At 51.8% G+C, this 105,622-nt stretch overlaps 1 protein-coding gene across 1 annotated transcript; it reads left to right on the top strand.

The window, feature by feature from the left end:
• Positions 1 to 44,855: 44,855 nt before the first annotated feature.
• On the top strand, positions 44,856 to 97,040 carry PLXND1 (plexin D1; the record flags this gene model as incomplete). The annotated part of the gene is made up of 36 exons (XM_080718169.1): positions 44,856 to 46,097; positions 67,212 to 67,388; positions 68,217 to 68,348; positions 68,468 to 68,568; positions 68,647 to 68,776; positions 69,408 to 69,588; positions 69,722 to 69,830; positions 70,781 to 70,883; positions 73,479 to 73,583; positions 76,158 to 76,247; positions 76,444 to 76,537; positions 77,181 to 77,335; positions 79,031 to 79,182; positions 80,587 to 80,686; positions 80,772 to 80,911; positions 82,739 to 82,906; positions 82,996 to 83,086; positions 83,467 to 83,730; positions 83,814 to 83,963; positions 84,828 to 84,942; positions 86,482 to 86,589; positions 86,676 to 86,788; positions 87,754 to 87,858; positions 88,262 to 88,392; positions 88,617 to 88,815; positions 89,804 to 89,950; positions 90,204 to 90,360; positions 91,140 to 91,243; positions 91,318 to 91,381; positions 91,947 to 91,981; positions 92,256 to 92,360; positions 92,947 to 93,110; positions 94,162 to 94,309; positions 96,214 to 96,354; positions 96,629 to 96,703; positions 96,924 to 97,040. The coding sequence occupies 36 exons, from the start codon at positions 44,856 to 44,858 to the stop codon at positions 97,038 to 97,040; spliced, it is 5,712 nt and encodes a 1,903-aa protein (XP_080574295.1).
• Between the last annotated feature and the right edge of the window lie 8,582 nt (positions 97,041 to 105,622).

The raw sequence follows: 105,622 nt of genomic DNA, 5'->3' as shown, positions 1-105,622 counted from the left end.
GGAGGATCGCAGGTTTGAGGACAGCCTCAGCTACTTAGGCCCTCCACAACTTAATGAGACCCTATTTCAAAATAAAAGAATAAAGCCAGGCATGGTGGCACAAGCTTGTAATCTCAGCATTTGGGAGGCTAAGACAGGAGGATCATGGTTCACAGAGAGCCTCAGCTACTACTTAGTGAGGCCCTTTGCAACTCAGTGAGACCCTGTTTCAAAATAAAGAATAAAAAATAGGGCTGGAGGCATAGCTCAGAGGTAGCCCCTGGATTCCATACCCAGTACCACACACACACACACACACACACACACACACACACACACACAAATAGGGCTAGGGGTGTAGCTGCAAGGAAACAAAAAAGATCAAAACAAATGGCCAAACACAACTGGCATTGGAGTTTATCAATGACAGCAATAGCCAGGCGTGGTGGCGCACACTTGTAATCCCAGCATTCGGGAGGCTGAGACCAGAGGATCACGGTTCACAGACAGCCTCAGCTACTTAGTGAGGCCCTCTGCAACTCAGTGAGACCCTGTTTCAAAATAAAGAATAAAAAATAGGGCAGGGGATGTAGCTTGGAGGTTGAATGTCCCTGGGTTCCATCTCCAGAACCGCAAAAAAAAAAAAAAAAAAAAAAAAAGACATCAATAACCCAAAGATACTTTTGTGTGTGTGTGTGTGTGTGGTACTGGGGGTGGAAACCAGGGGCTTTCTATCTCCAGGCTATACTCCCAGACCTATTTTATACTTTATTTGGAAACAGGGTCTCACCAAGTTGCTGAGAACCTCACTAAGTAGCTGAGGATGGCTTTGAACCTGTACAGTCCTCCTGTCTCAGCCTCCCAAGCACGGGGATTACAAGCGTGCGCCACCACGCCCGGCTTATTCTTTATTTTTTGAAACAGGGTCTCACTAAGTTGCAGAGGGCCTCACTAAGTAGCTGATGCTGTCCACGAACCGCAATCCTCTAGTCTCAGCCTCCCAAATGCTGGGATTACAAGTGTGCACTGCCACGCCCGGCGAAATCTATTATATTTTGGCAACAAAATCAGACAGTTTTTCTATTTTCTATATTTTGGTCTGTGTGGTGTGTGTGTGTGTGTGTGTGTGTGTGTGTGTGTGTGTGTGTGTTTTACTAGGGATTGAACCCAGGGGCATTCTGCCTCTGAGCTACGCCCTGGGTTCAATCCTTAGTTCTGCAAAAAAAAAGAAAAAAAGAAAAAAAAAAAGAGTAGAGCATCTCTTAGCTATAAGGCAGTCTCAAAAAGTCTAATAGTATGTGTAACTACAGTGGAAGAGGGGGAATATATGGAAAAATAATTATAAAATTTTCCAAATCTGATGAAAACTATAAACCCACAGATTCAAAAAGCTCAACACACAGGAAGAGAGCTACAAGTCCACCAAGGTACATCAAAATCAATTACTTAGCCGGGCGTGGTGGCACACGCTTGTAATCCCGGCTCTTGGGAGGCTGAGACAGGAGAATCGCACAGGTTCGAAGCCAGCCGCGCTGGCTTAAGAGACGGTTTCCAAAAATAAAAAAAGTATAAAATAGGTCTGGGAGTGTAGCTCGGAGGTAGAAGGGCTTCCAGGAACCCCAGTACCACCAAAAAAAAAAAAAAAAAAAAAAAATCAATTACTTAAAACCCAAAAGACCAGATGTGCTGGTGCACACTTGTAATCCCAGCATTTGGGAGGCTGAGACCAGAGGATCGGGGTTCGACGACAGCCTCAGCTACTTAGTGAGGCCTTCTGCAACTCAGTGAGACCTGTTTCAAAATAAAGAAAAAAAAAAAAGGGCTGAAGGTACAGCTCTGAGATAGAATGCCCCTGGGTTCCATCCTTAGTACCACAAAAAAAGCCAGTAAAAAATGAAAAGAAAAGAATTATTTCAAAGTGATACATGTGAAAAGGGACTAATATCCAGAGAACCATTAAAACTCTCCAGCTAGGCATGGTAACACACACTTGTAATTCCAGCACTTGGGAGACTGAGACAGGAGGATCATAGGTTGGCTGCCAACTTGTGAGGCCCTCCACAACTTAGTGAGACTGTTTCAAAATAAAGAATAAAACGTTGGGCTGGGGGTGTAAAGGTAGAATACCCCTGAGTTCAATCCCCAGTATCACAAAAGAAAAGAAAACCCCCAACTTTGACAAGGAGAAAACAGTCTTATTCAAAAATAGACAACGGAGCCCAGTATGGTGGCAGGCTTGTAACCCTAGTACTCTGGGACACTGAGACAGGAGGATCCCAGGTTTGAGAAGAGCCTCTGCGAAAAAAATCTCAGCAACCTAGTGAGACTCTGTTTCCAAATAAGAAATTAAACCAGTCTGTGGTTGTAGCTTGGAGGTAGAATGCCTCTGGGTTCAATTCCCAGTATCATAAAAAAAGCAAAGATATAGACAAAAGACCCAAGCGTGGTGGTACACACCCGTAATCTCAGTATTTGGCAGGATGAGACAGGAGGATTTTAGGTTCCAGGTCAGACTCAGCAACTTAGCAAGACCCTGGTGTGTGTGTGTGTACGTGAAGAAATCGAACTCAGAGGCATTCTACCTCCAAGCTACACCCCAGCCTTATTTTTTTTCCCGTATTTGGAAACAGAGTCTCGCTAGGCTGCCAAGGCTGGCTATGAACCTGTGATCCTCCTATCACAGCCTCCCAAGTGTTGGGATCATGGGCATGTGCCACCAGGCCCAACTCAGACCATTTCTTTCTTTTATTTATTTTTTAATTTTTTGTGGCACTGGGGATTGAACCCAGAGGCATTCTACCTCTGAGATACACCCACAGCCCTATTCTATTCTTTATTTTGAAACAGGGCCTCACTCAGTAGCTGAGGCTGGCCACGACCCTGTGATACTCATGTCTCAGCCTCCCAAGTACTAGGATTACAAGCGTACGCCACCATGCCTGGATTTTTTTTTTTTAAAACAGGGTCTCCCTAAGTTGACGAGTGTCTCACTACTTGCTGAGGCTGTCCTCAAACTTGTAACTTTCCTATCTCAGCCTCCCAAGTGCTAGGATTACAAACATGCGCCACCACGCCCAGCTTCCTTTTTGTTTTCTCCTCCTTTGAGACTGGCTGGGGTTTTACTTCTGAGCTGCAACCCTAGCCCTTTTTACTGTTTTTTTTTTTTTTTTTTTTTTTCTGGGTCTGGGGATGGAATCCAGGGGCATTTGACCTCCGAGCTACACCCCCTGCCCTATTTTTTATTCTTTATTTTGAAACCGGGTCTCACTGAGTTGCAGAGGGCCTAAGTAGCTGAAGCTGTCCGCGAACCCCGATCCTCCAGGTCTCAGCCTCGCGAATGCTGGGATTACAAGCATGCGCCACCACGCTCGGCTTACTGTTTGTTTTGAAACAGAGTGTCACTAAATTGCTGAAGCTTATCCTGAACCTGTGATCCTCCTGTCTCAGCCTTCCAAATACTAGAATTATAAGCATGGGCCACCACACCCTGGTTCAGTGGTTTTCAAAGCCTTTTTTCTTTTTTATTTTCTTTTCACAGGGATGGGGATTGAACACAGAAGCATTCTATCTCCAAACTACACCCCCAGATCAACGTTATTTGTTGTTGTTGTTGTTTTGTAGATCTGGGGATGGAACCCAGGGGCATTTGACCTCCAAGCTACACCCCCTGCCCTACTTTTCATTCTTTATTTTGAAACCGGGTCTCACTGAGTCGCAGAGGCCCTCACTAAGTAGCTGAGGCTGTCCGCGAACCGCGATCCTCCGGTCTCAGCCTCCCGAATGCTGGGATGACAAGCGTGCCCACCGCGCCCGGCTCTCAATGTTATGTTTTATTTGAAAACAGGATCTAAGTTGCTGAGAGCCTCCCTAAATGGCTAAGACAACTTGGCTTAGACTTAAGTCTAGTTTGTCTTTTGGAGAAGTCAAATTATAACATTTTTTTGTGTGTGTGGTACTGGGGATTAAACCCAGGAGCATTTTACCTGAGCTATACCCTCAGCCCTATTTTATTATTTTGAAACAGGATTTCACTAGATTAATGAGAGTCTCACTACTTGCTGAGGCTGTCCTCAAAACTTGCACTCCTCCTGTCTCAACCTCCCAAGTACTGGAATAAAATAGTCTTCAGCCTAGTCCAACGTTCTATTCTACAGACAGTGGCTTTCAAATTTTTTTTTTGGTGGTATTAGGGGTTGAACCCAGGAACCAGGAACATTCTACCTCTGAGCTTCACTCCTAGATAAATTTTATTTTTTATTTGGAAACAAGGTCTAAGTTACCAAGAGCCTCACTAAGTTGCTGCGGCTGGCTTCGAATCTATGATCCTCCTGTTTCGGCCCCCCAAGTACTGGGATTACTAGTGTACACCACCATGCCCAGCTTCAAAACTTTTAAGAGGGGTTGCCTACGTGACCTTGTGATGGCACATGTACTTAATCCCAGCTATTTAGGACGCTGAGGCAGGAAGATCAAGGCCACTCTGGAAAACAGCGAGAGCGAGGGAGAGAGCCAGAGCCAGAGCGAGAGTGAGGGAGAGAGAGAAAGAGGTTGCAGAGAAATTCCTTGAGATAAAATGCATTGGTGGTCAAGCCAGGTGTGATGGCATACACTTGTAATCCCAGCATTTTGGAGGCTGAGACAGGAGGATCTCGGTTCAAGGACAGCCTCAGCTACTTAGTGAGGACCTCTGCAACTCAGACCCTGTTTCAGAATAAAATATTGAACTGGGGCATAGGTCAGAGGTAGAATGCCCCTGGGTCCCAGTACTGGGGGAAAAAAAAAAATATATATATATATATATATATATATATATGTATGTATATATATACACATAATATATAGGTGGTCTACATGGAATTTATCTATTTTTCAATGTCTCTAAGGAAACTTGAAGTCAATTAGCAATAAGTTACAAGGAGAGGAAAGAATGTCCTTAACCTTTAAAAAGTCTAAAAAACAACATTAGGTTTCAATGAAATGGTTGGTCAGGTTGCCCCAGACTGGTAAAAGAAAAAAAAAACTTTTGCCAAGTCTTCCTAAGAAAAATGAATTTATCAAAGCAATAGCTACAAAATGATGCTTCGGGGTCAGGTGCAGAAACAGGAAATGGAAAACAACATTTGACATTACTCTTTTACAGCTCAAACCTCAAGGGAAATGTGGTTAGTAAGAATAAAATCTCTGTAATACAATATCAGTGATGCCAAATAGATTACAGAATGGGAATCCTGCCTACTATCCCTCTGAATATATAATGTAAAATGCAATTCATATATTCGGATTCCTTAGACCACTATACAGGTATAGGGGAATGAATGCAGGGGACACTTGACAAATGATTTACATCCCCAGACTTTTTAATTTTTTTTTTTTTTTGGCGGTACTGGAGATTGAACCCAGGGGCATTCTGCCTCCAAGCTACTCCCCCTATTTTTTATTCTTTATTTTGAAACGGGGTCTCACTAAGTTGCAAAGGGCCTAAGTAGCTGAGGCTGTCAGTGAACCACAGTCCTCCGGTCTCAGCCTCCTGAATGCTGGGAATACAAGCATGCGCCACCACGCCCGGCTCCCAGACCTACTTTTATATTCTTTTTGTGTGTGTGTGTGGGGGGGGGTACTGGGGTTCCTGGAAACACTTCTACCTCCAGGCTACACTCCCAGACCTATTTTTTATATTTTTATTTGGAAACAGGGTCTCTTAAACCAGCGCAGCTGGCGAACCTGTGTGATCCTCCTATCTCTGCCTCCCAAGCATGAGGATTACAAACAAGCACCACCACGCCCGGCCAAAAAAGGGTTTCTGAAGGGTTATTTTCTAGTATTTTTTTTTTTTTTTTTTTTTTTTGTGGTACTGGGGATTGAATCCCAGGCATTCTACTTCAGAGCTACATGCCCAGCTCTATTTATTTTTTATTTGGAAACAAGATCTTGCTAAGTTATCAAGAGCCTCACTAAATTGCTGAGGCTGGCTTCGAACCCCTGCAATCCTATTTTAGTCTACCAAGTAATGGGATTACAGATATGTGCTACCATGCCTTGCTGAAGTTTTTTTAATGTAACATGTTCATGATGGGCAACATATCTACCATTTTATTTAGTGCATTTGACACAAAAGCTGCCTAAATATGATCATTGCCCTCAAGAAGCCTGCTGTTCTATTGCCCCGCCACACCCGGCTAAGACCCTGTTTCAAAACAAAAATTTTTTTCAAAAAGGGCTGCGGGCAAAGCCAGGCATGGTGGTGTACGCTTATAATACCAGTACTTGGGAAGATGAGAGGAGGATGGAGGTTAGAAGCCAGCCTCAGCAGCTTAGTGAAGCTCTCAGCAACTTGGTGAGACCCTGTTTCCAAATAAAATATAAAATAGATATAGGGCCGGGCGTGGTGGCGCACGCTTGTAATCCCAGCATTTGGGAGGCTAAGACAGGAGGATCGCAGTTGGCGGACAGCCTCAGCTACTTAGTGAGGCCTCTGCAACTCAGTGAGACCCGGTTTCAAAATAAAGAATAAAACATAGGGCAGGGGCTGTAGCTCGGCGGTCTGGGTTCCATCCCCAGACCCACAAAAATGAATAAATAAATAAAATAGACATAGGAGTATAGCCTGGAGGTAGAAGGCCCCTGGGTTCCATCCCCAGTACCACCAAAAAAAGGGGGAGCTACAGACAAAGCTCAGAAGTAGAATGCCTCTAGGTTAAATCCCCTATAGGACACACACAAAAAAAGAGGAGTATAGATAAAAGTATATTAGGGATACAGAAAAGGTCTAGAGTTATGAGGGAAAACTTCAAGGAGAAAAACTTGAGTTTGTACCTTAAAATGTACTTTGGGTACCAAAGTAAAAAAAAAAAAAAAAAAGGCAAGATAAACAGGTGCACTTAAAAGAACAATCAGAAGGGTGAAGAGATAAGAATAAGCTTAAAAAATGTACAGTTTTATCTCTGAAAAGTGAAGACTTAAATGGCAAAGACATAATTGCAGTGTTCAAATACTTCAGGGGTCATGGGGCAGAAATAATAGTTACATCACATACCCATTTAACTTACAAGCTGACCTCTGGTGAAATGTGACCAATGCCCAAGGACAAAGAAAGTGACAGCTGTTCAGTACAGTCACAACAGGAAATGCCAATATGGACAGACAGGAAGCAAGAGGCCAAGTTCTTTCCCACAACTTTTCAAAGCATAGTGTATATGTGAACCCAATAAAGCAAAAAGCCTAGATTCAAATCCTGCAAACATTTATTAACCATCTTATGTGCTATGTCCCTTCCTATATAAGACCTTGTTTAATAACCACAATATATCTACAAATACTTACTAGTGTAATAAAGACAATGTAAAAACAGAATTTAATAAACTGTATGGAAGCAGAACTGTATCAGAATTTCCCACCATCCCCTACTCTCCAATAGGGATTAGATAACTTTGCACGTGTGGTACTGGAGATTAAAGCAAAGGCAGTCTACTGACACCCCCCAGTCCTATTTTTTATTTGGAAATAAGGTCTCTATGTTGGTAAGAACCTAATTTGCTGAGGCTGGCTTCAAACTCCTCTTTTTTCAGCTTTTGAAGTACTGGGATTTCAGGCATGGACCACCATGCCCAGTTAGATAATTATTTCAAAAAACAAAACAGCCAGGCGTGGTGGCGTACGCTTGTAATCCCAGCACTTGGGAGGCTGAGACAGGAGGATCGCACAGGTTCGAAGCCAGCCGTAGCTACTTACTGAGGCTCTCAGCAATTTAGTGGGACCCTGTTTCCAAATAAAGTATAAAACAGGTCTGGGAGTATGGCCTGGAGGTAGAAAAGACCCTAGCTTCCACCCCCAGGTACCACACACACACACACAAAAAAAAAAAAGCAAAACCAAGCCAGGCATGGTGGCACAAGCTTGTAATCCCAGCATTTGGGAGGCTGAGACAGGAAGATCGTGGTTCACAAACAGCATCAGCTACTTAGTGAGGCCCTCTGCAACTCAGTGAGACCCTGTTCAAAATAAAGAATAAAAAACAGGGCTGGAGGAGTAGCTTGGAGGTAGAATGCCCCTGGTTTCCATCCCCAGTACCACACACAAAAAAAAGAGCAAAACAGGTGTGCATGTATGTCACTGTCAACAAAATTCACATCATGATGGGAGACCATAATACACCAACTAAAGCATATTAAAAAAAAAAAAAAAAGCAAAATAATAGCTGGAAGCCAACCTCAACAACTTGGCTAGACTACTTCAAAATAAAAGATAAAGCCAGGCGTGGTGGCGCACGCTTGTAATCCCCGTGCTTCGGAGGCAGAGACAGGAGGATCGCGCAGGTTCGAAGCCAGCCGCATGCACTGGCTTAGGAGACCCTGTTTCCAAATAAAAATGTAAAAATAGGTCTGGGAGTGTAGCCTGGAGGTAGAAGGGCTTCCAGGAACCCCAGTACCACCAAAAAATAAAAAAATAATAAAAATAAAAGATAAAAAGGACTCGGGCATGGTGGTGCACCCTTGCAATCCCAGTACTAGGGAGGCTGAGAAAGAAGGATCAAAGGTTCGCTTCCAGCCTCAACTACTTAGTGAGGCCTTCTGCAACTTAGTGAGACCCTGTTTCAAAAAAAAAGAATAAAACAGGGCTGGGAGTATATAGCTCAGTCTCCAATACCAAAATAGGGGGGAGGGCAAAATACTTTAAAGACCTAGATATTTACATAATAATGTGTTCTCTCTGCTCACTTCTTCAGTAAAGTTCAGTCTCTCAAGCCTTTGATGTTCATAAAAATGATATATGATTATATATACAAAAACAGACACACTATACTTTTTGCACAATTTAAAAGATTTTCAAGTATAGTTTTCACCTTTGGTGATTTTTGCACTAATTTAAGGATGAGGTGCAATCCGCTCCACTCCAGGATTATTCTAAGGCAGAAAATTCAAATCTGCAAAAAAAAGTTTGAACAACCAGATCTAAAAATTGCATAGGCTGCCTTAAAGCAATGAATTTCCTGTCATAAAAGGTGTTCCAATAAGCTGCGCATGGGAGCACAGGCCTTGTAATCCCAACACTGGGGAATCTGAGACAGGAGGATCAGAAGTGCCAGACCAGCCTCAGCAAAGTAGGGAGACTCGGCAACCTAGTAAGACCTGTTTCAAAACAAAACCAGCCAGGCAGGCATGGTGGAACTTGCTTGAATCACAGTACTTGAGAGGCTGAGACTGGAGGATCGCAGATTCTCCGCCAGCCTCAGCTACTTCATGAAGCCCTCTCTCAGCAATTTAGTGAACCCATTTCAAAATAAATAAGAAAGCAAGGGCTGGGGTGTAGCTTGGAGATAGAATGCTCCTGGATTCAATCCCCAGTACTGCAAAAAAAATTAAATTGAATTAAAAATTTAAAAGGGTTGGGGGTAGAGCTCAGAGGTAGAATGCTGCTGGGTTCAGTAATCCTAGTACTTGGGAGGCCAAGGGAGGAGGTGTTCAGGTTCAACGACAGTCTCAGCGACTTAACAAGACCCTGTTTCCAAATAAAAAATAAAAAGGGCTCTGGATGTAGCTCAGAGGTAGATGTCCCTGAATTCAATCCCCAGTATCAAACACACAAAAAAGTGTTCAAATAGAGGCTGAAAAATCACTGAGAATATTTTAGAAAAACAACAACTGAGTGAGAACAGCTCTTTGAACTCTTAAGATTCTATAATGGGTAGAAATTTAAAACCAGAGAGGAGGAAAGCGACCTAGTTGAAAGCAACAAAATGAAAGAGAAAGAAGACACAAAGGCAAGATGGACAGGCGAGGTTGGGAAGTTCAATGCTCATCATTCTGTCTGCAGACCTCCTGTACTGGCCAAGAAACTCTTCCTTCTTTGAGAGCACAGCACAAGTATCTTCTCCCTAGTGTGAGGCTCCTCTACTATGTAGACCTTCACCCGCCCTCTTATCACATCAGCTTATTTCCTTCATAGTTCATACTAGGGGTCAGTAAACTTTTTCTATAAAAGGGCAGGCTACTGCATGCAGGCCAAATCCAGCCTGCCCCATGTTCTTGACTGCTCTGTAATCTAAGAGTGGTTTTACATACTTAAATGTTTGGAAGGAATATATGTAATGAATAGTTCATGACATGAAAATTGTATGAAATTCAAATTTGTGTTGAGTTGCTGTATCAGAGGTGGGATGAGTCACAAAGTCTAAAATCTTTATCTTCTTGTACTTCACAAAAGAACTTTGACTGCTGACTTACATTATCATCTAAAATTATCTTATCTATTTGTCAACTGTATATTCCTCATTCCCACACATACAAAGTAAAGCTTAACAAGGGCCGAGGCCTTGTCTGTTCTATTCCTACACTGTAGCTCAGTCCTTAGAAAAAATTCTGGAACAAAGTAAGGGCTCAGTAAATATTTGATGAATAAATTAATAAAGGGGCCATAAATGCTACTCTGAGGAGTTCAAACGCAAGGTCTCTACCATTACAGGTTTTATGATATGTATTTAAAACTCCTGCAGAGCTGGGCATGGTGGTACATGCCTGTAATCCCAGTACCTGGGAGGTTGAGACAGGAGGATCGCAGGTTCCAGGCCAGCCTCAGCAATTTAGAGACCCTGTTTCAAAATAAAAAATAAAAAGGGCTAGGGGTATAGCATGGAGTAGGAACACACATGAGTCCAATCTCAATAACAAAAATATATATTTTTTTCCTGCTGAAAAGGAAAAACCTCTATTAGAGAATAGCCAATGAACAAATAGTCGTCACCAACTAGTCCATGGACATGAAACTTCTCCGTTCAATGATAATCTACAAGCCTGGTGTAGTGGCACATATTTGTAATCCCAGTACTTGGAAGGCTGAGAGGAGCATTGCAGGCTCACCATCAGCCTCAACTACTTAGTGGAGCCCTCCAAATCTTAGTGAGACCCTGTTTCATAAGTAAAGAATAAGCCAGGCATGGTGGCACACACCTGTAATCACAATTCTTGAGAGGCTGAGACAGGTGGATTGCAGGTTTGCAGCCAGCCTCAGCTACATAGTGAGAAACTCTGCAACTTAGTGAGACCCTACTTCGAAATAAAGAATAAAAATTAGGGCTGGGGGTGTTGCTCGGAAGTAGAATGTCCCTGGGCTTTATTCCCAGTACTGCAACAAATAAATAAATAAATAAATAAATAAATAAATAAATACAGATTTTTTAGCTTGGAAAAGATTCTTTCAATCTCTGAAAGGCATCACAACACAGTCACCTGACTGTGCTGTTTCTCTTAAGATGCAAATACTCTGAGAAATCACATTCCCTACACATAGCACACAGCACCAACATCATGCCAAATCTTAATAAGTACTCCTAATTACGACAGATCTAGATCATGTGCTAATGAATTTTTAATATCTACATTTTTTCAATGCTGCTGATCAGCAATCTATTCTGTAAGCAGCTGAAAACTCCTTGGAAATTAAAAGGTTACCGCCCACAGACCAGAAGCAGCTTTTTAATCTTTCTATACTAGCCAGAGAGTGGGTGTGTGAATTAAAAAAAAAAAAAAATACAAGCCAACTCTGTTGGTGGAGGACAAGGTACTGTTGAGTTAAAATCCCACCTCTAGACATCGTTTGTTACATGACAAGGGTGTAACTACCACCTACTCACAATTTGAGTTTCAATCTTCTAATCTACAAATGGAGGGGGGAAAAGTACACACCTCTTGGAGAAATTCTGTCATTAACATTCTCAAACAATTCCTATACAAAGGTTCTTCAAAAAGACAAGAGTTTGGCTTAAATAATCACTTCCAAATTTCAAAATACGGAGCCGGGTGTGATAGTGCACACTTGTAATCCCAGCATTCAGGAGGCTGAGACAGGAGGACTGCGGTTCGTGGACAGCTACTTAGTGATGCCCTTTGCAACTCAGTGAGACCCTGTTTTAAAATAACGAATAAAAATAGGGCTGGGGGGTGCAGCTTGGAGGTAGAAGGCCCCTGGATTCCATCCCCAATACCGCAAAAATGAACAAACAAAAAACCCCACATTTCAAGATACTGGACTGAAAGCATAAATAAATCAAAGTTGTGCCTTATCTTAAAGCAGCTACCTGCTTTTTCGGCCGGGGTGATCTTTTAATTAGTTCATTTAGGGATTCAGACCTTTCCTAGAGATGCTGAGGTTACAGATACTTCTGACATGTATGTGAGATTTACAGCAACCATTTTGGATGGGGGTGGTCGTCTTTCTTTATGGCAAGCAACTCAGGATAAAAGGGAAGCCTGCAAACTCTAGCTAGGATCTACCAAGATTCAACATAAAATGTGTCACCGGAGTAAAGCAAAGAAGAAATTGGCCAACGGCTCAAAATGGGCTGCTCAGGAAACTCTGCTGAGCCAGGTGTGGTGGCGCACACTTATAATCACAGCATTGGGGAGGCTGAGACAGGAGGATTGCGGCTCATGGACAGCCTTAGCTTCTTAGTGAGGCCCTTTGCAACTCAGTGCAACCCTGTTTCAAAATAAAGAATAAAAAAATGGGGCTGGAGGTGTAGCTCGGGGGTATAATGCCCCTGGGTTCCATCCACAGACCCGCACAAAAAAAAAAAAAAAAAAAAAAAAAGAAAGAAAGAAACTGCTGCAGACTCATCTAGGGAATTCTCACCATCAATGATGCTTTTAAGGGGTGACTCAAACCAATGCCTGGACCAAGACTACAGACACTCTTACTTTGGCTGAAAAAGCAGAGATCTGCAAGCTTTAGACGAATCTCTGACCTTTTAAGAAAGGTGCAGCCGGGCGTGGTGGCGCACGCTTGTAATCCCCGCGCTTGGGAGGCTGAGACAGGAGGATCGCACAAATTCGAAGCCAGCCTCAGCTACTGAGTGAGGCAGGCTCTCAGCAACTCGGGGAGACCCTGTTTCCAAATAAAGTATAAAACAGGTCTGGGAGTATAACCTGGAGGTAGAAAAGCCCCTGGGTCCCACCCTCAATACCACCCCCCCCAAAAAAAGGCGCATCTCACTTGCTCCCTTTCCTCTCCCCAAAGAGGGCAACAAGGGCTCCCCGGGCCGAGGCCCGCCGCCCAGGACTCACACCCCCGCCGGCACCTCCTAGCACCCCAGTACCAGGGGCACCCCCTCCCCTCCAACCACAAGTTCAAAATCAAAACAAAAGGTCCAAGGCTGGTTCCAGGTGGCCATGGCTGAGCCCAGGTGGCCAACTTCGGGGGACGCCAAGACGACCGAGGGCTCCGGGGACCCCAGGACCCCCAAAGGGGCCGGCTCCCGCGGCCCGGGCCTCGGCCGGCTCCCCACGCCCCCGCCTCACCTCGGGCCGGAGGGGTGTGTGCCGGGCCGGGGACCGCACCGGCGCGGAGGCCCGGGCTGCGGGCGCGCCCTAGGCCCGGCCGAGCGAGGGTCCGCGGCGCGCAGGCCCGCGCGGAGGCGCCGACGCTCGCCCACCGGGCGGCGGGAACGCGAGGGGCCGCGCCGCGGCGGGGACGCACTCACCGGCGGGGACGGGAGGAGCGGCCGGCGTCGCCGCCAGCGCGGCCGCTCGCGCTCGGGCGCCGGCTCCTGCCGCTGCGGCCGCCGCCGCGCCGGGGCCATCCCCCCGCCACCCGCTCCCGGCCCTCCCCCAGCGCCGCCGCCGCCGCCGCCGCCGCCGCTTCGGCCCCGGCGGGAGCGCGAGCCGGCGCGAGGGAGCGAGAGCGCGCGCGCCGCCGCCGCCGCCGCCCACAACCTCCGCCCCGCGGCCCGCGGCGCATGCGCGAGGGTGCGCGCCGCCGCCGCCAGCGGGGATTGGCCGGAGGGCGGCGTGGCCCCGCCCCTCGCCCCGCCCCGCCGCGCGCTCACTGGCCGGCCCGGCTGAGCCCGAGCAGGTGTCGCCGGGCGGCCGCAGGTGAGCGTCTCCCCGCCGCGGGGTCCCGAAAGCGGCGCCTCCGGGCGGGCCCTTTTCTGGGGAAGGATGCCCCCGAGCGGCGCAGAGCTGAGTGGGTTTCTGGCCCGCGCTTGGGGTCTCGCAGTTCTTCCTACCTTAAGTCGCAAGGCCTTCCTTCCGTCTAGGCGAGCTGCCGGGAAAAGGGCAAAGGCTATTATTATTTTATTTTATTCTATCTCCGATATGGCCACCGAGGAGAATGCAAGCAGCAGCCACCACCTCCCTCGCCCTTTTTTATAACTTTTTCTTTTTTTTGGGGGGGGGCGGTACTAAGGATTGAACCCAGGGGCATTCTACCTCCAAGCTACACCTCTAAGCCTTATTTTTTATTCTTTGTTTTGCAGAGGGCCACACTAAGTAGCTGAGGCTGGCCGTGAACCTGCATTCCTCCTGTCTTAGCCTCCCAAGTACTGGGATTACAAGCGTGCACCACCACGCCCGACTCCCATTTTTCTTTTTTCTTTCCTTTTTTTTTTTTTTTTTTTTTTTGTGTGTGTGTGTGTGTGTGTGTGGTACTGGAGATGGAACTCAGGGGCCCTCTAACTCCGAGCTACACTCCCAGACCTATCATATATATTTTTTTTATCATTTTATATGTTATTTATTTATTTTTGATGGTACTTGGGTTCCTGGAAGCCTTTGTACCGCCGGGCTACACTCCCAGACCTATTTTTTTTTTTTTTTATATTTTTTAATTTGGAAACAGGGTCTTTTAAGCCAGCAAGGCTGGCTCCGAACTAGCGCGATCCTCCTGTCTCCGCTTCCCAAGCACAGGGATTACAAGCGTGCGCCACCACGCCCAGCCCTATTTTATATTTTATTTGGAAATAGGGTCTCACTAAGTTGCTGAGAGCCTAAGTAGCTGAGGCTGGCTTTGAACCTGTTCAATCCTCATGTCTCAGCCTCCCAAGCGCTGGGATTACAAGCATGCGCCCCCACACCCGGCTAATTTTTTTTTTCTAGTTTATTACTTAGGTACAGTGGTTGATTCTGTGTTGGAGGAGCTGCAAGGATACAGGAGTCTGAACCTCAGCAGAGTTTGAGAGCCGATGGAGAAGGGAAAGGTTAATGGGGGAATCAGACGAAATTCAATTTGTAATTAGTAATAGCTCCTTTGAGAGGTACATGGTGCTAAGCGGTACTTCATGGGGGAAACTAGTGGAGGATGATGGAGCTAAAATCATAAAGGTAGAGTTGACTGTAATCTCGTACTTGGGAGACTGAGACGGGAGGATTACAGGTTCGAAGCAAGCTGGCTTCAGCAACTTAGCGAGATTCTGTTTCTAAATAAAAATAGGAAGCCAGGCGTGGTGGCCCATGCTTGTAATCCCAGCATTTGGGAGGCTGAGACAGGAGAATCCGGGTTCGTGGACAGCCTCAGCTACTTAGGTTCTTTGCAACCCAGTGAGACCTGTTTCACAATAAAGAATAAAAAACAGGCCTGGGAGTATAGCTTGGAGGTAGAATGCCTCTGGGTTCCATCCCTAGTATCGCAAAATAAATAAATAAATAAATAAATAAATAAATAAATAAATAAATAAATAGATAGATAGATAGATAGATAGGAGCCGGTCGTGGTGGTGTACGCTTGTAATCCCAGCATTTGGGAGGCTGAGACAGGAGGATTGAGGTTTGCAGACAGCCTCAGCTATTGTAGTGAGGCCCTTTGCAACTCAATGAGACTCTGTTTCAAAATAAAGAATAAAATATAGGATTGAGGTGTAGCTCAAAGGTAGAATGCCCCTGGGTTCCAATCCCAGAACCACACACAAAAAAACAAATAAATAAATAAGCCAGGCTTGGTGGCTCATGCTTGTAAGCCCAACATTCAGGAGGCTGAGACCAGAGGATTGTGGTTTGCAGCCAGCCTTAGCTACTTAGTGAAGCCCTTTGCAATTCAGTGAGACACTGTTTCAAAATAATTTAAAAAAAAAATGATCAGGGGGGTGTGTGGCTCAGAGGTGAATTGCCTCTGAGTTCCATCCCCAGACCCTCAAAAATAAATAAATAAATAAATAAATAAAAATAAAGAAAAAAAAAATAGGGCTGGAGGTGTAGCCCAGAGGTAGAATGCCTCTGGGTTCATCCCCAGTACTGTAAAAAAAAAAAAAAAGAAAGAAAGAAAGAAAGAAAATGAATTCAAGCCAAGTATGGTGACACATACACATCTGAGGCAGGAAGACCATAAGTTTGAGGCCAGCCAGGACAATTTGGTGAGATCCTATCTAAATAAAGGTAGAACCAGGCATGGTGGCTTGAGAGGCTAAGGCAGGAGGATCCCAAGGTTGAGCCCAGCCTCTGCAACTTAGGCTTTTCCCAACTTAGTGAGATCCTATTTCAAAATAAAGAATAAAAATAGAGCTGGGGTATAGCTCAGAGGTAGAATTCCCTTGGATTCAATATCCAGTACCACAAATATAAATTAATAAATAAAAATAAAATAAGCGGCCAGGCGTGGTGGCACATGCTTGTAATCCCCACGCTTGGGAGGCAGAGACAGGAGGATCGTGCAGGTTCAAAGCCAGCCTCGCTGGCTTAAGAGACCCCGTTTCCAAATAAAAATATAAAAAATAGGTGTCTGGGAGTGTAGCCCAGAGGTAGAAGGGTTCCCAGGAACCCCAGTACCACCAAAATAAAATAAAATAGGGCTAGGGGTATTGCTCAGAGGTAAAATGCCCATGGGCTTAATCCCCAGCACCCTAAATATAAATAAATAAAATTACAGCCATGTGTGGCGGCACACACTTGTACTTGGGAGGCTGAGACAGGAGGGTCACAGGTCAGATTCCAGCCTCAACAAGTAGTGAGACTCTCATCCATCTAGTGAGACCCTGTTTTAAAATAAAAATAAAATTAAATCTGGGCGGGTGGTGCACATGCTTGTAATCTCAGTACTTGGGAGGCTGAGACAGGAGAATCGCACAGGTTCGAAGCCAGCCTCAGCTACTCAGTGAAGTTCTCAGCAACTTAGTGAGACCCTGTTTCCAAATAAAGTATAAAATAGGTCTGGGAGTATAGCCCGGAGGTAGAAAAGCCCCTGGGTTCTGCCCCCAGTACCACCAAAAAATAAATTAATTAATTAATTAATTAAATTAAATTAAAATAAAATTATAAGTCTGGGGGGTGTAGCTTGAGGCAGAATGCCCCTGGATTCCATTCCCAGTAATATAAATAAAAATTAAAAATAAAATTATAAGCCGGGCGTGGTGGCGCACGCTTGTAATCCCAGCATTCGGGAGGCTGAGACCTGGAGGATCGAGGTTCGCGGACAGCCTCAGCTACTTAGTGAGGCCCTCTGCAACTCAGTGAGACCCGGTTTCAAAATAAAGAATAAAAAATAAGGCAGGGGGTGTAGCTCAGAGGTCAAATGCCCCTGAGTTCCATCCCCAGATCTGCAAAAAAAATAAACCAAAAAAAATAAAAATAAAATTATAAAGGTTAGGGATGTAGTTCAGTGGAGAGCAACCGGTTCAGGCTTCAACATTCCCCCCACTCCCCGCAACACACACACACACACACACACACACACACACACACACACAGAGATAATTAGCAGGGACTCGTGACTCAAGCTTGTAACCCCAGTACTTGGGAGGCTGAGACAGGAGGATCCGAGCTTGCAGCCAGCCTCTGCTACTTAGTGAGGCCCTGTTTCAAAATAAAATATAATAGGGCTGGGGGTCCAGCTGGGAAGTAGAAAGCCCCTGGGTTCCATTCCTAATACTGCATAAATGAATAAATAAAATTAATTCGATTAAATTAGTATAAGATTGGAAGCAGCAAAACAGCGTTAGCGGAAGAAAAGGGTTAGAAAATATTGAATGGAAAGCACAAAAAGAAGGGGAAACCCAGAATAAAAGAGGAGCCCTGAGTTCAATCCCCAGCACCAGGGACACAGAAGGGGATTTACAGCTGTGCTATTGTTGGGGACTTTAAGTAAATGATTCCGCTTCTAGTGAAGCAGTAGCAAGCTTCCAAACACTTACCCAATTAATTTGAAGAATGTAGAAGTGGGAATATTACCCTTTTGCCAAATTTGGCAATGTCAAGACAAGACATTTATGCAGAAATCAAACATTGTCACCAAAAAACTAGCACATTGTGTGACTCAGGGGATGAAATACAAAGCCCATTATAATAATTAAAATGGTAACAGATGCTATAAAAGAAATATTTTTGGATAAAGTAAGTGCTAAATATTACTTTTTATTATTTTTTTGTTTTGTTTTGTTTGTGGTACTGGAGGTTGAACCTAGGGACATTCTACCTCCAAGATACACTCAACCCGCCTTTATTTCTTATTTGAAAACAGGGTCTTACCAACTTCCTGAGGCTGGCCTTGAACCTGTTTCAAAATAAAAATAAAATTATAGTGGGGCGTGGAGGTGCACGCTTGCAATCCCAGTGCTTGGGAGGCAGAGACAGGAGGATCGCGCAGGTTCGAAGCCAGCCTGTGATCCTCCTGTCTCAGCCTTCCAAATACTGGGAGTACAGGTATGGGCCATCACATCTGGCTATCATCATCATCATTATTATTAGTGTGTGTATGTGTGTGTTATTAAGAATTGAACCCAAGCACATTCTACCTCCAAGTTTTTCCTCTTTACTCTTGCCCTATTTTATTTTTCGGTTTGATTTTTGTGGTATTGGGGATTAAACCCATGGGCATTCTACCCCCGAGCTACACCCCAGCCCTATTTTTTTATATTTTATTTTTTGAAACTAGGTCTCACTAAGTTGCAGAGGGTCTGACTAAGCAGAGACTGGCCTCGAACCTGCGATCTTTTGGTCTCAACCTCCGAAGTACTGGGATTACAGGCATGTGCCACCATTCCTAGCTTTTTGTTGTTATGTTTTTGTTTTTTTGTTTTTGCGGGTCTGAGGATAGAACCCAGGGGCATTTGACCTCTGAGCTACACCCCCTGTCCTATTTTTTTTTAATTCTTTATTTTGAAACAGGGTCTCACTAAATTGCAGAGTTGCAGAGGGCCTCACTAAGCCGCTGAGGCTGTCCGCGAACTGTGACCCTCCGGTCTCAGCCTCCCAAATGCTGGGATTACAAACGTGCGCCACCACGCCCGACTTTGTTTTTTTTTTTTTTTATTTGAAAACAGGTTTCACTAACTTGTGGAGGGCCTCACTAAGTTGGAAAACAGGTTTCACTAACTTGTGGAGGGCGTTGGAAAACAGGTTCCACTAACTTGTGGAGGGCCTCACTAAATTGCCGAGGCCAGCTTCAAATCTGTGATCCTCAGCCTTCCAAGTAGCTGAGATTACAGGTGCCACCTACAGTCCAAGATCTTTTTTTTTTTTTTTTTTTTTTTTTGTACTAGGGATGGAACCCAGGGGCATTCTACCTCCAAGCTACACCCCCAGCCCTTTTTTTATTCTTTATTTTCAGGGCCTCACTAAGTAGCAAAGGCTGGCCACAAACCACGATTCTCCGGTCTCAGACTCCCAAGTGCTGGGATTATAAGCGTGCACCACCACGTCTGGCTTTTTTTTTTAATATTGAGATTGAACCCAAGGCCATTCTACCTCTGAGCTATACCAGTTGTCCTTTTTCTTTTTGGAAACAGGGTCTCACTTTATTGCCAAGACTAGCCTGGAAACTGATCCTCCGTTCTCAGCCTTCCAGGTACTAAGGAAACAGTAATGTGCCACCACACTCACCTAAGTCTCTGTTTATCCAAGCTCTTAACAAGAAAAAAAAATATATATATATACAATATATAAATATAATATATATATATATATATATATATATATGCACACACATACACAGCTTATTCTTTTTTTTTTTTTTGCAGTACTGTGGTTGGAACCCAGCAGGGAAATTCTACTTCCAAGCTCCACCTCCAGCCCTACTTTTTATTCTTTATTTTGAAACAAGTTGAGTTGCAGAGGGCCTCACTAAGTAGCTGAGGCTGTCCGCGAACTGTGATCCTCCTGTCTCAGCCTCTCAAATGCTGGGATTACAAGCATGCGCCACCACACCTGGCTTTATTGTACTATATATATATATACTTCTATATATATTATATATTTCTTAGTAAATAATAAAATATATCTTTACGGCTGGGCATGGTGGCGCAGGGTTGTAATCCCAGTGGTTGAGAAGCTGAGACAGGAGGATCACACAGGTTCGAAGCCAGCCTTAGCTACTGAGCGAGGCTCTCAGCAACTTCGTGAGACCCTGTTTCCAAATAAACCATAAAATAGGCCTGGGAGTATAGCCCGGAGGTAGAAAAGCCCCTGGGTTCCACCCCCATTACTACAAAAAAATAAAATAAAATATATATTTATAAAATATATACTTATATACATTTGAATGTGTGTGCTCAATCCTCAGTACAAATGTGTGTGTGTTCAATCTTCAGTTCAGTCCACACACACACACATATGTATGTGTGTATGAATTGAGGGAAATGGTGGCTCACACCTATAATCCCAGTACTTGGAAGGCTGATACAGGACATTCATGGATTTGAAGCCAGCCTCAGTAACTTAGCAAGACCCTTGGTAATCTAGTGAGACCCTGTTTCAAACTAAAAACTAAAAAGGACTTGGGATGTAGCTTGGAGGCAGGATGCACCTGGGTTCAATCCTCAGTCCCAAAAGAAAAAAGAAATTGAAAGCCAGGCATGGTGGTGCACACCTGTAGTTCCAGTGCTTGGGAGGCTGAAACAGGAGGATGACAGGTTCGAAGTTAGCCTCACTGAGTGAGGCCCTCCACAAGTTAGTGAGACCTCTTTCCAAATAAAAAATAAGATAGGGCAGGGGGTGTAGCTTAGAGATAGAATGGCCCTGGGTTCCATCCCCAGGAACACACACACACATACACCCACACACCCCTGTCGTTGAACACTAGTTAATGATGATGTTGGTAGGAAATGAATTCAGAGGCACTAAAAGCCTTAAACTGCTTGCTGCCATCTTGCACACCTTCGGCTGAAGTGTTGCAAAACTCTCTGCAGCATTAATACATCACATTTCCAAACAGTCTTCTTTCATTTTTGCGGTACTGGGAATTGAACCCAGAAACATTCTTCCTCCAAGCCCCAGCCCTTTACATTTTATTTATTTATTTATTTTGCAGTACTGGGGATGGAACTCAGGGGCATTTGGCCTCCAAGCTGCACCCCCAGCCCTATTTTTTTTTTTTTTTTTTTTGCAGGTCTGGGGATGGAACCCAGGGGCATTCTACCTCCAAGCTACACTCCCTGCCCTATTTTTTATTCTTTATTCTGAAACCAGGTCTCACTGAGTTGCAGAGGGCCTCAGTAAGTAGCTGAGGCTGTCTGCGAACTGCGATCCTCCTGTCTCGGCCTCCCGAATGCTGGGATTATAAGCGTGCGCCACCACGCCTGGCTCCCCGGCCCTATTTTTATTCTTTATTTTGAAATAGGGTCTCACTGAGTTGCAAAGGGCCTCACTAAGTAGCTCAGGCTGTCCTCGAACCTGTGATCCTCCCATCTCAGCCTTCCAAGTACTGGAGGCTACTCTTGTGTGTCTCAGTCTGTATTTCACTTTGCTAAAATGGTAACCAATTAAGAATATAGCTTCAAGTTGAGCATGGTAGCGTATACTTGTAATCCCAGTACTTGGGAGGCTGAAACGGAAGGATCGCACAAGTTTGAAGACAGCCTCAGCTGCTTAGTGAGGCTTTCAGCAATTTAGTGAGACCCTGTTTCCAAATAAAATAGAAAATAGGTCTGGGAGTATAGCTCAAAGGTAGAAGATCCCTGGGTTCCATCCCCAGCACCACAACACACACACATACACACACACAGACACACACACACACAGAAAATAATATAGTTTCAGCTGAGCATGGTGGTGCATACTTGTAATCCCAGTACTTGGGAGGCTGATACAGGAAGACCACAGGTTCAAGGCCAGCCTCGTCAATTTAGCGAGGCCCTCTACAATTTATTGAGACCTGTTTCAAAATAGGGCTAGCTGGGTGAGCATGGTGGCACACGCTTGTAATCTCAGCATTCGGGAGGCTGAGGCCAGAGGATCGCGATTTGCAGACAGCCTCAGCTACTTAGGCCCTCCGCAATTTAGTGAGACCCTGTTTCAAAATAAAGAATAAGAGCCGGGCGTGGTGGTACACGCATGTAATCCCCGCGCTTGGGAGGCTGAGACAAGAATATCACACAGGTTCGAAGCCAGCCTCAGCTACTTAGGCCCTCCGCAACTCAGTGAGACCCTGTTTCCAAATAAAGAATAAAAAATAGGGCTGGGGTGTAGCTCGGAGGTAGAATGACCTGGGTTCAATCCCCAGCGCCCCACACACACACAAAAGGTCACATCTAGTGACCAGGATACAAACTGTCATGAAGAGTTTGTCTTCGTGAAAGCAAGACAAGTATCAGACGCTAATTATCATATGCTAATCACCATGCGCTGATTATCATATGCTGATTATCATATGTTAATGATCCCGACTTTCTGATTGCTGTGCTTGTTCCTCTCTCACCTCAGGGCCTTTACTGGTGCAGTTTCTAGTGCCTGGAAAAGGAGGTAACCTTTTTAGGTCTCAGCTTCAGTGACATTTCCTGTATGTCTTCCCTGACCCCACAGCAAAGGTCAGCTTCTTCCATAAGGTGCTTTCAAAACATCCTGAACTAAGCCCTTCTCAGCCCAGCTTACGTGAAACTTCCCCTGCAAGGTCTTCCTTCCTCTTTAGATGGTGAAGTGTAAGGGCTGTGTCTTTACTGTTATGAACCCAGGGACCCTGCATGTGTGTGTAAGTTTCTGTGTGTAGATATGTGTGTAACAGATATATGTGTGTATAGATATGTATGTATGTAGATATATGTGTATACAGATATGTGTATATAGATATTTCTGTATATAGATATATTATGTATAAGGTTATGTGCGTATATAGATATATGTGCATACAGATTTGTGTGTATACAGATATATTTGTATACAGATATGTGTATATAGATATATGCATGTATAGATATGTGTGCATAGATGTGTAATAGATATATGTGTATAGATATGTGTGTACATGTGTGTATACAGATATCTGTGTGTACAGATATATGTATATATAGATATGTGTGTATTAGATATATGTATGTATAGATATATGTGTATATGTGTGTATATATATATGTATATATATGTATATATATGTATACGTATGTATTGATAGGTACTAAGGATTAAACCCAGGGGCATTCTACGACTCTAGACTACACCCCCAGCTCTTTTTGTGTTTTGTTTTGGAAACAGGGTCTCACTAGGTTACTGAGAGTCTAAGTTTGCTGAGGCTGATCTTGAACCTGCAACCCTCCTGTCCCAGTCTTCCAAAGTAGTGAGGTGTGCGCCACCACACCAGACTCATCAGTATTTTTTAATTAATACCTGAGCCAAAGCTGGGAGTGGTGGTACATGCATCATCTCAGTACTTGGGAGGCTGAGACAGGAGGATGGGAGACTCAAGGATGGCCTCAGCAATTTAGCAAGACCCTGTTTCAAAATAAATAATAAATAAGCGTGGTGGCACACTTACAATCCCAGCATTCGGGAGGCTGAGACAGGAGGATCACGGTTCAAGGACAGCCTGAGCTACTTAGTGAGGCCCTTTGCAACTCAGTGAGACCCTGTTTCAAAATAAAGAATAAAAAACAGCACTGCGGGTGCAGCTCTGGGGTTGAATGCCCCTGGGTTCAATCCCCAGTACCACACACACACACACACACACACACACACACACACACACACACACAGAGGATTAAACCAGGTGTGCACATTTGTAATCCCAGCACTTGAGAGGCTGAGACAGGAGGGTCAGAGGTTCAAGTACCACTTTAACAAGTAGAGAATCTCTCATCAACCTAGGGAGACCCTGTTTCAAAAATAAAAATAAAATGGAGGGTTGGGAAGCTGGGCGTGATGGCTCACGCTTATAATCCCCAGCATTTGGGAAGCTGAGACAGGAGGATCACGGTTCACGGACAGCCTCTGTGACTTAGTGAGGCTTTCAGTAACTTAGGGAGACCCTGTTTCAAATTAAAAAAGAAAATAGAGCCAGGCGTGGTGGCGCACGCTTGTAATCCCAGTGCTTGGGAGGCTGAGACAGGAGGATCGCTCAGGTTCAAAGCCAGCCTCAGCTATTTAGTGAGGATCTCAGCAACTTAGTGAGAATAAAGTATAAAATAGGTCTGGGTAGAAAAGCTCCTAGGTTCCACCCCAAATACCACAAAAAAATAAATAAATAAATAAATAAAAATAAGGCTGGGAGTATAGCTCTGAGGCTGAATGCCCCTGGATTCCATCCCCAGTTCTGCAAATAAATAAATAAATTAATTAATTAAATAGGGCTGGGGGTGTAGCTCAGAGACAGAATGTCCCTGGGTTCTATCACCAGTACCGCACGCGCACACACACACACACACACACACAACACCTCAGCAAAGCCAGAAAGGGAGGGGAGGGGAGGAAGAAGGCTGAGGTTAATGAATGGAAAAGCTACGTTGGAATATACATTGATATATTCCAATGGAATATATATATGGAATATATATGGAATATATATTGTTGTATATACATGTGAGTATAGCATTGTTAACCTGGACACAGTCTTGGGAGAGAGGAAAAAGGGGAATGGGGGGGCAACAAGTACTGTGTGAATATACACCACTGTCAACATGATCCACTTTATGATGTTTTTTATTTATAGCGCACCAATAAAGTAAAAAATAAAAAGACTATTATAATTGCATTAAAGAATTATTATTATTTTTTTTTTTTGCGGGTCTGGGTTTGGAACCCAGGGGCATTCGACCTCTGAGCTACACCCCCCCCCCGACCTATTTTTTTATTCTTTATTTTGAAACCGGGTCTCACTGAGTTTGCAGAGGGCCTCACTATTTAGCTGAGGCTGTCTGTGAACCGCGATCCTCAGGTCTCAGCCTCCTGAATGCTGGGATTACAAGCGTGCGCCACCACGCCCGGCAAAGAATTCTTGAGAGAATGCCTCTTCATAAAAAAATGGGCCGATATGAAAGTTGGTGGCCAGGTGCAGTGACACCCCAGTGTCTGATGAATGCAGCCACAAGTTGCCAGGGCTCAGTGCTGAGTGGGGGACAGGTGCCCTGCTGGCCCGAGGCTGGCGTGATCCAACCTGGCGACTCGTGGTATTTTTAGGCCCCTGTGTTCATCCTGTCCCTGGGCTGGAGGCAGATTAAAGAAAACAAAAATGGAATGACCTCCGCCAGGCAGGAGGATCGCAGGTTCACAGCCTCCTCCTCATCACCGACCCGTGTCCTGTTGCTTTGGGCTGGAGTCCCTGCCGGTAGTTGGGTGGCTGTGCCTTGGGGCCCTCTCATACCGCTCCTCCTTGGATTCTTCCGAGTCCAGACAGGAGTTCTTCCATAAAGGTTCCCAAAGCCTGAGTAAGTAAAAAGAAAAGTGACAGGCAGTCAGCCTGCCTGTGCCTTCCCTGGGGACAGGAGCCACCCAGCTACTTACCACCTTAGCTCTCTACCTTTCTTTTATTTTTCTATTTATTTTCTTATTTGGTACTGGGGATGGAGCCCAGGGCCACTCTACTTTCAAGCAACACCCCCAGAACCCAGGGGCATTGTACCTCCAAGCTACTCCCCCAGCCCTCTTTTTTATTGTTTACTTTGAAACAGGGTCTCACTGAGTTGCAGAGGGCCTCACTAAGTAGCTGAGGCTGGCCGCAAACTGTGATCCTCCTGTGTTAGCCTCCCAAATGCTGGGATTATAAATGTGAGCCAACATGCCTGGCTCTCTACCTTTTTTTTTTCCCTTCTTGGTCTGGGGGTGGAGCCCAGGAGCATTTGACCTCCAAGCAACACCCCCAGCCCTATTTTTTATTCTTTATTTTGAAACAGGGTCTCACTGAGTTGCAGAGGGCATCACTATGTAGCTGAGGCTGTCCACAAACCGCGATCCTCGGGTCTCAGCCTCCCAAATGCTGGGATTACAAGCGTGCACCACCATGCCCAGCCCTAGCCCTATTTTTTTAAGTCTTTGTAGTTTTTTGAAACAGGTCTCAAGGAGTTGCAAAGGGCCTCACTAAGTAGCTGAGGTTTTCCAAAAACCACGATCCTCCGGTTTCAGCCTCCCAAATGCTGGTATTACAAGTGTGCACCACCACACATGGCTTATTCTTTTATTTTGAAACTGAGTCTTGCTAGGTTGCAGAGGGCCTCACTAAGTAGCCGAGGCCGGCCATAAACCTGCAATCCTCCTGTCTCAGCTTCACAAGTACCAGGATTACAAACTTGTGTCATCACACCTGAAAAAATGTACAATACTAGAGTTTAAATCAGCCCAAGAAATTGAGTTAAAGGTGAACACAATAAAAATTAAACAGAAGCCAGGTGTGACTCAGAGGAAGGTTCCCAAAAAAAAAAAGCAAACTTTGTTCTCTTTCGCCCCCTTGTGCCTCTTTCAAAAAGTGCACCCTCTGTGTCTGGCAGTCACCTGTAGAATCAGAGCTGGCCCAGGGCATTCATTGCTTCAATTTAGCAAAACCTGGCAGCAAAAGAAAATAAGAGCGAGCCGGGCATGGTGGTGCAGGCTTGTAATCCCAGTATTTCGGAGGCTGAGACAGGAGGATCGCGGTTTACGGCCAGCCTCAGCTACTTAGTGAGGCCCTTGGCAAATCAGTGAGACCCTGTTTCAAGATAAAGAATAAAAAACAGGACTGGGAATGAAGCTCAGAGGTATAAATGCCCCTGAATTCCATCCTCAGTACCGCAAAAATAAATAAATAAATAAATAAATAAATAAACCTGGTGGGCTAGCCATGTACTTTAATCCCAGTTCTCCGGAGCCTGAGACAGAGGATCACAGGTTCAAAGCCAGCCTCAGCAATTTAGTGAGGCCCTCAGTAGCCTAGTGAGATCCTGTTTCTTAATAAAAACTAAAATCAGCCTGGGAGTGTCGCTCAGAGGCTACACTGGGTTCAATCCCCAGGAAGGCATACATGAAAACAAAGTTCCTCTTGTTTCTCAATTACCTCCCGGCTTCAGGTCTATCCATTTTCCTGGATCTTGTCTCAGTCTCCCAAGTACTGGGATTGCAAGCAGGTGCCACCACGCCCGGGTCGGGTCCAGGAGTTTCGAGTTTCCTATTAACAATGGTTTCAGTGTAACCCTGGTCTCCGTCGCCACCTTGTGGCCACGTCGGGAAACGCGCCCGTGGACCGGAGCCTCCCGCCCAGGGTGTCTTGTCCATGCCCCTGTGGTCTAGACTCTGTCTTCTGCCGCAGTGAACCGCTGCCGGCCATTTCTCATTCAAACGAAATGAAGTCGTATTAATCTTGGTTTGAGCCAAGCCCGAACTTCAGAGCTTCCAACTCTGACGCTTTCTATACCCAGGAAAACTGAGTCTCAGAGACCGAGCGTGATTACACTCAAGGCCTTCTTGACTTCTAGTTTTCTTAGCTAGCAGCCCTTGGGTTGGACTCTCAAATCCCGCAATTCAGCCCGGGGTGGTGGCTCACGCTTGTAATCTCGGTACCTGGGAGGCTGAGACAGGAGGATCCGGGTTCGCAGCCAGCCTCGGCTACTTAGTGAGGCCCTCCGCAACTTAGTGAGACCCCGTTTCCAAATAAAGAATAAAAAATAGGGCTGGGGGTTGTAGCTTGGAGGTAGAATGCCTCTGGGTTCCATCCTCAGTAACACACACACACACACACACACACACACGAATAAAAACTAAGGCTGGGGGTGTAGCTCGGAGGTAGAATTCTCCAGTCCCCAATGTGCCAAATGTGCCCCTGCCTGCCGGCTTATTCTGCCCACCCCTTCTCCACCTGGAGGACCCTTTCACACACTCAGGACCCTTCCTCCGGGTGTCCCCAGCGTCTCTTGCAGGTGGTCAACCACCGGGGAGTGACCTTCCAGCTGCCCCTGCGGTTTCAGAGGCACTCAGACCTCAAGGGGGTAGAATAAGGGGCCAGGGGAGACTAAGGGTGGCCCAGTCCTCTTATTTAGAAGTCATGCAAGTCGGCGTTGATGGCGCAAGCTTGCAATCCCAGCATTTGGGAGGCTGAGACTGGAGGATCGTGATGGAGGATCGCGGTTCACACACAGCCTCAGCTACATAGTGAGACCCTTTGCAGCGCAGTGAGACCCTGTTTCAAAATAAAGAATAAAAAATAGGGCTGGGGTGTAGCTCAGAGGTAGAAAGCTCCTGGGTTCCATCCCCAATACCAGAAAAAAAAAAAAAAGTCATGCATGTCCAGAAAGAGATGTGCGGCGTGCTTGAGGAGTTGTGGCGTCCTTACAACGGGGAAATCCAGGCTCAGGACTCAGCCCAGGTCAGTGGGCTCTGCAGCCCGTGCTCCGCCCTCTGGCTGAAGGACCTTGGGCGCGTCAGACCCCAGGGAACGAACTTGACCTGCCAGGGTCTCACTTCCCTGCAGGCCTGGGACAATAGCAGAGGCGGAGCGGGCCACCTGGGGACAATGGGCTGCCCTCCTCCGCCAGGCGGTTCCTGGCTGCCCCTGAAGCCCAGGCGGGAGGCACCGCACTGAAAGGTCCTAGGAGAGGGCCCGCCGCACCCTCCTGGGCTTGCGTGCCTACCTTGGACGGCCCCCAGGCCCCAAGGGGAGGAGGTGCTGGGGATGGAACCCAGGGGCATTCTACCTCCTACATACACCCTCAGCCCTTTTTATTTTGAAACAGGGTCTTGCTAAGTGGTTGAGCCTCAAACCTGTGAATCTCCTGTCTCAGCCTCCTGTTTTTTATTTATTTATTTATTTATTTATTTATTTATTTACTTTGTGGGTCTGGGGATGGAACCCAGGGGCATTCTACCTCCGAGCTACACCCCCTGCCCTATTTTTTTTTTTATTCTTTATTTTGAAAACAGGTCTCACTGAGTTGCAGAGGGCCTCACTAAGTAGCTGAGGCTGTCCGCGAACCCAGATCCTTCAGTCTCAGCTTCCCGAATGCTGGGATTAAAAGCGTGTGCCACCACACCCAGCTTTCCTGTTTTATTTTTTTTTTAATTCTTTTTTGCAGTTAATGGGGATTTAACTACCCCTGAGCTAAACCTCCAGCCTTATTTTACTTATTTATTTATTTATTTTGTGGGTCTGGAGATGAAACCCAGGGACATTCAACCTCCAAGGTACACCTCCTGTCCTATTTTTTAATTCTTTATTTTGAAACAGGGTCTCACTAAGTAACTGAAGCTGTCCGCAAACCGAGATCCTCCGGTCTCAGCCTCCCAAATGCTGGGATTACAAGCGTGCACGCACACCACGCCCAGCTACCCTATATTTTTTTCTTTAATCTTTTATTTTGAAACAGGGTCTCACTAAGTTGCAAAGGGTCTTACTAAGTAGCTGAAGCTTGCTGTGAACCTGGGATCCTCCTGTCTCCCAAGTACTGGGATTACAAGTGTGCACCACCACGCCCGGCTTATTTTATTTTAAACGGGGTCTCATTAAATTGCAGAGGGTCTTGTGGAGTTGCCGAGGCTGGCCTCTAACCTGTGTAACCCTCCTGTCTCAGTCACCCAAGTTCTGGGATTGCAGGCGTGTGCTATCACATCCAGCCCCCCTTCCCCAGTACAACACACGGCAGGAAATTGACAGTTCTGAAATGTGATGTCTCATTAATTTATACATGTTTACACCCCGTAAACGCTTCCCAATGAGGCATACAACATTCTCAGCTCCCAGAAAATTCCCTGGTGCCCCTTCCCAGGCGACCCCTGCCCCCAGTCCCAGCCCCCTAGCAGCCACATCTGTTCCGTGTCCTTAGAACTTCGCCACTTTCAGAATGTCCTATCCTCCCCTCCCCATTTTCCAGCGCTCAGGATGGAACCCGGTATTTGGGGACCACTGGTTGCTTTTGCCAGGAGAGCAGGGCAGTGGGGAGCCTCAGTGGGTGCTGAGCGGGAGGTGCAGGATCTGATTTGTATATTAATAGGATCCCCAGGGACTCAGGGAGAAGATCTGGCTTGCAGGGGGTGAAGGGTGGCACCTATGAGATCCTCCAGGAAGCTGTTTTATGGTCCAAGCCAGAAACTGGGGGCTGGACGTGGGTGGCAGGTAGTCAGCACCAGGGGGCAACTTTTGTTTTTGGGGCTGAGCCCACAAGTTTCCCAAGGATCAGAAGCTGGGGAGCGGGAGAAGAGGAGGAAGGCGTCTCTTTGGGCCTTATCTAGTAGGAGCCTACTGTGTGCAGCTGGCTCTGCTGGGGAGGAAGGCAAGGCCGGCAGGCACGGGGCTTGCTGACTCGGCTTGTGCTACCGTGGCCCTCCTTTCTCCTTCCTCCTGCCGGAGGAGCCTGACCCGGGCTTGGACAAACATCTTGCTGCCGTTTCCGGCTCGCCTGCCCGGAGCCCCAGCCCAGCCTGAACAAACACTCGGGACCTGCGCTTCCGGACAGCGTTCTGGGAAAAGCCCAGCCAGGGCTCCTCGAGGTCAGGCCTGCAGGGAAAAGGGAAGAGAAGGCATCGGGTCCCTGCGGGGGCCTCCCACTGCCCCTGGGGCTCCTGCAGCTGCCTCGGGCTTCAGGGTCACCCTGCATGCACGGGTCTAATTATTCCTTGGAGGTCTGTGGGGAGATTGAAAGTTCCAACGCCCCAGGGCATCACCGGGAGGGGGAAAAGGTTTCAGGACTCTACCTCCCCTCCTGAAGCTACTGTCCCCATTAGAGCCCTCGCCAGGGTCCTGTAAGGAGAGGCAGCTTGGGATCATGGGGGCCGCAGTGTCCCATGGGATGCACTTCTATCCTGCTCCTTATCTTATCTAGAACCTTCTGGACTCCCGGTGTGCAATTAGGAACCAGCTCAGGGGTGGGAGTGGACCTTTCTTTCTTTCTGTACTGGAGATTAAACCCAGATTCTACCTCTGATCTACAATCCCAGCCCAATTTTATATCTTATTTGGAAACAGGGTCTCACTAAGTTGGGGGGGGGGAGCGTGCGCAAGCGCGAGGGAGCGCCAAGCATGGTGGCGCACGCTTATAATCCCAGTACTTGGGAGGCTGAGACAGGAGGATCTGGGTTCATGGCCAGCCTCCGCTACTTAGGCCTTCTGCAACTCAGTGAGACCCTGTTTCAAAATAAAGAATAAGCCAGGCGTGGTGATGCGATGTTAATCCCAGCATTCGAGAGGCTGGGACAGTAGGATCGAGGTTCGCAGCCAGCCCCAGCTACTTAGTGAGGCCCTTTGCAACTCAGTGAGACTCTGTTTCAAAAGAAAGAATAAAAAGTAGGGCTGGGGGTGTAGATCGGAGGCAGAATGTCCCTGGGTTCAGCCCCCAACATCACACACAAACAACAACAACTATAATGTGTGTGTGTGTGTATTCAGAGGAAAAAATACTTCTGGAACCTGTGGAGGTGGGTTGGGCCAGCTTCAAATCCCAGCTGTGGTGCAGGAGTCGGGGTTGACCTGGGTTCCCAGAGTGTAACCAGAGCTGCCCCCAGGCTGGGGCCCTCAACCTGCCAATGGTAGGTGGGGCTCAGTGACAGGCCTGACATCTACGGGTCTCACTGGGGTCCAGCTGGGTTCAGCCTTCCATCGTCTATTCTTTTTATTTTTTTTTTCTTTACACCCCAGTCCTATTTTTTTCTTTACACCCGCAGCCCTAATTTTTATTTTTTCTTTCTCTCTTTCTTTCTTTCTTTCTTTTGCTGGTCTGGGGATGGAACCCAGGGGCATTCAACCTCCGAGCTACTCCCCCAGCCCTATTTTTTATTCTTTATTTTTTGAAACAGGGTCTCACTGAGTCGCAAGGGGCCTCACTAAGTGGCTGAGGCTGGCCGCGAACCGCGATCCTCCCATCTCAGCCTCCCAAATGCTGGGATGACAAGCGTGCGCCCCCACCCGCGGTTCCATGGTCCTGTTCTTGCTGCGAGCTGAGCCAGAGAAAACTGCCCCAGCTGGAGTTTGATTTTGTTTTTGTTTTCGGGCCGGATCCGGGAGCAGAGACAATGGAATTGGTGTTGTTTTCCTTCCAAGCAGTTTTTCCTCATCTGGGAGCCGCGGGAGGGTCTGGATTCCCACCTCGGCTTCCTTCCGGCCTGCGGGGGCGCACGGCGGCCAGGGTGGGGGCCGGGGAGGGAGCCGGGGCGGTGGAGGGCTGGAGCCCGGGCTGCTCCCGCCCTGCTCGGGGCTCCACGCCTGCTCTTCGCAGAACAGCTCGCCAGGCTGGTTGCAGCCTCCAGGAAGTCCTCCAAGCTGGCCGCAGCATCTTCAGGTCCACTTCTCTGGTCCTCGCTCTCTGCTGGGGGCGGGAGGCAGTTGGGGAGCCAGGGCTTGGTGGGCCTAGGCACCGAGGGGCGTGGGTGGGATAGCCCTGCTTCCTGTGGGAGAAGGCGGTGCCACTCTGGATGGAAGCAGGGGTGAGGGGTGACCGAGCCCAGAGAGGAAGCGAAAGAGCCCCTCCTGGGCCAGAGCTGGCCTGCACTGCCCCTGCTGGAGTGCTGGCCCCTGGCTCCTAGCCAGTATGCCCCCCAACCCCCATTTATGATGCACAGACTACTCTGAAACCTGCCACAGTGGTCCCTGCTTGTAATCCCAGTACTTGGGAGCCTGAGACAGGACAATCATGCAGGTTCCAAACCAGCCTCTGCAATCTAGGCTCTTAGCAACCTGGGTTCCACAAAAATAAAATAAAATAAAAAACAAACTGGAAGCTGGGTGTGGTGGCTCACGCTTGTAATCCCAGCATTCGGGAGGCTGAGACCAGAGGATCACGGTTCATGGACAGCCTCAGCTACTTAGTGAGGCCCTCTGCAACTCAGTGAGACCCAGTTTCAAAATAAAAGAATACAAAATAGGGCCGGGGGTGTAGCTTGAAGGTTTAATGCCCCTGGGTTCCATCCCCAGACCTGCAAAAATAAGTAAATAAATAAAAATTAAATTAAATTTTAAAAACTGGAGCCAGGTGTGGTGGCGGATGCTTGTAATCCCAGCACTTGGGAGGCTGAGACAGGAGGATCACGGTTCGTGAACAGCCTCAGCTACTTAGTGAGGCTCTTTGCAACTCAGTGAGACCCTGTTTCAAAAAAAAGAATAAAAAATAGGGCTGGGGTGTAGCTCGGAGGTAGGATGCCCCTGGGTTCCATCCACAGTACCGAAAATAAATAAATAAATAAATAGCAAGCAAACTGGATGTGGTGGGACATGCTTGTAATCCCAGTACTTGGGAGGCTGAGACAGGAGGATCCAGGTTCACAGCCAGCCTCAGCTACTTAGTGAGACCCTCTGCAACTTAGTGAGACCCTGTTTCAAAATAAAGAATAAAAAATAGGGCTGGGGGTGGAGCTTGGTGATAGAATGCTTCTGGGTTCCATCCCCAGTACCTCAAAAAATAGGGCTGGAGGTATAGCTCCGAGGTAGAATGCCTCTAGATTCAATCTCCAGACACACACACACACACACACACACACACACACACACACACACACGAGTCCACTCTGAGCCCCTCCAAAGGAGCTCCAGTCCAGGGAACCTCCTTAGCCACAGACCCCTGGCTTTGACCTCAGCCTGGCCAGCCAAGCCCCTTGAGAAGGCTGGGGAAATCGAGGCAGGGCAGGGAGGCTCTGTGATCAGGGTGAGATTGAGCTGGGACTAGAATCAGGCCTGGCAGGCCACGCCCCCTCCCTGCACCCCTCCAGCCTGGGCCTCCCATGGGCTGCAGGTGTGGGGGCCCTCAGCAGCTTCCGCAGGGCCCACAGGCTACCAATCTCTCCTAGGAGTCGGTCTCCCCTCCTATCCTCCTCTGCCCTTCTCCCAGGCACACGTACACCCAGGGCACTTCAGGCGCCCAGCATCCGGCAGCATGCTTAACTTCCTGCCGTCGTGACTCACTCACTGCTTCCTGGAGCTGGAAATAACTCCTCTGCACAGCCCAACGACCACTGGGGATCCATCTTGGGTCGTCTTGGGCCCCAAGTACCAAGTACGTCCACGCCTCCGCCTTGGCCATTGCCGTGTGTGTGTGTGTGTGTGTGTGTGTGTGTGTGTGTGTGTGTGTGTTACTGGGGATGGAACCCAGAGGCATTCTACCTCCAAGTTACACCCCCAGCTCTCTATTTTTTATTCTTTATTTTGGAACAGGGTCTCATCGAATTGCAGAGGGCCTCACTAAGTAGTAGCTGAGGCTGGCTGCGAACTGGTATCCTCCTGTCTCAGCCTCCCAAATGCTGGGATTACAAGTGTGCGCCACCACGCCCAGCTTTTATTTTTTATACTTCATTTGGAATAGGGTCTTGTTAGGTCGACGAGAGTCCCACTACCTGCTGAGACTGCACTCAGACTTGCAGAATCCTCTTGTTTCAACCTCCCAAGTACTGGTATTACAGGCATGCACCATCAGGTCCAGCTCCATGTTTTTTTGTTTTTGTTTTCTTTTTTTTGCTTTGTTTTGTTTTCTTTTGTTGTTTTTGAGATACTACGGATGGAACCCAGATGCATTCTACCTCCAAGCTATACTCTCAGCTCTACTTTTTATTCTTTATTTTGAAACGGTCTCACTGAGTTGCAAAGGGCCTCACTAAGTAGCTGAGGCTATCTTCAAACCATGATTCTCCTGTCTCAGCCTCCCGAATGCTGGGATTACAAGCATGCACCACCACACCCAGCTTATTTATTTATTTACTTATTTTTAGTGAGAAAAATACCCCCAGTTCTTTTTTATTTTATTTATTTATTTATTTTTTGCAGTACTGGGAATTGAACCCAGAAACATTCTACTTCCAAGTTACACCCCCATCCCTACTTTTTATTCCTTATTTTGACACAAGGTCTCACTAAGTGGAGGACCTCACCAAGTAGCTGAGGCTGACCTCGAACCTGCGATCCTCCTGTCTCAATCCCCCAAGTACTGGGATTACAAGCATGCACTACCACACCTGGCCAGTGCCCATTCTTAGATGCAGGTGCATCTTTTGGGGTGTCTGGCCCTAGAGTATCAGCAGTGCACAGGACAGAGGAAGACCCTAATTATTGTCTACCATCAGCAGACAATAATCAGAAGCAAGTGTGTGTAGGGCCAGCAGGGCAGGCGGGAATCAAGCCCACACCAGGGTGGGTTAGGACTGATGGGCACGGGGCAGGAGCTGGGGTGGCAGAGAGAGCCCAGGGATGGCAAAGGCAGAATGGGGCAGAGCCTGCCACACAGACTATGTACGGGGACAAGGGGCCCAGCTTCACCCATGAGCTGTCAAGGGGCTTAAAGTTGAGAAAAAAAGAGGTGCGGTGGCACACGCCTGTAATCCCAGCACTTGGGAGGCGGAGGCAGGAGGATCACAGGTTCGGGGCCAGCCTCAGCAACTTAGTGAGCCCCTGGGCAACTTAGCAAGATCTTGTCTTAAAATAAAAGTAAGAGCCAGGCGTGGTGGCGCGCGCTTGTAATCCCAGTACTTGGGAGGCTGAGACAGGAGGGATGCAGGTTCGCAGTCAGCCTCAGCTATTTAGTGAGGCCTTCTGCAATTTAGCAAGACCCTGTTTCAAAATAATAGGGTTTTAGCTGGGCGTGGTGGCTCACACTTGTAATCTCAGCATTTGGGAGGCTGAGACCAGAGGATAGTGGTTCGCGGATAGCCTCAGCTACTTAGTGAGGCCCTCTGCAACTCAGTAAGACCCGATTTCAAAATAAAGAATAAAAAATAGGGCAGGGGGTATAGCTCAGAGGCCGAATGCCCCTGGGTTCCATCCCCAGACCCGTAATAATAATAATAATAATAATAATAATAATAATAATAATAGTAATAATAAGGCTGGGGATGTAACTCAGAGGTAGAATGCCCCTGAGTTCAATCTCCAGTACCACAAAGGAAAGAAAGAGAAAGAAAGAAAGAAAGAAAGAAAGAAAGAAAGAAAGAAAGCCAGCTGGGTGTAGTGACATACACTTGTAATCCCAGCATTCGGGAGGCTGAGACAGGAGGATTAAGCAGGGGATTAAGCAGGTTTGAAGCCAGCCTCAGCTATTTCGTGAGGTCAAAGTAAAGAATAAAAAACAAGACTGACGGTGTAGTTCGGAAGTAGAATGCCCCTGATTCCACTCCCAGGACCGCAAAAGAAAGAAAGAAAGAGAAAGAAAAAGTTAGTTAGTTGGGACAGAAACAGATTTTTTACTTGAATAGATCCCCAGGATCCTGGGGAGGAAGGGAAGAGAGAGAGAGAGAGAGAGAGAGAGAGAGAGAGAGAGAGAGAGAGAAGAGGAGAGGAGAGGAGAGGAGAGGAGAGGAGAGGAGAGGAGAGGAGAGGAGAGGAGAGGAGAGGAGAGGAGAGGAGAGGGGAATGAGAGGAAGGGAGAGAGGAGAGAAAGTTGTTAGGTAGTTGGGAGAAAGCAACAGGAACGGATTTGCATCTGGAGCAGATCCCAGGAAGTTTGGTAGGGAGGGCGGGAAGAGAACCTGTAGAGAGGGCTTGGGCTGGGGCAGGGCGACGCCACAGTCTTGGTCCAGGGAGGCCCCCGATGGAGTAACAGGGTGCTGACCCTTGGGTGACGGGGAAGGGCTGGCATCCAGCGCCTCCCAGGGTTGGGCAGCTGGTGGGCTGGCCGCGGGAGCCAGGTGGGATGTGGGAGATGGCCACTGAGCTTGAATAGCTGGCCCTGTGGCTGTCACGCAGGCCGTGGGTAGGGCCGACATAGCGCCCCAGCCAGGGGAGGGCGTGGTGGGGCTGGTCGGGTGACTTCTGGGCCTTTGGGACACAGATTCTAAGTAGGGAGGGGGAAGTCCAGGCAAAGCTGGTGGCTCATCCTGAGACAGCCAGCTGTGGTCAGCAGAGGCTGTTCTTGGATAGGAGGGTGATGTCACCCGAAAGTCCCTAGGAAACCAAATTCCTCAACAGAGAGTATGGTCCAGCCAGGGAGATCTAGGCGGAGTTGCCTCTCAAAGCCAGAGGCTCGCCAAGGCTGGATCCTCTGGTCTCAGCCTCTCAAGTACTGGGATTACAGATGTAAAACACCACACCCAACTTGACCACCTAGTGTTTTTTGTGTGTGGTACTGTAGAATGAACCCTGGGGCATTCTACCTTCAAGCTACACCCCCAGCCCTTTTTTATTCTTTATTTTGAAACGAGGTCTCACTGAGTTGCAGAGGGCCTCACTAAGTATCTGAGACTGGCCACGAACCTGCAATCCTCCTGTCTCAGCCTCCCAAATGCTGGGATGACAAGCGTGCACCACCACGCCTGACTTCCTGGGCTGGCTTTTGCAAGGACTGGCTGGGACATTGGAGCACACAGTAGGTGCTTAGGAACACACAGTAGGTGCTTAGCGCAGGCGACTCCACCCCATCAGCTGGATTCCCCCTGCCTCCCTGTGGCTCCTGCCCTGGGGGACACATCTAAGGAGCCTGGCTCCCAGCTGCTGAGGGTGGCTGTCGCCTGCCGGCCTGGGAATGTGGGTGGGGGCCCCCTAGGCGCTGCAGCTGGACAGAGGCTTCAGTGTGGAGCTGCCCGGGGTCCTTTCAACGGGCCCAGACCCATGACTGGGCGTCTGAGAATGCCGCTCATTATCTGGCTTTGGGAGCACAAAGGCCCGTGGGGGCTCAGCGGGACGGGCGCCCACCACGAACAAACAGGGGCTCCGGGTCTCCAACCTCTGCGAGTGCCCCGACCGCAGAGGGCAAGGCCGCTCTGAGAGGGAAGCAGGCATCGTTGGCACGTAGGAATGAGAACCATTTCCTCAGCCCCACGAGGACACAGAGATGAGAGGCTGGCCGGCCCCGGGGGGGCTGGGAGCCCACCGCCCACCGCCCACCCATGAGGCCCCTTCCCAGGCATGAAACACACAGAAATCCAGGATACGGAGAGGAACAAAACCTCACAGTTTCCCAGGACAGCAACAATGGTCTATAATCTAAACACATGTGACGGCACTGGGCCACTAGAAGGACTCCCCGCCCCTCAGGACCCACCCCAGGGAGATCCAGTGCATAGGGTGAGTGGGGGAAAGGCAGGGGCAGAGTTCAACTCCAGCCACCCATTTGCTGTGTGACCTCGGGCAGGCCTCTGGGCCTCTCTGGGCCTGGGCAGCTGTGAGGGAGTGTTAACATGGGCCTCCTCTTTTTTTTTTTTTTTTTTTTTTCGGTACTGGGGGTGGAACCCAGGGGCAGTCTACCTTCAAGCCACACACCCCCCAGCCCTATTTTTTATTCTTTTTTTTTTGTGTGTGTGTGTGTGTGGTACCGGAGGTGGAACCCAGGGGCTTTTCTACCTCCGGGCTATACTCCCAGACCTATTTTTTATACTCTATTTGGAAACAGGGTCTCACTAAGTTGCTGAGAGCCTCACTAAGTAGTTGAGGCTGGCTTTGAACCTGTGTGATCCTCCTATCTCAGCCTCCCAAGTGCTAGGATTACAAGCCTGTGCCACCACACCCAGTTTATTCTTTATTTTGAAACAGGGTCTCACAGGGTTGCAAAGGGCCTAAGTAGCTGAGGCTGTCCTTGAAATGCGATCCTCCTGTCCCAGCCTCCAGAGCGCTGGAGTTGCAAACGTGCACCACCATGCCCAGCTGACATGGTCACCTCTAAGAGACATTCAGAGCCGGGAGTGGTGGCGCACACTTGAAATCCCAGCATTTGGGAGGCTGAGACAGGAGGATCGCGCAGGTTCAAAGCCAGCCTCAGCTACTTAGTGAGACCCTTTGAGCTCAGTGAGAGCCTGTTTCAAAAAATAAAGAATAAAAAATAGGGCTGGGCAAAATAGGGCTGGGGGTGTCGCTCAGAGATAGAACGCCTCCGGGTTCCATCCCCAGTACCACACACACAAAAAGAGACATGGGCCTCTTATAGGTGATCCTAGGAGCCTTCGGGGCCCCTCCCAGGAGCTCTAGTGGGGAGGAACCCCCGGTCCCCAGCTGGAAAGTCAGCCCACCCTGCACCTTTTTTTTTTTTTTTTTTTTTGATCTGGGGACGGAACCCAGGGGCATTCTACCTCCAAGCTACACCTCCAGTCCTACTTTTTTATTCTTTATTTGAAACAGGGTCTCACTGAGCTGCAGAGGGCCTCACTAAGTAGCTGATGCTGTCTACGGACCACCATCCTCCTGTCTCAGCCTCCCAAATGCTGGGATTACAAGTATGTGCCACCATGCCGGTTGGAGCACTCTGTTTCTAGAACCTTCCTGTGAGGAGGAATCAGGGGCTCTCCAGTAGGGAAAATGTTGTCAGAGGTGGATTCCAAGGGGGGGGGTGAGGCAGGAGCCCCCTCTCCCAGCAGCCGGGCCACACTGTTGTTTTTTCCAATTGAAGAAGAAAACACTTCCTCCCCTTCCTCCCTTCCTCCTCCTCCCCCTCCTCTCTCTCTTCTCCTGCCTCCTCCTCCCAACTCTGGACAAGTTGGAGAGGGCTGTGGGGAAAGGCCCAGCCACTGACCACGGACCACTGACCACTGGGCGCCTCAGGCCGGGACATGCTCTTCTCTGGGCCACCATATCCTGACCAGAGGAGGCCTTGACCATTTCTCAAACATTTCCCAAATTTCAGGCAGGTTTGTATCGCCTGGGTTAGGACCCATTTGTTTGTTTGTTTGTTTGTTTGTTTGTTATTTTTGTAGCACTGGGCATGGAACCCAGGGGCATTCTACCCCTGAACTACACCCCCAGCCCGATTTTTTATTCTTTTTTTATTCTTTTTGTTTGGGTGTGTGTGTGGATCTGGGGATGAAACCCAGGGGCATTTGACCTCCGAGCTACACCCCCAGCCCTATTTTTTATTCTTTATTTTGAAACAGGGCCTCACTTAAGTAGCTGAGGCTGTCTGCAAACCAAGATCCTCCGGTCTCAGCCTCCTGAATGCTGGGATTACAAGCGTGCGCCACCACGCCCGGCTCCAACTTTTTATTCTTATTTTGAAAAAGTGTCTCACTGAGTTGCAAAGGGCCTCACTAAGTAGCTGAGGCTGTCTGTGAACTGCGATCCTCCAGTCTCAGCCTCCCGAATGCTGGGATTACAAGCATAATCCCGGCTGAACTCACTTCTTAAAGACTTCCATAAACGCACTTGTCAGGAAGCTTTATGTCATTCTTGTACACGGAACACCGGCACCCATGACTGAAACTAGGAAGTCACTGCAAATTCAAGACTCTACAAGTAAAAATTAAAATACGAACGTCATTGGCCCCGAGCTGGAGACCTTCTTTCTATTAAAAAATGACAATGACAAATGTTAGAGTCATTAAAGATATGTTAGCCCCAGACAGAGACCTTCTCCCCGATATGATCAGGAGTCTTGAGCAAGAGCGGAATGTGGCCGCCTGCACGTCATTTGGAGGGACTGCACCAGCAGCCGGGATTGGTTCATCTGGGTTAGTTAAAGCCTTTTTTTTTTTTTTTTTGGTGGTACTGGGGATGGAACACTTCTACCTCTGAGCTACACTCCCAGACCTATTTTTATATTTTTATTTGGAAACAGGGTCTCTTAAGTCAGCGAGGGGTTTCGAGTCTGCGCGATCCTCCTGTCTCAGCCTCCCAAAGGCTGGGATGACAAGTTTGAGCCACCACGTCCACCTTTAGATAACTATTTCAAAAAGCAAAACAGAGCCAGACATGGTGGCTCACGCTTGTCATCCCAACATTCTGGAGGTTGAGGCAGGAGGATCGTGGTTCATGGCCAGCCTCAGCTACTTAGTGAGGCCCTTTGCAACTCAGTGAGACCCTGTTTCAAAACAAAGAATGAAAAATAGGGCTGGGGCTGGGCGTGGTGGCCCACGCTTGTAATGCCCACGCTTGTAATCCCTGCCTGGGAGGCGGAGACAGGAGGATCACACAGGTTTGAAGCCAGCCATGCTGGCTTAGGAGACCCTGTTTGTTTCAAAAAAAAAAAAAAGTATAAAATAGGTCTGGGAGTGTAGCCCGGAGGCAGAAGGGCTTCCAGGGACCCCAGTACCACTAATAATAATAATAATAATAATAATAATAATAATAATAATAATAAAATAAAAAACAATATATATGGCTGGGGATATAGCTCGGAGGTAGAATACCCCTGGGTTCCATCCTCAGTACCTCAAAAAAATAATGTGGGTTGGTTAGTTCCAAGTTAGTGAAGCCCAGCCTGGGTACTCTCCATCTCCTGGAAGCTGCCTCCTTTCTGGAGGATGCTCCATGAAATCTTAGCAAGGCCAGGAGACGCGATCATCCTCTTCCTCTCCATCCTTGAGCCAACTGAGGTCAGCCTCTCCTCTGTCAGAAGGAAGGTTTGGGTGACTGCTGTCAGAACCCATCCTGACTGAAAAGAACTCCTAGCTATCTGGCGGAGCAAAAGATCTGGAGAGTCCGGCGTGGTGGCGCACGCTCGTAATCCCCGCGCTTGGGAGGTGGGGACAGGAGGATCGCGCAGGTTTGAAGCCAGCCGTGCTGGCTTAAGAGACCCTGTTTCCAAACAAAAAGTATAAAGAAAAATATGTCTGGGAGTGTAGCCCGGAGGCAGAAGGGCTTCCAGGAACCCCAGTACCACCAAAAATAAAAAATAAAAAATCTGGAGATACATCAGGTTCCGATTCTTGCCTTGTTGGTGCTCTTCCATTTCCCCATCTGAGGAATGGGTTCATGGACCCCAGCCTTTTGGCATGACGTAGTGCAGGGTGAGGCCAGGGCTAGCCCCCGTGCCCCTCTAGCTGATGTGGGATCTGGGTAGGAAATCTTCTCTTGCAGTCCTCCTGCCCCTGCATCCCGACTCCAGCATGGGCTGCTGACGCCATCACTCCGTGGCACAGGGGGAGAGAGTCTGGGGTTTGCGGCTTGCCTGTGATGTGCCTAGCACCGGGCTTGCTGTCATTCTGTCACAGCCTTCCAAGGGCACATGTGCTAGTGTGGTTATGGTTTTACTGTTGAGGAAGCCGAGACTCAGAGAAGACAGGTGACTTGCTTATGGTCACATAGCACTTCCTACCTTCAGGGCGTGTGAATGTGTGTGAGTGTGAGTGTGTGTGTGTGTGTGTGTGTGTGTGTGTGTGTGTGTGTGTGTACTGAGGATGAAACCCAGGGACATTCTACCTCTGAGCTCCACTCCTTGCCCCATTTTTTTTTTTTTTTTTTTTTTTGCAGTATTGGGGATGGAACCCAGGGGCATTTTACTTTTGAACTAAATCCCAGTCCTATTTTTTTTTTTTCCTAGTACTGGGGATGGAACTCAGAGGCATTCTACCTCCGAGCTACACCCCCAGTCCTATTTTTTATTCTTTATTTTGAAAGTGTCTCACTTAGTTGCAAAGGACCTCACTAAGTAGCCGAGGCTGGCTTCGAACCTGCGCAATCCTCCTGTCTCAGCCTCCCAAATGCTGGGATTATAAATCTGCGCCACCACACCTGGCTCCCAGCCCCCCCCACACCCTTTTGTGGTACCGTAGATAGAACCCAGGGGCTTTCTACCCCCGGGCTACACTCCCAAAGCTATTTTATATTTTATTTTGGAAACAGGGTCTCACTAAATTGCTGAGAGCCTCGCTAAGTAGCTGAGGCTGGCTTCGAACCTGCGCGATCCTCCTGTCTCAGCCTCCCAAGTACTGGGATTACAAGCGTGCGCCACCACGCCTGGCTCATCCCAGCCCTATTTTTTATTTTTTACTTTGAAACAGGGTCTCACTGAGTTGCAAATGGCCTCACTAAGTATCTGAGGCTGGCTGCGCTCCTCCTGTCTCAGCCTCCCAAATGCTGGGATGACAAGCGTGTGCCACCACACCTGGCTCCTACATTCAGTTTGTGGACGTGAGTGCCCAGAACAAGCCTGTACATGCTGGTCCGGGTGAAGACGCCACGGAGCATTATCCTTAAGGCTCAGTGGGGGGAGCTGCAGGATGCGGCAAGACTGGCAAGACTTTAAGAAGGAAACAGGAAGGAAGCCCGGAGGGGGAGAGGGAGAGACGGGTGGAGGACCAGAAAGGGGGTAGAGACTGGAGACAGAGACCGGGAGAGACAGACTCAAAGAGACGAGAGGGTGCAAAGGGAACCGAAACGAGATCCATGGAAAACCCCCGGGAGGAGCAAGAACGCAGAGCCGAGCGCAGATAGGGTGGGGAGACGGGAGAAAGATAAGACAGGGAAGAGAAGAAGGAGGGACCGACAGGAGCGTGGGGTGCTGTGGAGGGCCAGCAGAAGGTGCATCCCGGCGGAGGCCCCTCAGTGTCTCCCACAAGTGCCTCCCCACCCAGAGATGGAGGCAGGGACACCGTCTTATCAGTGGTCCCCTAGATAAGCCAGGAAGGGGGCCTACAGTTTCCTGCAAGTTCCACCCCTGGCCATCAAGGAGGTGGGGGGTGGGACCCTGCAGGCAGCACAGCAGGAAAGAGAGGGTGTTGGGTGAGGGAAACGGGGGTGGCTGTAGACCCAGCCTTTCCTGCCGACACAGAGAAGCCCCCCCACCCCATCCTTCCGCTTGGCTGAGGGGCGGGTGCTGGTAGACTTGGGCCTTTGGACCCTGTAGCTTTGCCGCTGATGAGCTGTGTATCTTGGGCCTGTCCCTCTACCTCTGGGGCCTCAGTTTCTTATGTGTGCAATGGGATAGTACCAGTACCGACCTCAGAGGTGCCCATGCAGTGTGGCGCTTGGCTCAGTGCCTGGGGAGAGGTGTGGGCCAGATATTGCACGAGCGTGCATCCCTCATAGGGACGGTGACCTCAGAATCCTCACTGCCGGCCCCTGCTGGCCCCCCGCCCCCCGTGCCAGGGCCAGCTCATGTGTGCGGCTGACCCCTACTGCATCTGGAAGAATTTCAGAACCTTCCCGAGCCCTGGACTGAGGGAAAGGGCCTCGGCGAGGTGTGGGGATGGGAGGCAGCGGCCCCCAGGACTGGGGCTCCGCGTGAAAAAGTTGGGACTCCAGGGACCACTCACTGTGGGGACAGAGCACCCTCTGGGTGGCCTGTGCAGCCCAGCCCGCCCCATGGCTGGTGTGCCAAGCCGTTCCTCTGTCCATAGTTTCCCAGTGCAGCTCTCAGATCCCCAAGCATCAGGTCTCATCCCCGCTGCCTGTAAACCCCCTTTACAGGCCTGGGGGTTGGGGAAGGGATACTGAGTTCCAGGCTCTGAGGTCCCTGCTCTGGAAGAGACTGGGGGTGGTTAACGGTGACCTGTGACCAGAAAGGCAGAGAGGAAGGGAAGAGGCAGGCGGATGGAGGAGAAAAGGCACGCTCTGGGAAACGGGGGGGGGGGGGGGGGGGAAACGGAGGATCCCAGGGGAAGAAGGAGCCAGGGAAAAGGGAAGCGAGAGAGTATGGAATAGGGAGAGGCGAGGTTGACAGAGACCCCAGCAAAGTAGGGGGGAGAGAGCGAGAAAGGGAGAGAGAGAGAGAGCGCGAGAGCGGGGGAGAGAGAGAGGGGAGAGAGGGGGGGAGAGGAGAAAGAGAGGGGAGAGAGGGAAAGGGAGGAAGAGAAAGAAGAGGAGAGAGAGAGGAGAGAGAGAGAAAGGGGGAAAGAGAGGGGAGAGAGGGAAAGGGAGAAAGAGAAGAGAAAGCAAAGGAGAGAGAGAGGAAAGAGAGAGAGAGAGAGAGAGGCCGGGAAAAAGAGCGGCCCACGGCCCGCACAGAGTTTGGGGTGGGTGACAAGCGCTGAGAACCGGACAGAGACCGAGACGGAGAGAAAGAGGAGAGGAAGGGAAAGCGAGGAGCCGGAGCGAGGCGGGGAGGAGCGAGGGCCCGCGGCGGGGGCGGCGGCGCCGGGGAGGCGACCGGTCCCGGGGCCCGCGGGCGGCGCGCCCCACCGCCCAGCCGGGCGCGGCGGCGGGGCGGGGCCGGGGGCGGGGCCCGCGGATGGGCGTGGCCTCCCGCCCCGCCCCCGGGCTGTGCCGCGCTGCCGCCGGGCGGGCCGGGGCGCCGGGGCCGGGGGCGGCTGGCGCGGGCAGGAAGCGCTCGCGGCCCGGGCCCGCCCCCCGCCCCCCGCCCCCCGCCTCCCGCCGCCGCCGCCTCCGGGCTCCGGGCTCCGGGCTCCCGGCCGCGCCGCGCCCCAGGCACTCGCCGCGCCGCGCAGCCCCGTAGCGCCCGGGCCACCGCGGCCATGCCCCTGCCGCCGCCGCCGCCGCTGCCGCTGCTGCTGCTGGCGCTGGGGGCGGCGCGCGCGGGCGCCCTGGAGATCCAGCGCCGCTTCCCCTCGCCCACGCCCACCAACAACTTCGCCCTGGACGGCGCGGCGGGCACCGTGTACCTGGCGGCCGTGAACCGCCTGTACCAGCTGTCGGGGGCCAACCTGAGCCTGGAGGCCGAGGCGGCCGTGGGCCCGGTGGCCGACAGCCCGCTGTGCCACGCCCCGCAGCTCCCGCAGGCCTCGTGCGAGCACCCGCGGCGCCTCACCGACAACTACAACAAGATCCTGCAGCTGGACCCCGGCCAGGGCCTGGTGGTGGCGTGCGGCTCCATCTACCAGGGCCTCTGCCAGCTGCGGCGCCGCGGCAACATCTCGGCCGTGGCCGTGCGCTTCCCGCCCGCCGCGCCGCCCGCCGCGCCGGTCGCCGTGTTCCCCAGCATGCTCAACGTGGCGGCCAACCACGCCAACGCGTCCACCGTGGGGCTGCTGCTGCCGCCCGCCGCCGGCGCCCGCGGCAGCCGCCTGCTCGTGGGCGCCACGTACACGGGCTTCGGCAGCGCCTTCTTCCCGCGCAACCGCAGCCTGGAGGACCACCGCTTCGAGAACACGCCCGAGGTGGCCATCCGCGCGCTGGACGCGCGCGGGGACCCGGCGCGGCTCTTCACCTTCGACCTCAACCCGTCCGACGACAACGTGCTCAAGATCAAGCAGGGCGCCAAGGAGCGCCACCGCCTGGGCTTCGTGCGCGCCTTCCTGCACCCGCCGGGCGCGCGGCCCTACGCCTACCTGGCGCTCAACAGCGAGGCGCGCGCGGGCGACAAGGACGGCCCGGCGCGCAGCCTGCTGGCGCGCATCTGCCTGCCGCGCGGCGCGGGCGGCGACGCCGAGAAGCTCACGGAGTCCTACGTGCAGCTGGGCCTGCAGTGCGCGGCGGGCGCGCGGCGCGGCGACCTCTACGGCCGCCTGGTGTCGGCCTTCCCCGCGCGCGAGCGGCTCTTCGCGGTCTTCGAGCGGCCCCGGGGGGGGGGCGCCCCCGCCCCGGCCGCCCCGGCCGCCCCCGCCGCGCTCTGCGCCTTCCGCTTCGCCGACGTGCAGGCCGCCGTCCGCCGCGCGCGCGCCGCCTGCTTCGTGGAGCCCGCGCCCGACGTGGTGGCCGTGCTGGACAGCGTGGTGCAGGGCACCGGGCCGGCCTGCGAGCGCAAGCGCAGCATCCAGGTGAGGGCGCGCGGGCGGGGAGACGGACGGGCCGACCCGCGGGCGGCGCCCCGAGTGGGGACGGAGGGAGCGCTGGGTGAGCACGCCCGGGAGTGGCGTCCGGGTTGCCCCTGGATACCTGGATGCCGGGGAGTTGGGGGACCCCAGTGAGCGCCCCGAGTGGGGACGGAGGGAGCGCTGGGTGAGCACGCCCGGGAGTGGCGTCCGGGTTGCCCCTGGATACCTGGATGCTGGGGAGTTGGGGGACCCCAGTGAGCGCCCCGAGTGGGGACGGAGGGAGCGGTGGGTGAGCACGCCCGGGAGTGGCGTCCGGGTTGCCCCTGGATACCTGGATGCTGGAGGGGTGGGGGAGAGAGCCCGGGGCCCCGGTGCGCGCCCCGAGTGGGGACGGAGGGAGCGGTGGGTGAGCACGCCTGGGAGTGGCGTCCAGGTTGCCCCTGGATACCTGGATGCTGGGGGGGTGGGGGAGAGAGCCCGGGGCCCCGGTGCGCGCCCCGAGTGGGGACGGAGGGAGCGATGGGTGATACAGGTGAGTACGCTTGGGTGTGCCGTCCAGGTTGCCCCTGGATACCTGGATGCTGGGGGGGTGGGGAGCCCGGGGCCCCGGTGCGCGCCGAGTGGGGACGGAGGGAGCGGTGGGTGAGCACGCCCGGGAGTGGCGTCCAGGTTGCCCCTGGATACCTGGATGCTGGGGGGGTGGGAGAGAGAGAGAGCCCGGGGCCCCAGTGCGCGCCCCGAGTGGGGATGGAGGGAGCGGTAGGTGAGCACGCCTGGGAGTGGCGTCCAGGTTGCCCATGGATACCTGGATGCTAGGGGCGGGGAGAGAGCCCGGGGCCCCGGTGCGCGCCCCGAGTGGGGACGGAGGGAGCGGTGGGTGATACGGGTGAGTACGCTTGGGTGTGGCGTCCAGGTTGCCCCTGGATACCTGGATGCTGGGGGGTTGGGGAGCCCGGGGCCCCGGTGCGCGCCCCGAGTGGGGATGGAGGGAGCGATGGGTGAGCACGCCTGGGTGTGGCGTCCAGGTTGCCCCTGGATACCTGGATGCTGGGGGGGGGAGAGAGCCCGGGGCCCCGGTGCGCGCCCCGAGTGGGGACGGAGGGAGCGATGGGTGAGCACGCCCGGGAGTGGCGTCCAGGTTGCCCCTGGATACCTGGATGCTGGGGGGTTGGAGAGCCCGGGGGCCCGGTGCGCGCCCCGAGTGGGGACGGAGGGAGCGATGGGTGATGCGGGTGAGTACGCCTGGGTGTGGGGTCCAGGTTGTCCATGGATACCTGGATGCTGGGGGGAGGAAGAGCCCAGGGCCCCAGTGCGTGCCCCCAGTAGGGATGGAGGGAGCGGTGGGTGATGCGGGTGAGTACGCCTGGGTGTGGGGTCCAGGTTTTGATACCTGGATGCTGGGGCGGGGGAGAGAGCGAGCCCCCCGGGGTGCGCTTGTCGTCTCAGCATTTGGGAGGCTGAGACTGGAGGGTCGTGGTTTGCAGTAAGTAGCGTCGGCTACTTGCTTAGGGAGGCCCTTTGCAAGTCAGTGAGACCCAGTTTCGAAATAAAGAATGAAAAGTATGCCCGGCGTGGTGGCGCACGCTTGTAATCCCAGCATTCGGGAGGCTGAGACCTGGAGGATCGCGGTTCGCGGATAGCCTCAGCGATACTTAGTGAGGTTCTCTGCAACTCAGTGAGACCCGGTTTCAAAGTAAAGAATAAAAAAATAGGGTAGGGGGTGTAGCTCGGAGGTAGCATGCCGCTGGCATCCATCCCCAGACCCGCAAAAAGAAAAAAAGAAAAAGAAAAATAGGGCTGGGGGTGTAGCTCCGAGGTTGAATGGCCCTGGGGTAACCCTACCCCCCCAAAAAAAAAAAAAGAAAAAGAAAAAAGCCACGGGTGCGCGCACACAGCCCCGCGGGCCAGGGTGGGTAGGCGGAGCCGAAGGTGGTGCACTCTGGGTCAGAGGTGGGCTCAGAGGTGTCTTCTTCGAGCCTGTTTGGGAGTTACCAGGTGGCAGCCTTTGCACCAAACTTGTATGCTCGCCAGTCACACACGTCTGTAAGCAGGCAGGAGTGCCGATGTACTACGGGATGTGTGTGGCAGGGGACATGACATAATATTTGAGGACTAGTAGGTTGTCTAGGGAGGTTGCTTGGCTGGCAAACAGCAGGTATATGCCTGAGGCCAATTTGTTTTTTTTTTTTAAATTCACTCATTCAGTAAGTGTTTAACAAGCACTTAGTAGGTCGCAGACATGGCAGATCTGGGGTAAATAATGCCACGGAGGACCTACTTAGCGCATCAAGTGTCATACCTCTGTTTGTGCTTAAAATAGCCTTCTATTCTCTTTTTTTTTTTTTTCGGTATTGGGGATGGAATCCAGGGGTATTCTACCTCCGAGCTACCACCCCATCCCTACTTTTTATTCTTTATTTTGAAACTGGGTCTCACTGAGTTGCAAAGAGCCTCACTAAGTAGCTGAGGCTGGCTGCAAACCCGGATCCTCCTGTCTCAGCCTCCCGAATGCTGGGCTTAGGAGCGCACGCCATCAAGCCTGGCTCTCTATTCTCATCTCTCTTTTACAAATGACGAAACAGGCCCAGGGAGGTTATGTGGTTTGCTCTGGATCACAGAGCCGGGATCTCTGTCTGGCTTCAGATTCTGTGTTCCTACCACGCGGGGCTGGAGTGTGTGTGTGTGTGTGTGTGTGTGTGTGTGTGTGTGTGTGTGTGTTGGGGGAGTCCTGGGTATCTGGGGTGCAGATCCAGGGTCCAGGGGAGTGGAGGAAGGTGGCTGGAGGAGGGTCTTGAGGATCAGAATGAGGATGGGCGAATAGTTTGGGGCTCAGGTGTCTGAGACCAGCGTGTTCAGGGACAAGAGGGCCAGGTAAGGGACTCAGCCTGTGTGTTGATATTGGATAAGACACTGGAGTGCAGGTGGGGACTTTGTGCCCTGGGGTTCCCTCACTGCAGCCCATCAGCAGGGCATCACATCTCCCCCTCCTGAGTCAGTAAGCACTGAAAAGACAGCCCAATACCGCCAAATGCAGGACCTAGTGGGGCATGGTGGTGCACGCTTGTAATTCGGCATTCGGGAGGCTGAAACAGTAGGATCCAGGTTCGCAGACAGCCTCAGCTACTTAGTGAGGCCCTCTGCAACTCAGTGAGACTCTGTTTCAAAATAAAGAATAAAAAATAGGGCCGGGGGTGTAGCTCAGAGGTAGAATACCCCTGGGTTCCATCCCTAGTATGTATTGCAGCAAAAACAAAAGAAAATAAATGCAGGAACTTGCCTTCTTCTGGCAATGGGGCACAAGAATCTCCTAAGATTAATTCTGCCCCTGTGGGTGGGCCCCAGCATGGGGAGCTTTGAGAAAACACCCATTCCTTCTCATTGGCCCTGGTTCTTGCTGTGACCCCACCCTGCCAGCCCCCCCCCCTGAAATTGAAGATCACGGTGGGTGAGCGGGTGGACCATCTCAGGGGACCAGTCCACCATTGCGGGCGGCACAGTGCTGAAATTGGGACAGTCACCGACCAGCGTCCCTCCCAATTATACTTGGTTCCCATCCAGGGCTGGAGATCCCCTGCACTGAAGTTCCCGCGCGGGCGGGCGAGAGGAGGGAAGGCCACCCTCCAGGGCCACCCTGCAGGCTGTGTTGGGCCTTAGCATTGCTAGCCAGGTGTGGACCTGAGGGATTCCTTGGGCCACTGCGGCTCCTCTTCTCCCTCTGGCAAACACTGACCTGGTCCTCACAGTCCCTCATCCCCTCCCTCCTCCCCTCAGGGGGCCCAGACAATGACTCACCCTGTTAAGGGAGGCATCCTCAGTAGAGGCAGGGCCCCTTCAGGGACACAGACATGGTCCCAGGAACTGAACAGCCAAGGTCGTCTTTCTTTTCTCCACCCAAGGCCATGAGATCCCTGCTGAGGCCCCTCTAGGCCACTCTCCCTGTGTCTCTCATGGCCTGGTTGGGGGATGCAGGCCAGTCCCCAGGTGCACCCAGCCCTTGGCCCCTGGCTGGTCCGCCCTTCTTCTTCTTCTTCTTCTTCTTCTTCTTTTTTTTTTTTTTTTTTTTTTTTTTTGCTGTACTGGGGATGGAACCCAGGGGCATTTTACCTTTGAGCTACATTCTAGCCTGATTTGTGTGTGTGTGTGTGTGTGGTACTGGGGATGGAACCCAGGGTATTTATACCTCCAAGCTACACCCCTAGACTATGTGTTTTTTTTTTTTTTTTTGGAAATAGAGTCTCACTAAGTTGCTAAGAGCCTTACTAGGTAGCTGAGGATGGCTTCAAACCTGTGCGATCCTCCTGTCTCAGCCTCCCAAGTGCTGGGATTACAAGCGTGCACCACCACGCCCGGCTTCTGATTTTTCTTTCTTTTTTTTTTTTTGGTGGTACTGGGGATGGAACCCTTCTACCTCCGGGCTATACTCCCAGACCTATTTTATATTTTTTATGGAAACAGGGTCTCTTAAGCCAGCAAGGCTGGCTTCGAACCTGCACGATCCTCCTGTCTCAGCCTCCGAAGTGGGGGGATTACAAGCGTGTGCCACCACGCCCGGCTTCTGATTAATTTTTATTCTATATTTTGAAATAGGGTCTCACTAAGTTGTAAAGGGCCTCACTAAGTAGCTGAGGCTGTCCGTGAACCATGATTCTCCTGTTTCAGCCTCCCAAATGCTGGGATTACAAGCCTGTGCCACCATGCCTGGCTTGGGTGGTTGTCATTCTTGCTCCAGGCCATAGCTCCCCAGTTACAGGTTAAGAATTTGGACTTTAGCTGGACAGGGTGGAGCACACTTGTAATCCCAGCATTTGGGAGGCTGAGACAGGAGGAGCGCAGTTCTCGAACAGCCTCAGTCACTTAGTGATGTCCTCTGCAACTCAGTGAGACCCTATTTCAAAATAAAGAATAAAAAATAGCCGGGTGTGGTGGCGCACACTTGTAACCCTAGCATTCGGGAGGCTGAGACTAGAGGATTGCGGTTCACGGACAGCCTCAGCTACTTAGTGAGACACTCCGTAACTTAGTGAGACCCTGTTTCAAAATAAAGAATAAAAAATAGGGTAGGGGGTTTAGTTCAGAGGTCAAATGCCCCTGGGTTCCACCCCCAGACTCGCAAAAACAAAAAACAACAACAAAAAAAAAACCAAGAATAAAAAATAGGGCTGAGGGTGTGGCTCAGAGGTAGAAAGCCCCTGAGTTCCATTTTCAATACTGCAAAAAAGTAAAATAATATAAAATAGGTCTGGGGGTGTGGCTCAGAAATAGAAGGTTCCTGGGTTCCTTCCCCAGTACGGCAAAAATAAGTAAATAAATACATAAATTAATAAATATTGAGTATCTCCTAGTATTGTTTTGGGGAATGAATGATATAATACATGTCACATAAAGCTCTCAGTAAGCCGGGCGTGGTGGCACACGCTTGTAATCCCAGCATTTGGGAGGTTGAGACAGGAGGATTGTGCAGGGTTGGAGCCAGCCTCAGCTACTTAGTGAGGCCCTTTGCAACTCAGTGAGACCCTGTTTCAAAATAAAGAATAAAAAATAGGGCTGGGGGTGTCACTCGGAGGTAGAATGGCCCTGGGTTCCATCCCCAGTACTGAAAGAAAAAAAAAAAAAAAAAAAAAGCAGCTCTCAATAGCGAGCCAGAAGGCAGGGGAGTCTGCAGTTGCTATTGATGGTGATGATAAGAATGACTAATCATGGTGGACCTCCTGCATGCTAGGCAAGCGCTCTACCATCACCTGCCCCGCTGTGATTATTTTTTATATTATTTTAGAAAGCCCATGGGTATAAACTGGGCGTGGTGGTGCACACTTGTAATCCCCGCGCTTGGGAGGCGGAGACAGGAGGATCGTGCAGGTTCGAAGTCAGCCGCGCTGGCTTAAGAGACCCTGTTTCCAAATAAAAGATATAAAATAGGTCTGGGAGTGTAGCCCGGAGGTAGAAGGGCTTCCAGGAACCCCAGTGCCACGAAAGAAAGACAGAGAGAGAGGGGGGGAGGGAGGGAAAGAAAGAAAGACAGAAAGACAGAAAGAAAGAGAAAGCCCATAGGTATAGCTGATGAGGAGGGATGGAGGCAGGGATTGGTTGGTACCGCCTCCCAGGTCAGAGACTCCCTGTTCCTTTGCAATACCTGGCCAGCCCTGTTCTCTGAAGCCCAGCCTGGGTGGTGCTGAGAGCCTTTGGAAGGAAACAGGTGGGTGCTGGATGGATTCGGGTGCTGGGACTTAGTCCCTAAGGTGGGGCCGACAACATGAAGAGAAGAAACTGCCAGCGTTGGGCCCAGCCATGGGATCGATGCTGGTGCCTTGGGGAGATGATGAGTTTGTTTAGGGAGATTCCAGGGGGCCTAGGATCTTTCTTTCCTTCCCAGGACCATGTGGTCTGGCTTTTATGGCACTGGGTAGAGCTAGATGAGAGGTAGGACCCCGTCTCTGTCTGCTCCCCGGGACGTCTGTCCTTCAGTGGGGCAGCTTGACGGATGCTTCTGGAATCCCAGCCCCTTGCGCCAGCTCTTGGGGTCTCTTACTGGGCCTTGGACCCTGCCAGGAATCTCAAGCTGCCCATAGCCCCGGTGAGGTGGCCTCTGGTATCCCGCCCAAGGTTCCACTTGAAGGCAAGATCACAGAGGGCTGAAGACCCAGCCCTCGGAGCACCCCAACTTCACTCCTGATTGTTTTTGGCACACATATGGGGCGGTTAGAAGATTTTGGGAGAAAGGCACACACACACACACACACACACACACACACACACACACACACACACCGAGAGAGGAAATTAGCATCTGTTGCATGTAGCTTACACCTCTTTCCTCAAATCGCAGCCTGTTTGAAATGAAAACAAGCTGGGAAATGGGGATAAACTGAGGCCCAGTGTCCCCCAGTGAGGGTTGCGGGAGGGGACGAGCCGAGTCTAACTTGCTTCCCACAGTCTTCCTCCTCAACTGTTGAAGGACCATCATATTTGTATATTTGGAGCTACAGAAACAGCGTCAGGCAAATACCGACACTGTATTTTCAAGGTGTCTTTTTATAGTAAAGGAAGAAGAAAGCCCTCAGGAATTTTAATCTAGCATGCAGTGGGTGGGCACACGTCGGCAGGAAGGTATTTTTGCACCAATTTAAGGGGCTGAAATGCTAGGTGGGGGCGGAGGGAGAGAGCACTCTCAAGATGGGCTTTGTGTTTGGGCTTGGCTGGGGGCTTGGAGTGAGCTTCCTGTGCGAAGGGTGCAACCACGCCAGAGACCCCTGGTGGGATTCAGGTGAGGGGTGGCGCGGATGACCTCCTGGCCTAGAGGGACACACAGGCCTGGGTCAGTATCTCTCCCGCCCTGAATATCTCCGTGGTTATGCAAGTATAAGGTCGACCTGGAGTCTCTTCAGCAGCCACGGTGTGTGGCCCTAGGGCTGGGCAATTTTACCTTCTTTGGACCTTCTGCTTTCTCATTCTAAAAGAGAGCCAGTGTCTTCCTCCAAGGATGTTGGTAGATTAAAATCTTGCATGCAGCAGGGCGTGGTGGCATACTCTTGCAATCCCAGTACTTGGGAGGCTGAGACAAGGAGGATCACGGATTTGTGGCCAGCCTCAGCAACTTAGTGAGGCCCTCCCCACCTTAGTGAGACTCTGTTTCAAAACAAAATAATAGCCAGGTGTGGTGGTGCATGCTTGTAATCCCAGCATTTGGGAGGCAGAGACAGGAGGATCACGGTTTTTGGACAGCCTCAGCTACTTAGTGAGGTCCTTTGCAACTCAGTGAGACACTGTTTCAAAAATAGGACTGGGGTATAGCTCAGAGGTAGAATGTCCCTGGGTTCCATCCCCAATACTGTTAAATAAATAAATAAATAAATAAATAATAGGGCTGGGATGTAGTTCAGAGGTAGAATACCCCTAGGTTCCATCCCCAGTACTGCAAAAATAAAATTAAATAATAAAACAGGCCTGGGGGTATAGCTCAGAGGTAGAATGCCCCTGGGTTCCATCCCTCATGCCACCAAAATAAACAAATAAATAAATAAATAAATAAATAAATAAATACAATCTTACACGCCTGTAATCTCAGTACTTGGGAGGTTGAGATAAGAGGATGGCAGGTGTGAGGCCAGCCTCAGCTATTTAGCGAGATCCTGTGTCAAACTAAAGAATAAAATAGGGCTGGGGGGGGCGTAGCTCAAAAATAGAATGTCCCTGGGCTCCTCCCTCTAGTACCAAAAATAAAGAAATAAAAATAAGGTGAGACGGGCTGGGATGTAGCTCAGTGGCAGAGCGCTTGCCTGACAAGTGTACCACCCTGGGTTCAATCCCCAGTCCAAAAAGACAAAAAAAGAAAAGAAAAAAGGCACCTTTCTAAATAAAGGTGGGAAATCTTGAGCCCTGGAGGAGGGGAGCACATGGAGTAGGTGTTGTGCCCCTGCTGGGGCTTCCATGGGGGGAGGCAGGAGGGCTTCTCAGGGAGCCCTTCAAAGCAGCCCATCCCAGGAGTCCCTAAGCGTCCTGGTCGGGACCCACCCTGCAGGTAGGAGCGGGCTCCAGTTCTTGAAGGTGTCTCTAATCTTGGCATATCCCCACCGCATCTCGCACTACCCAGGCTTCTAACGGGGGCTGGCTGGCTGGGTCTTTTGAGGCTTGAGGGTATATGAGAGCTTGGCTCCCCAAAAAGGGGCATATTATGGCCTGCTCCATACTCCAGTAGCTCCCAGAAGAGCCAGGGATACGCTGTACCTAATGCCTAATGCCGCAGGCTGACAGCCTCATTGGAGGAAGCCGGGAGGGATGGTTTTCTTTCTTTTCTTTTTCTTCCTTCTTTCTTTCTTTCTTTCTTTCTTTCTTTCTTTCTTTCTTTCTTTCTTTCTTTCCTTCTCCTTCCTTCCTTCCTTCCTTCCTTCCTTCCTACCTTTCTGTCTGTCTTCTTGTGGCACCGGGGATGGAACCCAAGGGCATTCTACCTCCGAGCTACACCCCCAGCCCTATTTATTTTGAAACAGGGTCTCACTGAGTGGCAAAGGGCCTCACTAAGTAGTAGCTGAGGCTGGCCGCGAACCATGATCCTCCTGTCTCAGCCTCCTGAATGCCGGGTTTACAAGCGTGCGCCACCGCGCCCAGCCTCCTGGAAGGCTTCTTGCAGGAGGAGACTTTGGGGCAGCTCCTTGACAGGTACGGCTGAGGAAAGCAACTCGGGCAGAGGGGCTGTGCCTGTGGGCTGGGGATCCGGACCCGGTCCTGTGGGCTACAGGGAGCCCGCGAGGCTTTCGGGCAGGCGATCTGATTGTGGCAGGAACCTGCACCAGCTGTCCTCGTATCCGTCCTGCTGGCTGCCAGCAAGAGCTGAGCCGGGGCTTTCGCCCAGAGTCCCCACTGTGGCTGGCCCAGGTGACTCCCTCGGGCCTTCCCAGCTCTGACAGTGGTGTGGGTATTTCCATGGAAACCAGCTGTCCCCAAGTGGGGACAGGCCTGGAAAGTGCCCGAGCGCCAGGCACCGGGGTTGGATCCTCCAGGGTGTAGCTGTTCCCATCTTTCCAAAGCCTGCGTTTGGGCTGGCGCCGAACCCACGGCAGCATTGAATGGACAGGTCCCCACACTGCCCAATCTTCTCATGATCGGTGCCACCAAGATCCAGGCCAGTCCAGTCCATGTGCTGGCAGAGGCGCAGCGCCATTACCAGGCCAGGAGGCTCTAAGGGGTAATTAATAGAGGAGCAGCTGAGCCGGGCGTGGTGGCACACGCTTATAATCCCAGCATTTGGGAGGCTGAGACAGGAGGATCGCAGTTTGAGGACAGCTTCAGTTACTTAGTGAGGCCCTTTGCAACTCAGTGAGACCCTATTTCAAAATAAAATAAAAAATCAAGCCAGGCGTGGTGGTGCACGCTTGCAATCCCCGCGCTTGGGAGGCTGAGACAGGAGGATTGCACGGGTTCGAAGCCAGCCTCAGCTACTTAGTGAGGCTTTCAGCAACTTAGTGAGACCTTTCAGCAACTTAGTGAGACCCTGTTTCCAAATAAAATATTTTTAAAAAGGTCTGGGAGTATAGCCCAGAGGTAGAAAGCCTCTGGGTTCCACCCCTAGTACCACCAAAAAATAAAAATAAATAAATAAATAAATAAATAAATAAATAAATAATCGGCTGGGGGTGTAGCTCGGAGGTAGAATGCCCCTGGGTTGCATCCCTAGTACTGCACAATACTACTACTACTACTACTAATACTAATACTAATAATAATAATATAATGGAGGAGCAGCTGGAGCCTCCTCAAGGCCAGGCCCAGCAACAGAGAAGAGGGTTCAGTGGTTAGCCAGCCACCCAATGACCTCAGGAGCTCTCCGGAAGGGGACCTCACTCTCCATGGGCCTCAGTTTCTCTAGCTTACAAACCGAGCCTGTCCAGCTCCACCTGGCTCAATTCCTGGAAGCTGTTGGTGATCCCAACATTTTCACAAGGCTGGGGTTAAAGGCAGGGACGAGCCCTCCCTTCCTTCCTTCCTTCCTTCCTTCCTTCCTTCCTTCCTTCCTTTCTTTCTTCTTCTTTTTTTAGTACTGGGGATGGAACCCAGGGGCCTTCTACCCCTGAGCTACACCCCCAGCCCTACTTTTTATTCTTTATTTTGAAAAAGGGTCTCACTGAGTTGCGGAGGGCCTCACCAAGTTGATGAGCGTCTCACTACTTGCTGAGGCTGGCCTCAAACCTGTGATCTTCCTGTATTAGCCTCCCAAATACGGGGATTACAGGCGTGTGCCACCACACCCGGCTCAAGCCCCTTGCTGAACGTTTCAATGTTCCTGGGACAAGTAGCTTTGTCCCTGGGCCGGGAGTCCCCTTCGGGGGAGGAAGCAGGGACAGGGTGAGACAGGCCCTCTGTGCTGGCCTGCTCCTGCTGGGGACGGAAGGCCAGGCCCGGCCCACTCTGCTCCTCAGGGACCGGGGGAAGGGGGCTCTGGAAACAGGGCCAGGCTGGGCCAGAATGAGAAACAGCTTCTAGAAGGGGGAGCTGGGCGACTGGGGGCCGCGTCCAGCTGATCAAACAGCGGCTGCTGCTGGAGTGGAGGCTGTGGCCGCCATTCCCAGGCAGCTCCACACCCACCGCCCTGGGCAGCAACACAGCTTCTCCCCTGCCAGGTCTGCAGCGGGCCGCCTGTGGGGGCCCTGTCCTCGGGTGCCCCCAAGCCTCTGCCCGCAGCCCGCACGGCTAATACGGAATACTTGATATTCTCAGTTTAGGCAGCCTGACATCAGGCCTGGAATGGCTCTGCTGTGTGTTCTGAGGAAACCTCTGTCTCTCTCTGTGCCTGGGTATCTATGACTGTCCAGGAGGCTTGCGGGTCGCCCGCTTCTAGCCACATGTATTTACAATAGCAAATTTCCTCCAAGATGGGGCTGCTTCCAGAGGCCTTTAGGATTCAGTTTGCCCTGTCCCATCCTGGGGCTGGCTTACAATATCCCCTAGTTCTTCTGGTGCCTCAGTTTACCCTCAGCAGAGGTATTAGCTCAGTGGAGCCTTGATGTTCCAGGAGGCAGCTCACGCCGAATGGTAGGCAGGAGCGTAGGGTCAGGGGAGAGGAGGGTAGCTTCAAATCCTGACCTGAGCCGGGCGTGGTGGTGCACACCTAGAATCCCAGTACCTGGGAGGCTGAGACAGGAGGCTCGCAGGTTCACTGCCAGCCTCAGCAACTTAGCGAGACCCTCGACAACTTGGTGAGACCCTCGACAACTTAGCGAGACTGTTTCAAAATAAACTATAAAAGGGCTGGGGGTGTTGCTCAAAGATAAGAGCACTCCAACGCTCAAACTGCAGGACCATAGAAACAGGGCTGGTGTTCACTAGGGTCTTGGTCCTGACACTGATTGTTCGTGTCAGGACAGCCCGGGAGGTTTGGGCCCCATCTGAACTGAGTCCAAGCTGAGGGAGGCTTTGCCCGTGACGAAAGACTGAAAGAGGCCACAGAGGTCAGGGCCAAATGGAGCCGACCTTGAGGGCCAGAAATCAAGTCTGAGTTGCTCTTGAGAGAACTAGGGAACCACTGAAGGCTGTTGAGCCCCAGAGGGGCCGTGACCTACTTTGTATTTTTTGCTGTTTTGTTTTTTTTTTGGGGGGGCTATACTGGGGATGGAACCCAGGGGCATTCTACCTCCGAGCTACACCCCTGCCCTATTTTTTATTCTTTATTTTGAAACTGGGTCTCACTGAGTTGCAGAGGGCCTCGCTAAGTAGCTGAGGCTGTCCGTGAACTGTGATCCTCCTGTCTCAGCCTCCCGGATGCTGGGATTACACACGTGCGCCACCACGCCCGGCTAGTTTTTGCTGTCTTTAAGTAAACTTTAAATTATGAAATAATTTCCATTTACAGGGAAGTCACTATAGCCTAGCGAGTTCCTGTCTACCCTGCCCCCAGCTGCCCCGTGGCTAACATATTACATTACCATGGTACATTTGTCAAAACTTAGAAATCAGCCCCGAAACATTAGTCTTGACTCAACTGCAGGTGTGTGTGTGTGTGTGTGTGTGTGTTACTGGAGATTGAACCCAGGGGCGTTCTACCTCTGAGCTACACCCCCAGCACAGCTTTATTTTTTTAATATTTATTTATTTTTGCGGGTCTGGGGATGGAACCCAGGGGTATTCTACCTCCAAGCTATACCCCAGCCTGATTTTTTATTCTTTATTTTGAAGCAGGGTTTCACTAAGTTGCAGAGGGCTTCACTAAGTAGCCGAGGCTGGCCATGAACCTGTGGTCCTCCTGTCTCAGCCTCCTGAATGCTGGGATTACAAGCGTGTGCCACCCTGTCTGGCTTATTTTTTTATTTTGAAATAGGATTTCACTGAGTTTCTGAGGCTGGTCTTGAACCTCTGTCTCAGCTTCCCAAATATTGGGATTACAGATGTGTGTGGCACCACACCCAGCTATGCACTACATTCATTTATTTATTTATTTATTTATTTATTTATTTATTTATTTATTTTCTATCCCCAGTCCCCTTTGGGACTCAGTGAGACCCTGTTTCAAAATAAAGACTAAAAAATAGGACTAGGGGTGTAGCTTGGAGGTAGGATGCCCCTGGGTTCCGGGGATGGAACCCAGGGGCATTTGACCTCCGAGTTATACCCCCTGCCCATTTTTTTTTATTCTTTATTTTGAAACAGGGTCTCACCGAGTTGTGAAGGGCCTCACTAAGTAGCTGAGGCTGTCCGCGAACCGTGATCCTCCTGTCTCAGCCTCCCAAATGCTGGGATTACAAGCATGCGCCACCACGCCTGGCTTTTTTTTTTTTTTTTTTTTTTTTTTTTTTTTTTGGTGGTACTGGGGTTCCTGGAAGCCCTTCTCCAGGCTACACTCCCAGACCTATCTTCTTTTTATTTTTGGAAACAGGGTCTCTTAAGCCAGCGCAGCTGGCTTCGAACCAGCGTGATCCTCCTGTCTCCGCCTCCCAAGCATGGGGATTACAAGCGTGCGCCACCACGCCCGGCGCTACGTTTCAATACGTATTTATTTCTCATTTAACCTTCAGGTTTGCATTTTTGTTTGGGGACTGAGGATTGAACCCAGGGCCTCCCAGATGCTAGGCAGGTGTTCCACCACTGAACTACACCTCCAGCAAGGGCTGAGGTTTGAGAATACTTGGAGGCTATAGGCAGCCCAGCCCTGAGACCCCCTGCTTCATCTCCCAAAGAAATTGTGCACTTTCAGGTCCTGCAAGGAACGCTGACTTTCCCAGGCTCACTGATCGAATACCAGTCAAAGTGTCCAGTCTGGAGAGTGCACTGTTCCTGCGTCATGCCAGTCTGGTCGCAGGCCTGGGCCCGTGCCTGGGGTAGATAGAGCCCTGGGACATCTTCCTTGTATGCTGGGACTGAGGCTCAGCAGGGTCCACGGGCAGGATGTGAGGCCAGAAAGGCTGGGCGCTCTCCCTGCAGCTCGCTTCCTGGGGAGAGAAAATCAACACAATTACAGTTGAGAGTGAAATCAATACAGCGGAGTTTTAATGGGAGAGGGGCCGAGTTTTAATGGACGAGCGGGCAGTGCGGAGCTTTGGCCCCAAGAGGCAGCAAGCTGGAGGGGGGAGGGCCATGCTGCTCTCAGAAAAGGGTTGAGGCCAGTGGCTACTGCGCTTCCCATTTTATATTTTATATTTTTATTCTTATTTATTTATTTAGCGGTCCTGGGGATGGAACCCAGGGGCATTCTACCTCCAAGCTACACCTCCAGCCCTATTTTTTTTCTTTATTTTGAAACAGGGTCTCACTGAGTTGCAAAAGGTCTCACTAAGTAAGAGCTGAGGTTGTTCTCAAACTGCGGTCCTCCTGTCTCAGCCTCCCAAGTGCTGGGATTACAGGCATGCGTCACCACGCCCAGCTACTCTTCCTTTTTTTTTTTTTTTTTTTTTTTTTTTTGGTGGTACTGGGGATGGAATCCAGGGACATTCTACCTCAGAGCTACATCCCCAGACCGATTTTTTATTCTTTATTTGGAGACAGGGTCTCATTGACTTGCGAAGGGCCTCGCTAAGTAGTAGCTGAGGCTGTCCTTGAATTGCCATCCTCTCGTTTTTAGCCTCCCAAGTGCTGGGATTACAAGCGTGCGCCACCATGCCTGGCTGCTCTTCCCATTTTAGAGAGAGATAAACGGAGCTGTTCAGAGGAACCAAAACTAGCCGCCAGCCAGCCAGCCAGCCAGCTTGGGGCACACTCCTGTAATCCCTGTATTGAGAGGCTGAGACAATAGGATTGTAGGTTCTAGGCCAATTGTAGCAATTTAGCCAGGCCCTCTACAATTTAGTGAGACTCTGTTTCAAAAGAAAAAGTAAAATAGGGCTGGGAATGTAGCTTAATTCCCAGTAACAAAAGAAAACAAACAAACAAAACAAAAGTAGCTGCTATGAATTGTCTGGGCCAGGGTACCGCCTCCCTGAGTTACTAGGGATTAAACCCAGGGGCATTCTATTTTTGAGCTATACTCCCAGTCCTATTTTATTTTATTTTGTGGTACAGGGATTTTATAAATCCCTAGGGATGGAACCCAGGGGCTTTCTACCTCTGAGCGACACCCCTGTCCTATTTTTTATTCTTTATTTTGAAACTGGGTCTCACTGAGTTGCAGAGGGCCTCACTAAGTAGCTGAGGCTGGCCGTGAATCGCAATCCTCCTGTCTCAGCCTCCCGAATGCTGGGATTACAAGCGTGCGCCACCACGCCCAGTTCTATATTTTATTTAAAAACAGGGTCTCACTAAGTTGCTGAGAACTTCACTTAAGTAGCTGAGGCTGGCTTCGAACCTGTGCGATCCTCCTGTCTCAGCCTCCCAAGTACCGGGACTACAGTGTGCACCCTGTTGTCCCACTTGCGCTCCCCCCGCCCCATTCTCTAGCACCCTGCATGGCTGCATTGCTCCCGGTCACTCTGGATAGGAAGCAGCTGAAAGTGGTCATTCACACTAATCAAAATTAGGTTTTTTTTTTTTTAAGCCCTTGAATAAACACGCAGAGCACCGTCTCCACCCGGCAGAAACTCATGCATGGGCCACCGGGGTCAATATGGAAGCGGTAGACCCCAGAGTACTGTCCCAAGGGAGAGACTTTTTTTTTTTTAATATAAATCACAATTTTTTGATGATGCTGACATCAAACCCAGGAGCATTCTATCTCTGAACTACACCCCATTTAGCCCAATTCTATATTTATTTGTTTGTTTATTATTTATTTATTTTTGCTGGACACGGGGTCATTAAGTTGCTGCGAGTCTCATTACTTGCTGAGGCCGTCCTTGAACCTGTGGTGCTCTTGTTTCAAATCCCAAGGACTGGGATTACAGGCGTACAGCCCCTCGCCTGGCTGCAAGTCCCATCTTGAAGGCTGGCTAAAAACTTGCTCCCTGGATACATCTGGGAAGGGAACAGCGTGGGTCAAGGCAGGCAGACTGAAGCAGGGCGTGGTGGCGCACGTTTGTAATCCCAGCATTCAGGAGGCTGAGACCAGAGGATCGTGGTTCACGGACAGCCTCAGTTACCTAGTGAGGCCCTCTGCAACTCAGTGATACCCGGTTTCAAAATAATGAATAAAAAATAGGGCAGGGGGTGTAGCTCGGGGGTCGAATGCCCCTGGGTTCCACCCCCAGGCTCGCAAAAAAAAAAAAAAAAAAGAATAAAAAAATTGGGCTGGGGTGTAGCTTGGAGGTAGAATGCCCCTGGGTTCCATCCCCAGTACCACACACACACACACACACACACACACACACACACAAGACAGGAAGATAGACTGAAGTATGAAGGGGAAAAGGATTAGCAGCTGAGAGGTACAGAAAAGACCCTGGGTGCTGAGGGACATTTACAAAGTGCAGGAAGCGGGCTGTGGTGGCGGATGCATGCTTGTCATCTCCGTACTTGAGAGACTGAGACAGGCGGATCGCAGATTCCCTGCCAGCCCGGGCAACTTCGTGAGCTCCTCTCCTCGGCAACTTAGCGAGACCTTGCTTCACAATCAAAAAATAAATAAAATAGGCCTGGGGGTGGAGCTCAGAGGTAGGAGGCCCCTGGATTTAATCCTCAGCAACACACACACACACACACACACACACACACACACACACACACACACACGAGAAGCTTGGGTTGGAAAATTTGAGCAGGTCTGAGAAACTGCAGAGATCGGCATGGTCTGGGGGGTGGGACGCTGGGAGAGAAAGGAACTGAGAAACTGAGACCGCAGCCGGAGCCCTTGGCAGGACTCAATCTCCAAAGCCAGGCCGAGGGCTGATGGGAGGACACTGGGCGTCCGGGAGGGGCGGGCCAGCAGCCTTGGGGAGGGCTGGGCCTATCGGGTGCGATCTGTCGGCCTTGCTCTCAGGGGATTTGTGTTTTCAAAGATACCCCGAGTGCCATTGGGAGGAGGGGCGAACTTGTGGAGGAATTTCGGGGGTGTGATAGGGTCAGGGTGTATTGGGGGCTTGCAGAGCTAACTGACCCTGGAGACTAAGTTCATCTGAGGCCGCATTCAGGATGGCCGCCCCCTGCCCCCCTTCCTGGGCCTGCAGCCCCTGCTCCAGAGGGCTGACTCGAACCCTAACCCTGCCTAAGGGACCTCCATCCCAGCTCCAGCTTCTGAGCCAGTGGTGCAATTTTGACATTTCCCCTGGCAGCAGGGCGATCAGCTTGACGCCCCCACGCCCCCAACCCCCAGAACATATCATTCAGAGCAGCCGACGGCTTACTTCTCCTTTAAAAAAAATTTTTTTTTTCAGATTTTATTTTTAGGATAAGAAAAAAAAAAGTTGGGGGAAAAGGCTTTTTAGAAAATTCCTTCAGTGCAGAATTAATGGCTTGTGAACGGGAGGGCGGGCAGGCGAGAGCCCGGTTCCCAGAGTGCTCCCCCCACCTCCTCCCTCTCTGTGGCCCACAAATCACCCCGAGCAGGCAGCCTGGGCTGGCTTCTCCCAGCCCCCCCCCCCCACTGCGCTTCTCCCAGGTCCCCCCCCCTGGCTGGGCAGCCCCCCCCCCCCCCCCCGAGTCCCTGCAGAACACCCTGAAGGTATCCTCTGGGGTCTTCCAGATGTCCCTTCTGTAGCTCTGTCCTCCCGGGGCCAGATTTTAGTCTGAATTTTCCAACGACTTATTGTTTTTAATGATGCAAGTAATTCATATTCAGGGAAGAAAAGTTATATAACTCGGAGACAGAGCATTTCTCCGAGTGGGTCTGGGGCCCAGGCGACTGTTCTCTTGCCCCACACACTGGTGGGGGGTGGGATCCCCACTTGGACTCACACAGGCCAAAGCCGGGCAGTTTAGGGCCAAAGCTGAAGGCCCAGAAGGAGCCGAGTATATAGCAGTCTCCCAGCCGGGCGTGGAGGCGCACGCTTGCAATCCCAGCATTCGGGAGGCTGAGATGGAAGGATCACAGTTCACAGCCAGCCTCAGCTACTTAGCGAGGCCCTTTGCAACCCGGTGAGACCCTGTTTCAAAATAAAGAATAAAAAATAGGGCCGGGGATGTCGCTCAGAAGTAGAATGCCTCTGGGTTCCATCCCCAGTACTGGGAAAAAAAAAAAAAAAGCTGTCTCCTCTTAGCTGTTTTTTGATTTTCCACAGTTTCAGTTATCTTTGGTCAGTTAAGGCTCAAAAATAGTAAATGGAAAAATTCCAGAAAGAAACAATTCATAAGTTTTAAATTGCTTGCTGTCCTAAGTACTGTGATGAAATCTTGGGCTATTTCTCTCTGTCCCTCCTACTAATGCCCCCATATAAAATATCGCTTTGCCCAGCGTATCCACGTTGTATACACTATCTGTCCGTTAGTCACAGAGTAGACATCTCGGTTAACAGGCCAAGTTTCATAGTTTTGGGGTTCATATAACCCTTAATTTACTTAATAAGGGCCCCAAAACACAACAGTAGCAATACTGGCAACTTGGTTATGCTTAAGAGAACTGAAGCTTTCAAATGCTTCCTTTAAGTGAAACAGTAAAAGTTCTTAATAAGGAAAGAAAGCATATGCTGAGGTTAAGATCTACAGTACAATGAGATCTTTTGTGTGTGAGAGAAATGCACACATGCATACAAGAACACACATCCACATATTTTATTTTATTCTCTTTTCCTTTCTTTTTTTTTTTTTTGGTACTGGGGATTGAACCCAAAAGTATTCTACCTCTGAGTTAGCCCTATTTTTATTCTTTATTTTATTTATTTATTATTATTATTATTATTATTATTATTTATTATTATTTTTTGGTGGTACTGGGGGTGGAACCCAGGGGCCTTCTACCGCTGGACTATACTCTCAGACCTACTTTATATTTTATTTGGAAACAGAATCTCACTAAGTTGCTGAGAGCCTCACTCAGTAGCTGAGGCTGGCTTCGAACCTGTGCAATCCTCCTGTCTCAGCCACCACACCTGCTTATTCTTTATTTTTATTTTTTTGTTTTGTTTTTGGGTTTTTTTGCCAGTCCGGATGGAACCCAGGGACATTCTACCTCCGAACTACACCCCCAGCCCTATTCTTTTTATTCTTTTTTATTTTTTTTTATTTTTTTGTGTGGTACTAGGGGTGGAACCCAGTGGCTTTCTACCTCCAGACTCTACTCCCAGACCTATTTTATACTTTATTTGGAAACAGGGTCTCACTAAGTTGCTGAGAACCTCACTAAGTAGCTGAGGCTGGCTTTGAACCTGCGCGATCCTCCTGTCTCAGCTGCCCAAGTGCGGGGATTACAAGCGTGCGCCACCACGCCTGGCTATTCTTTATTTTGAAACAGGCTCTCACTGAGTTGCAGAGGGCCTCACTAAGTAGCTGAAGATGTCCACGAACCGCGATCCTCCTGTCTCAGCCTCCCGAACGCTGGGATTACAAGCGTGCACTACCACGCCCGGCTATTCTTTATTTTTAAACAGGGTCTCACTGAGTTGTAAAGGGCCTAAGTAGTAGCTGAGGCTGTCCTATCCTTGAACCGCGATCCTCCTGTCTCAGCCTCCCAAATGCTGTGACTATACGCATGCACCACCACACCTGGCGCCTAATTCTTATTCTTTATTTTTAAACAGGGTCTCACTGAGTTGCAAAGGGTCTAAGTAGTAGCTGAGGCTGTCCTTGAACCACGATCCTCCTGTCTCAATCCTCCTGTCTCAGCCTCCCAAATGCTGGGATTATAAGCGTGCGCCGCCATGTCTGGCCCAGTTTTTATTTTGAAACCGGGTCTCACTATATTGCTGAGGCTGGCCTTGAACTTTCAAATCCTCCTGCCTCAGTCTCCCAAGTCTCTGGGGTTGCAGGCTTGCGTCACCACGCTTGGCTCTATTTTACAATAATCATATTAGCCGCAATCATGTCTGAAACACAGTCAAGTCAGCTAATGCTGTCCAGGAATAATCATGCTGTGGAAGTAGTTTATAATGAAAAAAATCTCATCATCCCTGCCCCAGTGAGGGAGGGACTACAGATAACCCTGTTTTATAACTCATAACTGAGGCCCAGTGACTTGCCCGGGTCCCTCAGAGCCCTCTTCCAGAAGATCATTCACTTGTGAGCTTTGGTTCCCCACAGGCAGAGGGACCTGTGTAAGCCCCACCTCCCCCATCTCTGTGCAGGGGGCTCAGAGACATACACACTAGGAACAGCCCAGTGTGGAATCCTGTGGGACCTTGACTGTTTATTCACTCCAGGACAGGAGAACTCACTATTGTTTTCTTTTGAAAATTAGCTGAGTCTTTGCACGAAAACCACATGGACACATCATCAATGACTTAGACTTGCAAAAACCACAGACAAGAAATTAAAAACACAAAACTCCGGAATGGTTGGTGTAAGACTTGCCATCCCGGGACTTGGGAGACTGAGACGGGAGGAGTGCAAGTTCAAGGCCAGCCTCTGGCAACTTGGCCAGACCCTGTTTCGAAATAAAAAAAATTGAGCCAGGCGTGGTGGCGCACGCTTGTCATCCCAGCATTTGGGAGGCTGAGACAGGAGAATAGTGGTTTGGGGCCAGCCTCAGCTACTTAGTGAAGCCCTTTGCAACTCAGTGAGACACTGTTTCAAAATAAGGAATAAAAAATAGGGCTGGGGATGTAGCTCAGAGGTAGAATGTCCCTGGGTTCCATCCCCAGTACCACAAACAAACCAAAAAAAAAAAAAAAAAATACCCCAGGCTGACCTTGTCTCTTGCCAATCCTTCTGGCCTCCCTCGCAGGCCTCCTCCTGTCTGGTTCCTATCTACCATAAACATCACTTTTTGGAGCGGCTCCCTGTCACCGGCCAAGGGCAAAGTCAGGCCTGGAGTCTGGGCTTCCAAGTCTCCTCAAAGCATAAGACTCAAAAGTGGGACCAGGCGTGGTGGCGCACGCTTGTAATCCCAGCATTTGGGAGACTGAGACCAGAGGATGGCCGTTCGAGGACAGCCTCAGCTACTGAGTGAGGCCCTCTGCAACTCAGTGAGACCTTGTTTTAAAATAAAGAATAAAAAACAGGGGCTGGGGTCATAGCTCAGAGGTAGAATGCCCCTGGCTTCCATCCCCAGTACCACAAAAAAATAAAATACTAAACACTCAAAAGCGATATGCGGAGGCCTAAGATACCATGCAGCTGTGTGAGGGGGGAGTCCCAGAAGGTTCCAGAGCTGACGTCTGACCCAGTGTTTTCTTCCAGCTGCAGCCGGAGCAGTTGGACTGTGGCGCCGCCCACCTGCAGCACCCGCTGTCTATCCTGCAGCCCTTGAAGGCCTCACCCGTGTTCCAGGCCCCGGGCCTCACGTCGGTGGCCGTGGCCAGTGTTAATAACTACACGGCAGTCTTCCTGGGCACCGTCAATGGACGGCTCCTCAAGGTGGGGAGATTCTGGGATGGGGTCAGTCCACACACCTGGCTTCCGCTCTTCCAGTATTAGCTAGCAATATCAGGCGCCAGGTCTCCATCTCCCAGCATGCCTTGGACCCTGGGGTCTGACAGGCCTGACCTGAGATTGCCTCAGGACCCTGAGAAATTTTTATTCCAAAATATTTACCACATTCCCCGGCCTCCTCGGGCCTCAGTTTCCTCATCTATAAAATGAGTATGTAAAGGGACACTAAGAAGTGTAGCCCAGCAACGCTTCCAGGCACTGCTCGGCCTCATTCACTTGGTTAGTTCAAGAAACTGAGGCCAGCCGGGTGTAGTGGTGCACGCTTGTAATCCCAGTACTTGGGAAGCCCGAGACAGGAAGATCGCAGGTTTGTGGCCAGCCTCAGCTACTCAGTGAGGCCCTCTGCAACTTAGACCCTGTTTCAAAAAAAAAAAAAAAAAGGAAAGAAAGAAAGAAAGAAAGAAAGAAAGAAAGAAAGAAAGAAAGAATTAATTAGCCAGGTGTGGTGACTCATGCTTGTAATCCCAGTTCTTGAGAGGCTGACACCGGAGGATGGCGCAGGTTCAAAGGCAGCCTCAGCTACTTAGTGAGGCCCTCTGCAACTCAGTGAGACCCTGTTTCAAAATAAAGAATAAGCTTTATTTTAAAAGTTTAGCTTGGAGGTAAACGCCCCTGGGTTCTATCCCCAGTATTACAAAAATAACTAGAAGGCCCCGTGTTAGGAATGGGGGCACCCAGGCCCTGAGCGCCGGTCAGGTGGCCCCTGCGATTGGATGCCCCAGGGCATCCTCCCTGACGCCCACCTCCCCGCAGCTCAGCCTCAATGAGAGCATGCAGGTGGTGAGCAGCCGGGTGGTGACGGTGGCCTATGGGGAGCCAGTGCATCACATCATGCAGTTCGACCCAGTGGACCCTGGCTACCTTTATCTGATGACCTCTCACCAGGTAAGGCCAAGCGGGGAACTGGTCCAGGAGACTGCTCTGTACACCCCAGGGGCCCTCCCCCCTTTGCTCTCCATCCCAGTGGCGAGCCTCAGTTTCCCCAGCTGCCCTCTGCCTTCCAGATGGTCCGGGTGAAGGTGGCGGTGTGCGAGGCCTACTCCACCTGCGGGGACTGTGTGGGTGCGGCCGACGCCTACTGCGGCTGGTGCACCCTGGAGACCAGGTGAGGCCCCCCAGGGGCGGGGGTGGGGGCGGCCACCTCCGAGCCCGCTGGGGACCTGACCCTGCGATGCCGGCCCAGGTGCACCTTGCAGCAGGACTGCGCCAACTCCAGCCAGCCGTATTTCTGGATCAGTGCCAGCGAGGGGCCGGGCCGCTGCCCCGCCATGACTGTCCTGCCTGCGGAGATCGACGTGCACCAGGAGTACACCGTGAGTGGGACTGAGAAGGGAGGGTGGGCGAGGCTGTGCGCTGCACAAGTGACCTTTGAACCAAGGTACCCAGAGGGCCAAGGTGCCTGGGTGGGGAAGAGCGGTCCAGGCAGTGGGAGCTGCCAGTGCAAAGGCCCGGAGACAGGAACAGGGGCCAGTGTTTGTGAGATTAGGGGATGAAGAGGTCACAGTGAGTTGCAGCTGGGCGTGGTGGCGCACACTCGTAAGCCCTGCACTTGGGAGGCTGAGACAGGAGGATCGCACAGGTTCACAGCCAGCCTCAGCTACTTAGTGAGGCTCTCAGCAACTTAGTGAGACTCTGTTTCCAAATAAAATATAAAAATAGGTCTGAGAGTGTAGCCCGGAGGTAGAAAAGCCCCTGGGCTCCACCCCCAGTACCACCAAAAGAAAACCCGACAACAACAACAACAAAAAACACAGTGATTTGCAGATGGAGAGACAGACCCAGAGGGTCGTATGTAGGGTGGGTTCAGTCCTCTGGCTTCAGGGGCCTTTTCCATCCCTTCCTGCTGGGGACCATCAGGCAGGATGAGGCAGGCGTGGTCTCGGTCCTTGGGTGGGGGCGGGGTTGTAAGGCAAGCGGCCTAGCTGAGTGCCCCTCTCCCCTCAGGGCATGATCCTGCAGATCTCAGGCAGCCTGCCCAGTCTCATTGGTATGGAGGTGACCTGTGGCTACGGGGATGACATCCGCACTGTGGCCCGGGTCCCCGGCCCTGCCTACTATGGCCACCAGATCGCCTATTGCAACCTCCTGCCCAGGGAACGTTTCCCGCCTTTCCCTTCCCACCAGGGTAAGCTGGGCGCTTGGATGCCAGCCCTGGGGTCTCAGGGCTGGGGAGGGGGAGGCAGGGGGTCTTGCTACCACAAGGTTGGTGGTGACCCCCACCCCCATGCCCACCTCCCTGGCTCCCCCATACCTTCCAGACCACGTGATGGTGGCCATATCTGTGATGGTCAACGGACGCAACATCGTCACCGCCAACTTCTCCATCTATGACTGCAGCCGCATTGGACAGGTGTACCCCCACACGGCGTGAGTGGGCAGGGCTGCCCTCAGTGGTGGGAGGAGCTAGGGCCCCAGGGGAGGGAGGGTCTGTGTTCCCAAGGAGACGGTCCCAAGAAAAATCATAGCAGCAGATAGGACTATAGGACCCGTCCTCCCTCACCAGCTTGTGGAGAGAGAGAGAGAGAGAGAGAGAGAGAGAGAGAGAGAGTGTGTGTGTGTGTGTGTGTGTGTGTGTGTGTGTCTGGGGATGGATCCCAGGGGCATTCTACCTCCGAGCTACACCCTCAGCCCTAGTTTTCATTCTTTATTTTGAAACAGTCTAAGTAGCTGAGTCTGTCCAAGAACCACTATCTTCCTGTCTCAGCCTCGCAAATGCTGGGATTACAAGCATGAGCCACCATGCCTGGCTCTGTGTGTGTGTGTGTGTGTGTGTGTGTGTGTGTGTGTGTGTGTGTGTGAGAGAGAGAGAGAGAGAGACAGACAGACAGATAGACAGACACACACTCAGTGGATGGAACTCAAGGGCCTTCTACCTCCGAGCTGCACCCCCAGCCCTAGTTTTTATTCTTTATTTGGAAACAGGGTTTCACTGAGTTGCAAAGAGTTTCACTAAGTAGCTGAGGCTGGCTGGGAATCCAGATCCTCCTGTCTCAGCCTCCCGAATGCTGGGATTGCAAGCGTGTGTCACCACATCCGGGTAGCCAGCTTATATATTAATGAGTAGATCTTAGCACTCAGGCCTCCGCAAATACGGGGCTGGTGGAGGCAGGGAGGACTTGTGACTACACTAAACAATTTCCTAAAGGCCCCCTCTGTCTCCTTCTTACAGTGGGGAGTTCCCCACTGCCTCTCCAAAATGTCTCTGAGGAAGAGAAAGACCTGTACTGGGATTGGCTTTCTGGGCCCTGTTCCCTGGGGGCAGGGACAAGATAACAGAAGGAGCCCAGCATCTGAGAGGCTCACCCCCCTTTTTCCAGCTGCACCAGCTGCTTGTCAGCACAGTGGCCCTGTTTCTGGTGTACCCAGCAGCACACCTGTGTCTCCAATCAGTCTCGGTGCGAGGCCTCGCCAAATCCCACGGTAAGCGGGCCTCGTGCAGGGAGGGCCAGACGGGGTTCCTGGGACTCTGGCTAGACGCTAATGCCCAGCTGGATGCACAGCCAGGCGGACGTCTGGGCTGGGGGTGCCTGGTCTCCCAGTGAGGCACCAGGCGCCTTCTTGAGTTCATCTCTCCAGATAAGGGATGCTCCTGCCCCCTCTGCTAGATGGCACCACCAAGGGGCCAACCTGACCCCTGGTACCCCAGCTCCCTGCAGTTGGCGCTCGCTGCAGCCCGGGGGTCAGACCCAGTTCCCCTTAGAGGATTCCTTGGTGTGAGGGGGACCTGGCCTCCTGCCACTGACTCAGGATGTATTGAGTGCCTGTTGTATACCTGAAACTCGACTAGGCACTCAAAAGAACCCAGTTAGAGGTAGTCCCGCCTTCTCCGTCACAAGCCGAAAAAGCCTTAGATGTGACATGTGGCTGTGTGACCCTGGGCAAGCTGCTGAAAATGGGACCTACCTCAAGGGTTGGGGTGGAGATCTAGAATCACACCTGTAAGGTACCAACTCCATCCTTGGCACAGAGCAGGCGTTTGCTCAAATGTGTTTTGTGAACTGATAACCTCCACACGGAGGGGAAGACTTTTTTATTTATTATTATTATTATTATTATTTTATTTTTTTTGGTGGTACTGGGGTTCCTGGAAGCCCTTCTACCTTAGGGCTACACTCCCAGACCTATTTTATATTTTTTTAAATTTGGAAACAGGGTCTCTTAAGCCAGTGTGGCTGGCTTCGAACCTGCGCGATCCTCTTGTCTCCGCCTCCCAAGCGCGGGGATTACAAGTGTGCGCCACCACGCCCAGCTTATTTATTTTTTTGAGGTACCAAAAATGGAACTCAGGGGCATTCTGTTACTCACAAGAGAAACATTTTTTTTCTTTTCTTTTTCTCTCTTTCTTCTTTCTTTTTTTTTTTTTTTTTTTTTGTGGTACTGTGGATGGAACCCAGTGGCATTCTACCTTCGAGTTACACCCCCAGCTCTATTTTTTTATTCTTTTTTTTTTTTTTTTTGCAGTGTCGGGATGGAGCCTGGGACTTTCTACCTCTGAGCTACACACCTAGCCCTATTTTTTATTCTTTATTTTGAAACAGGATCTCATTGAGTTGCAGAGGGCCTCACTAAGTAGCTGAGGCTGTCTTAGAACCACGATCCTTTGTTCTCAGCCTCCCAAATGCTGGGATTGCAAGCATGTGCCACCACGGTTGGCTGGGGAAGACTTCTGAGAGGGGATTTTTGTGTCAGGTCTCAACAGATATATAGGATAGGTGTTTCCACAAAATCGATCCATCAGCTTGCTGCCCCTAGGCAGGAGTTGGGATTGGGCGCGTGCCGAGGAGTGCTGTCTTGCAGGATTACTGTAATCTAGCTGGAGAAGATGCAGCCTCACCCCAGGCCTGCACGAAGCTCTGAACCAGTGCTTAATTTGGCCTTTAATTAAGTGCCAGTTAGTCGGGGAGGCGCCAGCCTCTCTGGGCAGACGGGGCTGTGGGACCTGCACCTCCACGTGGGACCCTGGGGAGCTGGGAGGAGAGGTGTCCTTGGGAAAGAGCAGGTGTGGGGGCTGTCTCCTGTCGTATCCTAGTGGTCCCCATATGAAGGAACTGGGATGCCACACTGGGGAACATCCCTAGGGTGGGAAGCACCGGATAGGGAGTCGGGCCCGGGGTGGGCTGCCATGAAGATACAGCAGATACGGTGACACGGTAGGAATCGGGAACAGAGAGGTCCAAGGACCAGGTCCCTGGGCCCCTTCGTGCTCTGCTGGGTCAGGACACCAGGTCCCTTGAGCCAGGAAGAACCAGCAGGAGAGTCGTAGAGCTGCCCTGCGGGGGCCCCAGCTGGCTCGTGAGCATCTGTGGCCACCACACAGCTGGGCTCTGCACAGGCTTGGACCAGCCAGGTGGCAGGCGGCCCTTATGAGCCGGTGTGTGCTGGAATGCATCTGGGCCGGTTGTGGCTCCTGCCTGGGCTCATTCTCCTGCCTTCTGAGCCCAGCCTCCTACAAGCCATGCCCTGTCCCGTGTTCCCTTACCCTAGCCTGGATAGCTTGGGTATTGAGAAGACCCTCCCAAGTGCTGGTATCACAGGCTTAGTGGAGACAGGAGGATTGCTGGCTTAAGAGACCCTGTTTCCAAATAAAATATAAAATAGGTCTGGGAGTGTAGCCTGGAGGTAGAAGGGTTCCATCCCCAGTACCACCCCCCCAAAAAAAGGGGTGTAATGAGCCAGGTATGGCTTGCAGTCTCAGTACTTGGGAGGCTGAGACAGGAGGATCGCGGTTCACGGATAGCCTCAGCTACTTAGTGAGGCCCTCTGCAACCCAGTGAGACCCTGTTTCAAAATAAAGAATAAAAAATAGGGCAGGGGGTGTAGCTTGGAGGTCAAATGCCCCTGGGTTCCATCCCCAGACCCGCAATAAATAAACAAACAAATTTAAAAAATAGGGCTGGGGTGTAGCTCAGAGGTAGAATGCCCTTGGGCTCTCTATCCTCAGGACTGTAAAAAAAATTTAAGAAAAAAAAAAAAGGAATTTCCCTGCATAACCCACTTTTTCTGCTTTGTCCCCAGAGCCCCCAGGACTGTCCCCAGATTCTGCCATTGTCCCTGGCCCCTGTGCCCACTGGCGGCTCCCAGGACATCCTGGTGCCTCTGGCCAATGCGGGCTTCTTTCACGTAAGTAGACGCCAGGCTGCCTGCTGCTGGGGACTGCGCAGGCCGCTGGGGTGGCGGCGGAGAAGCTCTGGCGCCGGCGTGGGCCTTGCTTCCCTTTCTCTCTGGTTCTGGGTTCATCTGAGAGAGCCCCACCCTGGTTGCACGAGACTTGGGAGAAAAGGAAGGGGTGGCGAGGGCCAGGCCAATGGGACCACAGGTGGCTAGCAGCTGCGGGGGAAGCCCTGGCCAGGGCCCCGGTAGCCTGCCTGGCTCCATTGCACCCCGCCCCGCCTGCACCCTGGCCGCATTGTCACCCTGGTCACACCCATCGTGGCTGAGCTGCTTCCCCGTTTGGTAGCCTCCATATCTTCCCTGGAAAATGGCCAGGGAACTCTTTGCCACGTTTCTCCAGAAGGGAATGATGAGGGTAGGAATGCGTGCTTAGATGGTACCAGGTCACCCAGTGTCGGGCCGGGTACCCCATTCCCGTGGCCTCACTCTGGACTCCTAGACCAGTGCTCCTCCCTACAGCCAGCCCCACCACCCAGTCTGGGCCGGGGGAGGGGCTGCAGCCCTTCCTGGGCCCCTCTTGGAGGAGCGTTGACAAGTCTTGGAAGTGTGCCAGCCTCCCCTCTCCCCATCTCCCTGGGACTCACCATCTGTCGTTTTCACGGAGGAGCCGAGGCCCGTGACGGCTGTCACACGTGGGGGCCACGTGCCGGGCATCTGGGCTTTGTCAAGATGCCTGGTGGCTGGGCTGGAGCTCTGTGAGGGCCAGGCCTGGCCCGTGGCCCTCAGCCCCAGCCCGCCGGAGCATAAACAGGCACCAGAGGGCCCCCGGGCTGGTGGGAAGGGCGCTCTGTCCCCCTGGGCTACAGAAGCCAGGAGTGTGAGGCACAGGGACTCGCCAAACTTGAGTCCTGCCTGATTCATCCCTGCAGAGCAAAGGGGCAGGTCTCTGCTTTCACTGGGTGGCGGGCATCCCTGCCCCGGGACTCCCAGGCCTGTTCTAGAACACTCCGGGCAGACCTGGGGACAGGGGCTTGGGCCTGGCCGGCAATCATTTTTGTGTTAGCTTCCAGCCTGGGAACCCCCAAAGTGGGAGATGGACCTGTTTTCTCTGCCAATAAGGACATAAACAGGAAGTCCTGCCACGCAGCTGGCTGGGGGCTTGCCTGAACACACAAAACCTGAGTTTGGTTCGCTCAGCAGATATTCACTGATACTGCTCCACAGAGAACAAGAGAAGGCTGGGGAGTTAGGCCCTGTTTATTCATTCAGTGAATTTTTTTTTTTTTTTTTTTTAAGAACTGGGAAAGCTGGGTGTGGTGGCACACGCTTGTAATCCCAGCGTTCGGGAGGCTGAGAGAGGAGGACCGCGGTTCGCAGACAGCCTCAGCTACTTAGTGAGGCCCTCTGCAACTCAGTGAGACCTGGTTTCAAGATAAAGAATAAAAAAATAGGGCAGGGGCTGTAGCTCGGAGGTCAAATGCCCCTGGGCTCCATCCCCAGACCTGCCAAAAAGAAAAAAAAGAACTGGGGAGCCGGGCATCGTGGCACATGCTTGTAATCCCAGCATTTGGGAGGCTGAGACAGGAGGATCACAGGGTTGCAGACAGCCTCAGCTATTTAGTGAGGCCCTCTGCAACTCAGTGAGACCCTGTTTCAAAAAAAAGAATAAAAATAGAGTTGGGGGTACAGCTTGGAGGTAGAATGCCCCCAGGTTCCGTCCTCAATACAGGGGAAAAAAAAGAAAGAAAAACTGGGGGTTGAATCCAGAGGCATTTTACCAAGCTACATCCCCAGATTGGTTTTATTTATATTTGGAAACAGGGTCTCACTAGGTTGCCGAGAGCCCCACTAAACGGCTAAATTCAATCCTGCAATCCTCCTATCTCAACCTCCCAAGTACTGGGAATACAAATGACCACACACATCTCTTTTTTTTTTTTTTTTTTTTTTTTTTGTGGTACTTGGGGATAGAACCCAGGGGAATTCTACCTCTGAGCTACACCCCCAGCCCTATTTTATTCTTTTTTTGTTTTTTTCTTAAAGCCAGACATGGTGGCGCACACTTGTAATCCCAGCATTTGGGAGACTGAGACAGAAGGATCGTGGTTCATGGACAGCCTCAGCTGCTTGGTGAGGCCTTTCACAACTCAGTGAGACCTTGTTTCAAAATAAAGAATAAAAAATAGAGCTTGGTTGTAGCTAGGAGGTAGAATGCCCCTGGGTTCCATCCCCAGTATTGAAAAAAAAATTTTTTTTTTTTTTGACACAGGGTCTCACTAAATTGTGGAGGGCCTCACTAAGTAGATGAGGCTGTCTGTGAACCATGAACCTCATGTCTCAGTCTCCCAAGTACTGGGATTACAACCGTATGCCACCATACCCGGCTTCAATGAACATTTATTGAGCACTTACTACATACCAGTCATGGCAACCACATATTAGGCAGCTAATATGTGTGCAAATCACTAAGATATAGGATCTCTGGGTTGTTGGTAGGTCCATGCCCACTTTTCAGGGCAGCAATATGGTGGAGTTGGAGGGAATGGAGACTGGCTTAACCCCCTCCATACCTGTTTTCCACAGGGTGCAGCCCTAGAGTGTAGTTTTGGGCTGGAGGAAAGCTTCGAGACCCTGTGGGTGAATGAATCAGCTGTACGCTGCAACCACGTGGTGGTAAGGGGTGTGGCCCCCTGATGGGGACAGGTGGGGGTGGGGGAGACCTGGGTAAGTTCAGGTGCTGCGTCCTTTCCTCGTCCCCTTACCCTCATCTACCTTTCGGTCCCCATCCCCAAGAGCCCTGCCCTCATCTGTCTCCATGACAACCCTTCCCCATCCCTGCTTTCACACCCTGTTTCCTGTCCCTTTGCAGCTGCACACGGCCCAGAAGAGCCAGGTGTTTCCACTCAGTCTCCAACTGAAGGGGCGTCCATCCCGTTTCCTGGACAGCCCTGACCCTATAACAGGTGGGTGCCCCACCCACTCCACATGGCCACCAGGGACTTAAAGACAAAGCGGGAGGGATTCAGCCTTTGGGGCTGGTTCCAGTGCTGGCCACACACAGATTCTGCTGCCCCACCTTTCCAACACAGAGTCAGCCTCCTGCACCCCAGCCCTGCTTTGATTGTTTTTCTTATATTGTTTCCAAATAAATAAAATTGAGAGCCAGGCATAGTGGCACACACTTGTGATCCTTGCATTTGGGAGGCTGAGACAGGAGGATTGGGGTTCGCGCACAGCCTCAGCTACCTAGTGAGGCCCTTTGCAACTCAGAGACCCTGTTTCAAAATAAAGAATCAAAATTAGGAGCTGGGTGTGGTGGCGCACGCTTGTAATCCCAGCATTTGGGAGGCTGAGACAGGTGGATCTGGATTCACAGACACCCTCCGCTACTTAATGAGGCTCTTTGCAACTCTGTGAGACCCTGTTTCAAAATAAAAGAATAAAAATAGGGCTTAAATTGACATGTGGGGCCAAGTGGTTACCCGTAGCCCATAGGGTCACTGTGAGGAGCCTCTGAGCTTAGCACAGCCCAGGGGGTTTGGAGAAGGTGCTGAGAACCTCACCGAGCTGCCTATGGCTGACCCCTGACCCCCGTGTCTACCCCAGTTGCAGTCTATAACTGTGCTATGGGCAGCCCCGACTGCTCCCAGTGCCTGGGCCGCGAGGACCTAGGTCACCTGTGTGTGTGGACCGACAGCTGCCGCCTGCGGGGACCCCAGCACCTGCAGCCTGGCACCTGCCCGGCTCCCGAGATCCGTGCGGTAAGCACGCCCACCTGCTGCGCATGCGCCCTTGCCATTCCCTAGCCTTTGGGCTCGCGGACCGGCTGAGTACACCCAGCCATGTACGCAGCATCACCTGTCAGCAGATGCCTGCCTTGCAGGGCTGTTTAGAGGGGGAGGGAAATAGTCAAGAATAAGGAAATCAATTAGACATAGAAGGTGCTAAGTGCTATGGAGAGATGCCAGGGGCTACATGTCACTAGGTTTTGGAGGAGGTTGACAAACCTGGCTGATCTGGTGATAATTGAGGCCTCAGATGACTCCTGAACTTCTGGTTTTATTTAAAAGAAAGAAATAGCTGGGCTTGGTGGCTCGTGCCTGTAATCCTAGTTCTTGGGAGGCTGAGACAGCAGCAGGGTCACAAAGCCAGCCTCTTAACGAGACCGTTTCAAAATAAAAAATAAAAAGGGAAAAAATAAAATAAATAAAAAGGGAGTCAGGTGTGGTAGTGCATGCTTGTAATCCCAGTATTTGGGATGCTGAGACAGGAGGATCACGGTTCGAGGACAGCCTCAGCTACTGCTTAGTGAGGCAGGCCCTTTGCAACTCAGTTTGAGATCCTGCTTCAAAAATAAAGAATAAGCCGGGCATGGTGGCACAGGTTTGTAATCCCACCATTTGGGAGGCTGAGACAGGAGGATCGTGGTTCACAGACAGCCTCGGCTACTTAGTGAGGTTCTTTGCAAAAAATAAAGAATAAAAAAATAGGGCTGGAGCCGGGCGTGGTGGCGCACGCTTGTAATCCCCGCGCTTGGGAGGCGGAGACAGGAGGATCGCGCAGGTTCAAAGCCAGCCGTGCTGGCGTAAGAGACCCTGTTTCAAAAATATAAAATAGGTCTGGGAGTGTAGCCCGGAGGAAGGAGGGCTTCCAGGAACCCCAGTACCACCAAAAAAAAAAAAAAAATAGGGCTGGGCTTGTACCTTGGAGATAGAATGCCCCTAGGTTCAATCCCCAGTATCACAAAAAATAAAAAATAAATAAAATAAGTAAAAAGGGCTGGGTGTGTACCTTGGAGGTAGAATGCCCCTAGGTTTAATCCCCAGTACCACACACATACACACACAAACACACAAAAGAAAAACAAAATAAAGAATAAAAAATCAGGCGGGGGTGTAGCTCAGAGGTAGAATGTCTCTAGGTTCCATCTTCAGTACCACAAAAAATAAAAACACAAATAAAATAAGTAAAAAGGGCTGGGATGTAGCTTGGAGGTAGAATGCCTCTGAGTTTAATCTCCAGTACCATATACACAGACACACAAAAATCTCAAGCTGGGCATGGTGGTGCATGCTTGTAATTCTAGCATTTGGGAGGCTGAGACAGGAGGATCGCACAGGTTCGAAGCCAGCCTCAGCTACTTAGTGAGGCTCTCAGTAACTTAGTGAGACCCTGTTTCCAAAAACAGGTCTGGGAGTATAGCCTGGAGGTAGAAAGCCTCTGGGTTCCACCCCCAGTACCAAAAAAAAAAAAAAAAAAAAAAAAAAGCCGCACACACATCTCGGCAGCCCAGCAACCTGCCAAGTGACGGCTCACCCTGGCCCTCTCTGAGCCTCTGTATCTTCCTCTGAGCAGTAGGTCTGGGTGGCCCTGCCTCCCCAAGGGTGCGGAAAGAAGGAATTTGTCAGCACCCTGCCTTGGAGCCCCACTTACCTCTCTTTCTGGTCTCCTGGCAGATTGAGCCCCTGAGTGGCCCCTTGGATGGCGGGACCCTGCTGACCATCCGCGGCAGGAACTTGGGCCGGCGGCTCAGTGACGTGGTGCACCGCGTATGGGTTGGTAGCGTGGCCTGTGAGCTGTTGGCGGACAGATACACCGTGTCAGAGGAGTGAGTGTTGCCCGATCCAACCCAGCAGTGCCTACATAGCCCAGTCCTCTTTCCTGTCCTCCCCAGCACCCTGTGTCCAGCACCCTGCTGCCCAATGTCCCGCCAGGAGTCCTACCTGTTTCTGCTTGAGATACATCCTAGTGTCTTGCCTGTCCCATCTCGGCCACTCCCCTGCTCCCCAGCCCTTCTGCTTTGCTCTGATGAAAACAATATGTAGAACCCAGGCGTGGTGGCGCACACTTGTAACCCCAGCATTCTTCGCAGCCAGCCTCAGCTACTTAGTGAGGCTCTTTGCAATTCAGTGAGACCCTGTTTCAAAATAAAGAATAAAAAAATCAGGCTGGTGGTGTAGCTCAGAGGTAGACTGCCTCTGGGTTCCATCCCCAGTATGGCAAAAATAAATAAATAGATAGAGCCGGGTGTGGTGGTGCACGCTTGTAATCCCAGCATTTGGGAGGCTGAGACAGGAAGACGGCGGTTCACAAACAGCCTCAGCTACTTAGTGAGGCCCTTTGCCAACTCAGTGAGACCCTGCTTCACTGAGAATCAAAAATAGGGCTGGGGGTATAGCTCGAAGGTAGAATGTCTTGGGTTCCATCCCCAGTACCACACAAATAAATACTTTTTTTTTTTTAAATCAAAGGGGTTCGAGCTGGGCGTGGTGGTGCACGCTTATAATCCCAGTCAGTACTTGGGAGGCTGAGACAGGAGGATCGTGTAGGTTTGAAGCCAGCCTCAGCTACTTAGTGAGACCCTGTTTCCAAATAAAATATAAAATAGGTCTGGGAGTGTAACCTGGAGGCAGAAAGCCTCTGGGTTCCATCCCTAGTACCACAAAAAAAAAGAAAGGAAGGAAGGAAGGGAGGGAGGGAGGGAGGGAGGGAGGAAGGAAGGGAGAGAGAGAGAGAGAGAGAGAGAGAGAGAGAGAGAGAGAGAGAGAGAGAGAGAAATCAAAGGGGCTGGGGTTGAAGCTCCGAGGTAGAACGTCCCTGGTTTCAACCTCCAGTTACCACGCCACACACACACACAAATCTGGGTGTGCTCCATGGGTCCTTTCCCATGGGTCCTTTCCCATGGGGCCCTGGGAGATGACTGAGCTGGATTTCCTCTGGGGAGGCCCTGAGTCAGGCTTGCTGGTAAGACTATCGGGACCAGCACGTTCAGAGCCCATCTGTCCCTCCTCCTCGTCTCAGAGTGGTCCCCGAGCGTGGCCGTCCCCAGGGTGGCCCCTGAGGCTCGGGGACGGCTGTTCACCAGCTGACAGGATTGCTCATTATTTTGAAGCGGGTGACGCCATTGCGTGTCGCCTGCTGAACGCCAGCTCTTCTGGCTGTGAGTGGGCGGCTGGTGGCCACGTGTGGAATGGGACTGGGCACGCCTGTGACCCCAGCTGCCTTTTCTTAGGATCGTGTGTGCCACGGGGCCAGCCCCGGGGCCCTTCTCAGACGTGGTGACCGTGAACGTCTCTAAGGAAGGAAAGTCACGCGAGCGCTTCTCATATGTGGTAAGGGCCCGGCCCACAGTGCGGCGCCTGCACCCCACGGCCCAGGGCCGGCCCGCGGCCTGACTGCCTGCCTCTCTCCCCGCAGCTGCCCCTGGTCCACTCCCTGGAGCCGGCTGCAGGCCCCAAGGCGGGGGGCACCCGGATCACCATCCACGGTAGCGACCTCCACGTGGGCTCTGAGCTCCAGGTCCTGCTGAATGACACGGAGCCCTGCACGGAGCTCGTGTAAGCCCCCCTGCTGGATCTGCCCCTCGGCCCCAAGAAACATGGGCTTGGGGGACCAATGGGAGGGTAGATTCTGCACTGGACCTCGCCGGGGCCTGTACTGCTGGGTCCCCTTAGCTAAGCCCTTCCCTTCATTGACTTTCAGTTTTTTCATCTAGTAAGGACAATGAGTTGTACCCTGTGCCGGCACACAGTAGGCCCTCTGGAAGCGGCAGCATATAGTAGGTGTTCTCTAAGTGGCAGCTGTAGCCAGGCACAGTGGTACACATATCTGTAATCCCAATACTTTTTTTTTTTTGCGGTACTGGGGATGGAACCCAGGGGCATTCTACCTCTAAGCCACACCCCTAGCCCTGTTTTTTATTCTTTATTTTGAAACAGGGTCTCAGTGAGTTGTAAAGGGCCTCGCTAAGTAGCAGAGGCTGTCCACGAACCACGATCCTCCTGTCTCAGCTTCCCGAATGCTGGGATTACAAGCATGCACCACCACGCCCAACTAGTAATCCCAACACTTTGGAGGCTGAGACAGAAAGATCACAGGTTCAAGACTAGCCTCAGCAACCTAGCCAGGCCATGTTTCAAATAACAAAATAGATCCAGGCATGGTGGTGGCATGCTTGTAATCCCAGTACTTGGGAAGCTGAGATAGGAGGATCACAGTTTTGCAGCCAGCTTCAGCAATCTTGTGAGGCTTTCTGCAACTTGGTGAGACCCTGTTTCAAAGTAAAAAATAAAATCAGGCTGGGGGTATAGTTCAGAGGTAGAATGCCCCTGAGTTCAATCCTCAGTACCACCAAAAAAAAAAAAAAAAAAAAAATCAAAAGGGCTGGGGGTAGAATGCCATTGGATTCAGTCCCCAGTCCCACCAAAATAAGCAAATACATACATACATACATATATAGATAAATAGCTGGGTGTGGTGGTGCATGCTTGTAATCCCAGCATTTGGGAGGCAGAGACAGGAGGATTGAGGTTCGTAAACAGCCTCAGCTACTTAGTGAGGCCCTTTGCAACTCAGTGAGACCCTGTTTCAAAATAAAGCCGGGCATGGTGGGAGGCGGAGACAGGAGGATTGCGCAGGTTCGTAGCCAGCCGTGCTGGTTTAAGAGACCCTGTTTCCAAATAAAAAAATATAAAATAGGTCTGGGAGTATAACCCAGAAGTAGAAGGGTTTCCAAGAACCCCAGTACCAACAAATAAATAAATAAATAAATAAATAAAAATAGGGCTGGGCGTGTAGCTTGGAGGTAGAATGCCCCTGGGTTTCATCCCCACTACTGCAAAGTAAATAAATAAATAATAGAATTGCATGCACTGGGCTCCTCCTGCAGGCCCAGGGGTGTGGCCAGTGGTAGGGGTGTAGTTTGGAGCCTTTGGGTGAAAAAAAAAAAAAGTAAAGAAACAGAAAAACCTCCACCTTCTGTCCTTATGCACTTGCTGTATACCAAGCATCACTGATAGGTGTTTCTGAGGACACAAAGATGAATGTACCAGAGGGGATTCTGCTGTGTCTGGCCCCAGGCACAGGGACACCAGTATCTGCTGTACTTTTCCCTCAAGGGAAAGGCAGACGCATCCATCGAAAGCTCCAGTGGGCGCCGGCGGGGCTGGGGAGCGGAAGTTGGGACCAGAGATCTGGGGGGTCTTCCTGGCAGAGGTGGGGTGCCCAGAGCTGGAAAGAGAACGGAAGGACCATCCATGCAAGGGCGTGGTGATGGAAATAGCAGCCGGGTCCTCTCGGCTTCTAAGGGTGGGAGAAGAAGCTGGGCTCAGGCTCAGGCTGAGCTCCCGGCTGGGCAGGGGATCACCCACTGTCCCCCTCCCTAGGCGCACGGACACCAGCATCGCCTGCACTGTGCCCGGGGGCGCCCTGCCAGCGCCGGTGCCCGTGTGTGTGCGCTTCGAGCGCCGGGGCTGCGTGCGCGGCAACCTCACCTTCAGCTACATGCAGAACCCGGTGATCACAGCCATCAGCCCCCGGCGCAGCCCTGTCAGGTGAGATCCGTTCCAGGGCAGGTCCCCCCACTCCCAGGGCTGGGCCTGCGGGGTTGCACGTGCACTCACGGGCCTCTCTGTCCCCACAGCGGCGGCAGGACCATCACGGTGGCCGGCGAGCGCTTTCACATGGTGCAGAATGTGTCCATGGCCGTCAACCACATTGGCCGGGAGCCCACGGTGAGGGGCCAGCAAGCTGGGGGGCCAGCCCTGCGGCATCTCCGCGTCTCTGCCTCTCTTATCGCTTTAATTTCTTTTTTTGTGGTACTGGGGATGCAACCCAGGGCCTTTCTATCTCCGGGCTACACCTGCAGACCTCATTTTTATATTTTATTTGGAAACAGGGTCTCATTAAGTTGCTGAGAGCCTCACTCAGTAGCTGAGGCTGGCTTCCAACCTGAGTGATCCTCCTGTCTTGTTACCGACTGAGCAGGATGTCTTGGCACTGTCTCAGCCTCCCAAGCGCGGGAATTACAAGCGTGCGCCCCCACGCCCGGCTCTTAAATCTTCAATCTCAACTGTACACTCTCCTTCCTCTTCCTCTGGCCCTCCTGGATCAGCTGTGCAAGGTCCTCAACTCTACCCTCATCACCTGCCCATCCCCCGGGGCCCTGAGCAACGCGTCTGCGCCCGTGGATTTCTTCATCAATGGCCGCGTCTATGCCGACGAGGCGGCCATGGCCGAGGAGCTGCTAGACCCGGGAGAGGCGCAGCGGGGCAGCCGGTTCCACTTGGACTACCTGCCCGACCCGCAGTTCTCCACGGCCAAGAGGGAGAAATGGATCAGGCACCACCCTGGGGAGCCGCTCACCCTCGTGATCCACGTGAGTGCCCAGGCCAGGTGGGGGAGCGGCCCAGCCCAGCGCGGACCTCGCCAGCACCCCCTTCTCCCCTTCTGTACCCACAGAAGGAACAGGACAGCTTGGGTCTTGAGAGCCACGAGTATCGGGTCAAGATAGGCCAGGTGGCCTGTGACATCCAGATCGTCTCGGACAGAGTCATCCACTGCTCTGTCAACGAGTCCCTGGGCACAGCCGAGGGGCAGCTGCCCATCACGGTGAGGGCACAGGGCATCGGGAACCGGGGATGGAGGAGGCAGTTCAAAGTCAGCAAACATAGCCAGGCGTGGTGGCGCACGCTTGTAATCCCAGCATTCGGGAGGCTGAGACAGGAGGATCTGGGTTCATGGCCACCCTTGGCTACTTAGTGAGGCTCTCTGCAACTTAGTGAGATCCTGTTTCAAAATAAAGAATAAAAAATAGGGCTGGGCGTGTAGCTCGGAGGTAGTATGCCCCTGGGTTCCATTCCTAGTACTGCAAAAAAAAAAAAAAAAAAAAAAAAAAAATTCAGCAAACATTTCCACGTCCTATAGCTTAGGCCAGCAGAATAGAGCTTTACCTCCTTGTTTGACAGACAGGGAAACTGAGCCCCAAGAGCTTCTGAGGGGGCTGGACTTTCAGAAGTTCTAAGCAGTTGTCCGTACCCCTCTGGTAGGCCACTGAGAATGGGACCACTAATTACCACGCAGAGCCACAGAGGAGGAGCAGAGAGAAAGACCAGATAGTGGGGCTCTTCTGCACACTACCTCTTTCATGCCTCCTAGGATGGGGAGCTCACTCCCTCCCAGGGAGCACGCACCATCCTAAGACAGCTCTGGCTGGGATAGCGCCCCTTCACTGACACCCCGATCTGCTCCCCTAGTCCCAGGACAGCCCTTCAGATACAGCAGTCAGGTCCAGGACTAAGGATTTGACCAGCATCGTCTCACTGAGCTGTCAGGATCCCCAGCTGTGGTGAGCTCTGGGTTATCACCGAGGCTCGGAGAGTGCAGGTGACCTGCCCAGTGCCACACAGCCAGTGAGGAGAAGAGGCAAGGCGTGATTCCAGGAAGCCCACGACCCTTTTCCCCGCCTCTGTGCAGATCCGGGTGGGGAACTTCAACCAGACCATCGCCACGCTGCAGCTGGGGGGCAGCGAGACGGCCATCGTCGTGTCCATTGTCATCTGCAGCGTCCTGCTGCTGCTCTCCGTGGTCGGTAAGTAGCCCTCTCCCGGGGACACCAGGATGTGCGCCGCTGGACACAGGCGTGGGAATAGGTTAGGCGCCCAGGGGTGGCGAGAGGTGCACCCCGCTGTGCACGCACGGTGGACAGTAGGTGTTGGAGCTGCTGCGCCCGGACCTTTGGCCTCAAATGCCAGACAGAAGAATTTGGAACCTTCTTCTCCAGTCAATAAAGAGCTGTCGAAGGTCCTGAAGAGAGTGCTGAAGGTTCAGGAAAGATGAGTCTACACATTGAAATTATGGTTTTCTTTTTATGGTACTGGGGATTGAATCCAGAGACATTCTACCTCCGCACCACATCCCCAGACTGATTTATTTTCCTTCCTCCTTCCTTCCTTCCTTCCTTTCTTTCTTCGGTACTGGAGATGGAACCCAGGGGCATTCGACCTCCAAGCTACACCCCCTGCCCTATATTTCTTATTCTTTATTTTGAAACAGGGTCTTACTGAGTTGCAGAGGGCCTCGCCAAGTAGCTGAGGCTGTCTGCAAACCGCGATCCTCCTGTCTCAGCCTCCCGAGTGCTGGGATTACAAGCGTGCGCCACCACGCCCGGCCCACAGGCTGATTTTATTTCTTATTTGGAAATGAGTCTCACTAGGTTGCTGAGAAACTCAATAAATTGCTGAGGCTGATCCTTGAACCTGCGATCCTCCAGTCTCGGCCTCCCAAGGACTAGGATTATAACCATGCACCACCACACCCGGCTCAAATATGATTATAAAAGTAAAAGTGGCTGGGCGTGGTGGTGCACACTTGTAATCCCAACCCAACATTTGGGAGGCTGAGTCAGGAGGATCGCGGTTTGCAGACAGCCTCAGCTACTCAGTGAGGCCCTCCACAACTTAGTGAGACCCTGTTTCAAAATAAAGACTAAAAAAATAGGGCAGAGAGTATAGCACGGAGGTTAAATGCCTCTGGGTTCAATCCCCAGTACCACAAAAAATAAAATAATAAAATAAAATCAGGCTGGGGGTGTAGCTCAGAGACAAAATGCTCCTGGGTTTCATCCCCAGTATCACAGGGGGAAAAAAATTTAACATGAGCCGGGTATGGTGGCGCACACTTGTAATCCCAGCATTTGGGAGGCTGAGACAGGAGGATCCCAGTTCGTGGACAGCCTCAGCTACTTAGTGAGGCCCTTTGCAACTCAGTGAGTCCCTGTTTCCAAATGAAGACTAAAATATAGGGCTGGGTTGGAGCTCAGAGGTAGAATGTCTCTGGGTTCCATCCCTGGTACAGCAGAAAGAGAGAGAGAGGGAGGGAGGGAGGGAGGGAGGGAGAGAGAGAGAGAGAGAGAGTGTAGGTAGGTATAGCTCAGAGGTAGAATGCTCTTGGGTTCAATCTCAGTATCACAAAAAACAAACAAAAGAAGAATTTGGCTCCCAGGGAGGAGCGGGAGGCTTCAGTTCACAGGAGCTAGAGCTGAAACCATGTACCTGTATACAGCAGATGTCAATAAACGCTTTCCACGAGGCCTCCTCAGCCTGACCCGCCTCTCTGCTGCTGTCCACAGCCCTGTTCGTTTTCTGCACCAAAAGCCGCCGCGCTGAGCGCTACTGGCAGAAGACTCTGTTGCAAATGGAAGAGATGGAATCGCAGATCCGGGAGGAGATTCGCAAAGGTAGTGGGCCGAGGGCTGGTGGACCGGCCTGGGCTTTCCCACCAGGGGACCCCCCCACCTGCTCACGGCTGCCCGATGGCGTCCAGGTTTTGCCGAGCTGCAGACGGACATGACGGATCTGACCAAGGAGCTGAACCGCAGCCAGGGCATCCCCTTCCTGGAGTATAAGCACTTTGTGACACGCACCTTCTTCCCCAAGGTCAGTCTGAGCCCACGGGGCCCTCTGCAGCTTGCTCCGGGCAGCAGAGATTCCCAAGTCTGCACTCCTGTCCACGCCCAAGGTGGGCCGGTTCCTCCCTGACTGGAGGCTCAGGGTCTGTGCAGACGCTGGTTCTTACCCTATCCTCATCGTCCCCAAGAAAACCCATGTCTGACGACATCACAATTCATGGACGCTGCCGCAGCTCACGTGGGCCCCTCCACCTCAGTCTCCCCTACTGCACGCCGCCTAGCAGCTTTGGTGCTCCCTGGCTTGCTCTAGCTCCTCAGCTTGTTAATCCCTCTAGAGAGTCCTCAGGAAGTGCTCCCAACACCCAGGAGTCCCCCAGCCCCAGGCTAGGCCCATTAATCCCCCCCCCCCAGGTACTGGGGATGGAACCCAGGGTCATTTTACCTCTGAGCTACACCCTAGCCCTACTTTTTTTTGGGGGGGGGGTGGTCCTGGGGGTAGAACCCAGGGGCTTTTCTACCTCCGGGCTATACTCCCAGACCTATTATATATTTTATTTGGAAATAGGGTCTCACTAAGTTGCTGAGAGCCTCACTAAGTAGCTGAGGCTGGCTTCGAACCTGTGCGATCCTCCTGTCTCAGCCTCCCAAGCGCGGGGATTACAAGCATGCGTCACCATGCCCCGCTCCTAGCCCTATTTTTTATTCTTGACTTTGAATCAAGGTCTCACTGAGTTGCAGAGGGCCTCACTAAGTAGCTGAGTCTGTCTGCGAACCGCGATCCTCCTGTCTCAGCCTCCCAAGCGCTGGGATTACAAGCGTTCGCCACCGCGCCCGGCCCCTTTCACTCCTTTCTGGGGGGTTATTTCCCTGTCATTTCTCCGCAGCAGAGGCCCACCAGGTAGCTCAGGCCAGTCCCCTTCCCGTTTGTTGAGTGACCCTCGCACACCGGCCAGGGCTCTCCAGCCCTCTGATGTGCCTGGCTCTTCCTCACAGTGCTCCTCCCTGTACGAAGAGCGCTACGTACTGCCCTCCCAGACTCTCAACTCCCAGGGCAACTCCCCGGTGCAGGAGACCCACCCACTGCTGGGAGAGTGGAACGTGAGTATCCCGAGCGCCCCACTGGCAATCCTGCCCATCTCGGTCCCGCTTTGCAGTTTATGGGAAGGGGTGAGCCCTCCATCCCAGGAGGCATTCAGACAGCCATCAGAGTGTTATAAGTGCTAACTCCTTAGTCCAAGTAGAAGACAGAGAATTAGCCCCAACTACTCACCCCCCCCCATATCGCCATCTACCTGTTGCCTAGGCAATGGAAAACGAGAGAAAATCACCCAACACTGGGATGCTGGGTTACCTCTGGGCACCCTTGCCCTTCTCTGGGCCCCACTGGGCGACTCCTAAGGAGTCATCCCCCACTGAAAGGCAGTGAGCTCTCCATCCCAGGAAGCCCAAGCAGCCATTCCGGCATCCTAAGGGCCCGCCGTATCACCAATCATATCTGCAGATCCCTGAGAACTGCCGGCCCAACATGGAAGAAGGCATCAGCCTCTTCTCCTCGCTGCTAAACAATAAACACTTCCTCATCATTTTCGTACACGCGCTGGAGCAGCAGAAGGACTTTGCAGTGCGTGACAGGTCAGGCTGCCAGAGATGAGGGGTGGTCGGGGGCCAGGTCACAGACCCCCTGTCCCCAGCCAGAGCCAAGGCCCGTCCTCCTGTGTCAAGCCCTGAGCTGCTTGCATTTTCCTCCCATCCCGGGCCTGATGCCTGAGAGGATGGCTCCAGGCGCCGCCCCGCAGGCCACCCTGGGACCCCAGGACTTGGGCCGCGGGGCAGCGCTGACGCGGCGGCCCCTGCAGGTGCAGCCTGGCCTCCCTGCTCACCATCGCGCTGCACGGCAAGCTGGAGTACTACACCAGCATCATGAAGGAGCTGCTCGTGGACCTCATCGATGCCTCGGCCGCCAAGAACCCCAAGCTCATGCTGCGGCGCACCGAGTCCGTGGTAGAGAAGATGCTCACCAACTGGATGTCCATCTGCATGTACAGCTGTCTGCGGGTGAGGCCGCCCCCGCCGGCCCCAGGAAAGCCATTATCCAGAAAAGGCCTGGCCCTTAGGGGAGAGAGGCGCCGCAGAAATTCACCTCCAGTAATGGATTATCTAGCTCTTGGCCTGGTAGCTTCCTGGAGCTTCCGGAGGGCTTGGTAGGAATGAGACGGGGTAGAGGCCAAAGGGGCGGCCAGGGTTCACGGGAGAAAGGCCTGGAAATAGCCCTGAACCTGGGTCTGGCCTTCGGAAGCCAGTTGTGTGGCCCCTGGGTAAGTCATTGCACTCTCTGGGCCTTAGTGTCTTTTTGCCAAATGGGGGCCCCTGCTGCTGGCCTCTGGAGTTCTGTAGGTCCTCGTGGGGGAGAGGCCACTGGCTCCAGCCCTAGTCCCCGGCCTCTTCATGCGGCTCCAGCTAGCCTTGTTCTCCAGCCTCTTCTCTCCTCTAGAAAACAGGATATCGGTGGCTTCTACCCTAGACCCAGAGAATTGGATCAGGAATATGGGCTGGCACGCTGCCTCTGCCTCTTTGCCAAATCTGCCTAATGCGATTACATCCTTAAGTTTTGCTTCAAGTTATTTACCGCTTTCATTTCCCTCTCCGCCGTGAATGCAACGGCGGGGTGGCTTGCCCTGCGAGGGGCCGTGAGGATCAGGCTGTGGGTGGCAGAAGGGTCCTTCCTGGCTGGGCGCTCTTGACCCCACAGGGGTCCAGCTGGGGTGTGGGCAGCTTGAGGCTTCACCAGGGTTCGGGTTCTGCCTAGCCTTGGGAGCTCCAACTTGGCAGGGAGGATCAGTCCCAGACTTAGGAGTCATGGAGCCAGCTGCCCCAATTCCAGCTGGGTGGCGCTGGGCAGGTGGTGGCCCTCTCTGAGCCTTGGTGGTGCTAGCTGCGCAGGGAGGACGCCGGCTTGTCCCTCCTGGGGCATTGCCAGGGGAAGTCAAGGCTGGAATGGGACGGGCGGGCTGGACTGGCCCCTGACAGCCCTGTGTCCACCCAGGAGACGGTCGGGGAGCCGTTCTTCCTGCTCCTGTGCGCCATCAAGCAGCAGATCAACAAGGGGTCCATAGACGCCATCACCGGCAAGGCCCGCTACACCCTCAACGAGGAGTGGCTGCTTCGAGAGAACATCGAGGCTAAGCCCAGGGTCAGTCGTGGTGGGCGTGGCCTCGAGGTGGGAGGAACAGACCACGTGGTGGGCGGGGCGGACCCGCGGTGGGCGTGGTTTTCCATGCCGTGGGCGGGGCCATGAAGGCCCAGGTTTGTGGTAGGCCCGCCTGGGAAGGGGCGGGGCACTGGTGGGTGGGGCCGAGGAGAGCTGGGCCTTTCTGAGGCTGGGAGGGTACCCTGGAAGGAGGATGGCGCTTTGCTGACTCTCCCTCGTGCCCTCTCTCCTGCAGAACCTGAACGTGTCCTTCCAGGGATGCGGCATGGACTCGCTGAGCGTTCGAGCCATGGACACCGACACGCTGACGCAAGTGAAGGAGAAGATTCTGGAAGCTTTCTGCAAGAATGTGCCCTATTCTCAGTGGCCCCGGGCAGAGGATGTCGACCTTGGTGCGCAGGGGTTGGGGCAGGGGAGGGCACAGAAACCCTTGTCTGGCGGTGTTAACCTTGGCTAGAACTTGCTCCGGGGACGCTGAGATGGTCAGACCAGCTCCCACCAGCAAGGAACTCTTGCTAGCCTCCAGGAGCTGGGCGTGGTGGTACAGACAGGAGGATTGCGGGTTCGTAGCCAGCCTCAGCTACTTAGGCCCTCCATAACTTAGTGAGACCCGTTTCAAGATAAATAATGATAATTTTTAAAAAAGGACTGGAGGTGCAGCTGGGAGGTATAATGCCCCTGGGTTTAATCCCCAGGACCAAAAAATCTTTTAAAAAAGGTTTCAGGAAAGGCTTTCCATAGTGGGTTTTGAAGGATGGCTAGGAGTCTTGGTCTGGCCCCACCGCTGAGACCATTGGTTCCCGATCACGCCCACGTGCCAGGCCCTATTGTAAGCTCTGGGCTGTTCCATTGCAGACACCACAGCGATTGTGTGGACAGCAGGACACTGTGGCCCGCTGAGGCCCGGGGACAGGAGGCTGAGCAGGGGCTTAATCACTTGGAACATGCAAAGGCCTTTAGGTCTTTGATTTTATCCCATCTGAAAGGCCTGGGGCCTCTTTTGGTACGGGGTATACCCTTTCTTATTTCATAGGCAGTTGTGACATTAACAACCTCTGTGGGTAAGGAACTTTCCAGAACTGCTGCCTCGATACCACTAGCACCGTCTCCCTCCGCTCTCTCGGCCTCTCCTGTGCAGACAGGCTCTGAACGCTCGCCTCTCTGCCCACAGAATGGTTCGCCTCCAGCACACAGAGCTATATCCTGCGGGACCTCGACGACACCTCGGTGGTGGAAGACGGCCGTAAGAAACTCAACACGCTGGCCCACTACAAGGTGCGGCCCCCACCTCTGCCCTGCCCTCTGACCTTGCCCTCTGACCCCTGACCTCAGCCTCTCTCGGTCATCAGATCCCTGAAGGTGCCTCTCTGGCCATGAGCCTCACAGACAAGAAAGACAACACGCTGGGCCGAGGTAGTACCAGTGCACGTGGGGAGGGGGGCTGGTGCGATCGTGGCACCTGGCGGGGAAATAGGCTCAGAGCGGGCAGGGCTGGGTTGTGGCCTCCTCTGACCGGGGCAGAGCCAATCGCCAAGCCTCCTTGAGCCAATTTTCTACGGGCAGCTGGAGGGAGGCCCTGGGAGCGCGGGCTGGGCGGCTGCCAGGCTGGAGGGGAGGCAGCCTGCCCATCTGGGCTCTGGGCCCCGTTCTGTCTCACCCCTTTTGCACCCTCGGATGCCCCTGCTCCAGCGCCTGCGGGGAGCCCGGGCTCCTGCGGGTCTCGGGGTCCCTTCCGAGGTGGAGAGCAGGGTCTTGTGGCTCCCCTCGAAGCCCGTGGGGTCTGGGTTGTGCGTGACTGCAGCATTCCGTTTCTCTCCCATCCCTCCCTCCGTTTTCTCTGGGCATCTCCAGCTCGCTCTGCCTATCCCTGCTCGGGCTCGTGGGTCTCCTTTTCTGTTCCCTTCTCCCCTCTTCTCCCTTGTTTATTTATCGTGGTGTGTTTGGTTTTTTTTTTTTTTTTTTTTGGTTCCTCCCGCAGTGAAAGACTTGGACACAGAGAAGTATTTCCATTTGGTGAGTGCCCGGCCTCAGCCCCGGGGAGCCTGCCCCTCGTTGGGCGGCACCTTGGCTCACTGCCGCCCTGGGCCTCTGGGAAAGTGCTCCCAGGCCCTGGGAATGGCTGGGGCGAGGGAGCGGGGAGGGGCCGGAATCCGGGACACCGGGGAGCCTGCCTGTGCAGAGCAGCATGGATGGAGTGTGTGGGGGGGTCCCCAGGTGCCGGGCAGCCTCCCGGGGGGTGGCCACACGCTGTTCGTGGCACAAGCATTAACCGTGCCTGGCTTCCCAGGTGCTGCCCACAGACGAGCTGGCGGAACCCAAAAAGTCCCACCGGCAGAGCCATAGGAAGAAGGTGCTCCCGGAGATCTACCTGACCCGCCTGCTGTCCACCAAGGTGGGAGCAGCCTCCGTTTCCCTTCTCTGCAGTGGGTGCGGGGCCCCGTCCTAGCTGAGTACACAGCTGGCCGGTAGAGGGTTGAGTGTGCTCTTCCTGTTCCTCCATTAGCCAATACAGAGGACAGCAGGGACCCAGGAGACCAGCTTGGGTACCCACATTTTGGCCCCATTTTCTTTCTTTTTTTTGGGGGGGGTCTGGGGATGGAACCCCAGGGGCATTCTACCTCCGAGCTACACACTCCTAGCCCTATTTTTAATTCTTTATTTTGAAACAGAGTCTCACTGAGTTGCAAAGGGCCTCACTAAGTAGCTGAGGCTGTGCGTGAACCACAATCCTCCTGTCTCAGCCTCCCGAGTGCTGGGATTACAAGTGTGCGCCACCACACCCGGCTGGGCACCACTTTCTAGCTGGGTACTCCAATCTCTTGTGTAGCCCTCAGAGGTGAGGGGGGCTGGCTGGATGTCACATGGCTCCCCCTTTTCTTTGTCAGCCCAAGCAATGTGGGGTCCCTAGAGCTACAGGTGTGCCCATTCACTCTTCACACGTGGCCCCGGCTGATGGTGGCCACCCGGCTCTCCCGCAGGGCACGCTGCAGAAGTTTCTGGATGACTTGTTCAAGGCCATCCTGAGTATCCGCGAAGACAAGCCCCCATTGGCTGTTAAGTACTTTTTCGACTTCCTAGAGGAGCAGGCTGAGAAGAGGGGGATCTCAGACCCAGACACCCTGCACATCTGGAAGACCAACAGGTGGCCGGCGGGGGTGGGGTGGGGGAGGGCTACGCACCCCTCACCCGATTACCAGGCAGCTGTGGTTCTGCCCTTCAGAGCCCAGCCTCTGATGCCACCTGCCTGGGTGGGTTCAGATGCCACTCTGCCACCTCCCACCGTGAGATCTCTGGTGAGCGACTCAGCCTCTCTGTGCTCCGGCTTCTCCAGTCATGAAACCAGAGCGCTAGTAGTAACCCGCCTTCGCTGTAAGAATTTACTAGAAGGTCTCTGAGTGAGAGGGCACTGTGGAAGCGCTGTGTGTCACCCCTCCTCCGCCCCAGCTAGTGGGCAGCATCAGCTCCGCTTACACAAGGCACCCTGAGCCGCAGCCCTGGCGTGCTTGGCAGAGCAGGCTTTTCCCTGCGTGTTCCGGCTCCCATGCCCAGCATGTACGTCTGAGCGCTGGGGTGGGAGGGGGCAGGGTGTCACACACACTCCCCCAAGTTGCCAAAATCCTCAGGGGGGGAAAAAAATGCCAGCTGCCCAGCAGTTTCTGAGCAGAGGCTGCAGGAGTTTCTGGGCGTTTTGCAGGGGCCCATTCGCCCCCTGCTGCCCTCGCCGGGTAGGGTAGCCCTGGGTTGGGGTTGGAGAGTGTCACTAACCCTCTCTGGCCTCCTGAGGACAGGGCTCAGGATCCCTCCTCCCACCTCCTTCTGTGGCTGTGCTCCGGGGACTTCCTGCTGCGTGCAAGGATTTCAGGAGGCGCCAGGGCTGGCTGGGGGGGGGGGGGGGTGCTCCTAATGAGAACCAGGACCTGGCTTAAGGCTCCAGTACAAGAGCTGGGGTGGGGTTGTGGGGCTCTGTGGGGGACAGTGGGGCGGAAACCCGGGTGGACCAGCCCGGTCCCGCAGCCCTGCCCTGTTCTAGGGGAAAACCAGCTCTGAGCCCCTCTGCTGGTTTTGGAGGAACGACCCTAATTCCCAACACTCGTGCCCCATCCCTGGGTTCCGTCCTGGAGGTCAGTCTGCCTGCCTCTTCCCCTCAAGCCTTTTGTGGGCTCACACTGCCTCCGTCGCCCCCATCCCCCCAGCCTTCCTCTCCGATTCTGGGTGAACATCCTGAAAAACCCCCAGTTTGTCTTCGACATCGAGAAGACGGACCACATCGACGCCTGCCTCTCGGTGATCGCGCAGGCCTTCATTGATGCCTGCTCCATCTCGGATCTGCAGCTGGGCAAGGTGGGCCGCTCCCCAGGGGGCAGTCTGGGGCCCGGGACAAGATGGACCCTCAGGGACCCTCTCTGGGAGGCAAACCGAGGGAGCCCAGGTCTGGAGGATATGGGTGAATAGTCATTTAGCTGGGGAAGACACCCAGGCATGGACATCTGGACCAAAAAACCTCAGCACTGGTCATCGTTGGTGCTTGCCCCAGCCATAGAGCAGCCCACAGAGAAGCCAGTGTGAATGGAATCGACCCACTTGGTCACACACAGTGTTATCTGGGAGTCGTACCACCACAAGCATCAGTAAAACAGTGTAATTAGAACTGGCTCTGCAGGTTTAGGGGAGGTGGGTGTCTGGTCCTGAATTTAGCCCCTGAAATTTATTTATTTATTTATTTATTTTGCAGTACTAGGGATGGAACCCAGGGACATTCTACCTCTGAGCTGCACCCTCAGCCCTATTTTTTATTCTTTATTTTGAAACAGGGTCTCACTGAGTTGCAGAGGACCTAAGTTGCCGAGGCTGTCCCCGAACCATGATCCTCCTGTCTCAGCCTCCCGAAAGCTGGGATTACAAGTGTGCGCCACCGCGTCTGGCTTAGCCGCTGAATTTTAGAGATAGATCATGAGGAAGAGTCATCTCTGTGCACACTTCCTCGGAAGGCAGGGCGCACGTGGCAAAGAGCCCAGAGCGTTACTGAACAGGGTCGCTTTTTGGAATCATATGGTAGGAAATATTCTGCCGGGTCGGCAATTGGGCTTCCGGAAAATTCAGCCACCAACACGCAGAACTCTAGTCAGGATGGGAACAATGCAGGCTGCCACAAGGCCCATGTACTTTTTTCTCTAAAATATGTAGGTCCCTTTGCAGGTCATCATTTTGACAGCTCCCGGGGGAGCAGGGCAGGTCCCATGCCATAGGCAGCAGCAGAGGGAGGGGAGGGGGGAGCCTCTGCTCCACTTCCAGCACCGCGGAGACAGTGACGCCACAGACTGATTCCTCAGGTCTCAAGGGCCAGCAAGGCCTTTTATGTTGGAGTGGGAGTGAGATCTCATTAGAAGTCCCACTCGGCCAGGCGCGGTGGTACACGCCAGTAATCCCAGTACTTGGGAGACTGAGACAGGACGAGTGCAGATTCAAGACCAGCTTCAGAAACTTAGCAAGACTCAGCCGGGCGTGGTGGTGCACACTTGTAATCCCCACGCTTGGGAGGCGGAGACAGGAGGATCGCTCAGGTTCGAGGCCAGCTGTGCTGGCTTAAGAGACCCTGTTTCCAAATAAAAAAAGTATAAAAATGGGTCTGGGAGTATAGCCCGGATGTAGAAGGGTTTCCAGGAAGCCGGTCATGGTGGCGCATGCTTGTAATCCTTGCGCTTGGGAGGCTGAGACGGGAGGATCGCACAGGTTCCAAGCCAGCCTCTGCTACTTAGTGAGACCCTGTTTCCAAATAAAATATAAAATGGGTCTGGGAGTATAGCCCGGAGGTAGAAAGCCTTTGGGTTCCACCCCTAGTACCACCCCCCCCAAAAAAAAAAAAAACAAAAAGAAAGAAACTTAGCAAGACTGTTTCAAAACAAAAAAATAAAGCTGGGCGTGGTGGCGCACACTTGTAATCCCAGCACTCGGGAGGCTGAGGCAGGAGGACTGCAGTTTGTGTACAGCCTCGGCTACTTAGGCCCTTTGCAACTCAGTGAGACCCTTTTTCAAAATAGAGGATAAAAAATAGGGCTGGGAGTGTAGCTCAGAGGTAGAATGCCCCTGGGTTCCATCCCCAATACTATAAATAAATAAATAAATGGGCTGGGACATAGTGTGGAGGTAGAATGCCCCTGGGTTTATTCTCCAGTGCCCCACCCCACAAAAAAAGCCTCAGTTTCCATCTTCTATAGGCCAGTTAATTCCCTCCGTCCTCTGTCCAGGATTCACCAACCAACAAACTCCTCTACGCCAAGGAAATTCCCGAGTACCGAAAAATCGTGCAACGCTACTACAAGCAGATTCAGGACATGACTCCGCTCAGCGAGCAGGAGATGAACGCGCACCTGGCCGAGGAGTCACGGGTGCGCACGCAGGCAGAACACGGGACCCTGGAATTGCTGTTAGAGGGGGGACCCGGTGCATTTTGGGGGTTTTCCCTCTTAATTTACCCGCTGGTCCCATAGTAGCTCAGACCCTGGGGCTGCAAAAGAGGGGAGAGGAGACCTGAACTCTGGGTCCAGAAAATCAGGTTCCCCTGCAGGTTGCCCGACTCCCTGACTGCAGACCGGGGGCGTCAGCCTCTTCCCTTACTTAAGACCTTCCCTTACTCTCTGCCGGCGTGTCCTGTTCTTGTAGAAATATCAGAATGAGTTCAATACCAACGTGGCCATGGCAGAGATTTATAAATACGCCAAGAGGTATCGCCCGCAGGTGAGTACCCAGGCACACCTGCCCTGGCTGCATCCCTGCTCCTCCCGTTTCGTGCCTCCCCGCCCGTTCTGCTGAGACAGACTCAGGCGGGATCCGACTCTGGGCTGCACATCGCGGGCTGTTGGCGCTTACGGCTAGTAGTTGGGCGCGGGCAGCATGTTTTCGCCCAAGATCTAGGGCCCTAGCTCTGGCCCCGCTCACCCGACTGCCTCCTGTGCAGATCATGATGGCTCTGGAGGCCAACCCCACGGCTCGGAGGACTCAGCTGCAGCACAAGTTCGAGCAGGTGGTGGCGTTGATGGAGAACAATATCTACGAGTGCTACAGCGAGGCGTGAGGGCGCCGGAGAGCCAGGGTGCGCTGCCGGGCCTGCGTCTCCGCTCTTTCTTCCCTGGGCCTCTGACTCAGGCTGGAAATGACTGGACAGAGATGGCTCGGGGCCGGGAGTAAGGATGAGGGGTTCTTGGAGCCAGGTGGTGGAGCCCCGGGCCCTGGGGCACCTCTGTCTCCTCTGCCAGCCTCCAAAGCCAACTCTGGGATGGGGGCCTCGAATGCCACAGCCCGCCCCTGGTAAGGCTGCCCCAGCCCATCCAGCTCAACCTCGATTCTGCAGCCCCTTGCTTTATAGTGGCTAAGAGAGCCCTGCTCCACCCCGGCGGCCCCGCGCAAATGGGGGGAGAAGAAGCAGCCGGGCCCAAAGGCCACAGCTTGGAACCATAGAAACACTACCTCATGCAGACGGACGGACGGATGGGAGCCCCAGATTGGTTTCTGCTTCAAGCACCAAGAAAGGCGGTCTCTGTTTCTTTTTACCCCCAAAGACCCTGGCCACAGATGACAGCAAGCAAGGCCAGGGCTGTGCGGCTCTACGGTGGCTCGGGCGGTGCCTGCTGCCCGAAGGGATTTGCTGCGGGTTTCGGGCCGGCGAAAGCAGAGGAAGAGGCAAAGGGCTGGGAGCTCCTCGTGTCCAGGGAAGAGAGCTGCATTAGGATGCCTCAAGGCTGTAGCTGAGGGCTACTCGATCTTTCTGGAAGTGTTTCTAAAGATAGCACCACTTTTTTTTTTTTTTTTTTGGGGGTGTGTTTTTTTTTTTTTTTAAGAAAAAAAGCTTTTATATATTAAAAAAAAAAAAACTTATCACGCGCCAACTGTGACTAGCTGCCGCTTCTGCAGAGGACCCGGGGAAGGGTCCCCAGGGGCTCCCAACGCAACACTGGAAATGACTGTTCCAGAGAACAGGCAGGCCTGGCCGAGACGCCCTCGGCACCCTGGGAAAATCACCCCTTCTGTCCCCTGGAGAAGTGCCGCTGGGTGGCTGAGCCCAGGGCCAGCCCCCCTCGGAGCAGTGCCAGCCAGTGCTGGTACTGGCTAGGAGCCCAAGGGGACTGGGCTGGGCTGGAGGGGGGAGGGCTGGGACTCTCTGGAACCTTCTTTATAATAAAAAGCCTGCCGGGAAAACGTACTGTGGGCACTAGCCTTTGTCCTGAGATGGCCAAGGGGGGAAATGGGGGCTGTGTCTTCACCTGGTTGACTACAGAAAGGAGCCAGGCAGCAAAAATCGGAGAGCTGCCAAACGCCGCCTGTTGCAGGAGCCCGACTCCTTTGGACTCTGGAGCCCCCCTTGGAGACTTGAGAAAAATGTCACCGTCTCTTGCTACTGATCCCTTGGGTGGGCCAAGGTTGAGCAGCTGGGGAGGGGCTAACTAGGGGCCTGATGCCCTGGGTCCTTGACTGATTCCGTGTTTCCCCTAGACTGGAGTCCCTTCCAGAATGTGTGAGAAGGTCAAAGGCCACCTCTTTAGCAAAGGAACTGACATTTATACACTTAACTGTGGATTTCTCATTGGTTTGAAATTCTGTGTGTCTTTAAGCTTGTTTATCTTTTTGCAGTACTTGGGTTGGAACCCAGGGGCATCCTACCTCCGAGACAGCTACACCCTAAGCCCTATTTTTTATTTTTACTTTTTTGTGGTACTAGGGAGTGGAACCCAGGGGCTTTCACCTCTGGGCTATACCCCAACCCTATTTTTTATAATTTATTCAGAAACAGGGTCTCAACTAAGTTGCCGAGAGCCTCACTAAGTAGCTGAGGCTGGCTTTGAACCTGTGTGATCCTCCTGTCTCAGCCTCCCAAGCATGGGGATTACAAGCCTGTGCCATCACGCCCGGCTTCAGCTTCAGCAATGTAATGAGAACCTATTTCCAAATAAAAAATAAAAATAGGGGCAGTGGTATGGTTAGGAGGCAGTCTGCCCCTTGATTCAATCCCCAGTTATACACACAGAATAAGAACTAGGAATCTGTATTCTGAAAGCAAAATTTCAGATACCAGTTCTAAAGTTTATGAAAACAGAAAGGCAAGAATATAAGTAAATAATCATTGGCTTTAAAAATATCCTTCTACCCTAAAGCCACTATGGAAAAAAAAAATCTAGTTCTTATCTTTCAGATATTCTATTCTGAGCATTGGTTTTTTTTCTTATTAAGCAACAGATTTTCTAATTTGAGTTATTGGCATATTTGATAGGGATTTTTCCCCCCCTGAGGCAGAAGGCATGATTCTAGAATAAACACACATTTTCTAGAGAAACACAGAATGCACAAAAAATAAAAGCAGCCCTCCTCCTCCCAGGGTTAATATTTCAGAAGAGGTTCTAACAAACCCATGCTTGGATGGGGTGGGGACCGGGGAGTTAAAATCGGGACCAGAGAATATACACCTCTTAGCAACCTGGCTTCCCCACCAGGCAACAATATCTCCGTAACATCTTTTCTTTCTGTCATTAAATATTCCACAGTCTGTCTTAATGTCTGATTAACATGCAGTTCCTGGTTGAAATTTAGAAACGCATCAGCAAATGGAGGTGCTGTCTAGTTTCCTGGGTCATTTCTTTTTTCTTTTCTTTTTTTTTTTTTTTGGTACTGGGGATAGAACCCAGGGGCATTCAACCCCCCAAACTATTGGGAGGAAGAGGCAGGAAGATCGTGCAGGTTCGAAGCCAGCTGTACGTGCTGGCTTAGGAGACCCTGTTTCCAAATAAAAATATAAAATAGGTCTGGGAGTGTAGCCTGGAGGTAGAAGGGCTTCCAGGAACCCCAGTACCACCAAAAAATAAAAGAAAACCCAAACTATACCCCTAGCCGTGTGTGTGTGTGTGTGTGTGTGTGTGTGTGTGTGTGTGTGTGTGTTGTACTGGGGTTCCTGGAAACCCTTCCAACTCCGGGCTACACTCCTAGACCTATTTTATATTTTTATTTGGAAACAGGGTCTCTTAAGCCAGTGAGGCTGGCTTTGAACCTGCGTGATCCCCCTGTCTCTGCCTCCCAAGCGCAGGGATTACAAGCGTGCGCCACCACGCCCGGCGTTTTTATTCTTTATTTTGAAACAGGGTCTCACCAAGTTGCAGAGAGCCTAAGTAGCTGAGGCTGGCTGCGAACCTGTGATCCTCTTGTCTCAGCCTCCCGAGTACTGGGATTACAATAGGGTTTCTCTTAAGTCGCTGTGACTGTCCTCTTGTGCTCCTGTCTCAGCCTCCCAAGCACTGGGATTTTAGGTGTACACCGCCACACTTTTTTTTTGTTACTAGGGGTGGAACCCAGGGGCTTTTCTACCTCCGGGCTCTATTCCCAGACCTATTTTCTATTTTATTTGGAAACAGGGTCTTACTAAATTACTGAGAGCCTCACTCAGTAGCTGAGACTGGCTTCGAACCTGTGCGATCCTCCTGTCTCAGTCTCCCAAGCGCGGGAATTACAAGCGTGCGCCACCAAGTTGGGCTAAGGCCACCACACCTTTAAGATCACAAGCCTGTGTGTCTTGATAACCCCTCTCTTGATTCAATCTATCTCCTCCCCAGGGCAGAGATCAATCCTATCTTGTCTCTAGCGCTAGCCATGTAAGCAGTAGGTGCCCAATGGATGTTTATGGAGACCGAGCAGCCAAATCCCTGAATCTCAGTATACTTTATTGATAAATAGGGTATGATAAAATAGAATGATGGTGGTTGGGGGAATAAAGATTCCAGCAAATTTCTTCTCTCCGCCCACACTCTAGGTCCTGGCCTTCGTCTTGTTAGACCTGTTAGGTGGGGTCTTGGCTGGTGCAGTGGACTTCTTTGGGGCCTCTGTCTTCCCGGCCAGGTGGGCGGGCACGGGCTGGGCCTTCTCACCCTTAGCAGGAGCAACTGCTTCCGCTCTCGGTCCTTCCCTGGTCCCCTGGGCAGCAGCTTTCCCTTTAAGGGGCTTGGCTGCCAACTTCCTTTTGGGTGGGGAAGCAGTTCCATTCTCGACCTATAAGAAAGCTGGGTCAGAGCCAGGTGTGATGGCGCACACTTGTCATCCCAGCATTTGGGAAGCTGAGACCGGATGATCGCGGGTCGCGGCCAGCCTCACCTACTTACTTAGTGAGGCCCTTTGCAACTCAGTGTGACCCTGTCTCAAAATAAGATTTTTTAAAAAATCAAAATGCTGGGCGTGGGGGGCGCACGCTTATAATCCTAGCATTCGGGCTGAGACAGAAGGATCATGGTTCGTGGACAGCCTCAGCTACTGAGTGAGGCCCTCTGCAACTCAGTGAGACCCTGTTTCAAAATAAAGAATGAAAAATAGGGCTGGGGGATATAGCTAGGAGTAAATGCTCCTTAGTTCCATCCCCGGTACCACAATAAATAAATAAATAAAAATTTAAAATTAAAAATAGGGCTGTTGCAGCTTGGAGGTGAATACCCTTGAGTTCCATCCCCAGTAACCCCCCCCCCAAACAAAGCAGAAGAGGGCCATAGCAGCTCAGGACTGCCCACTGGACCCAAAGCCCGCAGGCACCTACCTGGTTGGCCGCAGGTTTGGGACTCTGGATGTCAGCTTCTGTTTTCCCATGAGTCTCTGCATTGCCTGGAAGTTTGTGGGCATTGTGTGAGCAGGGATCTAGAGGGGTCCTGGAGTGCTCCACGCCTCCTGATCCTCCACTTGGACAACTATAGGCGTGTGACCCGGGCCAGCCTTTTAGCTGCTCTGAGACCTGGACCTTGGCTTGGGATTAGAGAATCCCCCTCCTTGGTGGTCCGAGCATTAATGGACCAGCTACTCCATCCAAGGCTCCCCAGGAAGACCCTTCCCCCACCAAAGGTTTCTAGCAGGTATATCACTCCCTAGTCTTTTATTTATTTGGTACTGGGGACTGAACCCAGTAGCATTCTCCCTACAAGGTACACTCCCAGCCCCCCCCCCCTCTTTTCTTCTTTTGAAAACAGGGTCTCGCTGCCAGGCCCAATGGTGGCACACACTTGTAATCCCAGCATTCGGGAGACTGAGACAGGAGGACTGCCGTTCGTGCACAGCCTCAGCTACTTAGTGAGGCTCTCAGCAACTTAGTGAGACCCTGTTTCCAAATAAAATAGAAAATAGGTCTGCGAGTGTAGCCTGGAAAGTAAGCCCCTGAGTTTCACCCCCAGTAACACACACACACACACACACACACACACACACACACACACACACACACATAAAGGAAAAAGAAAAAAATAGGGCTGGGGGTAGAGCTCTGGGGTAGAATGCCCCTGGGTTCCATCCGAGCTCGGTGCCTCTGGACCTCTGCAGAGGTGATCCTGGGACACCTCCTATGGGAAGCCTTCCCTGGTACCTCTCTGTTCCCCCTTCCATAACCCTTGAACTGTCTTCATAACCATCCTCCCCTTGAGCAGGGCCAATCAGGGGCCACTTACTCTTCCTCTTGGAACTGCCCCGCCCCGCGCCCACCACCCTATTTCCATACCCACCTTGTCTGCTCTTATTCACTTTCACTTTTGACTCTGCCCCGCCTCCTCCACTGGCACCGGAAGGGGTCTGAGCAGCCTTGCCCGGTTTGGGGGGCACCTTCTTGGCCTGGCCCGGCTTTGCCTGGACATCCTCAGTCCGGTGGCCTTTCTTGGGGGCCCTCGGCCTGCCTGTACCAGGCCCCCAAAGAGCTTCCTCCACCTCAGCCAGGTTCCTGGCCGCCTTGTCCACCTGGCCGGAGTTGCCAGGGGTCTTATTTGCTCGTCTTGGTTTATTGGGGGCCTTCTCCTGTGCTTCCCCAGCCTTCCCGGGGCCCTCCGGGGCCGCTGTCTTCCTGAGCTGTGCTGGCCGCTTCTTCTCGGGCACTAACTGGGGGAAGAGAGGTGGTCAGGGTGAGCTGAGACACACAGCCATGTCCTCAGGCCCGATCACTTCCTACCCTGTCCCCTGAGGTTCTCTGTGGGTCTCTTGTGTGTGTGTGGGGGGTGCTGGGGATGGAAACCAGGAGCATCCTACCTCTGACCTACACCCCCAGCCTGATTTTTTTATTCTTTTATTTTTGCAGTACTGGGGATGGAACCCAGGGACATTCTTCCTCTGAGCTATACCCCCAACTCTATTTTATTCTTTGTGTGTGTGTGTGTGTGGTACTGGGGGTGGAACCCAGGGGCTTTTCTACCTCCGGGCTATACTCCCAGACCTATTTTATATTTCATTTGGAAATAGGCTCTCAGCAACTTTTAGTGAGACCCTAAGTAGCTGAGGCTGTCCACAAACCACGATCCTCCTGTCTCAGCCTCCCAAATGCTGGGATTACAAGCATGCGCCACCATATCTGGCTTTTTTTTTTCTTTTTTCAGGTCTAGGGATGGAACCCAGGGGTATTGGGCCTCCGAGCTACACCCCCTGCCCTATTTTTTCTTTATTCTGAAACAGGCTCTCACTGAGTTGCAAAGAGCCTAAGTAGCTGAGGCTGTCCGAGAACCACCAGGCTCAGCTTCCCGAATGCTGGGATTACAAGTGTGTGCCACCACAGCTGGCTTTTGGTTCTCCTAGGATCACCACACTATGTTGGAACTCCCCATGTTATCTTACAGAAGTGTCTTGCATGTATGCACTCACATTACTGGGGTTTGAACCTGGGTGGGAGTTTCTACCTCTGAGCTAAACCTCCAGCCTAATTTTATTTCTTATTTGGAAACAGGGTCTCGCTACGTAGATGAGAGTCTTCCTACTTTGCTGAAGTTCTCAAACCTGTGATCCTCCAGTCTCAGCTTCTTAAGAACTGGGAATACAGGCGTGTGCCACTATGCCTGGCTCTTATTTTTTTATTTGGAAACGGGGTCTAAGTCACGGACGGCCTGGCCAGCTCTCCCTCCCTCTGCCCTACCCCAAGGACTCCCTGGACCTTTCCCTATATGCCAACAGATGTTTCTTGGTTTGGAATTATCATACAAAGTGGATATGCTTTTTCTCTTGTTAATTTTGTTTTCTATTTTCTTGGGAAAACTTTTACAACTGTGGCCCATTAGTGTCTTGCTGAAGTACGACTATTTTCCAAAACCCCTCTGCAATGTATTGGGGATTGAAACGGGGGTGCTGTACCACTGAGCTACGCCTCTAGCCTACTGAGACAGAGTCTTGCTAAGTTGTGCTCTTCCTGCTCAGCCTCCCAAGTATTAGGATTGGGCTCAGACAGAAGTACAACTTGTAACAGAATGAACTAAGCCAAATTTTGAGATGATAAGCCTCTTACCTATAAGGCAGACATGACACTAATCCTGACTCCAATTCGGTGGAAGGGGTGACTGTCACATTTCAGAAGTGAACATTAAAACTCGTTGCTCCCCTTCAAGACTGATGGATCTGGCCTTCTGGGTGGTCCAACTGCTGAGGCTTGGGGACCAAAGCCAAGGACCGGGAGGAGAGCCAATATTTGTCCTCCACGGTCAGTAAGGAGGCAGGCCATGGTGGGACCCTTTTTTCTACAACCCCTTAAGAAGAGAGACCCACGTCTCTGGGGGTGAGAAGAAATGAGATAGGGATTTGGGGTCCTAGAGCACCAAGTCTCAGAAGAGAGACGTCCATGACTGTTGGAACATAAAATACGCAGTTCTGGGTGCAGGGGTACCGCCTGTAATCCTAGTGCTTGGGAGATGGACACAGATTCAAGGACAACCTCAGCAAGTAGAAATACTCTCAGCAACTCTAGTGAGACCCAGTTTCAAAACAAAAAAATAGATGCCGGGCGTGGTGGCGCACGCTTGTCATCCCAGCATTCTGGAGGCTGAGACCTGAGGATCGTGGTTCGCAGACAGCCTCAGCTACTTAGTGAGGCCCTTTGCAACTCAGTGAGGCCCTGTTTCCAAATAGAGAATAAAAAAGCAGGCCAGGTGTGGTGGCGTATGCTTGTAATCCCAGCATTCAGGAGGCTGAGACTAGAGGATTCCGGTTTGCAGACAGCCTTGGCTACTTAGTGAGGCTCTTTGCAACTCAGTGAGACCCTGTTTCAAAATAAAGAATTAAAAAACAGGGCTGGAAAGCCGGGCGTGGTGGCGCACGTTGCAATCCCCGTGCTTGGGAGGCTGAGACAGGAGGAACGCACAGGTTCGAAGCTGGCCTCAGCTACTTAGTGAGGCTCTCAGCAACTTAGTGAGACCCTGTTTCCAAATAAAGTATAAAATAGGTCTGGGAGTATAGCCCGGAGGTAGAAAGCCCCTGGGTTCCACCCCCAGTACCACCAAAAATAAAAAAATAAATTATCTCCTTTAAAAAATACAGGGCTGGGATGGAGCTTGGGGGTAGAATGGCCCTGAGTTCTATTTCTATCCCCAGTACCACCAAAAAAAAAAAAAAAAAAAAAAAAAAAGAGCGTTAGGGATTTAGTTTGGAGGTAGAATGCCCTTGGGTTCAAGCCCCAGTACCAAATTATAATATATATCATATATAATTATACGTATTGTATAATATATGTATTATATATTATGTATGTTATATATATTTGGTACTGGGATACATTATACATACATGTATTACAGATATCTGCAATACCAGGCATAGTGGTGCACACCTGTAATCCAAGGACTTGGGATGTTGAGACAGGAGGATCTCAGGTTCAACACCAGGCTCAGCAACTAAGCAACCTAG

Source organism: Muscardinus avellanarius (genome assembly GCF_963383645.1).
Source record: "Muscardinus avellanarius genome assembly, chromosome: 22".
In the NCBI taxonomy this organism is placed as follows: domain Eukaryota; kingdom Metazoa; phylum Chordata; class Mammalia; order Rodentia; family Gliridae; genus Muscardinus; species Muscardinus avellanarius.
Note: the sequence above shows the minus strand (reverse complement) of the source record. Positions and strands in the feature narration are given on the sequence as shown.